This window comes from Leuresthes tenuis, unplaced genomic scaffold (assembly GCF_036924035.1).
Source record: "Leuresthes tenuis unplaced genomic scaffold, fLeuTen1.0.hap1 SCAF_1, whole genome shotgun sequence".
Taxonomy (NCBI): Eukaryota; Metazoa; Chordata; class Actinopteri; order Atheriniformes; family Atherinopsidae; genus Leuresthes; species Leuresthes tenuis.
Genome location: NW_027325355.1, coordinates 11302866 through 11424761, shown reverse-complemented (window position 1 = coordinate 11424761; position 121896 = coordinate 11302866). Strand labels below are relative to the sequence as shown.

Sequence of the window (121896 nt, the reverse complement as noted above, 5' to 3'; positions counted from 1 at the left end):
GGATGTTCCTGATTTTAGCAATATTACGAAGGTGAAAGAAGGCAGTCCTAGAAACCAGTTTTATATGTGCGTCAAATGATAAATTCTGGTCAAAAATAACTCCAAGGTTCCTCACTGTAGAACTAGAAGCCAAGGAAATACCATCTAGAGTAACTCTCCCTGAAGCGCTCAGGTCCAAAGAGAACAACTTCAGTTTTGTCTGAATTTAAAAGCAGACAGTTCTGAGTCATCCAGGTCTTTATGTCTTTAAGACAGGCTTGTAGTCTGACCAACCTATTGGTTTCATCTGGTTTCATAGATAGGTACAGCTGAGTATCATCAGCATAACAATGGAAATGTATGCCATGCTGTCTAATAATGTTATCTAATGGAAGCATGTATAAAGTAAAAAGAATCGGTCCAAGCACAGAACCCTGAGGAACTCCATGACTTACTCCAATGTGTGAGGAAGATTCTTCATTTACAAGAACAAACTGGAATCTATCAGATAAATATGACTTAAACCAGCCTAATGCAGTTCCTTTAATCCCAATAACATGTTCAAGTCTCTGTAACAGAATGCTGTGATCGATCGTATCAAATGCAGCACTGAGATCCAACAGGACAAGTACAGAAACAAGTCCGCTATCAGAGGCTAAGAGGAGATCATTGGTAACTTTCACCAGTGCTGTTTCTGTGCTATAGTGCACTCTGAATCCTGACTGAAACTCTTCAAACAGATTATTTCTATGTAAATGATCACAAAGTTGAACTGCAACTATTTTTTCAAGAACTTTAGACAGAAAAGGGAGATTGGATATAGGTCGATAATTAGCCAACACTTCTGAATCAAGAGTAGGTTTTTTAAGTAAAGGTTTAATTACAACAACCTTAAAAGTCTGAGGTACATATCCTATCAACAAAGACAGATTGATCAAATCCAATATGGAAGTGTCAATTAAGGGGAAAACCTCCTTGAACAGTCTGGTTGGGATTGAGTCTAAAATACAAGTTGATGGTTTAGAAGAGACTATTGCTGTTGTTAGCTCAGAAAGATCAACTGGGCAGAAGCTGTCTAAATACAAATCAGATTCGAAAGATACTTCTAAAGCTGCTCTACTTGATGATACATCAGTGATAATAGTGGGAAGGATTCCATTAATCTTCGTCTCTAATTTTATTGATGAAGAATCTCATGAAATCATCACTGCTGAGAGTTAAAGGAATACATGACTCAACAGAGCTCGGACTCTTTGTCAGCCTGGCAACAGTGCTGAAAAGAAACCTGGGATTATTCTTATTCTCTTCTATCAATAATGAATAATAAGCAGTTCTAGCTTTACGAAGTGCTTTCTTATATGTTATTAAACTATCTTTCCAGACTAATTGAGACTCTTCTAAATTAGAGGAACGCCACTGTCTCTCCAGCTTTCTTGCAGTCTGCTTTAAGTCTCTCCACAGATAAACTGTCTCCTGCTCAGTGGTCAGCTCTGGTCTTCATCTTACTGTCATCAGGAAAAGATCTAGATGTGTTTGACCTGAGGAAATACACTGCTTCAGAGGAGGCTCTTCTGAGGCTGCTGCCAGTGGTCAAAGCCCATAAAACAAAGCTCTGTAATTACAAAAAATAGATATATTTCCTTTTAAATACATTATTTATTTATTAACTGTAGAAAAACAGCTGAATCAGCATTAAACGTTGTTTCAAATCAATTCATTTTATTTATAAAGTGTCAGTTCACAACAAAATATCATCTTACAAGTGATGTGAGATGATATTTTGTTGGAAATAAAAACCCAGCAGTTTCTCTGAGGAAGAACTTGGTGACAGTTATTTATCAGTTTTACAATTAATTTGTTTAATTGATTCATTAATTCATCAGTTTATTTGCTCCCATCTCATTAGTTAGTTATCTGGCTTAACTAACTAATTAGACAGATGTAGATTTAGTTTTTCTATCTGATTTGTGAACATGAGAAACTCCAAAAAACTATGTTTAGCTTCTTTTATTCTATTTTATTTAAAAAGGAGAGAAGATGTTGTCTCCAGAACGTTTACTTGTTTAGAGTAGCAAGGTGTAGGGTTTGTGTTCCTGTTATTTGGCTTTGGTCTGCAGTAGCAATATAAAGTAACCATCAACATAGCAAACACCATCCATGATACACAAACATAATACGATAACTAAGATTACAAAGGACTGTATTAAGTGTTCATGTATATCATATGGATCATATAACATAGTAAAGTCCCTTCACACCTATCAACATGGCTAAAGTGTAGCATCCCTGCATGCCCCACACTGTGCATACTGGGTGACTTAGACAACATCAACATGGAAATTAACTCAGCACACATGGTTCTCACAGTGTTATGTATCGCAAAGAAAACTATTCTCATGAACTGGAAAGCGAAGAACAATCTGTGTATTAACCAGTTTAGAAATTTTCTTTTAGACTATATTAGCATGGAAACAATGTCTGCCTCCTCAAAACATCAATTGGCTGAATTTCATTCTCTCTGGTCCCCTCTGATTAGCTTTATCACATAGTAGTGGTGGTGGGTTGCTGTCCCGTCGCTCTGGGCGGTTTGGGTGTGTGCTGGGGGGGGCTGTGTGGCTTCGGGCGTCTGGTGGTCTCTCGGGTCGTGGGGACCGGGTTGGTCATTGCTGGGGGGGACTGTGTGTCGGGCTTGGAGGGCAGTTTTGGGGGCTTGCGGGTGGGGCTGTCTTGCGGTGTGGGGCGGGGTCCCTTAGGGGCCTTGGGGTGGTGGCTGCTGGCTCTATGCCAGGTGGCCGGGCCGCTCTGGCGTGGGTGGTGGTGCTGGGCCTGGGCCCTGGTGGCTGGGCGCTGCCTTGCGCCCCGGGGGGGGGGCCCTGCCTGTGCCTGGGGAGGCTGGGTTGCACTGGACGCGCCACGGTATGGATGGGTTGGTGCAGGTCCTGGTGCCGGGCTTGTTGCTCTGGGACCTCCAAGGTGTCCGCAGATGGTTGTTTTTTTTTCAGGGTGTTGGGGCGTGCGGTGGGGGGGGGGGGGCGGTGCTTTTCCTCTTTTGGGGGGGGCCTGGGTGATGGTGGGTCTCAGGCCCGGGCTGCTGCGACTGGTGTGACCGGGTGGTTTGTTTGTTTGTTTTTTGTAGAGGTCCTCCGGGGTGGGGTGGGGCGGGATGGGTACCTTCTGGGGGTACAGTAGCTCCCGGAATGTGGTCGCTGCAGGCCCCTCCTGCCCTGGGTTGGCTCCCAGGTAGCGGGGATGCCTATTGCTGCCAGTCCCTGGCTGCCCTCTCCGGGGGAGAGTAGCTCCCCCGGTGTATATCCCCATACCCCTCTCCCTTCTGGCTCCTGAACACAGCACACACTCACACATGAAGGGTTTTGGGGGCGTGTGTGTTCGGTGGGGTGTAGTGGATGGGGCCACGAAGGTGGTCCCCTTTGGTTGCACTCTGCAGTTCCCCGCCCCTGTTTTAATTACACCTTAGACATTACTACTTATCAAACACACTCACACACACACATTAGGTCTTGGGGGGTGGTTACACTGAGTGGCATCTGGTGGGCGGGGCTCTTTGGGTATGTAGGCTGCCCAGAGGGACGCGCTTCCAGTTCTACAAGTTTGGCTGCCCCTCAATTTTAATTGCTCACTATTAGAAAATATTGAAGAGCCAGAAGGGTGAGGGGAGGGGTCTTCTTTCCACACCCCTGCTTCCTGGTTGCTGCTCGGGGCGGGAGAGGCCAGGAGGATTAATTAATTATTCTGCTGGTTCGGGGTCTGTGGTGGCTGGGGGGCTGCTGGCCCCCTGGTGTGCCTGCTGCACTACACCCCAGCGGAGTCGAGGGAGGGAGGACGTGTGGATGTGTGGATGTATGGGACGTGAAAGTGTGTGTGGTAATGATTGGGCCTGGATCTGGGACTTGCTGTCGCCTGGCCTGCCTGTGCTTCTCCCGATGAGGGGGCGGCGTTGCCTCTCCCCGCCGCTCGCGACTTCACCCACCTGTGGGCACGTCTTGACTCCCAGGGCACTTGGCCAGGGGCCCTGGGGCAGGCGCTGACCCACTGCGTGGCTGTGTGGATTGTGGCTCTGTACACTTATACACTCATAACTAAGCACGGTTATCATGTAGGTCCTGTGCCATGGGTGTTGCATGTTCTCACACACACACACATACAGTTTTTAGCCCAGTAGCATGGTCGCTAAGCAGTTGATGTATTATCATGTCGTCTCAGGTCATCTATATCCACAGCTGTGTTGTATGCGATTACCGCTTCTTGTGCTTGTTTTTGTTTGTTTGTGTGTTTGTTTGTTTTTTCTCTGCTTGTCTGCTTTCAGGTGCTCCTGGTGGCGCTAAGGCTGGATTCCCCTCAGAGGCCATGGATTGTTGTCTGTTTTGTTTTTTACAGGTGTAGCAGCTGGTTGTCTGGTTTTTGTTTCTATTTTTGTTCTGTTTCCTCTTCTTTCCTCTTCTTCTTTCCTTGTCCCCCGGTCCGGTTCAGTTCTATTACATGTCATATATTGTCAACAGAAATAAATAAATGGGCATCAAGGGGAGCTTTACATTTATAAAACTTCCCTTGGCAAAGCAAATCTGTTTGGCATCAAAGGTATTCAGACTACAATTCTGCTGCCATAATGCTGAACAGGAGAAGGAGAAAAAAAAAAAAAAAAAAGTCCCTTCACACGAGGTATACAGACTTGGCTTATTAGCTTTAACAAAACACCACCATAAGATTGCATTAGCTTATGCACAGCTAAACAATACAAGCTAACACAATATTAGCATCCAACGTAGACAGGATAACGTTATTAGACTCACCTTCTGGCATTTACACAATGTTAGAAAAATTCTCTCAAAATTAGGCTCAGAGTCGCTGGATACGATTAACACAAAACATTTATTTCTTGCAAGAAAGAGACAATCCGCACAAATCCACACAACCTGTCGGGAAGATGGCTCAGAGTTGTCTTCCCGACAAAATGGTGCTCCAGCTATTTATGTTGTTTATGCTTGCTGATCACACAATGTTATGAGAAAAGGCGCTTTTCTCACCATTCATTATTATGGGAAGGAACATTCAATGTTATGGGAAAAGGTGCTTCTCTCCCCATTCCTTGTTATGGGAAGGAACATTCAATGTTATGGGAAAAGGCATTTCTCTACAGTTAATATTATGGGAAAGACTAGTACAAGAGTCAAAACACTTTTGCTTGAATCATAGAAGAGGAAAAGATGGAGGGACTCTTCTGTCATAGTATAACTATATAATTTTTCCAACATTCCCTCCTGTTTATGCTATGAAGTATTAAAACTCCAAAAACCCTGCACCCCGTACAATTAACATTGAATGTATTTCTACCGTTCGCAGTGCATAGGAGCGAAAAACCCATTTGCTTTATTTACGGGAAAATTCTCCTATGGTCCCATTCTCTCCTTGGCCACTGACCGCTTAGTCACTCACTCAGTATCAAAGGTCGCACTCCGAACCGTTAATTTCAATGAATGGTGATGGATCTAGGTGTGACCAGCAAACACAAAACGGATACACAACCAAAAATACATGGCAATAAGGATAATACAAAAATCAATAAAACTATGACTAAATGATTAATGAATAAAAATGGAAATATGAAATATGGGAAAATGGAAATATGAAATATGGAAATATGAAAAACATAACAAAAATTAATACAATGGAATAATAAAAATGGAAATATGAAAAACATAACAAAATTAATACAATGGAATAATAACAAAAATAGATGGCAATAAGGACAAAAATCAATAAAACTATGACTAAATTATTAATGAATAAAACTATGACTAAATCATTAATGAATAAAAATGGAAATATGAAATATGAAAAACATAACAAAATTAATACAATGGAATAATAAAAATGGAAATATGAATAACATAACAAAAATTAATACAATGCTGTTTATTCAGTGCAGTTCCGTCACCAAAACTGCAATCGTCTGCTTCTGGCGGAAAATCAGTCCGGCTTGGTCTTGAACGGTTAAGAATCTTGGAAGGAGAGGTTACTAGCACTTCACTTCCCGGAAGAGGTCTTTACCACCTCTTTTCCCTGTCTCCTTTGCATAGCCCTGTACATCTTCGACATCATCGTTTAACACTTCAAAAAGATTTTCATTAAACAAATAATTGAGAATTCACTCGGGGCCATGCAAGGTGCATTGTCCTTTAAACGTTATCTTCGCGTTGTTCTTCATCCTCATTTTCTTTATCTTGTATCTGCTGATACATCACGCGGGTAAGAGCGGTTTCAATCAGCTTCTGCGACAGTAGTCTCAAGCAAGGAATACAACAACAACCACAGATGATTATTATGGCTGAACAAACCGACAGAGATAGCAGGACGGATGTAATTAGTCCACTCCATCGGCCAAACCATTTCTCCATCATGTCCGTGAAGGGGTCGTTGATCCCTGAGTTCGCTATCAGTTCTGCCGAGAGTGATGTGAGACCCTCTAGGGCCTTGGTGATGCTTCCATCTGGAGAAGTATTGTTAGGAATGAAGGTGCAACAAATGGTTCCAAACATTTTACATACACCCCCTTTCTCTGCTAACAACATATCCAAAGCCATCCGATTTTGCCATGCCATAAGTGATGTTGGACCTAATTGCTCAGCAATACCTTTAAGAGCGTCCCTAGTGTAGTTTACAAAGCGCTGTTGGTTGTAATAGATGTAATTTATCCAATCGACATTCTTATTTATTGTTGCCCACCAGAAAAGAAAAGATTCAAATCCTGAAGCTATTTGGTTTCTAGCTTTGAACTCATCCGGAACCCCCCTAGGGACCCCAATGCTGTCCAAGTACACTCTGTTGTCAAATGAACCCCCAGGCGCAGTTGAACGTATTAGACGTCTCCGTCCCAGTCCCTCTGCAGAGAGATTCTTACTCACTGCCTTGAAATCCTCCAAGGCTAACAGATGGAAAGGCATCAGTAGTTGGGCCACTGCACAACTGCCTTGCCAATTGGGCGGAAGGACTGGCCTCAGTTTCCTATCCCCACACAGCCACCAGAGGTCTGCTCTCATGGAAGTCTGGTTCCGAAACCAAGATGCTGGGTAGTTACCTGCGTCCTGAGTGACATTGATGGATTCTTGACAATAATCTGACATGAGTGTACCCACATCCTTACTTGTACCCCTGTGAATGAAACATGTATAATTACCCTTATAAACCAACGCTAAGGGTGGTACATCTCTTTTCTTAACTGCTGGGAACAACAAAGAGATAGTTTTACATTGCTTTGTGATTGGTACAAAAGATTCATTATACAATTGTAATACACATTGTAAACTAGTGGGGTCAGATTGATGATGATCGCCTAAGTGAAATGGTACAGTTCCCAAGTATGGTCTGGCTTTAGCACATGCAATGCAATTAGATCGATTGTTTTGTCGTGCTGTATACACCATCCATTCAAGCCATTCATTACGATACTCCATAATCTGTTTCCAAGGCCAATTTGTCCTCGTAAGTTAGATCAGTGAGATATTTGATATGGCGCTCAGGGGGTGGTGTATTACTGAAGATGTTTGCATATTTGTAGGATTTGTTCTTGTGAGTTTTTTTTTCAATATCTGTTACCGTAATCATAAAGTTTCCGATCAAACCCTTTTTCATGTGAGCCTAACACCTGTGTCACTCGGTTTGGGTCTTTTTAAAGTTATAATGAGTGGATTGCATTCGTCAATCTTACAGTTTGGATCAAACTGCCCCTTAATGATGGATAAACGATCAGAAAGGGGGTCCGGGCCGGTTGATGCTTTTTGGGGTTTATAATTCCAAAGATGTGGTCCACTATTCGTTATTACAAAATTCCAACTGTTACATCGGCGATCCCCTGGAAATCTGGTACCTGCATAGGTTTCACAAATGTAATTTTCAGAGAATACATGGGCTTTCTGGTTGTCCTTACAGTTAATAACCGAGCAGAAATCAATCTCAGCCACTCCGTCCATTCCTGCAACAAAAAACAGGTTGACAATTTCTCTGTTGAATCTCATGGACCTTGTCTCTCTCTGGATCATCTGTGTGAAGAAGGTGGGAGGCAGAACAGTGGTATTTTCATATAACACTTTCTCCCTAGTTCCATTTATTTGTTTTTCATTCCAAATAATCGGGAGTACCAAAGTAAGAGCAATGACTAAAAGTACACAGCTGGTTCCTCTTAATCCACATAATCCCTCTAATCTGAATGGATGCCACGGCCGCTGCCTGTCCATTTCCCCTGTCTATTTTAGCCACACCCTATGTTCCCGTTTTAGCCGTTGTTTTCTTCACTGAGGTTGAGACGATCCCCCTCCTGTTGAGAGAATTCCCCTTTGTAGTCAGACTTATGCCTCAGAGAACTGTGGTGGGTAACAAATTTTTCCCTTCTTCTAAAAGCTGTGGCCTTATTAGTTTGCAATGGGATAAGTGAATCCAGGAAGTCCTTTCTGCTATTTTAGCTGCTGTGGGTGTTGTAAGTAATACCTGATATGGCCCTTCCCACCTTGGAGTTGACCAGTTCTTTTTCTTTATCACTTTGATGAGGATCCAGTCACCGGGTTTTACTGTCTTCAGCGCTTCCTCCACAGGTTCACCTGGAACAGAATTGACAGAAGAGATCTCTCTGCTTGTTAACATTTTCACCATGTAATCTGCTAGAGTTTCTTCTCTTTCTTCGTCATGTCTGGAGAATGGTTTTAATTGTGGGAGTAAAAATGGTCTGCCATACATAATTTCAAATGGAGTTAATCCTGTATTCGTTGGAGTTACATGCATGTTTAGGACTACTAGTGGTAAACAGTAAACCCAGTTCTTTTTAGTTTCTTCCATGATTTTCTTCAGTCTTGATTTAATTATTCTATTGTGCCTCTCCACCAAACCTGCTGACTGTGGATGATATGCACAGTGGTTTCTGAGATCTATTTGTAAGTTCTTTGCCATTAGAGAGATGATATTGTTTACAAAATGTGTCCCATTATCACTATAGTTTTTTTCAGGAATTCCAAATCTAGGAATTATTTCTTTTACCAATGCTTTTGCTACTGAGAGTGCATCTGCCTGTGTACATGGAAATACTTCAACCCACTTGGAAAAAACATCGATTATCACCAAGCAGAATCGTTTCCCTTTACATTTATTTAGTTCAATGAAATCCATACAAATGTGTTGAAAAGGGTACGTTGGTTTTGGGAATTGTCCTCTTCTTGGTCTTAGATTGCCCTGTGGATTGTGTTTTGCACAGATTAGACACATTAGACAAAAATTCTTTGAATAATTAATGAAGCCATACGCGCTAAAGACTTTGTTTATTGTTGCAGCCATCCCTCCTGCAGAGACATGACATGGTCCATGACTCACTATTGCAGCACATCTAAATAAGCCTTTTGGCAGTATGGGCTTCCCTTCAGGTCACTCATATAAGTTTGATTGTGTGTTGTAAATGGCACCTTTATTTATCCATTTCTGTTTTTCCAGTGTTGGGGCGTTTTTTTGCATATCACATAACACTTGATGGTTTATTCCTGTATCAGTTTCTTCTTTCGAGAACAGGAGGAGGTTCTCTGTAGGCAGCTGAGCAGCTTTTCTTGCTTCTTCATCTGCCTTTCTATTACCTTTTGAAACATAATCCGTGTTTTTAGTATGCGCAGTGCATTTACATACTGCTACTTTAGTAGGAAGCAGGATAGCATCTAATAATGCTAAAATCAAATTTTTATGATTTATAGCTTTTCCAGTAGAAGTTGTCATTCCCCTGTTTTTCCATTGTTGTGCAAAAACATGAACTGTTGAGAAAGCATATTGACTGTCAGTGTAGATATTCACAACCTTACCATTTCCTAATTTGCAAGCTTCCGTTAAAGCTACTAATTCGGCTGCTTGAGCAGAGAATTTCTTCGGTAGTGGTTGCTTTAAGAGAGTTTCAGTTTCAGTTACTACAGCAAAACCTGTAGCATTTGTTCCATCAGTATTCTTCTTGCTGGAACCATCTACAAACATAGTTATTTCTGCATTTTCATAGGGAGTATCAGTCAAATCCGGTCTGGGCAAAACACTGATAGATATTTCTGCTATACAATCATGTGGCTCCCCATCCTGTGAAGTAGGCATCAATGTGGATGGATTAAGTGTAGTACATCGTTCCACAGTGAGGTGTGGCTGTGAAAGGAGAACAGTCATGCAGGAGAGATGTCGGGAGGGGGATAGATACGAGATTTTGTTCTGCAATAATATTACAGCCACAGCATGAGGTACTTTAAGTGTTAGTGGGTGAAATAACACAATGGCTGCTGATGAGAGCACTGCCATCGAGGCAGCTACCACTGCTTGAACACAAGGTGGCAGTGCTCTGGCCACTGCATCCAATCGGGAAGAGTAGTAGGCAATTGGTCTGGATTTTCCCCCATGTGCTTGAGTTAACACTGTCATATATCCCTCTTTGCAATCCACTGTTTAGACAAAGGGTTTTGAGTAATCTGGTAATCCTAGCACAGATGAACTGACTAACAGTTGTTTTATTTTTAAAAATGCCTCGTCTGCTTCTGGTGTCCATACTAAAGAATCTGTGGCAGCCAAGGGGGTGTCATAGATCAAGGCAGATAAGGGGGCTGTAATGAATGCATAGTTCGATATCCAACTCCTGCAAAAATTAATAACTCCCAGAAAGGACATCATTTGTCTTTTTTTTTTGGTTTTGGTGCTTGCAAGATTGCTGTCTTTCTCGCTTCATCTAAATGTCTGCCTTCTTGTGAGAGATCGTAGCCCAAGTATTTTACAGTAGTTTCCCACAGTTGTAATTTGTTTTTACTGACTTTGTGACCCTGTTCCGCCAAGAATTGCAAAAGCGCTAGTGTGTCTATTTTGCAGTCTTGTTCTGTCGGTGAAGCCAATAAAATGTCATCCACATATAACAACACTTGGCTGCCATTTGGAGGATTGAATTTGGCTAGGTTAGCTGACATTGCTTGAGAGAATATTGTTGGTGATTCACAATATCCTTGTGGAAGTCTGGTATAAGTGTATCTTTTCATTCTGTAAGTGAAAGCAAACCAAAATTGACTATCTGGGTGCACAGGTACAGAAAAGAAAGCATTACTTATATCAACAACAGTGAAGTACTTATTCCTCGGTCACAAATCATTTAACAGAGTATTTGGATCCGGTACTGTGGGGGCCTGTGGCACAACAGCTTTATTAACTGCCTGCAGATCCTGCACCATCCTCCAACCAGTGGAGGGAGGAGCCTTTTTCACAGGAAACAATGGAGTGTTACATGGAGAGTCAGGACATTCCACTATAAAACCTGATTTAAGAGAAGCTTCCAAAATTGGACCTATTCCTTCCTCAGCCTCAGGTTTAAGTGGATATTGTCTTTGATGTGGCCTGAAAGAAGAAAGAGGAGTTATACAGACGGGTTCGACATTTTTTATTAGTCCCACGTCTGCTGCTCCCTTCGACCACAAGTGTTCTGGTACCCCTTTTATTTCTGCTTCTTCACTTTCAGTGAGTGTGAAAATGGATCAGAATCTGCTTTTTTGTTGCCATATCTGTCCTTCTAGGTGCACATTTGGTTTTGCGTGTGTGGTCCAATTTAATGGAGTAGTATATGCATCCAATATCTCGGAATATTCTATTCCTGGTTTTACTTCCTCCCAATCTGAGGCTTCTTCACATGCAGTCACAAACACACCTAAACGCCTCCAGTGGTCGTCTGTGGATTTGAAGAGTGACACATGAGATGCATTACATGATCTTAAAACCTTTCTCATGCTGGGGGAGAGTGAACAACTAGCTGCGCAACAACCCTCTTTATTCCAGTATAAGTGTTTCAATTTTAACATGGTCTGTTTTTCTTTGAAGAATTGTTTCTCATACTTTCTGTCAGGCCCTTGAGTGTATTTGTAATACATAGTGCAGTGTAATTCCTCTGGTGACCTGAGGGTGAGCTCTCCTGAGACGTGTTCTTTTGCTTTTTTAAGGAGTGGAAGCGCGATAGAACTGGGGCCTGTAGAAACAAGATCCAAACTATACCAGTATGAAGGTGGTCTCGCGAATGCTTCATTCGGACAACGGTTAACCCTTTTTCTTCTGGAACTATCCCTAGTTTCAATGCATGAAGTATGTCTCTTCCCAGCAAATTACAGGGACACAGAGTGGACAAGACAACTTGACAATCAGCACTCACTCCAGTCCGTGCATCTTTTACTGTTAAGAGTTTTGATAAACGCTCAGGATGGCTCTTACCATTTGCTGATTTGACCCAAATAATTTCGTTGGATTTCTCAACTCCAGGAATGTCATCAGGGTGAATTACAGTTCGTGTTGCACCTGTGTCGCATAGAAAAGTCACCTCCGCCCCTAAAACATTCAGTGTAATCTCAGGTTTGACATCATACTGTAACATTAGTTCGATTCCCTCCAGGTTCAACACTTCCTCCATCCTGGTTACAGCTGGAGTTGTTTTCTCTTTATCTAGTCATAATTGACTCCCAACCTCATCCTTGCTCCTGCAGTCTTCAACTGTTGTTCATAAGGAGAGTCAACATCCCCATTTTCTGGCGGACTCAGTCCACTGTGGAATTCAAACACCTCTTTTAGTCTATGATTATATAGATCAACATCTTCCCATTCCTTCTGCACACAATGGTTAATTTGGTTCCAATCAGCCCGTTTTGTATATTTAGTTTCAGTTCATTTCAGTAAAGCTTCAAATCTGTCGGCTAGATCTCTTGACTGATACTGCAAAACTGCTCCATGAGTATTAAGGGCACTCCAATCACCACGGATCACACACCAATCCGCTCTCATCACATTTCTCACTGCTTTTTCCAACTCCAAACCATTCAACCTGTAGCTCTCATACAGATTCTTTAGGCTACCTTTAAACCCCTTAACATTTACTTTTGGGTGTGGAATGTCCTCCGTTGCTTTTCTTACATCCTCAGCTGTCCATGGTCGGTAAACGTACATGAATTCACTTTCCTCCTCCCCCTCTCTCGGATTAGGTACTTGGATCATGGGCAAATTCTCAACGTCCTGGCTAGCTGGATCACGGTACACCTTCCATGCAGAACTAAAATTTTTCCCTGACCTAGTTACTTGTGTCTTATCTCTCTTAATGATCTTTTTTAACTCCCCCTCTGGATACAAAGGTTCCAAAGGTGGGGAGCTAGGTTGGGGTGACAACCCACTGGTAGCTCCCGAGATACTATAAGCTGGTGGACTTTTCGCTATCGAGTTGAGTTCCGGATGTCTACTCTTATAAACTGTATTTACATCCTCTTCATCTATCAGCGTAAACACCTCTTTTTGTTGCTTATCTATCTCCTTTTTTCTCTCTCTGATTTTCTCCTCTGTGCCTCAGTGAGCCAGGCCTTGGCCTGCACGAGACCGTTCTTTTTATTTTTATTTTTATTTCTACGGCCTGCTCTCTCTATATCTTTTATTAATTCTGCGCACTTTTCAACGTTGAAATTCTCTTCAAACCCAAATTTTCTCCCATCTGTCTAAATATTTAATATTTTCGGGGTTTTTCTGAAACATGATTTTAGCACTGCCACTTAACTTCCGGTTAGCTTTAAAACAGTTATTTCCCATACTGTACTCTTGCAGCTAATCAATTTTCAGTGGAGTTATTTTGAGTACTACTGAATGAAACACTACTTCTGTCGTTATGTCACGAGCAACAACCAGACTCCAATGTTTACTTCAACTCAGTTAGTCAGTAATACATTTTTCTGTCGTCACCATCAGCAACATCACACACCAGCAGCTGTTTCACTCTTATACAGACATAGCAAATAAACCAACACTGCAGCAAAGAAGGAAAAAACAACAATTTAACAAACAAATAATTCAGCAACCAGCCCTCTTAGCAAAACAAACAATTCTGTCACAAAGCAACAATTCAACAATGAAACAAACAATTTAACAAAAAAAACAGGCCCTTTACCATCAGCAACAACACACACACACAGCTGTTTTACTCCCATACATACATAGCAAATAAAACAACACTGCAGCAAAGACTTTAACAAACAATTTGACAAACAATTTAACAAATAACCATAGATGGGGGGCAACAATTCAACAACCAGCCCATTTAGCAAACAAATGTTTTAACAACCAGACGTTCAACAAACAAACAATCAGACGTATGACACAAACAAAACTAAAATGGATTTAATTCTTGCGATATTTCATCGCAAACTCTCTTAAGAAAGATTCTGTTTCTAACGCGCGGCGCGGAGTTATTTATTCCTGTAGTCTTCTCACACAGACTATGGACTGACCTTTGCTGACTGCTTCTGCTATCCTGGTTTAATAAAACACACATAGACCTTTCACCTTTCCTGACTGCTTTTACAGTACCAGCTAAAAGGCTACTTACAGTACTAAAGGCTTTTTCTTTGATCCACCTTTGCTGACTGCTTCTACTATGGGTTAAACCAGCACAATTTACACACAGTTAACAGTTAAAAGGCTTATTTCCTTTGCCTCACCTTTTCTGACTGCTATTATGTTTTCATGGGTTAATCCTATACACAGTTAACAGTTAAAAAGCTGACCTTTTCTGACTGCTTCTTTTATGGGTTAATCCAGCACAATTTACACACAGTTACCAGTTAAAAGGCTGACCTTTTCTGACTGCTATTAGGTTTCTATGGGTTAATCCTATACACAGTTACCAGTTAAAAGGCTGACCTTTTCTGACTGCTTCTTTTATGGGTTAATCCAACACAACCCACACACGGTTACCAGTTAAAAGGCTAACTTTTTCTGACTGCTTCAATTGTGAGTGTTCCAACATAACTTATACACAGTTAAAGTTAAAAGGCTTCTTTACTAGGTTGCATTTGAAATAGTAATATCCATCCATCATCTGCCGCTTATCCGGGGGTCGGGTCGCGGGGGCAGCAGCTTGAGCAGAGAAACCCAGACGTCTCTGTCCCCGGCCACTTCCTCCAGCTCTTCCGGGGGGACCCCGAGGCGTTCCCAGGCCAGCCGAGAGACATAGTCTCTCCAACGTGTCCTGGGTCTCCCCCGGGGTCTCCACCCAGTGGGACGTGCCCGCAACACCTCCCCAGGGAGGCGCCCAGGGGGCATCCTAACCAGATGCCCGAGCCACCTCATCTGACTCCTCTCAATGCGGAGGAGCAGCGGTTCTACTCCGAGCCCCTCCCGGATGAGTGAGCTTCTCACCCTATCTCTAAGGGAGAGCCCAGACACCCTGCGGAGGAAACCCATTTCGGTCGCTTGTATTCGCGATCTTGTTCTTTCGGTCACTACCCACAACTCGTGACCATAGGTGAGGATGGGAACGTAGATTGACCAGTAAGTAGAGAGCTTCGCCTTCTGGCTCAGCTCCCTCTTCACAACGACAGGTCGGTGCAGAGCCCGCAATACTGCAGACGCCGCACCGATCCGCCCGTCAATCTCCCGCTCCATTCGTCCCTCACTCGTGAACAAGACCCCGAGATACTTGAACTCCTCCACTTGGGGAAGGATCTCATTCCCGACCCGGAGAGAGCATTCCACCCTTTTCCGGCTGAGAACCATAGTCTCGGATTTGGAGGTGCTGATTCTCATCCCAGCCGCTTCACACTCGGCTGCGAATCGCTCCAGTGAGAGCTGAAGGTCACGGCCTGACGACGCTAACAGAACCACATTATCTGCAAGAAGCAGAGACCCGATTCTGAGGTCGCCAAATCGGACACCCTCAACGCCCTGGCTCCGCCTAGAAATTCTGTCCATAAAAGTTAGGCACAAAATCAGTGACAAAGGGCAGCCCTGACGGAGTCCAACTCTCACCGGAAACTTATCCGACTTACTGCCGGCAATGCGGACCAAACTCTGGCACCGGTCATACATAGACCGAACGGCCCCTATCAAGGGGTCCGGCACTCCATATTCCCGGAGCACCCCCCACAGGACTCCACGAGGGACACGGTCGAACGCTTTCTCCAAGTCCACAAAACACATGTAGACTGGTTGGGCGAACTCCCATGCACCCTCCAGGATCCTGCCGAGGGTATAGAGCTGGTCCACTGTTCCACGGCCAGGACGAAAGCCACACTGCATCTCCTGAATCCGAGGCTCGATTATCCGACGGATCCTCCTCTCCAATACCCCCGAATAGACCTTACCAGGGAGGCTGAGGAGTGTGATACCCCTATAGTTGGAACACACCCTCCGGTCCCCCTTTTTAAAGAGGGGGACCACCACCCCAATCTGCCAGTCAAGAGGCACTGTCCCCGATGTCCACGCGATGCTGCAGAGGCGTGTCAGCCAAGACAGCCCTACAACATCCAGAGCCTTGAGAAACTCAGGACGGACCTCATCCACCCCCGGGGCCTTGCCACCGAGGAGCTTTTTGACCACCTCGGCAACCTCACCCCCAGAAATGGGAGGCCCCGTCTCCGAGCTCTCCGACTCTGCCTCTTCCGAGCACGTGTCGGTAGGATTGAGGAGTTCCTCGAAGTACTCCCCCCACCGACTCACAACGTCCCTAGTTGAGGTCAGCAAAGCCCCGTCCCCACTGTAAACAGTGTTGACTGTGAGCCGCTCCCCCCCCCCTGAGACGCTGGATGGTGGACCAGAATCTCTTCGAGGCCGTCCGGAAATCGTTCTCCATGGTCTCACCGAACTCCTCCCAGGCCCGAGTTTTTGCCTCAGCAACCGCCGAAGCCGCGGCCCGTCTGGCCTGTTGGTACCTATCAGCTGCTTCCAGGGTCCCACTGGCCAAAAAGGCCCGATAGGACTCCTTCTTCAGCTTGACGGCTTCCCTCACCACTGGTGTCCACCAGCAGGTTCGAGGGTTGCCGCCACGACAGGCACCGACCACCTTACGGCCACAACTCCGATCAGCTGCCTCGGCAATGGAGTCACGGAACATGGCCCATTCGGACTCAATGTCCCCCACCTCCCCCGGGATATGGTTGAAGCTCTGCCGGAGGTGGGAGTTAAAGCTCCTTCTGACGGGGGATTCTGACAAACGCTCCCAGCAGACCCTCACAATACGTTTGGGCCTGCCAAGTCTGATTGGCATCCTCCCCCACCAGCGGAGCCAACTCACCACCAGGTGGTGATCAGTTGACAGCTCCGCCCCTCTCTTCACCCGAGTGTCCAGGACATACGGCCGCAAGTCTGATGATACAACCTCAAAGTCGATCATCGAACTGCGGCAAAGGGTGTCCTTGTGCCAAGTGCACATATGGACACCCTTATGCCTGAACATGGTGTTCGTTATGGACAGTCCATGACTGGCACAGAAGTCCAACAACATAACACTACTCTGATTCAGATCGGGGGGGCCGTTCCTCCCAATCACACCCCTCCAGGTCTCACTGTCATTGCCCACGTGAGCATTGAAGTCCCCCAGCAGAACGAGGGAGTCTCCGGTAGGAGCATTCTCCAGTGCCTCCCCCAGAGACTCCAAAAAGGGTGGGTACTCTGAACTGCTGTTTGGCGCATAGGCACAAACAACAGTCAGGATTCGTCCCCCCACCCGGAGGGAGGCTACCCTCTCGTTCACTGGGGTAAACCCCAATGTACTGGCACACAGCCGGGGGGCAATAAGTATGCCCACACCTGCTCTGCGCCTCTCACCATGGGCAACTCCAGAGTGGAAGAGAGTCCAACCCCTCTCAAGAGGACTGGTTCCAGAGCCCAAGCCGTGCGTCGAGGTGAGTCCGACTATATCTAGCCGGAACCACTCAGCCTCGCGCACCAGCTCCGGCTCCTTCCCCAACAGAGAGGTGACATTCCACGTCCCAAGAGCTAGCTTCAGTAGCCGAGGATCAGACCGCCAAGGCCTCCGCCTTCGGCTGCTACCCAGCTCACATAGCACCCGACCCCCTTGGCCCCTCCCACGGGTGGTGAGCCCGTCGGAAGGGGGACCCACGTCATCATTTCGGGCTATGCCCGACCGAGCCCCATGGGCACAGGCCCGGCCACCAGGCGCCCGCTGCCGGGCCCCACCCCCGGGCCCCACCCCCGGGCCTGGCTCCGGGGGAAGGCCCCGGTGTCCCATATCCGGGCAAGGGATCACGAGGTCCAAATTTTTTGTTCATCATAGGGAGTCGAAATAGTAATATTCTTAGGAAAATAGCAACGCCCCAATTTATTTAAAGGCCTCCAGTTTCCACCAATTGTTAGTTAATTAATCAAAATTTTCCCTAATAATCACACTATTTCTCACCAACAATAGTAACACAAAGGGTTCCTTACCATAAATCCACTGGTAAGTTAAACAACGAAGAATCCAGCGAGTCTGTCCACTGATTCAAAAATAGATCCTTTCACCTTTCCTCCAGCCAGTGGCAGCCGGCCTCTATCAGAAACTCTGCTGAGAGGACTTCAGTTAGGAATCCTGGACTCCCCCGTGCACGGTTTCAGCTCCGATTCTGGAAGGTGGAAAGGAGTTAGAATCCGGCTCGAAGGACCATTATGTCAGAAAAATTCTCTCAAAATTAGGCTCAGAGTCGCTGGATACGATTAACACAAAACATTTATTTCTTGCTGGAAAGAGACAAGTCCGCACAAATCCACACAACCTGTCGGGAAGATCGCTCAGAGTTGTCTCCCCGACAAAATGGTGCTCCAGCTATTTATGTTGTTTATGCTTGCTGATCACACAATGTTATGAGAAAAGGCGCTTTTCTCACCATTCATTATTATGGGAATGAACATTCAATGTTATGGGAAAAGGTGCTTCTCTCCCCATTCCTTGTTATGGGAAGGAACATTCAATGTTATGGGAAAAAGGCATTTCTCACCAGTTAATATTATGGGAAAGACTAGTACAAGAGTCAAAACACTTTTGCTTGAATCATAGAAGAGGAAAAGATGGAGGGACTCTTCTGTCATAGTATAACTATATCATTTTTCCAACGGACGTCTAAAGCGTTCAACTGTGCCTGGGGGTTCATTTGACAATAGAGTGTACTTGGACAGCATTGGGGTTCCTAGGGGAGTTCCGGATGAGTTTAAAGCTAGAAACCAAATAGCTTCAGGGTTTGAATCTTTTCTTTTCTGGTGGGCAACAAAAAATAAGAATGTTGATTGGATAAATTACATCTATTACAACCAACAGCGCTTTGTAAACTACACTAGGGATGCTGTTAAAGGTATTGCTGAACAATTAGGTCCAACATCACTTATGGCATGGCAAAATCGGATGGCTTTGGATATGTTGTTAGCAGAAAAAGGGGGAGTCTGTAAAATGTTCGGAACTTTTTCCAAGGCCCTGGAGGGTCTCACATCACTCTCGGCAGAACTGATAGCGAACTCAGGGATCAACGACCCCTTCACGGACATGTTGGAGAGATGGTTTGGCCGATGGAGTGGACTAATTACATCCGTCCTGCTATCTCTGTCGGTTTGTTCAGCCATAATAATCATCTGTGGTTGTTGTTGTATCCCATGCTTGTTCTTATGGGGTTTAAAATAAAGCTATAGAAAAAAAAAATCAGGTTCAGTTTTAGGTCCAACACCTTTTGATCTTTATATGCTTTCCATTATTTCCATAATTAGGCTGATAACACCCAGCTTTACATGTCCCCGGGCCTGTAGGTTATCTTATAAATTGTATCTCTGCTATTAAAACATGAATGGAAGAAGATTTTTTACAGCTCAACCACGTCTGTGGAACAGAAGATGTTAATGCTTTTAAAGCCAAACTAAAGATCACCTTTCTGACCTGGATTCTATTGGAGTTCATATTCCTTTTACTTCTGCTCACACCTTTTTACCTTGTTGTGATCATTTCGAGATGATGCTGCAGCTTTGCAGCTTTTACCATTTTTTTTTATGTTTGAGCTGCAAAGTGTAACGACCTTTGATGGATGAGGACTCAAAACCCACAACTCAAGGAAGGTATGTAAAAAAAGGGTTTATCTAAAAAAAAAAAAAACTAAAGACACTCACAGGGAGGATAATTACAACGAAGATTATCTTTATCTTAACTCGCTTGACGGACATGGGTGACTTTTCAGCAGGGCTTCTCCTGCTGAAAACTGACTGCACTCTATGTCCGTCCCTATAAGTCTTTACTGCAAGGAGTGATATTGACCAAATTCACTGTACATGCATCTAGTAAACACAGAGAATGTTACACAGAATGTAAAGGCAAACCGTTAGTTACAGTTCTATATATACTGCATTATTGTATTCATAATTATACTCTTAAAAGTACAAGTTATCCAAAAAGTTACTTCAGTAAATATAAGTCGTTATTACCCACCTCTGATAACACTTGCTGATTTCTCATTGTGTCATATGATTGCCATCTAATGTGACATTAAAACTATCTACATTCTTTCTGCTTTCATTTCCTACTCTTCATAAAAATGTTTAACTTTTTTTTTATCTGCGTCGTTCTTTTTCAGTAGCCTCTTCACTTGGGCTACAGGACATTTTGACATTGCACAGTAAAAAACATTTCTCTCCATGCTGGTAGCTGACCCGTATATTATATCTACGAGTAGACCAACGCTTACTTCTTCTGAACTGATGCGCTGATGTGCGTTCCCGTCGGGGGCACTTGTTTTTTGGTAAGCAGTCTCTTTTCGGCACTACACCAGAAGCAGGTGTCACGTAGTACGCCCGGGGAACGTCATCAATTTCAGCTCCTCCACTCAATGAAGCAAGCCGCCCCCTCTGGTACTCACACAGAAGTAATTATGAGCAGGATAAGAATATGACATAGTAAACTGAATAATACACTTAAGATAATGGGGAAACATCCAACTGGGCAGTGTAGCTGTGGGCAGAGGGAGACAGTGAACATGTGATGATAGCATCCTAGATATGGAAGGGAGAGGGAAAGAATGAAAATAGAGCTGCAGAACACAGGAATAAGAGAATATAATCTGAAAGTTATAGTAGAATAAAGAAGGGAGGAAAATAATCATAAGATTCCTGGTGTCAACTGGAATAATTAAAATAATATAGAAAAGAATAACTAGAAAGAATTTTAGTCCAGTAGATGGCGGCATATGCAACATCAAGGATGCCAGCTGCCATTAAAAATCAAATAATAATAAGAAGAAGTACTTACACACGAAATCATTCACTCATGTCCTACTCCCTACTCCCTATATAGGAAAATAAATGTAGTGCACTCTATAGTGAGCTCAACAGAGAAATCTTTCGGACACCATCTCGGCGCCGGTAATTAAGTCATCGCTGTTGCACAATGAAAACGTTACATTAATGTCGTCTCACGCAATCTTGTCTGTTTACAATTGCATTTTTGTTAAATTAGAGGCTTTTGATTACTGTCATGTAATTTTTATTTTCGTATTTTGTTTTCTATCTAAGCATATTTTTATATTTTATTATCTTGGCTCTTTAGTAACAGCAAGTTACAGAGTGGAAAATTCACTAGGAAAAAAACAACATACTGTTATCTAGAAAACTCTGGTAGCTCTATCGAAATGCCGTCTTCCATCAATCTGGCCGTGTTTCTTATAACTATAATTATTCAATCTATGATGATACGGAGAAGAATTGGAATTGCGAGAGAGAGTGAAGGGAGAAGACGTGCTGCTCTTGTAAGACTAGCAAGAAGTGTTAGCCTGCTTTTTACTGCCTTTTTAATTAGAGTAATATATATTTTTTAATTCTCTGAACAATAAACTACCCTTCGTCAAACTACAATCCCTACGTGCGAAACTTCCTGAACCTTAGGCAGCTCCTTTATTTACAGTCTCACAATATTGGACAAACTGAGTAATCCAGTTGTGTCTGAGTAGTCAGATTCACTCAGCTTTTATTCACACACTGTACTAGACATCATTAATAAATGGCGAATTAAGCTTTACTTATTAAACGACCTATGTCAATTTTCTAGATAAACCTGCAACCATATCTATTCCTAAAGTTTAAACATTCATTCAGCGTCTGTCTGCCATCCCTTACTAGCAGCCCAGAAATTTTTTGGCAATGCATTATGGCATATCTTGCTCCGGTTGGAGACCATCGGACAGTGTTGCTAGGTGTACGATAATTGTCGTATTTGTAAGATAATTTTGCCCTGTGTACGATCAACAATCCCCCCAAAAATACGATAATTTGACCATTCTGTAAATGTGTGGTTGTTATCAGCCTGTCGCAACTGTCTGTTGGATTTTTTTGTGAACACTGAAGGCATTTGCATTTACATGAGACAAGTTTCAAGCCAATCGTGCTTTTCTATGTGAGCTACGAGTGACGTGCATGCGTTTGCCTCAGAAGTTCCTAACAGTAGGTGGCCTTCAGGCCTCATGAGCTCATTTGGCTCATTAGGTCCCAGTCGTCATTGTTTACGGGGACATTTACTAAAGCAACTGTGGGGCTGCTGATGCTCAGCCGCGAGTGTCTGTTAGACGCTGTTCTACACTAGAGTGAAATTAGCGCATCACTAGACTAGTTTTCCTCAAAATACGACAATTCTATGTCTCTGGTATGATCATACTACATTTCCCACCTGGCAACACTGCCATCGGATGCGCACTACATTTCGCGTTGAATTGTGGGATACATTGAGTGCATTATATAGTGAGCATCAAAAATCCCTTAACGGACACCACTACAAAATGGCGTGGTCCCTATACAATGAACTATATCGTGGTTAGGGAGTGATTTTTGACACAGCCATAGACATATACGTCTATGCTTACATACACGTTTCGAAGCCTCAGCACATCTGCGAACATCGCTACAGGAAGCTGCACGCAGGTAAGACCAGAAAAGAATACATGTAGCGGTCAAACATTTGCAGAATTGTCTTCAAAGTGCTATAAATCATTGGTTTGATTCCTGCACTTGGACACTGGCAGCCAGAACAAGCACCAGAGAGTGAAACCGTTAAAATAACCTGGCTGCTATTCATATTTAGCATGTCCTGCTAATGCTAATGCTAATGCTCTACAAACCGTACTATAAGCAGTGCACAATACCAGAAACACAACCTCAGCTATAGATGTCAATAAGCCGGCCAGATGGACAAATACAATAGAGCTTTATCATTTTACCTATGTGTGAAACAGACTTCTGGCCCTTTTTCTTACTCTTTTCTTATATTTTGGATCAATAACAGACACACATTAGGCCCATATCGTGGTCTAAACCAATCAGAGATAGTGAAGGGCGGGACCTCCCTCTGATTGGTCGTGATTTAGATATTCGTGTACCTGTGTATCAACGTTTGAATGCGTGTGCTGCGGTCAGACAGAGAGAGGTGAGTGGCCTCGGCCCATCAGATTTAGAATGGAAATAGCCGCGGATGATAAACTGAAAAGAACTCTTGACAACTTTTTCGTGAAGACTGTTAAATTAAGGCCTGGTTCGTCCGGAAGTCATAACCAGGGTCTCAAGCATTGAGCGTGACAGTCACGTTTATCGGTCTTTTGTCACGCACTCCCGCCACACACCGTATTGTATTCATATAAAATATGAATTTCTCTGGCGCGCCGCTATGGAAACGGCAGGAAATAAACACGACTCCCACGAATTAAATTCAGTTTTATTTATATAGCGCTAAATTACAACAAATATCGTCTCAAGTCACTTAAATAATATAGTCCAATTCAAGACGATTGGAGATAAATTCATTGTAATCATAAGCCAATGAAATCCAATTAATTAATTTAGAAATAATCCAATTCAATCATATAGAGCTAATTCAAAAACAACATCCCAGCTGAGGAAACCAACGGATTGCACCAAAACTTCTCTTCAGTCCAATCTCCCGTCCTGAGCGTGCCTGTGGCAACTGTGGAAAGGAACGACTCCCTTTTAACAGGAACAAACCTCTGGCAGAACCAGACTCAGGAAGGGTGGCCACCTGCCTCGACCAGCTGGGGTTTGGTCTCTTCATGTTACATACTGCTCAATTTTTTTTACTTTGCACAGCATTCCAGAGAGGAAAGGTGTGACAGATGAGGTCTCCCAGCAGTAGCAGCTTAACTATGGGATGTTTCAGGATTACCTGAGCCATCCCTAACTATAAGCTTGATCAAAAAGGAAAGTTTTAAGCCTAATCTTAAAAGTGGAAAGGGTGTCTGCTTCCCGGACATTTACTGGAAGCTTATTCCACAAGAGAGGGGCCTGATAACTGAAGGCTCTGCCTCCCATTCTACTTTTAGAAACTCTGGGAACAACAAGTAAACCTGCAGTTTGGGAGTGAAGTGCTCTGTTAGGAAAATGTCTTACAATGACATATTTTAAGATATGATGGAGCTCGGTCATTAAGAACTTTATATGTGAGGAGAAGAATCTTAAATTCTATTCTGAATTTAACAGAATTTTAAATATTTTTAACTTTGACCTAGTGTGGTTTAACATTCGGCACGCTACAGCTGAATCTTATTGTATTTACTCACAATTGCAGACAGAGTCCATCAGTCGGAGGACCAGGACCAGGATGGAGCAGCAGAACCAGGATCCAAACCCCTCCACTAGGAACAGAGCCAGCTCATCCTCTGGTTCCACCGGGCTACAGGTCAGTGTGGAGGATGCTAAAGACACGAGGAAGAGTGTCAAAGCTCTGTGTATCCTCTGATCGTTCTGCTTTTCCATCACATGTGGAGAAAGTGTCAAAGTTAGTGTTTTTCTCTGTTAAAAACAGCAAAGTGTTCCTGGTTTCATCTCCTCGCTCTGAGCAGCAGATACAGATGTGCTTAGACTGAACATGTGCTGCAGGCTGAATGATCTGCTTGAAGAAAATCGGTGGGCAGATTGTTGTGGTGGGACGTTTTCTGGCTCTCAGTCTTCAGATTTGAGAGGTTCAGGAGCTAATCTTCATTATTTGTGTTCAAAGTATCTGAATTACATGAATTAAACCTGGTGGTAATACTTCTGGGTCTTTAATGGTTTGATGACAGGTTTGTAGAACTCTCTACCTCAGGGTAAAGAGTTATTTTAGAGAGAAACAAAGGTTGAGTTAAAACAGTGTTTCTCTGATGGCTGTTGAGCTTAATGGCTGCAGACCTCTGGGTTGTAAGCTGGAACAAAGGGTTAGTGTAAAGAATGTCACGTATTACCACCACTGTTACTTTTATTAATTTAAACCAGGGGTGCCCAACCTTGTTTGACCTAAGATCTACTTTTCAAGTTCAGCAACCACCCGAGATCTACCAGTCCAGTGTCAATATCACAAACCCACACCCATCATTTCCAACCTGCAGTAACTAACCACACAACACTTTTTCTTGTTGTCACACAACCACTACACATCACATCAAAACCCCTCCCTCTCTCAAACACACACACACACGCACACAAATAAGTTGATCCAAAAAGAGCTGTCAGGTTCAAGGCACAACTTCTGAGTCTGGGATACTTCTCCACCAGTAGTTTCCAGAACACTACATGCTCTCCAGGTTGATCTAAAAAAGTGATTTGACTTTGGCAGCAATGTCATCAACATCGATACTTGTACCAAATGGATAACAGCTGGTTAAAGGCTCGATGGCTCCAAAGTCAGTAAAACGCCTCTCAAACTCTTACAAGATGCTCTGAACATGCTCCTGATAATGTGCACTGTCAAGCTGTGTCACACCTTTACCTTAACGTTGTACTTCTGCTTGCATGTGAGGGAAGTTGTGCAGGTTACCACTCTGCAGCCTGCTTGACATCAGCTGTATCTTGCTTTTAAACTTGTTCACTGAATTCATCATGTTGAACACATCTTTACCCTTGCCCTGCAGCACTAAATTCAGTTCATTGAGCTCACCAGTGAGATCATTGAGGAAAGATAAATCGAAAAGCCAATTTAGCTTGGTATTGTAATCCACATGTTTTGAAAACTTCAGGAACTCCTTGATTTCAGGGAACAGCTCCATAAATCTGGCCAAAAATTTACCTCTGCTTAACCATCTCACATCCGTGTGAAGCAGCAGGTCTGTGTGCTCAGCATCATTCTCCTCCAAGTGAGCACGGAAAAGCCTTCTCTGCAGACTCCTGGCCTGAACTGAACACACAATCTTCATCGCAATATTCATCACGTCTTTCATATTTAAAATCTTTCCACACAACGCTTGCTGGTGAATTATACAATGATCATTCAAGATATCCAAGAATGATTCACTTTCTCTGCACAGTGCAGTGAACCCACTAGTGCGGCCCATACCGCTGCCTCGAGAAAGGCTTCCTTCACAATTTTGCCGTCTTTGAATGGCTTCTTGTGTTTAACAAGGACGTGACTGACGCAATAGGAAGCAATAATTGCGGCATAATGAGATATTTGAGTGAAAGCTGCCCCGCTGAACATAGTGGGTCTTGGCTCGTTTTCCCTCAGCCGTGTTAATGTTTAGGAGTGTGTAACCGCTCTGATCGCAAGCTGCTTGTTACAGGTTGACAGCTGTCAACTTTCTGTCATGCATGTCACACGCAACCTTAAGTTAAACGTGATCTACTTTTTTCCAGTGTTACAGAATTCACAGTAAAGCTGACTTTGACTTAGACTTTGAACAGAATCTAAGTCTTCTGCCTCTCTGTCATTGCAGAAACGTATAGCCCAAGAGGGATCCAGATGGCACTGCTGTAAGCACTGTGGGGAAGTTTACAAAAGATCATCACAGCTGAGGTATCATCAGAGGCTTCATACTGGAGAGAAATCGTACAGCTGTGGTCAGTGTGGAGCAGCTTTCACTACATCTTCTCATCTTAAGACACACCAACGTATTCACACAGCAGAGAAACCTTACAGCTGTGATCAGTGTGGAGCAGCTTTCGCTATAATATATAGCCTAAAGACACACCAACGTATTCACACAGGAGAGAAACCATACAGCTGTGGTCAGTGTGGAGCAGCTTTCACTACATCTTCTCATCTTAAGACACACCAACGTATTCACACAGGAGAGAAACCATACAGCTGTGATCAGTGTGGGGCAGCTTTCGCTATAATATCTAGGCTAACGAGACACCAACGTATTCACACAGGAGAGAAACCTTACAGCTGTGATCAGTGTGGGGCAGCTTTCGCTATAATATATAGCCTAAAGACACACCAACGTATTCACACAGGAGAGAAACCATACAGCTGTGGTCAGTGTGGAGCAGCTTTCACTCAATTATCTCATCTTAAGACACACCAACTTATTCACACAGGAGAGAAACCTTACAGGTGTGGTCAGTGTGGAGCAGCTTTCGCTATAATATATAGCCTAAAGATACACCAACGTATTCACACAGGAGAGAAACCTTACAGCTGTGGTCAGTGCGGGGCAGCTTTCACTCGGTTATCTCATCTTAAGACACACCAACCTATTCACACAGGAGAGAAACATTACATCTGTGGTCAGTGTGGGGCAGCTTTCACTAGATCTTCCAGTCTTAAGAGACACCAACGTATTCACACAGGAGAGAAACCTTACAGCTGTGGTCAGTGTGGAGCAGCTTTCACTGCATCTGCCTGTCTTAAGAGACACCAACGTATCCACACAGAAAAGAAACCTTATATCTGTGGTCAGTGTGGGGAAGCTTTCACTCGAGTATCTAGTCTAAAGAGACACCAATGTACTCCCACAGATAAATGATTGGTTTAAATCAACAACCTATTTTACAGCAGATAAGAAAACATTCATCCAGGAGAAGCAACAGGAACTACCAATCAGAAGCCTTTTCTTTCTTCAGATTATAAATCTTTTGTGTGGATTACCACCTTTCTCTTGTCAGGACTTTTGCTCTGAATGTTCTGTGAGTAGCACATGTTTGAAGAATGATTGAAAGTAATTAAAATACGTTTTCATTGTTTTAACTGTGGACAGATCTCCCACCGTTCAAGACAAACATGGCAACAATTGTGAGTTGATGAACAGAACAATATACAATCTGTTTGAAACTAGAGACATGTTTTATTCTCTTATACTATACATATTTGTTTTGTTTAAAGTTATAATTCACAAAGTCACATTGCACCAGCTGTGGGTATTTATGTAAACATACAACATCTGTAGAAGCAACATATAATTTCAGTTTGATGTGAAGTCTAACTTTCCACTCATCTGTATTTCATTGTTCTGCATTTTGTTGAAGGTCAGATGTCAACATTTCTCATGATTTTCATGTTCTTGCTAATGAGCTATTTTTTTAAGAAAATGTGTGTTTGGTTACGAGGGAAAGTTGGACTTATATTCCCCAAAGACCCAGAAATCTTTAACAGTCTGAAAAAGGTTTGGAGTTGTTCCCTGTACTTTCCAGACAGCTGTTTAATGACTGAAGTTGAAAGTTAAGGCTGTTCCAACACTAAAAGGGCACAAAGCTCAACTTCAAGCTGTGAAACTGTTTCAAATGTCTGTTGTGTTGGTGTCAAGAAAATTATCTCAAAATGAGACTCAGAGACAATTAACACAAAACATTTATTTTCACAGCAAGGAGTCTGCATGACATATCAGGAAACTGACACAGAGTTGTCTGAGTTAAAAAAGATTATACTATTGCTATTTATGCCACACAAGGTCATGAGACATTCAGTAAAACAAGGTTTAGATAGAAGCTGAAATAAGATAGATAGGCCTTCTCCAGCACCCTTGACCCTTGTACCTGTGACGGTCCTTAAACAATACGTGGAACAGGACAATGACAGTTGAACAGTTCTCAGCCCCACCACAAAATCTTTTCATTAATTTGGATGAAATCATCCTTTCTTCATCATATTCTCATTAATGATCAGAGCTGAGTGAGATTTCTTTGAAAAGACAGAATAAACAGGACTTGATGGCTTTCAGTTTTCTTCCAGAGCAGAAATCACAGGCCACATCTTCAGGTCCAGCATGGCAGAGATCAGCAGGAGCAGCTTGGAGTCCAGTCTTCTTCAGCTGCTTCATTAAATCAGCTAACATGGTGCTTTTCTCCTGGACAGGCCTCGGTGTGAAAGTTTTCCTGCAATGAGGGCATCTGTGAATTCCCTTCTTATTCTTTCCATTCCAGTAGCCTTTAATACAGTTCATGCAGTAGCTGTGTCCACAGGGAATAGTCACCGGATCCTTCAGTAGATCCAGACAGATCGAACAAGAGAAGGTTTCCAGGTCCAGTTTAACCCTTTTCTGAGCCATTTCCTCCATTTGGCAGAGCAGTGTGTGACTCTCAGAGCAGAAACACCGTCTGTGCTGTGATACAAAACTAATTCCACCTCCTTTTGTTGCAGCTGATCAGCTGATCTTCACTTAAGAGCTCCTCTACTCTCACACAATGGTTTAACACATCCTCCCACCTTCAGATCAGTTTGGGGAGGGAACAAGGAAGTTTCCGCTTGAAATTTATAAATCATGATCTTCTTCTGAAATGTTAACCTAAATCTTCTCCCTGGTGCATTCAAGTGTGTGACATGAAACATGAGCTCTCATACGGCTGTTGGACTTCAGAAGAGGTAAAAGCCTGCAGAGTTGAGCTGCCTGAAAACTAAAGCTGACCCCTAACCTGCAAACTTTCTGTACTCCTGGCTGGACCAGAGTCCAGAGAAGAGTCCAATATTAGCTCTTAACTCACATGTAGATTTGACCTATTAAAGGTTTGTTAAGACTGCATTGTCATTTCAACAATTGTCATCTCAAGGCACTTAAATAATATAGTCCAATTCAAGCCAATTGGAATTCAATTAATTAATTTCAAATTAATCCATAGAGAGCCAATTCAAAAAATAATATCCTAGCTAAGGAAACCAACAGATTGCACCGAAACCTGTCTACAGTCCAATCTCCCGTCCTGAGCGTGCCTGTGGCGACTGTGGAAAGGAACGACTCCCTTTTAACAGGAAGAAACCTCTGGCAGAACTAGACTCAGGAAGGGTGGCCATCCGCCTCGACCAGCTGGGGTTTGAGAAGACGGAAAAGAGGGGGGAAAAACACCATAACACCATTCAAAGGACACCTGTCGGCACAGGGAAACATAGGTTAATAACCACAATAATGTCACATGTACATAATAGCAATTGAGAAATTAAACAGGGGGAAAAAGAGAGCAAAGTGAGGAAAGGTGTGACAGATGAGGTCCCCCAGCAGTCTAAGCCTATAGCAGCTTAACTATGGGATGTTTCAGGATTACCTGAGCCATCCCTAACTATAAGCTTTATCAAAAAGGAAAGTTTTAAACCTAATCTTAAAAGTGGAAAGGGTGTCTGCTTCCCGGACATTTACTGGCAGCTTATTCCACAAGAGAGGGGCCTGATAACTGAAGGCTCTGCCTCCCATTCTACTTTTAGAAACTCTGGGAACAACAAGTAAACCTGCAGTTTGGGAGTGAAGTGCTCTGTTTGGAAAATATCTTACAATGAGATCTTTAAGATATGATGGAGCTTGGTCATTAAGAGCTTTATATGTGAGAAGAAGAATCTTAAATTCTATTCTGAATTTAACAGGGAGCCAATGAAGAGAAGCTAAAACTGGAGAAACATGATCTCTCCTGTTAGTTCTCATCAGAACTCTGGCTGCAGCATTTTGGATCAGCTGGAGGCTTTTCAGAGAATATGTGGGACAGCCCAATAATAAGGAATTACAGTAGTCCAATCTTGAAGTAACAAATGCATGAACTAGTTTCTCTGCATCACCCTGAGACAGGATGTTCCTGATTTTAGCAATATTACGAAGGTGAAAGAAGGCAGTCCTAGAAACCAGTTTTATATGTGCGTCAAATGATAAATTCTGGTCAAAAATAACTCCAAGGTTCCTCACTGTAGAACTAGAAGCCAAGGATCCAGCTGTCTGTGTAAAACTGATACTGATAAAATGTTAAAAGTCTCCTGTGTGTCTGTATCAGCTCCAGCAGCGGTGCTGTAATGGTGATGATGGGATGAGACATGAATACCACAGTTTTTCATCTTTACAGTTAACTGGAGTTGATTTATCTATTGTCAGGAACCAAAATAAAACTAAATTGTAAAAAGCTCAGGCTGAAATTATGACTTCTGTGTTGTTAGGTTCGGTTTCGACCCAGTTACAAAAATAAGATTATAAAGCAATAATTAGAGCCACAGATGACATCATCAGGGCACTGTCAGCCAACACACTGACAGCCAGCTCCTCTCCTCATCATGTGAGCTTTAGGGGATTCTCATTTTGCCTTGTTATCCAGTTTACCTGCACAGAAACAGAACAAGCAAAGACGGGCATGTCCACACATGTGAGCTCAGTTCAGTGTGGAGTTGGTGACCTGCAGAGTGCACATCTCCAATGTGCAGCATGCCAAAATGAAAAGAAGATTCTCAGTGAGAGAAGTTCTGCATCATATTTCTGGTGAAAATGAGGGAGAGGACACAGAGCAGCATGGAGATACGGATGAGCAGGTTTCTGAGGAGGAAGACAAAGTGGAATATCATCCAGAAGACACTCATCTGATGAGGAGGTCACCGGTGCTGAAGCTGCTCCTGCTGAAAGACTCAAGTCCAAAAATGGTAAGATGTGTTGGAGCTCAGTACCTCATGATGTACATGATGGCAGGGCAGCTGCTGCAGATGTCATCAAAATGACTCCTGGAATCACAGGGTTTGCTGTGACCAGAATCAGTGACATCAACACATGTTTTGAGCTATTTATGCCATTAAAAAGAGTCAAACCTTGAAGGAACAAAAGTCCATGGCAACATGTGGAAAGACACTGATGAGGAACACCTGGATGCTTCTTCTTTTTGCTGGAGTGCACAGATCCTGCAATGAGGCCACTGATCGTCTCTGGGACGCATCGACAGGAAGAAATATTTTCGAGCAACAATGTCACTTCAGACCTTTCAAATGATATCAAGAGTCCTCAGATTTGACAACAGAGATACCAGAGAAAGATCTGACCAGCCTGCTCCCATCAGGGCTGTCTGGGACAGATGGGTGCAGCTCCTTCCACTGTCTAATGTCTTGTTTAATGTCCAATTGTTTTCTCCTCATACATTTTTTTGAACGGGGAAACATCTGAAAAACCTTTTAAATCATTATGTTGAGAATTCCAAAGTTTGACTCCTGCAGCTGAGATACACATTTGTTTTAAATTGGTTAAATTGGTTGTCCCAGTAGAGGGCCTGTGTAGAAATCCCTCCGTTAGCTCTCCTATAGCCGCAAGTAGCCACATAACAGCACCTATGAACTAACAGAGCTATAGTACACGTTCGTTCATTCATTTTTCTTAAAGTATTGGTGAAATTAAGACAGATAATGTCTTATTTAGAGGCTGCATCATCCCATTAACTCCGTTATATGGATATACGCTGATCGCGAGTTTTCTAAATAGCTCCCGAAGGACGCCGACTTTCGCCAAACTCTTCTGTGAGTAGATGAAACGTATTTCATGCCAGAAATAAGGTCCAGGTTTTAAAATACAGGAGTTCCCCTTTAAAGCAACTCCTCTCACACCAAAGCTATTTAACTCTGAAAGTTATATTGAATGATCAATAGTGTGAAAAGCTTTCTTCAGCTCAATGAATACCCCTATGGTAAACTTCTTTCTGTCTGTTGCAGTTGGGATTTCTTCTGTCACCTTCATTATTGCTGCAGCTGTAGACCTATTTGACCCAAACCCATATTGACTCTCATTCAATAAGCTGTTGTTTTCAATAAAACTATCTAGTTTCTGAACAAACTGTGAAAGTATTGATATTGGTCTGCAGCTGTTAAAGCTATGTCTATCTGATGTCTTTTGTTGAAACATGTGATCACCTCATGACACATCAGGAAGTTGATTAGCTTCAGCTGCTGCTGATTTGTTGGCAGACGCCTCAGTTTCTCTTTGGCTCTCAGTTTGCTGGTTCCTGGATTTCCTGGATCTGTTGACATGTCCCAGGTACTTGTTGTGTTTGATCCTCATACATTTAACTTTGGCCTTAGAAAGGATGAGTTCCATAAAGAGAAACAGGGACTGCTTTTGCATTTGACACAGCCTATATCATGCCAATGTTCATTTGGGGCTGCAGTTTTTGCTTTAGTTTCAGACTTGTTATTAGACTGGAATGTTGAGGAGTTTCTGTGACAGATAGGCTCCACTCCCCCTGAAACCATGATTTAAAGAAAGTGGAAGGATGGAAAGTTTTGGGGACATTTATTCATTCATTCCACTTCAGCATTTCTGTTTCAGGGAAGATTCCAACTTTAATGACATTTTTTTTTATCAGATTTAATGTGAAGTTATCCTGAAGAAAATGAATATGACCACTTACAAAACAATAATGGACTTTTAAATCAGTTTTTCAAAGAGGTAAGTTATGGTTGAAATTTCTTATGGCTTTGATTTAGATTCAGTTTGACGGTCAGTTCACCCCCAGACGGTACAACTTAACCCCTGACCCGGATCAGCTTAGCCCTAACCTGGGGCAAACAGGAAGCCTTTAGCTTATAATTCACTTATAAAAGGTGACAGTGGTGTAGATCCTTTACAAGCACTGATGCCACACTGAGAAATATTCAACTCCCAGTAAAAGTTCTGCATCAGCAACATTTACTAACACTTCCACCAGTAAAAGTATTTATTCTGCAGAGCAGCTCTCAGTGTTTGCTGTTAGATATAAAGTTGCCTGTTTGACAGTTTAAAGTGGCTGCACGTGCACTTTTTCTATCTGGCCTCAGTAAATCTCTGTAATTTATTCATTTGTGTTTGTAAAACATTGGAAACTTTATTTCTGAGCCCACATCAGTGGGTTCTGGTTGTTAACACATAGATGAGGAGACAGTTCAGTGTGTGAGGATAAAAGCAGAGGAGAACCTGGGACATCTGAGCAGATCTGGGATCAGCACCTTGGATATCAGCAGGGATTCTTAGGAAGGAAGGAAATGGGATGAATCTGCAGACTGCAGGAAGATCTGTTAACAGTCTGCAGACTAATGTGAGACAATAATATTTGTGTGTGTGTTTGGTATCCAGAAGAATTGAGACAGATGAAGTCACTGTGAGCTGAGCAGTGCTGGAAGATGATATGACAGAGTGACCTAAATGAGTTTTATGTGTGCGCTCATTTCCAGTCTTTGACAAAGATTGAAAAGTGAATTTATTTGACCGATTTCCTTCCTGATGTGAAGTATGTCATGAAGCTGTCCGTGTTGAGTGAGCAGCAGCGCCTCCTGCAGGTGTAAAAAGCTTACAGCACCTGGTATTCCCAGGCGGTCTCCCATCCAAGTACTAACCAGGCCCGACCCTGCTTAGCTTCCGAGATCGGACGAGATCGGGCGTGTTCAGGGTGGTATGGCCGTAAGCGAGAGAATCAGTCACAAATCAGCTTTTTATAGATGCTGAAACAACATCTATTACTGTGTTCTGACTTCTAGAATATAATGTAACTGTTTAAAAATGAGCAATTTGTGATGATATCATCTAACTAAGCAGCCTCGGTCTCTCTGTGTGACGCTGAACACAAAACTACACACAGGGAACAGAAGAGGTCGACAGACACTAAGTTATCTGAGAGTCTCACTTTCACTTTCATATGGTTCCATATGATGGTTCTATATAATATATATTTGTTACAGTGACTCAAACAGGCCTAACGTTAGCCTGTTCGGGCCATGGTTAAAGCGAGTTTGGGCGGTTTCCCACCATAGTCCTGTGATTTTCTTAAAACCTTTTTACAGTTCCAAAGCCTAATTACTTTGAAAGTCCCACATTTGAAATGTTGTAGCACGAGTTTTCCGTTTTCACCAAGTTGACAGGATGGCATTTCGGCCGGACTTTCAAATTTGTAACGTGGAAATAACGTTTTTTCAGTGAACGCAGCATGAATGTGTCTGACGCAGAGAGGAGGATAAATGAGCTACAAATGCACTGGCGCTGTCTTTCCTTGGAGAAATGGTGACGTTTTTTTTTTTTTACTTTGAATACAGTGTGGGTGAAGGAAAAATATGTCACGCGAATGAAAGCAACAGTTGTCTATGAGTACATTAAACGTCAGGGCTGCAGCCATAGTTACATTTCCATGGAGCAGGGAGTCGTTTGCTCCGTGTTCATTTGACTCAGTCTGAGTCTGCAGAGAAGCTGCGGCTGCGCACCGGTCTGTAGCCCCACAGAGTGCAGGGATGAACGGCTCCTCTCCTTGTCCTTCTCCCTCTATGATAAACTGTAAGTCACGTATAATGGGCCTGTGACCAAAATGAGTGAGAAATCTGCTCATTCTTTATTTTTGAAATGATAAAAAAGGGGAAACCCCTCTTAATCTCCAGGTTTACTGTAGGACCAAACATGTGTTTCAGTGTCAGATGTTGGGAATTTGTCTGACTTGTGTAAATCGCTCAGGAAGCATGACAATAGCCGACCAGCTGGGAAATGCTTGCTATCCAAATCTTGCATCCTTCTCTGGGTTCCCTTGTTCATGTTGTAACTTCTCTTCATTTGAAGGTGACTCAAATATAAACACAGATTATCCCAACATTTCACACACATGGACTTTAAGAAAATGTGTTCATTGTCAGAGCTTCTTGTGCCATGATAGTTAATGTTAATGTCATTTTTCAGTTCCCTCAAGTACTTCAAACACAGTCGGACTTTGGTCACTTTTTGGGGTCTAAGTTGTTTTCCAATGTGCAATTTTACTGTCAAAAGTATTTTTAAACCTCTGATTTTTTTTAAAGAAATCTGTGACGATTTAAGTTTTGATTCTTGTCTTGTCTCGTCATTTCCTGTTTTATTTTGAAATCACTAACGTCCCTCTCCTTTCAGGTACCTTGCCCTTCCTCCTGTGTCTGCGTCTGATTGTCTTCCCTGATTCCAAAGTGTTTCCAGCTGTTCTCCTTGGCTCCTCTTGTGCTCTAATAGTCTGTGTCTCCCTTGTCTTGTGCCAGTGTGTTGTTTCCACCATGAGCCTCACCCTCGCCTCTTTGTTCCACAGCCACAGCTTCCTTGAGCCTGCAGTCGAGCGTATCCTTTGTTGTAATTTATTCTTTATCCGTAGCTTTAGTTTTATTACGCTCAGTTTCATAGCCTGGTTTTGTTCCTCTGTTTTTTTTGGAGTGATCTTTGCTGTAATCTTTTAATCATCTCTGTTAGCGGAGCTTTTGCGTTGGTTAATTGTTTTAGTTTCATAGCCCTCCGTTAGTGGAGTGATTTTGTGTTTTGCTCTTGGAGGATCTTTGCGCCGCCGTTATAGGTGAGCTGATAGATAACTGTTAAGGTTTCATAGTGCCTCTGTTTCTGAGAGAGCTTCTTTTGTTTAAGTCCGCCTCGTTAGGAGAGCTGCGAGTTTCTTATCTTTAATAGCTCTTTGTTTTCCCCCTGGAGTGGAGAGGCTTTTGGTTTGATCATTTTCACAGCTGCACTCTCCTCCTCCATAGTTATTGAGGAGAGTGCTCAGGAGTTTCACAGCCCCTTTCTTTGCTCTGTGAGCAGATCGTCAACCTGTTGTTTATATAAAAAAAAAGCCTCTGAGGCTGTTTTTACTTCTCAGACCATCCTGAAAAGGATCATGAGGCCGATGCCAGATAGTGAGGATGAGCACAGCAGCCTGGAGGAGACGTGCAGCTCAGGCTTTCTGAGAGACCACACTGAAAATGCTCAGATTGTAAATGTTCTCTCAGAGAAACAGACCTGAACAATGTTCATCTCCTAAAGCTGCTGCTGATTCTTCACACTGACTCCATATTTCTGAAACCTGGTGGTGGAAAATCTACCCGGTAACATGATGGAAACATTGTTTTATTTTACCGCAGAAAGACCAGTTTCTTTTTACAGGTGAAGCAGAGATTCTTTGATCTTTGGGTAAACTTGAGAAAGTTCTGCTGTTCAGCATCTTATTGGCAGCTTTAAATACTTCTGACTGTGTCTCTGTGGGCTCCTCTCAGGAACTGCACCAACTCCTGAAGCTGTGGACAGGTTGGAGTATACCTCCCCAGCACCTGTATGCAGGAGTTCCTCCTGAAATGACCACGCCTGTAGCCTCAGCCTGCAGGACCTGCTGAAACTGCCTCTGAAGAGCCAAAGCTAGCAGACATTCAGAGAAAAGCTCCAAGCGTCTGTTAGAAGTACAGACTTTGGCTTTGGAATGATCTGATGTGAATAATGTGAGAAACTGAGCGTCTTTAAGTTGAACATTTCAAAGTTGTAGCAGTTAGTCTGTTCCTCTGTTTCATGCTGCTCATTGAAGGCTGTGGAGCAGTGAGCCATGTTAAGGCTTTACCTCATTAACTGGAAGTGTGTGAGGTTGGTAACAGTTCAGGAGAACTGAGAACAAACATTTCAATCTGAAGTTTTATTTACAAATGTTAAAGTTTGGTTAATAAAGACGATTGAACATGAAGTGTTTGGTGCACTTTTCCATCCAGCAGTGTGTGAACGTTGGTGAACTCGTCCAGTTCTGCTGTGGCTGCATCAGCTGCTGTGGTGCGGCTGCATAGATGTGGAGTGCATCCATGAAGGGAACATCGGGGTCAGGTGACCTGGCCATGTTCTCGCTCAGGTGTCCTTCAAGCTGCACTTGGGCTCCTTCAACTCGGTCCGTTTCACCTCCGAGGTCATCAGAGCCGTGTGGTCCATCCCAGTCAGTCCCACAGTCTGCCTCCACCTGAACACAAATAAAACACCATCACAGTTTTAAGCTTATTCAATAGTTTGTAGGCTTTCTGGAGACTTAAACAAAAGCTTTGGCATCTTCAGATGTTTCACTGAAACATTTTCAGTTGCAGTTTTAAACTGAAGCTATGAAATCAGTTCTCCTCAGTATAAATATTAAGTTCTGTAATCTCGCCAAATCATTTTAGGCCTTTTAAATGTATCATTTAAATAATGGCTCCTGATATGATGCACTCAGCTGTTTTAACACACCTGATCAGGATCCTGAAGGTGTCTGAATGATGTCCAAAGCTGGTGGGGAGACTGGCTGCCTGCTGCTCTCAGGCCGTGATGGTTCCAAGCATCCATGAAGAAGGCAAGTTGCCTCTGCAGCTGAGGCAGAAAAGCCCAGTGGAGAGCAAAGAGATGACTCATCATCAGGGGTCAAAAGCCCTTCTCTCTCCAGGCTGAGAAACAGAGTATGGAATGGGTCAAGGACTGGAATGGAAACATCTGTCCATCAGCGTTCTATCCTGGAAGAACAAGAGACATGATTCAGAGAAACATTCCAAGCAGGAAGAGAAGATGTTTCTGCTCTGAATTAGAACTTCTAGCTGCTGGATGTTATGACTCTACAATGAGGAAACTGATGCTCAGTAAGTTCAGTGATGGCTTTAGAAATGTGTGTCCAGCCTAATCTGGTCTTGGTGGAGCACTCGCCTGAAAAAGTAAGTCTGAAAGTGTTTGATGCTGCTGCAAATACAAACAGTTCCAACACAAGAAATAAGAAGAAGGAAAACATGTCTGAAGGTCTTTCCCCCTCAAATATACTTTACATTTAGGAAATGTGAAAAAACAACAGGCTCTGAAGCAGATGACAGATGTCATTCATGCTTTGTTCAGTGTTTTCTGTCAGTAATGGAGGACAAAGCAGAGTTTGTGAATGAGGCCAGTGAGAGTCCTGCAGAGGAACAGCAGGATGAACGTTGGGGAATAATAACACTCGTTATGTGCTCTCCTGCAGAGCTTTTCTCATAATACATCGCTATGGAAACCTCACCGTTGGTTATGGAAACTCCTTCCAGTAACGTGTGAGTCTGGGTTCTCTCCTCGCTGTTCCACCATGAAATGGGCGACCTCAGTATTCTCAGCAGCCTGTCAGAGCGCACAGGTGATGGCAAACCAGACGTGTTGATGGCACCAAGGAAGCTCTCCAACACTGGAGATGCTCCATTGTTTGTTGCAGCAGACAGATGAACAGTTAAACGGCTGAAGCATCTATTCACAGCGTGAAGGACAAAGAAAAAGAAGATCTAATGCATCAGATCTAAATCTGAAGAAGGTTCATTCACAGCTTCTTTGACACAAAGCAGAGAGACTGCACTGATGCAGCTTACAGAGGACTTTCACATAAGGATCCACTTCATATCAGACTCACTTTGCAGCAGCAGTCCCCTGGCATGAAGGAATGATTTCATCATTCTGTGTCCTGTGTTTGGGGGACTTAGTTGGATTTCTGCAAAGACGGCATCCAGCTCTGCGTCACTCAGTCAGAACAACATGTCCGCCCTAAACCCCAGGAACTCCACCCGGGGAGTCTTAAGGTCGCTCAGGTTAGAATTCCACACTAAGACAGACGTGATTTCATGTAGATCTCATGGACAGAGCTCGCTGCCAAACATTCCCACAATGCACTTGGGCCTAACAGGTCTGGCAGTGTTTCCCAGCAGTGGATCCACTGACCTGTATGAACTGCCTTTCTGAGCTAAAATCATCAACTGGTTCACAGCTACGAGCCCTTAACTCACTGAACAAACTACAGCTGCAGCAGTGTTGTTCAGGCTGTTCACAGCAGAGTTAAACTGCAGTTTAACTCACTGATGACAAGGTCTTCTCCTCCTGCCTGATCCCATGAAGATAAACTCCTCTGACACACTGATCCACCTCCACACCTTCAGCACCACATTCACTGAAGAACCTCTGCATCCTGCACTCTGCTCAATTCATTCGTCTGTATCTTTATAGAAAGTGTCTTTCTGTCTGAGAAACACTCACTGTTGAGCAGAAAGTTCACTCTGCACATACCTGCCTCTTTCATTCAGAAACACATTTTCAGCTTCATGGATTCATGGAGGGATGCACAGATATATCGTCCTAACATCGGTATCAGCCAATATTCAGCTTGTTATCTGCAATCGAGGAATCAGCAGAAAGGATAACATGAACCGATGGCATTGACTGATGTTGAGCTGGTGTTGCAGGAGCTTTGCCCTGAAACTGACCGGCTTGGCCTACAGTTGCAGATTCAGCAAATATCCAGTAGATGGAAGCTTAACTCCACAGCAAGCAATCTATTCTTCACAAGAACATTTTGTTTGGGTTTACAAGTACTGAAATCATTGAGTAGGTAAGAGTTTAACTTTTGTGACTCCATTCTTCACCCTGGGCTGGGACTCCTGCCCCTGGAAATCTCCTTGACGACACCTCTTCCTGAATCTGATGAATAGCACCAGAAGTCATCTGGGACGACCTGGCTTGGCACCTCCTTCCACCACAGGTGCAACTGCCTCGGCCGCCGGATTAGTGGCACAATGTTCAAGGAACTTAGCTTTCAGAGCAGGACCCAGACCAGCGAAGAAGCGTCGAAACTTCTCCTCTCTTTGTGCCAAATCTCCATAGTCGGGAAATGCCTCCACGACCAGCAAAAACGCAGACTTGCTCAAACAGGTTGGAGGAATCCTCGTGAGCTCACCGTAGTAGTCGCCGCCATCTCCCGTCCCTCCAGCCAAGGAAACTCTGGCTTCCGTCACCAGCAAAAGGAGCGGGTAGATCCACCAAACAGAGACCAACTGAACTTGACAGGGTCATGTCTCCACGCCGCGTGATGCTAACTTAGCCTCGCGCTAACTCACACAGCAAGCTAACTTCCATGGACCGGCAAAAGTCTAAACATATAAAAACATCAGCTCTGCCACCAATGTAACCGAGCTTGCTGGGTTCATTCAACTTAACACTTTAAAATAAAAACATTAATGGAGACTGGATACAGAGTTTAACTTTCAGAACCTGCCGCCCCCGTTTTATTACTTCTACTCCCAGAATCCTCGGTACTTACTGCCTACAATACGACAACTCCAGCCAATGTGAGAGGACTCTTCACCAAAAAGCCAAGACAACGTTTCTGACAGTTGAATCGTACTGAAGTCCGCTGGAGTCCAACAATGGTAACTGGGATCAAGCACCAAAAACACAAGAGCGAGAGACGCTCATTGGAGCTCCAAACGTGTCTGATGGACGACTGTTTGGTGTCTCAGGTCCCAAAGATGCTTGAATTAGAAACTGAAGGCCAAACTACACACTGTTAGGTTTAAGCTTTAACATTTGTATCAGCCAGTAAACCAGTTGGGTTGTGTGTTTTTATAAAAAGTGTCACTTAAACTGTGATCTGTCACATTCAGAGCTTGGAATCACGTTGCCCCATTTCCATTTTTGGTGATAGCCAATCACGATGGCACTTCTCCATAATTCAGCCCAACAGCCAATCACGTTGCCCCGTTTCCATTTTTGGTAATAGCCAATCACGATGGCACTTCTCCATAATTCAGCCCAACAGCCAATCACGTTGCCCCATTTCCATATGTGCTGATAGCCAATCACGATGGCACTTCTCCATAATTCAGCCCAGCAGGACTTCAGGTGACTTTAACTACAGAAGGTAAATATATCGTTTTTTCTACGTGGCGATTTTTTTGTCAAACATGCTAATGCTATTGTACTGCTCTATATTGTACTGCTAATCAGTACGACATATTAACTTCTGTTGTCACAAAATTCTTAAATATGCATTGCTGCTACTAGTATTAGCTGATAACAAGCTAGGGTATGAATGAAATCTATGTAGTATTCACTTCTGTTGTAATATATGTGTAATATGTAGGCTACTGCTATTAGTTAATAATTAGCTGTGTGTTTGTGTGATTGTATGCAAGTAAGAACTTATGTGTGTGCATGAATATATATATTTTAATAAGTTAAAAATAGTGCACATTGGTCATATTTCTGTGATGTACAAATATTAGCTGTTTGGTATAGATATTCTTTCTCTGTTAATGGCAGATGGCTTCCAAACAAAAAAAAAACAACACAGGGCCATGGGAGAGGAGGAGTGGATATCCCGCCTGCGAAAATTTGCTGCCTCGGGTGTTTACCTCGGCAGAAAAAGTGGCATGATCTGTATCTGAAAGGTAAACCTGCACAGAGTGATATGTGTATCATATTAAATGTAAAGCTGTGACATATTTAAAGGGAACACCTTCTTATTTGCTGTCAAACATTAATACAGATTGAGAAATGCCCAATGCAGATGAGGGGACAAATGTCACTGTTTGGAGGTGCACAGAGCTGTAACTGCGGTTTGCATGCAAAGAAGGTATCAGAAGGCTCTCATACATTTATGACGTGCTGGTGGCAGAGCAGCCAGGGCCCTCACCTGCAGATTCACCACCACCAAAGGACGTCTCCTTAGCTGGTGATGAACCGAGAAGACCCATTGTGACTTTGGTATCAGTAAGTAATGAGGATTTACTTATGCTGATATCTATATTAATATTATTAATATACTCAACTGTATAAAATGTACAAAGCCCCAGTTAAGGTTATGTTTTTCTTTTTGTCAGTTTACAAAGCCACGGTTTGGTGGCTGTCATGGTGCCATGCTGAAGCCAAACTTAAGTTTGGCTGATAAGCATTCATCTAAGGTAATGTAAAGAGAATGATACATAGGTTGACTTTGATTTTAAAAAATGTACATTGTTATTGTTTTCATGTAGCAGTAACTATAGTGGCACTTTCATGCATTTCATTCATTTCATGTTGAAATGATCTGGTTTTATTGACTGCTATACCCATAATGATAGATAGATTAATTCACTATCATCTATGGTTATCCTATATTGTGAACTGTGCCTTTATTCCCTCAGACGTCTGATTTATCCAACCGCATCACAAGCCCCACCAAAAGAAAAGTATCACCACCTGGCTGCAGTCCCAAGAAGTTTCTGCAGATCGTTTCTCCTCTGTCTCTTCCTCCATCTCCATCTCCTGTACTTTTAAACCCCAGTCCATTCATTGAGCCAGTTGTGTTTGTCATCCCAAATGGAAACAAACAGATTGTGCCATCTGATTCCCTGCCCTCACCTCCACTAACCCGGAGAGCTTACGCCCGCACGGTGGAAAAAAACAAATGCTGTCAGTGTCACCTGCCGTGCATAAAAGAAAATGGTAGTATTATGGGAAGATATACTGTCCCATTTATTTTTTTCTATTTTTAATTGTTTAATTTATTCCTGTTTTTATTACTTCAGGTTTAATTTCACACATGTTTCTGAGTGTTTGTGTGTGTGAAATTAGTAATAAATTTGTTACATTTCAGTGAGTGTCTTCAGTTTTTTCTGCAAACATGCAAACTCATTCAGAGAAGAAGATTACATTGTTGCAGCACTTAATTCAGAAATTTAAAAATGACCATAAAAGTACATTTGATAACACTTGCTAAACGTTTGTGTCATCTTTCAATGGTGGAATCGAACCGGTGACCTTTGGATTAAGAGCCTCCTATACTATTCCACAGCAAAGTGTCATGTTTGCTTAGATTTCTCAAATGAATAAACCAGAATGTGTGCTTTTACTTGAAATGGACAGCAGAGACACAAATAACTACAAGTTCATTCCATTTTTTCCCTCATATTCTCAAAAAGTCCTCTTTTCCTTCACTTTTCCCCTTCCCCCTTCCCCCTTCTTCCCCCCCTTATACAGACTATTGTTTCCCAGCTTTAGCGGAGTCGGTAGAGCACCAGACTTTTAATCTGAGGGTCCAGGGTTCCAGTCCCTGTTCAGGTAATGCTTTCTCCAAATATGTCATGGTTGCTATCATCTTACACTTCTATGAATGCACCGTCAGGTAGACTGATCACTATTAGTTTAGTACAAGTGCGTTTACTTCATTCATTTTTGTTTCCTTCTCCTGAGCAACGACTGTTGCAGTGGGTGATTTGTGGATGCACCACACCCACCATCTGTATCTAACAACCATCCTAGAAAAGTCCTGATGTTCTGCTGCACAGTTCGTGAAGCAAGAACGTCCAGATTTTTTAAAATGAAAGAGGACGCGTTTTCTTTTTCACATGAATGCAATGCAATTACAGGAAGAACCAGAGGAAACCAAAGCAACTGGGTGTAGCAGAGCATGATGTCTTCAGAGGATGCTTAGTATGATTATTCCCCCGGCTTTAACACAGAGATTGTTTATCACCTGGCGTGGCTGTAGCTCAGGTGGAATCAGCAATCAGGAGGTCAGTGGTTCAACTCCAGCTTCCAGACACTGAATCCCCAATGTATCCATCAGTGTATGAATGGACTTACCCAGTGTTGGAATGCATGTAGTTATGTGTAGACTTAAGATGTGCTGTATGAGCGTGAGTGCATGTAGTGTTAGAAGCACTTTGAGTGGTCAGTTAGACAAGAAAAGCACGATACAAGTCCATTTACCCACATGAGCTGAAGCAACTCATGAAGTTAAGAAGGCATTTCACTTCAAAGACAGATCACAACATGAACTGGTGTACAGCGCAGAGCCATTATTTATCTTGCATCTTCTAAAAAGTCAGGCAAATCTCTTCCTCTGCCGATGTAACTCGACATTTAAACGTCTGAAGGCTGGTGCAAAAAAATATAAAATAAAATGTCAATCAAGTTTATCAAATCAATTCACAATTTTAATCATACAATCCAAAGCGCTCTGCTAATCAATACAAACAGTTTAACAATGCCTTTACAAGTTTGCAAGCGTTTTCATGACGATTATCTTCCAATCGAGGATATTTCCCTGAAAAAAATGGCAAATACATCACAACTATTTTCATTAACTGACTTAAAAACATCACGCCTCAGTTACAGTTTACATCAGTTCCATTTTTACACCCACCCCTCATATGTGAATGAATTACCATACAATCTATAATCAGAAGAAGTCGAAGTAAGTTCCTCATTATTGTCCCATTATTCAGAACAATATTATTCAGTCTTTAAAAAGACACATTAAAGTGATAAAATTCATTCTTACAAATTTGGACACAAACTGTCTAAAGAGCATTAGCAGATACATCAACATATGTTTGGATTTTCTTATTCAAAAGTGATGAAGCAAGTCTGCAGCTATGCATGCGACACAAAGAGGACAAAGTCGGACACAGTGTTCACTAATTTGACCTGATCAAAGCTTCCATCTCACAGATGAATTTGAGTTGAAATTTATGATCAGATGTGTCCCAGCTCTGTGTTGCGTTCCTTTTAGGGATAACCAGTGCATATGGACCTGATTGACCGATCTCCTGCTCCACCCAGTACCTTAAAATGTAAACATGAGCAATATTAATAGCATTCATAGTACAGCTAATGCACTTAATTAAATCAAACAAGTTCAGTGTTGCAAGAAACAAACAGCTGACATCAAATCCTGGTGAAACAATAGTTTATACTTTGAATTTGCATTAAAACTAAATCCTTTCTTTTTCTGTCTCAGCACCGGGCCGTAGTCGTGGTCAATATTTATTTTTACTTACCCAAGAGTGTCGTTGCGTCCATCAATCCAGAACCAGGTGTTGTCAGTTTCTTTTAACCCAATCCAGTATCCATGGTTAGGGCTCTGGTAATACCGGATGTTTTTACTGACAAATTCCTGGAAGTCATGACATGGCGGATCATCGGAATCATTCACACTTTAGTAAAGGCATCAGTTATAATAATTTAAAAGAAAATGGAAATTTGGAAAATGCCATTTATGCTCTTTATAGCTCACCTGTTCTTGCAGATTATCAATAACAACCAGATCTGCAGCTTTGTCTTTGCAATAAGTTCGACTTTGTGGCCATGTCTTCCAACTTGGGGGTTCATCATAAAACAGGTAGCACTTTTCCTGGTAAAGAATCCAGCCGTCCCGACAGGGCTGACACTCACGAAATGGGCGGAGAAATTGATTAATTATTAAATCTAACATGTCAAAATCAAATGACAGCCTTTTTAAACTGACTGAAATTATACGGATTAGACCAACTTGGATTTTAATGAATGTGATTTAATTGGAATCTTATTACAATGAATTGGATTACAATTAGTTTAAAATGGACTGTAGTTGAAATGCCTCGAGATAACATTTGTTGCGATTTGATGGTATGTAAATAAAACTGAATGATAACAAATGATAAAACCTTAAAAGACTTATGACTGTTATCCTACATGAGGAACTATAAATCTATCTACTTCTAATATTTCCATTCTGGAGCATCTTTTTTGGCAGGACGTTTTCTTCCAGAATAAATCCAGCAGGTATAAACTCAAGATATTAAATGTTTTTTTCAACTTTATTAGTTGCGTTTCAGGTCTGAAAAATGTTTTTAAAAAATTGTGATGTGGGTTAGTAATAAAGAAAATTAGACATCAGATGATAGTTATTATGATTTGGCACAAAAGATGTTCAGAGGAGCTAAAGTTTGTCCTCAAATGTGATTAAAAACAATGTTCCTCAGAGAAAGACTGGAAGGGATCTGCATATTTCTGCCTCTAAAGAGCAGAATATCATTAAAGCATTCAAGGAATCTGGAGGAGTTTCAGTGTAAAGGACAAGGGAGCAACCCTAAGCTTGACACCCGTGACCTCTGACCCCTCAGACGGCGTTGCATCAAGAACCGTCATTCATCAACAGCTGATAGAAGCACATGGACAAGGGATTACTGTGGAAACTTTTGTCAAGCACTACAATACAGAGTTCCATTCACAAGCTTTACTGTGCAGAATAGAAGCCTCAGAAAAGAGGCGGCGTCCACTTCTCTGGGCTCGGAGGCATCTGGGATGGACCATCACACTGTGGAAACGTGTACTGTGGTCAGACCCATCAGTATTCCAGATCTTTGTTGGAAGAAATGGAGCAAAGAGCAAAAGCAGCATCCAGCCTGCTGTCAGCAACCAGTCCCTGCAGCCAGGCTCTGTGATGGTATGGGGTTGGATCAGGGCCCTCGGCAAAGCTCATTTCCACTTCTGTGATGGCAGCATTAATGCAGAAAAGCTCACTGAGATTTTACAGCAACATATGCTGCCTTCAAGGCCACATCTTTTCCAGGGACGTCCAAGCATTGTTCAAGCAGACCATGGAAAACCACATTCTGACACATTCCAAAGGCCTGGCTGAGGAAGAAGAGGGTACGGGTGCTGGACTGGCTGCCTGAACTTTGAAATGACAAATATGGTTATGTACCTGAACTGCTGCGCAGTTTAAGATGATTTTACTGGAAGAAAAGCTCTTCATCACTTGATATTCTCAATGCCTGAATGTCTTTTCAGTGTCATGAGAAGGAAGATTACAAAGCTTTACAGGCATGCATTTTACAGGCCTGAAATGCATAAAGAGATAGACACGACCAAGATGACGAAACAATGACGTCAAGGCTACTTTTTTCTGTTTTGGGACTCTCTAAAACAAGGCTTCTGAAAGCAGAGGGTTTTTTGATCAACATGAAACTGATGTTTTAATTCTCACTTTCTGAAGAAATCAGAAACATGACATCAAAATTGAAAATGTTGATGCAGGTCAGACGTTGCATCAGGGTTGAAAGGTAAGAATGTGTTCAAAACGATTTAAATCTCTTTAAAGAAGGAAGAGAAGATTTTACTTTTGAACAAACTAAAGTAACTGTGGCGCACTGGAACAGTGATTTCCATGTGTTATGATTGGAGTGTGGAGATGGTTTGCTTTGTATGTGTTGCAGTTAATTCATATGGTGGTTATTGTTTCAGGGTTGGATTTCTGCGTATGTTGAGGATTGACAGTGTTTGTGTTGATCCTTTGGAAGGGGGGTACTGTCTCTTTAAGAGGACGAGTAAAGTGGGTTGGTGTGAGCTCATGTTAAAAAAAACGTATGCTTGTGTTGAACCGTGGACCGTTTGGATGGATTAAAAAGTTGCAAAAACAAAGATGGACGTGGTTTTTGGCTGTTCATTTTGAGGGTGCAACACATGCAGAACTGTGAGGTCATAATGAGTGATGACATCACTTCTTGTGATGTCAGCAGCGATGGTGCTCTGTTCTCAGTCACCAGTCATCACGTGTGCTGTTCTGCTCTCTTTTTCAGCTTTATGATCTTAACTGTAAATAATATGCAGCACATGTTCATAGAGCCCAGGCAATGGTGGGGAACATGGATTGTATGAATGCTGTGTGAAATGTAAATAAAAACAGAAGCAGTGACCTGCAGATCCTTTATATATATGTGATAACTGAATCTGAATGTATCAGTGTCCAGGTCAGTAATAATGTATTTATTGTATGTTACGGTGCTCACAGCTGCTTTCTTCACGCCTCACCTGGAAGTATCTTTGAAGCTGCTTTGTATGTTGTCTACACTGACTGTGAAGCAAAAGTAACACAACAGCCACATCTTCCGGCTGTTCTCAGTGTTTCCAGCACAATCATTCAGCTGTTTTCGTGCATCAACATAATACAGTAATAACAGTGTAGTTATGGTTGTTTCTATTCAGAGCTTACAAGCAGAATGGGATTATTTCTACGTGTCAACATACAGTGTATCACATCATTTCTAGTACAAATCTGACTTTGAAAGATGTTAAAATGACAGAATCAGCATGTAAATGATAAAGTGTCTTCCTGTGGATGTTCTCAGATATGTACAGTATGAACACTGTGATCCTTTCCCACATGTCCCAGTATGTTTGATTGTGTTCCAAGTGAGGGTCAGACTGGAGAAAGTGTCATGAAGCTGTCACCCTTAAACAATCAATAAAAGCTCTGAATACAAAAGCATTTCAGTGTCATCTCTATGCTGCACCTCCTGAGCTCTACTTTCCATATTGTCTACACTGACTGTGAATCAAAAGCAGCACAACAGCCACATCTTCAGCTTGTTGTTGAAAAGCTGTTCTGACAACATTCACCTTCAGTGTCTCCTTCAGCTGTGGAACTGACCAGTGTGATGAAAACTGGATATACTGGTACCAGAAGAAAGAAGCAGAAACATTCACAGTGATTCTGGATATTAATAAAGATAGTAGTGATGTTTATAAAGGTTATGGTCATCCTCAGAAAGATGATTTCTCAGCTGTGAATAAACAGAACGGCTGGGAGAGAGCAGTAAACCACAGCCCAGGTTCACATATTTCACCTCCATCTCAGACAGAGTCACAAACATACTGAGCTGAGGGAGTTTCTTCCTCACTGTTGTCTTCATTTATTTAAACTTTTATTAAACTTTTTCTTCTTATCAAGAGAAGTTTTCTGAAGGTTCAAAGATAAAAACTGTGAACATTTCAAAGATTTGTTCTGGAAAATGATCCAAATGAAACTTCAATTCACCATAAATAAAAGCAAGACATTTTAAAGACATTAATTTAATACTGAATGTTTTCATTCAAATGTCCAGATAAATATGAATCTGCTGCTTTGTGCTGCTGCTGGAATAAAGTCCATTCCTCCTTTAAAAAGTTTAATGAGCTCTTCATGAAAACACTTCCAGCAGCACTTGTTGTTTCACAGCTTTCAGCAGATTTCACCTCATCATTTCACTTTATTCCATTTTAAAAGACAGATCTTGGACTGATCTCAGGTCAGGATTTTGTCCTTCTAGCAGCAGCTTATCAGGACGCTGATTTTGTTGGACAGATGTTCATCAGTTTCCTGTGGATGTTTCTGCTTCCCAGAGGATGAATCCAGAGTGCACTGAGACTGAGACAGGAGCAGGAAAACTTCCTAAATTCATGTGAAGTATTTGTACCACATTACAGCTCAGAAACAGAACACATGCACAGTGAGGGCATGATGCTCAACACGTTTCTCAAAGCATTTACACAAGGACATCCATTATGTGCTGATAGTGATGTGATTTCCTTCCCCTGACACTGAAATAACAATCATCTTTAAGTGATTTCATGTCACTTTTAGATCCATCAGCTCCACAGTTTTATATCTCTACATGTTAAGTATAAGGCAGCTTTCACAGCGAGCTATGTGGCAAATATCTGGGAAACAACTGAGACTAACAGCCTGAAACATCCAGTTTCTACAAAGATAGCTCATATACACAGTTCTGTTGGAATGTTTCTGTACAGTCATCATGGACATTCATGTCATTTCCATTTAGTCATTTAGCAGATGCTTTGATCCAAAGTGACTCACAGGTGAGGAAACAACATCCCAGTGCAGTCAGGCATACCTCTCATTTCCCTGTATTTGTGTCCATCCTCCAGACTCCTGTGGATCCTTTTTACCTCACGCTAAAAAAGCCAATATCACAGACGGAGAAAAGTTAGATCATGAGAGAGAAAACAACTCTTGAAACTTTCTGTGAACAAAGCAAGGAGGTCAGTAAATAAGTCTACACCTCATTACAGTGGTTAATATTTCTGTCTGAATACGTTTTTGTTTGCATCTGTGTGGTTGTGGACATTTTTGATCTAAGGGAACTTCAGATTGAAACCTCGCCAGTGAAGAACTGAATGTAGCACAACGTGTTGGTGTAAAAGACCACTCTGATGCTTAGAAGTCCATACTCCCACCGACTAGTTTAAAGCTGAATAATCCTTTCAGATGAGAGATGAAACGTCTTCAAGAACCAAGAAGAAGAAGTTGCCCTTATTCAGGCTCTTACCCACAAAGTGTCACCGTGAGGAGCCCCCTTTCCAATCAGTAAACCTTCTTCTAAAAAAGTAGCCCTGAACAGCTGCCTCCAGCTCCTCTGAGGGACACACCTGCTGAACTGGTCATTGACATTAGAATAAAAAGGCTGCAGACAGAGCAAAACTCCTGCTTTGGAGATGAACCCTCTGTGTAATGCTTCTCACAGTTCATGAAAGAATATTACAAAATAACAATGATTTTAAGCATCTGTAATTATACTGGGGCAGCTGCTTATCTGAAGTGTTGCATATGTCACTGTGATCTATGTTATTAATGTCCAAACACATGTGAGCTGTGTTTAGATTTAGCCAAAAGCTGAAGTGGAGAAGAAGATCTTGGAATAAAGAAAGAGGAAAGGATGATGCACAGTTTTTACAGTAATGAATGACACACAGTGGTTCTAACGGCGCCCTGGAGCTGTTCACATCTGGTCTTAACGTGATCAGAAAAGTGATTTAAGTACATCTGTGAACACGTTCACCAAAGATTCAGCTGCTCTTTTCTCCACTGTGGAAACCTCTCGGCCAAACTCAGTAGTTATTGTGTTGAGAGATTTCAACTCATGTAACCTCTCCCAGGAACTGACGAGCTCCAAACAGCTGGTGACATGCGCCATGCAGGACAGCAACACACTGGACCACTTCTACTCCACCATAAAACCCTCATACCGCTCCATCCCCCCCGCTGCCCTTGGACACTCCGACCACTGCATCATACAGATGGTCCCCACATACAGGCAGCAACTGAGAAGGGCCAAACCATCCAGGACTACAGTAAGGAGGTGGACTCCAGAGGCAAGGGACATGCTTCAGGACTGCATGGAGTCTACTGACTGGGAGTCACTGAGGGGCCCTGAGGATGACAACGGCAGCTTTTCTGATACTGTATGTTCCTGCATCAGCTTCTGTGAGCAGGTCTGCCTCCCAACCAAAACCATCACAAGGCACAATAACCAAAAGCCCTGGTTCTCCAAGCAGCTCAGAGAGCTCAGGCGCCGGAAAGAGCAGGCGTACAGAGAGGGTGACATGGACACATTCAGGCTGAAATCCTCCTCTTCCAAGCTGGCTCCATCCTCTTGCATATCGTTCTCTCCTCACTCTGCTCAATCTCAAAACTATCTCTCTCTCTCACTTAACTCCACAAACTATCTCCAAACTATATTAACGCTATTCAAACTCTAGTATCCAAACTCTATCCAAACCCTGAACTGACTTCTTCATCGAAAAAACACATTTTAAATGGAGACTGAGGGTTTTATATGCCTGTCAGTACTCTCGGCAAAATCTGAACCGCTTCCTTAAGCAGTCACGTGGTACGGCCAGGTAGCGAGGCTCCTGACGTCATCATTTTCGGCTCCTCCCCTAAATGAAGTAAGCCGTCTCCTCCATTATTCCACACGCTTCGAAGCCTCAGCACATTTCGTAACATCACTACAGGAAGCTGCATGCAGGTGAGTCCAGAAAAGAATACATGTAGCGGTCAAACATTTGCAGAAATGTCTTCAAAGTGCTTTGTGTCATTGGTTTGATTCCTGCAGCTGGACACGGGCAGTCAGAACATTCACCAGAGAGTAAAAAAGTTCAAATAACCTGGCTGCTATTCACACTTAGCATGTCCTGCTAATGCTAATGCTCTGCATTGTGCACTGCTCAAAGCAGTGCACAATACCAGAAACACTTGAGCTATAGATTTCAATAAGCCGGCCAGATGGACAAGTAAAATGGAGCTTTATCATTTTAGCTGTGTGTGAAACAGACTTTTTCTTCCTCTTTTCTTATCTTTATGGACAGTTTTGACCATCTTGTCACATTTTCCACTAAAGCTGCAGTTTTCTAAACTTATTTCTGTAGTTTTGCAGAAATTTTTTATGATTTAAAAAGTTTGATGATCAATGTAAAATCTAAAATAGTTATTTCCAGGCTGATCTGGATATCATTTGGCTTATTGATAAAACTGTGGAGCGAAAACATGTGACCTGATGTGTTTAATGTACACATGCCACATCTCATGCTTAAATCTTAAAGTGGGACTTAAAGGGGAACTCCAGTATTTTTAAACCTAGACCTTATTTCTGGCATGGAATACGTTCATCTTCTCACCGAGAGCAGTTCGGCTGTTTCCGCACGCTGGGTCCGCCCATCTGTTCGCTGATTGGCTGTTCCTGTGTTTCTGACGGCTGGAACGAACTCCATGTAGACAGCTCCGCTTCGATAGAAATTCGCTTCAAAACAAAATTTCTGTCTCGCCCCTACGCGCGCACTGCGGTCACCGACACGAGACAAGACACACACACACACACACACACACACACCGAGCATACATACATAAAAACCGAGCAGTAAGTCTGGCGCAGCGTGCTTGTGGCACCACTAAAAACAAACTCCTAAAGCCACATTTGGAGCTATTTTGGGTTTAAACAAGGCACACACGGTAAAGTAAATAGACGATGGCCATTACTGTGCAGGCGCTGCCACCAAGCTATAGGAGCCAAAGGAGGCAACACATCTAACCTCATAAAACACCTGCAGTGTCGTCACCCAGTTTTATGTCAATACCAGGTTGGTATGCACTGTTTATTTTCTAATTGGCTAATATTAGGCTATATTCTGCGTGTACAGGCTGAACAATGAAGAGTTAAAAGATGTCAAAGCACCTAGAAAATACATAAAAAGGGAATCATTTTACAATGTTTGTTGTATTTTGTCCTCTGTTTTATTATGGTGGAGAAGCATCATTATTGTCAAATAAATGTTTTTAAAAGGATTTGTTATCCTATGTTGATTATTTATATTAGTATTATGTTTATCATACACATAACAACATACGTAATTAATAAGTATTTATAACTTGTACAAATACATTGAAGTTCATAAAAATAATAATAATTAAAAAAGAAGGCTGCAGTATCGCGATAATACCCGGAACCGTGAGACTTTGTCTGGTAGAGTATCTTGGTTACTTATTTTGGTATCGTGACAACTCTAATTGAGCGTGACATTCACGTTTATCGGTCTTTAGTCACGCACTCCCCCACACATTGTATTTCTCGCTCTGAAAAAGAATTAGATTATACATTTCTCTGGTGCGCCGCTAACGCTATGGAGACGGAAACAAACACGACTCTCACGAGTTAAATTCAGTTTTATTTATATAGCGCTAAATTACAACAAATTTTATCTCAAGGCACTTAATATAGTCTAATTCAAGCCGATTGGAGTTAAATTCATTGATATCGTAATCCAATGAAATCCAATTAATTAATTAAAAAACAACAACCTAGCTAAGGAAACCAACAGATTGCACCGAAACTTGTCTTCGGTCCAATCTCCCGTCCTGAGAGACACGACTCCCTTTTAACAGGAAGAAACTTCTGGCAGAACCAGACTCAGAAAGTGAGGCCATCTGCCTCGACTTGCTGGGGTTTGAAAGAAGAAAGGTGTGACAGATGAGGTCCCCCAGCAGTCTGGGCCTATAGCAGCTTAACTATGGGATGTTTCAGGATCACCTGAGCCATCCCTAACTATAAGCTTTATCAAAAAGGAAAGTTTTAAGCCTAATCTTAACAGTGGAAAGGGTGTCTGCTTCCCGGACATTTACTGGCAGCTTATTCCATAAGAGAGGGGCCTGATAACTGAAGGTTCTGTCTCCCATTCTACTTTTAGAAACTCTGGGAACAACAAGTAAACCTGCAGTTTGGGAGCGAAGTGCTCTCTTTGGAAAATATCTTACAATGAGATCTTTAAGATATGATGGAGTTCAATCATTAAGAGCTTTATATGTGAGGAGAAGAATCTTAAATTCTATTCTGAATTTAACAGAATTTTGAATATTTTGAACTGTGACCTTAGTGAGTCCTTAGTGTGGTTTGCACTCCACAGCTGGATCTTATTGTTTGTACTGACAGTTTCAGACAGAGTCCATCAGTCGGAGGACCAGGACCAGAATGGAGCAGCAGAACCAGGATCCAAACCCCTCCTCAAAGAACAGAGCTGGTTCATCCTCTGGTTCCACCGGGCTTCAGGTCAGTGTGGAGGACATTAAAGACAGAAGGACGAGTGTCGATGCTCTCTGTATCGTCCGTTTGTTCTGCTTTTACTTCAAATGTGGAAAAAGTGTCACTGTTACCAGTGTTACTTTTATTCATTTAAACCAGGGGTGCCCAACCTTTTTTGACCTAAGATCTACTTTTCAAGTTCTGTAACCTCCCGAGATCTACCAGTCCAGTGTCAATATCGCAAACCCACACCCATCATTTCCAACCTGCAGTAACTAACCACACAACATTTTTTCTTGTTGTCACACAACCACTACACATCACATCAAAAACCCTCTCAAACACACACAGACTCGCACAAATAAGTTGATCCAAAAAGAGCTGTCAGGTTCAAGGCACATCTTCTGAGACTGGGATACTTCTCCTCCACCAGTAGTTTCCAGAACACTACATGCTCTCCAGGTTGATCTCAATGTCATTTTACAATGTCAGAATCTCATCCTCAAAAGCAGAGCTTTCCAGGTCAAAAAGTTATTTGACTTTGACGGCATTGTCATCAACACCGATACCTGTACTGTAATGGATAACTGCTGGCTGACGGCTCGATGGATACAAAGTCAGTAAAACGCCTCTCAAACTCTTACAAGATGCTGTGAACATGCTACTGATAATGTGCACTGTCAAGCTGTGTCACACCTTTACCGTAACGTTATACTTCTACTTGCATGTGAGGGAAGTTGTGCAGGTTACCACTCTGCAGCCTGCTTTTAAACTTGTTCACTTTCAGTGAGGAAAGATGCATCTAAAAGCCACTCTGGCTTTGTATGGTAATCCACATGTTTTGAAAGCTTCAGGAAGTTCTTGATTTCAGGGAACAGCTCCATAAATCTGGTAAAACTTTCCCTCTGCTTAACCACCTCACATCCGTGTGAAGCAGCAGGTCTGTGTGCTCAGCATCATTCTCCTCTAAGTGAGCACGGAAAAGCCTTCTCTGCAGACTCCTCGCCCAAACTGAACACAAAATCGTCATTGCAATATTCATCACGTCTTTCATATTTAAGATCTTTCCACACAACGCTTTCTGGTGAATTATACAATGATCATTCAAGATATCCGAGGAAGATTCACTTTCTTTGCACAGTGCAGTGAACCCACTGGTGCAGCCCATACCGCTGCCTCGAGAAAGACTTCCTTCACAATTTCGCCGCCTTTGAATGGCTTCTTGTGTTTAGCAAGGACGTGACTGACGCAATAGTTGCGGCCTTACCCTGAAAATGGTAGGTCTTGGTCTCGGTTTCCCCTCAGCCGTGTTAATGTTTAGGAGTGCGTAACTGCTCTGATCGCTAGCTGCTTGCTACTGTTGACAGCTGTCAATTTTCGACCTTCCACTGCGATCAGGAGCAGACTGGGACACAAAAATCCACCAGGACAATTCTGACTGCACCGGCCCACAACTGGCCAAACCCATCCCCTCCACCTCCCATATATCAACTACGCAAACAAAATGTAAGGACTTGCATGCGGCCGTAGCCACCGTGATATGACGACACCGCCCCCACTGAGGAACTCAGCTCAAATGTTATGGTAATTTGCAACAATGTGTCCTGTCAACTCACCTGCATCACTAATTGACGCCTGGTTGTTTCGGAATAAATCCATAATTTTTTACCATTTTGATGCACTCTCCTCCAGCATCCGCTTCTTCTTCATTCTGGCCTATTCGGGCCCTCCTTTCTCCTTTCTTTTATTTCCCTCCATCAGGTGTAATACAGAGCAAAACTAACACGCAATTCCGATTCCTCTTCTACCGTATGAACATCCGCTACTTCAACCTTGCCCGCTTTCTCTCAGACAGCCGCTCATTCATCTCATTCATGTATATATATATGTGTGTGTGTATAGATAGATATATATGGGTATATATATATATATATATATGTGTGTGTGTGTGTATGTATGTGTGTATAGATATATATAGATATATATATTGGTTGGAAGTTAATCGGGACTACTTCCATAGCTGTCGGAAATCTTATTCACGGGAACAGGCTTGATTGACAACAGTTTTAACTCAATGTGCCGCTCATGAACTTCACCCGGCTGCGCAGGACAGTCTGCAGGCTGGTTCTCTTGAGCTCATTGGCCAACCGGGAAATCTCCCGGTCGTCCCGATGGCCACTCCGCCTCTGAACGCAATCGACTGGTTGGGATCTCCTGATTTAAACCAGTGGTCATCAACCTTTTTCAGCCCAACCTCTACATGATGTTTAAGTGAACAACTTGGACAAGCCTGTACTTCCTTCTATCATTTAGAAATGTTCTACCACAAGTTCCTTTTCAGAAGTTCATCATGACAAAATATAATTAGTAAAAAAGCAAAAAACCCTGAACGTGTGCAGCTCTGTCTGTCAAGGTCTAGTTAGAATATGTTGGTTAGTGTAGGATAGCTTAGAGAAATCTTTTGTGTGAACTTCATGTTACATACTACTTAATATTTTTTACATTGCACAGCACTCTACCTTATTACTGCATACATGGTCTGTTATTTGTACTTACATTTTATGCTTATAGCTTATTGTTTTTGCTACTTTTTTGAACGTACTAGCATATATTTGATACTTTTTATCCTTATACTTCTTTTAATATTTTCTTATATTAAGACTGTTTAGTTTTATTTTATTTTACTGTGTTGTAAATATGTCTATGAATTACACAATTGACAATGAAGCTGACTTTGGCTTTGAAAAAAAATCTCATTCTTCTTCCTGTCTGTCATTGCAGAAACTTATAGCCAAAGAGGGATCAAGATGGCACTGCTGTAAGCACTGTGGGAAAGTTTTCAAAAGATCGTCACAGCTGAGGTATCATCAGAGGCTTCATACTGGAGAGAAACCTTACAGCTGTGGTCAGTGTGGGGCAGCTTTCACTCAATTATCTAATCTGAAGACACACCAACGTATTCACACAGGAGAGAAACCTTACAGCTGTGGTCAGTGTGGAGCAACTTTCACTACATTTTCCCGTCTTAAGACACACCAACGTATTCACACAGGAGAGAAACCTTACAGCTGTGGTCAGTGTGGGGCAGCTTTCACTCAATTATCTGATCTAAAGACACATCAACGTATTCACACAGGAGAGAAACCTTATAGCTGTGGTCAGTGTGGGGCAGCTTTCGCTACAGCTTCCCATCTTAAGACACATCGACGTATTCACACAGGAGAGAAACCTTATAGCTGTGGTCAGTGTGGGACAGCTTTCACTCAATTATCTAATCTGAAGACACACCAACGTATTCACACAGGAGAGAAACCTTATAGCTGTGGTCAGTGTGGAGCAGCTTTCACTACATTTTCCCGTCTTAAGACACACCAACATATTCACACAGGAGAGAAACCTTACAGCTGTGGTCAGTGTGGAGCAGCTTTCACTACATCTTCCCATCTTAAGACACATCAACATATTCACACAGGAGAGAAACCTTACAGCTGTGGTCTGTGTGGGACAGCTTTCACTCAATTATCTAATCTGAAGACACACCAACGTATTCACACAGGAGAGAAACCTTACAGCTGTGGTCAGTGTGGAGCAGCTTTCACTACATTTTCCCGTCTTAAGACACACCAACATATTCACACAGGAGAGAAACCTTACAGCTGTGCTCAGTGTGGGGCAGCTTTCACTCAATTATCTGATCTAAAGACACACCAACGTATTCACACAGGAGAGAAACCATACAGCTGTGGTCAGTGTGGGGCAGCTTTCACTCAATTATCTAGTCTAAAGAGACACCAACGTATTCACACAGGAGAAAAACCTTACAGCTGTGGTCAGTGTGGAGCAGCTTTCACTCAATTATCTAGTCTGAAGAGACACCAGAGTAGTCGCTGCAGATAAATGATTGGTTTAAATTAGGGGTGCAACGGATCAAAAATCTCACGGTTTGCGGATCAGAGTCATGGATCGGATAATTTTTTGTATCTGCAAAAAAAAAAAAAAGGACGAGACAAATAAACATAAGTTTAATCTTTTTGTTTATTAACACTTTTAAATAATTAAATTGAAATATATAAAAGCATCTTAATGTACACATGGCATAATATCTTCTTTTTAACATAATTAATGGAAAACAACTTAAAGTGCAACATAAAAAGGCATATTTCCTTCCTATAAACACACCCATACCGTTTGCGATGGCTTTAACCCGGTTGGATTGTGCAACAAGGGACTGCATAATTGCCGCGGTGATATGCCGTTGTTGAGCAGCCTCCGTTTTCACTCCTGTCAGTGAAACACTGGGGTGATGTTGCTTCAAATATGTGGCCATGCTTTATGTGTTTCCACTATTATTTGACTTTCTTGTGCCACAGTGCCTACACACCGTAATGGTTTTATCCACTAACCTCTTTTCCCCATACAGGGGACTTAAATGACGTGGGGCGTTCAAGCGCCTCCGTTCCTCCGCTCGCCACGCTGTGAGTGGACTGAACATGCGCATGAACTTTTTTTTTTTTTTCATAAATCAATCTGCAGATCGCGAATCAATGACGATCCGTTGAACCACTAGTTTAAATCAACAAGATGAGAAAACATTCACCTGGGAGCAGCAACAGGCACTACCAATCAGAAGCCTTTCATTTGTTCAAATTAAAAATTGGAGTGGATTACCACCTTCTCTTGTCAGGACCTTTGCTCTGAATGTTCTGTGGGTAGCACATGTTTGAAGAACGATTGAAAGTGCTTTATTTTTTGTTGAGATTGTTTTAACTGTGGACAGATCTCCCACTGTTAAAGAGAAACATGGCATCAATTGTGAGTTGAAGAACAGATATGCAATCTGTTTGAAAGTAGAAACATGTTTTATTCTGTTATACTGAACATATATGTTTTGTGTAAAATGAAGATTAAAAAGAAGCAGCTTTGCACCAGCTGTGGATATTTACGTAAACATACAACATCTGTAGAAGCAATATATCATTTCAGTTTCATGTGAAGTCCAGCTTTGCATACGTCTGTATTTTATTAAAGGTCAGATGTGAACATTTCTCATGCTTTTCATGTTCTTGCTGCAGAAATATTTTTCAAGAGAATGTGCTTGATTATGAGAGAAAGTTGACCAATTTGATCTTATCCAAAGAACCTGAAATCTTTAACGCAGTCTGAAGAAGGTTTGGAGTTGTTCCCTGTACAGTGTTTCCTCTAGGTGGGGATGGGGGGGGTCTTTTCTTGAAACATTTGATCACCTTATGACACATCAGAAAGTTGAAGCTCTTGACCTCAGAAGTCAGACCGACAGATCTGTAGTCATTTAGGCACATTATCCTGTCCTTCTTTGGAACTGGGATGATGGTGGTTGTTTTGAAACAGGATGGCACATGACATTCAGAGATGCACTGGTTGGAGATGTCTGAAAACACTGGTGACAGCAGGGCAGCTCACTGCTTCACTGTTGCTGAGGAGACGCCATCAGGTCCTGTGGCTTTCCTGAGCTTCAGCTGAGTGAAGACCTTGATAACATCTTTAGCTGTGAACGTGAGGGGGCAGGAGACTGTGGAGGAGGGGGAAATGTGTGTGTGGGAAAGGGGGAGATGAGGGGTGGGTGGCGGTGAGTGAGTTAAGGGGGGGGGGGGGGGGGGGTAACGAGTGGGCCTGTGAGATGGGGGGCACAATGGAACAGCAGGTAGTCTCTGTAACCTGGTGTAGAAAACGTTGAGATTGTCAGCTAGTCCGGGGGAGGGGGCGACCAAAGGGCTTCTACCTTTGTAGTTTGTGATGGTTCTGAGGGGACTCCACACAACTGCAGGGTCGTTGGTGCCTGAATCACGCTCCAGTCTGGCTCTATAGTCCTCTTTAGCATTTTGAGTGGGAGGGTGGCCACACTGCAACTAGTTGACAGTGAAGTCAAACGTCTGACTTTTCTCAACATATCAACTCAGTATTTGATATACAGGAAGACTTTTCAGGATAAATAACCTGATCAAACATCTGTGCTGTATTTCCTATGTGATACATATTTGGCCCACAAATGACAGGTCTACTTACTATAATTCAGTTCTAAATGCTGCTGAGCAAATTACGGGCAGTAACGCAGTTTCTTACCCGCCTCCTTTGTGTGTAACAGTAGCCGCATAGAGAGCCAATTTGTTAGGATTGTTTTACTGTGGACAGATCTCCCACCATTCAAGACAAACATGACATCAATTATGAGTTGATGGACATAGCAATATGCAATCCGTTTGAAAGTAGAAACATGTTTTATTCTGTTGTACTGAACATGTTTGGTTTTTTTTTAAGTTAAGATTCACAAACAGACAACATCTGTAGAAGCAATATATCATTTAAGTTTGATGTGAAGTCTAGCTGCATCTTATGACGTCATCTGCTTCCTCATCTCCATAATGGAGTGGAACTTCCAAGAACTGCTTAGCTTCCAAGATCAGGCGTGTTCTTGGAAGCAAAGCAGGGTTGGGCCTGGTTAGTACTTGGATGGGAGACTGCCTGGGAATACCAGGTGCTTCTCGAGGCTTATGCAGTTGTGTATGTGGAGAGGAGCACCTGGGAGAGAACACACCCCTTGGGGAGGCTGGTGCTCATGGTTCTGTGGTCATATTTATTCTCTTCAGGATAACTTTACATTAAATGGAAAACTATCCTTCCTTCCATTTGATTTACATGGTTTCAGGGGGACTGGAGCCTATCTGTCACAGAAACTCATCAACATTTGAATCCAAGAACAAGTCTGAAACTAAACGAAAAACCGCAGCCCCAAATGAACGTTGGCATGATATAGGCTGTGTCAAATGCAAAAGCAAATGTATGAGGATCAAAGCCAACAATGACCTGGAACATCTCAGAAGATCCAGGATCAGCAACATGGAGACTGAGAGCCAAAAAGAAACTGAGGTGTCTTGTCAGCTGAAGCTGATCAACTTCCGTATGTGTCACAGGGTGATTAGATGTTTCAACAAAAGACATCAAATAACAGCTGAAGCTGCATTAAAGACAATAAGAGATGTGGAAGCAGCATCAAAGCTGATAAATATTAACTTTAAACCTTGTTGGATGTGAAATTAAATTTATTTCATTACATCATCATGATGTGAGTGCTCAGCTGCATAGAAACAGAAGAAGAAGAAGCTCCACTTTAAGACTGTGTGATTCCAATGATCATGGCTTCCTTGACTCCTCTCTCAAACCATCTCTTCTCTGTCCAGAATGTGGACATTACTGTCCTCAAAAGAGTGTCCCTTCTTCTTGAGATGTAGGTGCACTGCTGAGTTTGACCTGAAGAGGTGGCTCTCCTATGTTGTGCCATGCGCTTGTGGAGCTGTTGTTTGGTCTCTCCTATAAAGAGGTCTGCACTGCATACACAACACCACCCAGTTTGTGTTTGGGTGTTTAATCCTTTGAATGAACCAGTATCTGTCTGAGGGTGTTCTTGGGTTTATTTAAATTAATTGTTTAAACTCATTTCAATGAGGCCTATAAGCTATATATAGTTAAAAGAGACTTTAGGTAATATTTCTGTATTACGACTTAAAATCAGCTAAGATGTTCTGAGTCAAAGTCAGCAGAACACAGGCAGAGTTCAGTCTGAATGAACAGAGCAGGAGCTTAAACCTCCTCTACATCCCTGTGAGCAGGATGAAGGCATCCTCTTGTGTTAGTTTTCAGATTTCAGCTGTGAACCTGCAGGACGACATGAGAAAAGAGATTTAAACATCTGTAATATCACACTGTGTCAGTTTGTTCACAGGACTCACAACCTGTAACACTGATGCTGCTTTCAGGGAACTTCTTCCTGTTATTGTTTCTTTTTTTGTGAACTTTAACTTTATCAATAAGTGGCAGACCAAACAGCGCAGTCACCTCTCCATCTGTGGTCTCCAAACCCGACTGAAACTGAGGAGTCTGCTGGAAACTCCACTTTACTCTGACCCGCTCCACCCAAACTCGTACCTGTGACGATCCAAAAACAATACGTGGAACAGAACAATGAGAGTTAAACAGTTCTCAGCCCCACCACAAAATCTTTTCATTCATTTGGATGAAATCATCCTTTCTTCATCATATTCTCATTAATGATCAGAGCTGAGTCAGATTTCTTTGAAAAGTCCATCGCTGACAGCAGCAGAAAGTGACTAAATATACTGAACATAATTACAATGTTTTCAGTATTTTTAGCTTGTGCTACTTTCTATTTGTGCTCCACCACATTCAGAGACTCTGTTGTACCTTTTAGTCCACTACATTCATCTGATAACTTCAGCACATTCAGACTAATACTAAAAAACATCAGAAAGAACAGAATCAGATCATAGAATATGATGTAAGATCACACACATCACCTTTAATCATTCCATAACACGTTATTCCAAAGTGTGCCATTCTGCCTCATTTATTCTATCTTTTATATTAAAGTATGTTTTCATATGAATGTTTTTGTAATTTGAGTAAAATCAAAAGTAAATCTACAGTTTTTACATGAAACAAAATCTCTGTGGTTCTGATTCTGTAACTTATGTCCAAGAATTCTTCGTCCACTTCTTGTCTCTGAGAACAAATGACATCTCCTGTAATGACTGACATCATATAATATTGTTACATTTAGCTTTGATTTGAATCACTTTGAGGTTTCATGTCGTTCTTTTTGTTTTCTGAGTTTCTTCCAACATCTCAGAACACGTTCAGAAACAAGTTTGAAGCGTTTGTGAGCAAACAGGTGAAACCCAGAATATGATCCTGAACCAAAGCAACTCTTCCAGCCACAGATGGCTTTCAACAAATATCTCTGAAACAAAGCAGTTACTTGTTGCCGCCGTGTGTTGCCACCATGAGGGATGCTGGTGGTGTGACAGCCTCACTCCCATTTTCACAGAAACACAATTCATGATCAGGATGAATCCACAATTTATTATTTCCAGAAAAACATCCAGAATCAGAACATTTAGTTTCTGGGTTACCAAGTAGATCATTACTGAGAGTTTTCAAAGCAGCAGCAACATTTGATCTCTGAAACAGATCAAAGTAAGTTTAACTGCAGAATTATTTTCACATTTACAAAGTGATGAGATGTGAAAAGAATCTGTGATAAAGGAAGGTCTGCTGATTTCTCTGTTTGGCTCCATGAAGTGGAAGAGAAACAACAACATACAAACACATCAACACAAGGATTCAACTAACATTCAGAGCTCAGAGAAGTTTAGATTTTCATGTGGAGAAATCTTTCTGTGAATAAAACTCAGCATTAGCAGCGATATCCTCCATGGCTGCACAAACAGGAAAAAGCAGCAAATAAACAACAGAACAGCAGCGCAGAGACATCACAGCAATGAACTCTCAGCAACAAACTGACTGAATACCTTTATTTCACTTCACACAGCTCAGCTGTGGCTCCAGTCCATCCAATCCTAACTCCAGCATAGAGCGGCTGAGTGAATGTGGTCTGGACTCTGTGGAGGAGAGTCATGGCTTCAGAGACGCTGTAGAAGGACAGAATACCTGCTCTGTGATCCAGGTACACTCCTACTCTGGAGGACTGAGGACCTGAGATGGAGGCTTTCATCTTGTTGGAGCAAAATTCAAAACTGTTTTGGGAACATTTTAATGCCCAAGATTTGTCATTACGTCCAAATCCACATTCATTCCCTGTTCTGCTGATGTTCTTGTATGCGACTGCTACATCAGCTCCTCCCCCTCTCCTCTCCACCTCCCAGTAACAGCGTCCAGTCAGACTCTCTCTGCTCAGGACCTGACACCATTCCGTGAATCTGTCTGGATGAGCAGAATAAGACTGAGGTTGTCTCATTACTGTCACTTTTCTGTTCCCCTCTGACACTAACAGATATGTGTTTGCTGTGTTTGGATCCAGTGTGACGTCACATGAATATTTTAAGAAGGCAGCTCTGCTCTTTGGCTCTGGTTCTGGTTCTGGCAGTAAAACATCCACTTCAGTGACTGTCAGTGAGCTGTTTGTCCATTTCTCTCTCAGAATGTCCTGTAGTTTCTCTCTGAGCTCTGACGCAGCTGCTGTCACATCCTCAAAGTACCTCAGAGGACGGGTATTGATGCTGGATGAGTGTGTGGACTCACTGAGTGCTGACAGTGAGGGGTAGTTGTGTAGAAACTGGTTGTGATCCTCTGTGTGTGAGAGCTGCTTCAGCTCAGCATCTTTCCTCTTCAGCTCAGTGATCTCCTGCTCCAGCTTCTCCTGAAGCTCTTTGACTCGACTCACTTCAGTTTGCTGCTGGGATCTGAGCTGCTGCTTCACATCAGAGCTTCTTTTGAGGATGAGACGGATCAGCTCGGTGAAGATGTTCTCACTGTCCTCCACTGTTTTATCAGCAGACTGATTGATGGCCTCCACCTCCTGTTGAAGCAGCTTCACATCTTTCTCTCTGTCTTGGATTCTCTGCTGGATTTGTTGTCGACTCCCCTCCAGCTCTCTCTGCCTCTCAGTCCTTTCTGCTGCAGCTGACACTGTGTCGTGGCCTTTATGATCATCCACAGGGCAGAGATAACAGATAGACTTCTGATCAGTACGGCAGAACATCTTCATCACCTCATCATGACGACAGCAGATGTTCTCCTGGAGGCTCTTGGAGGGCTCCACCAGCTTGTGTTTCTTGAATGGAGTCACATCATAATGAGGCTGAAGGTGTTTCTCACAGTAAGAGGCCAGACAGAATAAACAGGACTTGATGGCTTTCAGTTTTCTTCCAGAGCAGAAATCACAGGCCACATCTTCAGGTCCAGCATGGCAGAGATCAGCAGGAGCAGCTTGGAGTCCAGTCTTCTTCAGCTGCTTCACTAAATCAGCTAACATGGTGCTTTTCTCCAGGACAGGCCTCGGTGTGAAAGTTTTCCTGCATTGAGGGCATCTGTGAATTCCCTTCTTATTCTTTCCATTCCAGTAGCCTTTAATACAGTTCATGCAGTAGCTGTGTCCACAGGGAATAGTCACCGGATCCTTCAGTAGATCCAGACAGATCGAACAAGAGAAGGTTTCCAGGTCCAGTTTAACACTTTTCTGAGCCATTTCCTCCGTTTGGCAGAGCAGTGTGTGACTCTCAGAGCAGAAACACCGTCTGTGCTGTGATACAAAACTAATTCCACCTCCTTTTGTTGCAGCTGATCAGCTGATCTTCACTTAAGAGCTCCTCTACTATCACACAATGGTTTCACACATCCTCCCACCTTTAGATCAGTTTGGGGAGGGAACAAGAGAACAGTGCTGGTTTCACCTCAATCCAGGCAGGATTGTTCAAGGGGTTGTTGAATTCTTATTTGTTCTCTGTTGAAAGGAAAGATAAATTCATTAACCTTCCACTGAAAGTTCAACATGAAGAAAATTGGTTTCTCTGAATCTATCAGATCAGCATTTTCCGCTCTGCAGCAGCTTGAAATTCATAAATCATGATCTTCTGCTGAAATTCTCTCCTGAATCTTCTGACTGATGCATTCAAGTGCGTGACATGAAACATGAGCTCTCATACGGCTGTTGGACTTCAGAAGAGGTAAAAACCTGCAGAGTTGAGCTGCCTGAAAACTAAAGCTGACCCCTAACCTGCAAGCTTTCTGTACTCCTGTCTGGCTGGAACAGAGTCCAGAGAAGAGTCCAATATTAGCTCTTAACTCACATGTAGATATTACCGATTAAAGGTTTCTTAAGACTGCATCAGACATGTTTGATCATAATCTATCTATCGAGCTCTGTATGCTGACTGGTGTCTTCAGGCTGAGCCTGATAGAAACCCTCTTTGCCTCTTTGTCTCTGTGTAGAAAAGAAGCTGCATCTTAAGATGGAGTTCCTGTGGTGTTTTGTCCACTCTTGTCCACACTGAAAACACAAACAGCATAAAACAGCAGAATGACTTCTTTTCCAGCCTTTTTCAGTTGGCAGGAAACAACAAAATGCTTCACAGCAAACATCTGTTCAGAAGTGAGAATACCCAGCTGAGCAGATTAGTGTGATCAGAGATTTCTGTGTTGCTCAGATAACACTTCATGTACTTTATGTTTCTGCGTCACGTCGACAGTATTGGGTGTGACGCCGTCATTGAGCATTCAAAGTTCTGCATTGAGGGACCGTGTTTCTCTGCAATTCACCATGCTGTGTGTGGCTGTGTTTGTGTGGTTTCAGGGGTTATAGCCGAATCCTTGCTTTTTCTTCCGGTCACAGTTAACAACAGTAAACTACGGCAATAGAGGTGGAGCAGCTGTATTTGTAGTTGGAGCTCATCAATACTGAATAACAAATGCTTGTATCGCAAATGTTGAAGCGCAGGCGACAGAAAAGACGTTTGCGGAGGTGGTCTGTACGACCACTAAACTGGTCAAGGCTGGGAACGAGTGAATTTACAACACTGGTTCACCCACTGAGGGACCTGAACAAGTGCACTTTTGATACTTTCGAATATCAACGGGCCGATTTGACGAGCTTCTTCGCCGTGTACGAAGATCCCCTCCCCTCTGCAAAAATTGTGTAATCCTCTCAAGGTGCTAACTGTCTCCATTGTATTGTGATTAGCCACTCCACCCCCACTGAGGTTGCTGTGAGGTTAATGACAAAGGCCAAACTGCTGTTTGAATGAACTCTGATCAGCCCAACATACGGTGTGTTGAGTTATGTCTGTTGTACACAGACTGTACAAAGACAGACCCTTTTTCATATTTATATTTAATTTAGCCAACTAACAGATGTTCACATTCACCTTATTTTGTGAGATGATTTCTATTTGTCATAACACTTGTTTTAATAATGGTCTGTTATTTTAGGAAGGGACATACTAAATCATTCATGAACGGTAATTTGGTTGTAGGTAAACCTCAATTTCAATGACAATTTACTCTGCCAAGCTCACAATGTGAGAGGACAGAGGACTGGAATTAGTGCCCCAAAAAACACAATTTCAGCTTGGAAAAACTACAAACAGACGATATAACTTCAGGAAGAATAAATGTTTATTTCACACTAAGAAAAGTAGGCTCACTACATATGAAGGCTATACAAAGCACAGAAATGTAGCATACAGTTGTCCCATCTAGCAGTTTCCACATTCCCATGGTGAGTCTTTCCTACATTTGCCACAGGTGTATCTGCGGCAGCGTACACAAAGTTCGGTGCTTCTGTTATTATTGCAGAGTATGTGCACCTGGCACTGTGTCTTTTTCTTCTGAGAAACTCCCATCTCGCGAAGCTGCTGTTTGTGTTCTTCCCCTTGTGCCTTTTCCTGCAAAAGCCTGTTTTGAAGTTCCTCTGCAAGCTCCAGCATGAACAGTTGGCGACTTTCTTTGGATCCTGTACATGCTGTGTACAAGACCTGTGCATTTGTGACAGCCATGTCAAGCAGATTGTAAAACACAGCCATGGGCCATCTCTGTGTTCCTGCACGCACCGAGTGGTTGCGTTATTTCTGGCCCATGATATCAACGCCTTTGAAATGGGTGTAATCAACAAAAGTGTTTGTTTTTTGTTTTTGGGTGTCCACAATTTCCACTTTCTGATGCATGGTGCTCAAAAGACAAACAGATTTTTTGTTGCAAACACCGTCAGCAAAGCACTTCCAGATGTGAACACCTGTGTGGAGTACAACTGGCGCCCCAAGGTTTCCTTTGCAGTTGCTGGTAACTCCCAACGATTTTTGTTGATGGTGCCAAGCAGAGTTGTTTTTCGTTGAAGAAGCCTGTTAGCCAAAGACAGAGAGGTAAAGAAATTGTCCATAGTTACAGTCCTTCCCTGGTCCATAAATGGTTCCATCAATTTCAAAACAACATTCTCTGACAGCCTCTCTCCCGTCGGACGAGTGGGATCTTTCCCTAAGTAAGGGATGGCATTACACATGTATTTTGTGTCCAGATCTATTACAATCCAAAACTTGAATCCAAACTTGTCAGGCTTTGATGCAGTGTACTGCAGAAAGGGACAACGAACCTTTGAAGGAAATAACTGCTCATCCACGGTAACATGCTGCCCTGGACCGTAGGACGACACACATTTCTGAACAAACCGCTGCCAGATGTCTGAAATTGCTGCAAATTTGTCCGTTTGTATGCGCTCCTTGCGGGTGTCCTTGTTGTCGAAGCGAAGGTACCGCTTTCTTGAAATAAAGCGGTTACGGGGCATTATGGCTTTGACATCTGGGTTTCTGAATCTACTGGACCACATGAGTCGCATGGCACCAATGTAGCCCTTGGCAGCCCTGTGAAAAAGGATTGCGAGGAACGCCATCAGCTTGAAGACACTCATCTGCCAGCTGGGATTTGTTCTACGGCCCTCCTGGATTGTGCAGTCTCTGATGGTCAACAACATGCTGATATCCAACAAACACAGGAAGCTTTGAAGGCGACTCGTGATTTTGTTTGTTGCAAACTCTGTTGGCCCTCCAGATCCATCAAATTCCATCTGTGAAGTTTCATGAGCAGAAAAGTCTCCAACTTTGCGGTGGAACCACATAGTGCCATCTTTCGCCTTTTCTGTGGATCCAGGTGTTATGCCCACATCTGCAACTTTTTGTGTTTTATTACAAGGGGGATTTACATGCCACGTGTCTTCCTCCTCATCTGACATGGCCTCTGTGTCTGGACTGTCCTGCTCAATCACATAATTGATCACCCGTCTCCTGGTGTGTCTTTGGAGGGGAGGATTTATTGGTGCAAGAGAAGTCGCATCCTCATCACTTGACGAATCTGTGACAACGTTTTCATTCTGAAATGCAAAGTCCACATCTCCACCATTAGATTCACAGTCCGACGTGCTCTGTAGAACTGCTAAAGCCTGCTGAGCACTGATCCCTCTTGGTTGCCTTGGTTGTGACATCATGAAGTCTGGGTCTGTGTGCCAGGCATTCCCTATTTATGATTGTTTCTCGCCCACAACATTCACACCTTTTACGACACTCCCTTCCTCTCCCTTCCTTCATCGAATCTAAATTGTATGAAGCCCATTGAGTCTTACAAAAGGGCACATCAACTATAATCAAACCCACATAGTCAACTTGAAAGAGGCTATTTCTCAGATAACACAATTTGTCTTATGCCTTTGTCAAATGCCAGCACAGATTTTGTTACAAATGTTATTGTGGAAAAATAGCAAATGTGCCTTTTATGGCCAGTGATTCTTACAGAGGAGCACATCAGAGTTGCTGGCCTGCAGAATTTCCTTTGTGTGGGGGTGGGGTGCTGGCAGGGACACAGCTCAAAAATTAGGCTTCTTTACACAACAATGGGAGGCAGATAGTGGTAAGTTAGACTTTTTTGGGGGGGATTCATACTTTGGGTACACTTTTGTAAACTTAAGAATGTTCAAGTTTAGTCTGAAGAAGTATTGAGTCAGTATACTTTCTAGTTCACTACAAGTACATGGTCCATAGTATACTTGCTATACTTATACTAATAACATACTTAATTAAATAAACTTCAGCTATACTACATTTTGCAAAGGGATGTCTTTAAGGTACATAAATGTAATGCAATTGAGCACACATATCATTTACTGTAAACTTTTAAACTCCAGTACTATATGATTAGTATTCTGCTAAATTAAAAGTAAGCATGAGCGAATGACTTGACATTATTCCATACTTGGATCAAGATAAACTAACTATTAGTACTTTGTGGCAGAAAGAAGTAGAATGTATGCTAAGATACAAGTATAAGCTTTAGTATTAAAATAGAAGTGTAAGTCTTAGTATTAATGTAATGACCATGTTAATACTTTCATTTTCCTATAGTTGCAAGTATCATTTACTCATAAAATGCACTTAGTAAGGAAAAGTGTGAAATTAAACAAAAGAATGGAAGAGGAAACAAGGAAACCACAGCTGCTCTTGAAAGTGATGAAAAAGAGGTAAGCTGAATGTTATGCAACAGTTGTTCTAAGTGCCTGATTGTTTCAGCTCTCATATGAATAGGCTATTTCATTCCTCATTCATGTGGTCGGTAGTTCCAGACGACCAACAGGATGGTCTATGTGTCAGTGATACAACTGGGACAATGACAACTGTATGAATGTTAAAAACAACAGCTTCTAAGCCCTGAACGCCCCACGTGTGGATTTAGCATTTGAACAGCTCATTCAGAAGAAAGCTGAAATATCTTCCAAAAGCAAGTTGTCAATTACTTTCTATTCAAGCACCCAAGATTGCAATGACTGAGGACGGAATACACTGTAACCGGGTACAATGAGTGTTCACACAAAGACAGTAAAGTATCTCATCTCATATAATGAAAAACAACAGCACATTGTCAGGATGCCGGCTTCATGTAACTTGTCTTTCTGTGAAAAGCAAAAAATATTGGAACTCATGAAGTAGATAGTTGCTTATGCATCACTGCAGTTTTATCCATGGATGTATATATGGAGCCACATGTGAAGAAATGTACACTTAAGTTGTTTGCAAAGGGTATTTAATTAAAAGTTTGATCTACTTTAAAATTGCGATTATCATTGTCAGACATCACTTTAGGATCCATTCAGTCGTGTTATGTTTGTGGTTTTACAATCTTTTTAAAAATGTAGAGATGGATGTGGATGTGACACTGATGTTTTCCAGTCAGGGAAAGTGGAATAATGTTTAATGTCCTGTATTTGTGTCACTTACAGGATAGTGATGAGTCAGTCTACGGGGATGACAAAGTATTTATTAGTGGTCATATGTAAAGTATATTGCAGCGCTGGACTCGGAGTGACAGAGCTCTCGCAGGAAATCCATCAGGCCGAGCCCCGATATCAAGAAGCATTCCATATTTATATTCAGCTTTATCTCACAGAGGTTGTACTGTCCTCCTCGTGTTCTTTGGATGTGATAAATAATGTGTGTTAGTGCTGTTTTAGGCGTGTATCTAATGTACCAGACCTATCTACTCCAATAGAGATGTTTTGTCTGACCCAGTTGTTTCGTCTTGCTGTCATCCTAAGGTCTTGGACTATCTAAGGTCATCGATTGTGCAGTATGAGCAGAGTGTAAAAGTACCAGCTAGGAACATAGGTTATTTAGTAAAATACAGAATATGAATACATAATGTCTAAGAACAAAGGCAATTATAACAATATCCAATACTAGGATTTGCTATAGATGTGTACATAGAGGGTATCCTAGGATATGTTACAGATTAGATCTTCCCGTATATCCCCGGAAACATTTTGGATATGTGGCAGATGTGTAAACTTGTATACTGTTGGATCTCTCTGGATATTAGATGTTTAAGAGCAGAGTTAAGTAACAGGCAGTCACATGTTTTACCCTTAACTCTCTCGAGGCAAAAGCAATACAATACACTACTTTCAACTGCTGTGTGGTTCCTATCAATTAAATACCACTGAAGGTAAACATTGATAACTGAATGCTTTTCCTCCATTGACCCAACACGTTTAAAACACCCTGCAGTCTGCAGCATGGTGCTGCTGTGTACGATCAGGTCCTGCAGGCTCTCCAATGACGAAGCATTCTCAATCTAAAAATGGGATCTGTTACTCATTTCAAGTAGAAAAAGGAATTCTAAATAGAAATGGTATCAGAAAGCTGTCATGACAGAAAGTTTGAAGTGGACCAAATTGCTGGCTTTCCCAACCTTTCACATTTTCAGAGGGGTTTTATTATTTTGGAAGTGGGATTGCCGCTCCTTCTCTTTTAAACTCCCAAAGTTGTGTAATGACTCCACTGCACATCTTACTATAACTCCTGAATCAAAGTATAATCAGATTTCGCCAGTCAGTAGATCAATGATGTTATAACTGGCTTTATTCTTAGACATTATGTATTCATATTATGTATTTTTCTATATAAGCCATGTTCCCATTTTGTACTTTTCCACTCTGCTCATACTACGTAATGTATGTCCTTGAAAAGGCCAAGACTTTAAGAGTGCATAACGGAACTAAATAACTGGGTCAGACAAAGCTTCTCTATCGTGTCAGATAGGTCTGGTACATTAGATAAATGCCTAGAAATACACTCACACCCACACACGTTGTTTATATCATCCAAAGAACATGACAAAGATGGTGGTTGGCCTGCTCATGTCACCAATAACTGGCCAATTTTACTTGGTCGCGTGTAAATCAAACCTCTGTGAGATAAATGTGAAGAAGATAAATATGAAATATTTCTGGATATCGCGGCTCAGGATTTCCTGCGAGTACTCTGTCACTCTGAGTCCAGCGCTGCCATACTTTACCTGTGATCACTAACAATTTAAGATTTCTCTAGCTTGTTCTTGGGCTTCTAATGAAATAATCAGGCTAACACTGTGAATGACCACACACACAAATCGTGGCACCTAATTTAGGTCACTCTGTTATATCACTTTCCAGCAGTGCTCTGCTCACAATGACATCATCAGTCTGAATTCTTCTGGATAACAAACACACAAATATTATTCTCTCACATTAGTCTGCAGACTGTCAGCAGATCTTCCTGCAGTCTCCAGATTCATCTGATCTTCTTCTTTCACTGCTGATGTTCAAGGTGCTGACCGTGGATCTGTATGGCAAGCCATTTTAATGTTTAACAGGCAGACTGAATATGTGCTAATGGAGACTGAGAGTCCATTTTATTTCTTGTTTTATTGAGGATATTTAAACGTTCTTAAAAATTACAATGATGTAAAACACAGAAATAAAAGTTTATTTTAATTTAAACTGTGTGTATTATTATGATATACAGTATATGTTGACAATAATATCGTTTATTCTGCAATAATTTGTGGGACAATATATCGTCAAGCAAAACTTGTTATCGTCCCAGGCATATCCAACACTACATTTATTTTTAGGACAAACGTCACTTTTGCCATTCATGTGTATGGGGTTTGTCATTACAGATATCTACAATTCAGTTGCAGATATCCGCTATGTGAACTACGGATATCTGTAAGTGAATTAGGACAAGTCATAATTCCAATTACAGATATCTTCCAGTTTCTACAAAGATAGCTCATATACACAGTTCTGTGGAATGTTTCTGTACAGTCATCATGGACATTCATGTCATTTCCATTTAGTCATTTAGCAGATGCTTTGATCCAAAGTGACTCACAGGTGAGGAAACAACATCCCAGTGCAGTCAGGCATACCTCTCATTTCCCTGTATTTGTGTCCATCCTCCAGACTCCTGTGGATCCTTTTTACCTCACGCTAAAAAAGCCAATATCACAGACGGAGAAAAGTTAGATCATGAGAGAGAAAAAACTCTTGAAACTTTCTGTGAACAAAGCAAGGAGGTCAATAAATAAGTCTACACCTCATTACAGTGGTTAATATTTCTGTCTGAATACTTTTTTTGTTTGCATCTGTGTGGTTGTGGACATATTTGATCTAAGGGAACTTCAGATTGAAACCTCGCCAGTGAAGAACTGAATGTAGCACAACGTGTTGGTGTAAAAGACCACTCTGATGCTTAGAAGTCCATACTCCCACCAACTAGTTTAAAACGGAATAATCCTTTCAGATGAGAGATGAAACGTCTTCAAGAAGAAGAAGTTGCCCTTATTCAGGCTCTTACCCACAAAGTGTCACAGTGAGGAGCCCCCTTTCCAATCAGTAAACCTTCTTCTAAAAAAGTAGCCCTGAACAGCTGCCTCCAGCTCCTCTGAGGGACACACCTGCTGAACTGGTCATTGACATTAAAATAAAAAGGCTGCAGACAGACCAAAACTCCTGCATTGGAGATGAACCCTCTGTGTAATGCTTCTCACAGTTCATGAAAGAATATTATAAAATAACAATGATTTTAACCATCTGTAATTATACTGGGGCAGCTGCTTATCTGAAGTGTTGCATATGTCACTGTGATCTATGTTATTAATGTCCAAAGACATGTGAGCTGTGTTTAGATTTAGCCAAAAGCTGAAGTGGAGAAGATCTTGGAATAAAAAAAAGTGGAAAGGATGGTGCACAGTTTTTACAGTAATGAATGACACACAGTGGTTCCAACGGTGCCCTGGAGCTGTTCACATCTGGTCTTAACGTGATGATCAGAAAAGTGAACTAAGTACATCTGTGAACACATTCAACAACGATTCAGCAGCTCCTTTCTCCACCTCTCGGCCAAACTCGGTAGTTGTTGTGATGAGAGATTTCAACTCGTGTAACCTCTCCCAGGAACTGACGAGCTCCAAACAGCTGGTGACATGCACCATGCAGGACAGCAACACACTGGACCACTTCTACTCCACCATAAAACCCTCATACCGCTCCATCCCCCCCGCTGCCCTTGGACACTCCGACCACTGCATCATACAGATGGTCCCCACATACAGGCAGCAACTGAGAAGGGCCAAACCATCCAGGACTACAGTAAGGAGGTTGACTCCAGAGGCAAGGGACAGGCTTCAGGACTGCATGGAGTCTACTGACTGGGAGTCACTGAGGGGCCCTGAGGATGACAACGGCAGCTTTTCTGACACTGTATGTTCCTGCATCAGCTTCTGTGAGCAGGTCTGCCTCCCAACCAAAACCATCACAAGGTACAATAACCAAAAGCCCTGGTTCTCCAAGCAGCTCAGAGAGCTCAGGCGCCGGAAAGAGCAGGCGTACAGAGAGGGTGACATGGACACATTCAGGCTGGCCAGACAGGGCCTCAAGAAGAAAGAGGACTATAGAGCCAGACTGGAGAGTGATTCAGGCACCAACGACCCTGGTTGGTAGAAGCCCTGTGGTCACCCCCTCCCCCAGACTAGCTGACGATCTCAACACCTTCTACACCAGGTTTGAGAGACCCCCTGCTGCTTTATTGTCTCCAATCACCCCCCCCCTTCTCTCTCTCTCTCTCTCTCTCTCTCACAGGCACTGAGAGCTCACCGCCACCCATTTCTCATCCCCTTATCACATATGTGTATGATGAAATAGTTTTTAACGTATTCTGTGTGTAAATTCTCCCAGAAAGGTAGCATCATATGATATGGCAGGTTGTGTGTGTTTTTCTGTCACTTTACTCAAAGAAAGTTAATGCCTTAGCATGCAGGAGGTGTTGTTATTGTACCCCAACTCCTTGGAACACAGTAAACACCTCACCTATGAATACATTAAGAAACAGTGAAAATACAGTTCTTGATCAGCAAACCTAATGCATCTGAAATATGTTAGATTAAGCTTTACCTTAATAGGACATATCAAATCAAACACGGGGGAAATCTTCCTCTTCCTAGCTGGCTCCATCCTCTTACCTATCCTTCTCTCCTCACTCTCCCAAATCTCAAAACTATCTCTCTCTCACTTAATTCCCCAAACTATCTCCAAATTACATTAACGCTATCCAAACTCGAGTATCCAAACTATCAAAACTCAAAAAGTGAACTGACTGCAACTCTCCATAAAAAAATGGAGACTGAGGGGTTTCTACGCTTGGCATATAAATCTGACAAAATCTGAAGCGTTTACGGAAGCAGTCACGTGGTTGGGACGGGTAGTGAGGTTGTGGACGTCATCATTTTCGGCTCCTCCCCTAAATTAAGTAAACCGTCTCCTCCGTTACTCCAAACACGCTTCGAAGCCTCAGCACATTTCGGAACATCACTACAGGAAGCTACATGCAGGTGAGTCCAGAAAAGAATACATGTAGCGGTCAAATATTTGCAGAAATGTCTTCAAAGTGCTTTGTGTCATTGGTTTGATTCCTGCACCTGGACACGGGCAGTCAGAACATGTACTAAAGAGTAAAAAAGTTCAAATGACCTGGCTGCTATACACAGTTAGCATGTCCTGCTAATGCTAATGCTAATGCTCTGCAAACCGTTGTACTCAAAGCAGAAACCAGAAACACAACTATAGATGTACACACTATGCCATATTTCATGATTATATCTTAAAATGGGATTGAATTGTGGTCAATATAAATTGAATTACAATTACTTCAATTACATTAAGAGTTAGTTGTTTGAAGAGGAGTCATAGCATTATAATATAGATTTTTCAGTGATCCAGGAAAGTATCACAGGAGCAGTAGAAATATACAGTTCAGTATCAGTGTCTGATTTCTCAGATTTACACTCAGAAGCCCATTAAAAGACAGTATGACTGTTTCCTTTACATATCCAATATTTTCTTTTATCCACGTATCAAAAAGGACTGACCGCATGATAAAAAGGTTGTACATGTCTTTACTCATAAAGTCCACCTGCCCACATCTGGAGTTAAAATGGAGCTAAAATGATCTTTATTAAGGATCTGTGAAACTTTTAGGAGCTGATACTCTGATCTGACCACAACACAAGATCACTTTTTACTCTTTAACTGGACACGTATGTTTACCAGGTAAGATCATTTCAGAATCAAATAAAGGAGACTGTAGGTTATTTGTGCTGAAAAACCAAATAACCTGGTTGTTTTAAGGGTCTGAGAGTTTCTTTCATCTCAAAGTTTAGGTTTCACTAAAGCAGCTTTCTTGAATGAATCACTGGACGAGCACTTCTGATGCCAGAAAAACACTCCTTTATATTTAAATGACAGCCTCAGAATGGTCCACTTCTTGTTGTTCTTCAGACTGTCTCAGATCAGTCAGACAGCTCCTGCTAACGTGTTGTTCGCCACACAGAACTAGATCATTCCCCCACTGAACCATCACATCTTCTCAGTTTCAAGCCTCAGTCCAGACTGAAGCTCCCTGAGTGCTGAACCGTGGGCTTCAGAGTTTAACCTGTGACAAATCTCAGATTACTCTGTTACTTTTCTGGATCCATGACAGCTTCTGGAAATGAGAACAAATTTAGAAACAGAGAAAATCGGAACTTCAGGCTTTGGGATGATATTGGGACCCTTTCCTCAAACAGTATCCTTGTCTTAATGTAGTAAAATGATTTAAGTTGATCGTGTTACACTGACTCAGATGAGATTCATGGGATATTTCACACAGTGAGATTCGTTCTACAGAGTATATTATTATTTTTTTTTTTAATTTGATCAAAAAGCTCCAAATATTTTGAACTGTGACCTTAGTGGGTCTTTAAAGAACCATTTAAAATTTCTCAGGGCTTTAAATAAAAACCACGGTAGTAAGTTTAATGAAATGTGACTTAGATGGTTAAAAACTGTCCAGAAAGGTTTTCAGGAGAGGAAGTAAAAAAGAAAAAGTGGGTGTGCTTTAACATGCTGCATGCATGGATCTTATTGTATGTACTGACAGTTTCAGACAGAGTCCATCAGTTGGAGGACCAGGACCAGAATGGAGCGGCAGAACCAGGATCCAAACACCTCCACTAAGAACAGAGCCAGCTCATCGTCTGGTTCCACCGGGCTACAGGTCAGTGTGGAGGACATTAAAGACACGAGGACAAGTGTCAAGGCTCCTTGTATCGTCCGCTTGTTCTGCTTTTACTTCAAGTGTGGAAATAGTGTTTCTTGGTTTAATCTCCTCTCTCTGATACAGATGTGCTTAGACTGAAAATATGCTGCAGGCTGATTGATCTGCTGGAAGAAACTCAGTGGCTAGATTGTTGTGGTGGGACATTTTCTGTCAGTCTTCAGATTTGAGAGGTTCAGGAGCTAATATTCATTATTTGTGTTTAAAGTCTCTGGATTACATGAATTAAACCTGGTGGTGGTAATACTTCTGGGTCTTTAATGGTTAGATGACAGGTTTGTAGATCTCTCTACCTCAGGGTAAAGAGTTGTTTTAGAGAGAAACTAAGGTTAACCTAAAACTGTGTTTCCCTGATAATTGTTGAGCTCAGTGGCTGCAGACCTCTGGGTTGTAAGTTGGAACAAATGGTTAGTGTCAAGAATGTCATGTATTACCACCACTGTTACTTTTATTCATTTAAACCACTGGTCATCAACCTTTTTCAGTCCAACCTCTACATGGTGTTTAATTGAACAACTTGGACAAGACTGTGCTTCCTTCTATCATTTAGAAATATTGTAGCACAAGTTCCTTTTCAGAATTTCATCATGACAAAAAATAATTAGTGAAAGAGCAAAAAGCAAGAGTTTACTGTTTAAAAACCTGAATGTGTGCAGAACACATCAGAGCACAATGCTGACAGCTGAGGGCATTTACAAACACACTCTCAGCATTCATGTTTGATCTGAGATATTGAGACCTGTGGCTCGGTCTATACACATCCAGTTAGAATATGTTGGTTAGCTTAGAGAAATCTTTTGTGTGAACTTCAAAAGGATCTAAGTCTTTATTCTTCTCTGTCATTGCAGAAACATATAGCCCACGAGGGATCCAGATGTCACTCCTGTAAGCACTGTGGGAAAGTTTTCAAAAGATCATCACATCTGAGGTATCATCAGAGGCTTCACACTGGAAAGAAACCATATAGCTGTGGTCAGTGTGGGGCAGCTTTCACTCAATCATCTAGTCTAAAGACACATCAACGTATTCACACTGGAGAGAAACCATATAGCTGTGGTCAGTGTGGAGCAGCTTTCACTCGATCATCTAGTCTAAAGACACATCAACGTATTCACACAGGAGAGAAAGCATACAGCTGTGTTCAGTGTGGAACAGCTTTCACGACATCTTCCGATCTTAAGAAACACCAACGTATTCACACAGGAGAGAAACCATACAGCTGTGGTCAGTGTGGAGCAGCTTTCACTACATCTTCCAATCTTAAGCAACACCAACCTGTTCACACAGGAGATAAACCATACAGCTGTGGTCAGTGTGGAGCAGCTTTCACTCAATCATCTAGTTTAAAGACACATCAACGTATTCACACAGGAGAGAAAACATATAGCTGTGGTCAGTGTGGGGCAGCTTTCACTCAATCATCTAGTCTAAAGAAACACCAACATATTCACACAGGAGAGAAACCATACAGCTGTGATCAGTGTGGAGCAGCTTTCACTCAATCATCTAGTCTAAAGAAACACCAACATATTCACACAGGAGAGAAACCATACAGCTGTATTCAGTGTGGAGCAGCTTTCACTACATCTTCCGATTTGAAGAAACACCAACGTATTCACACAGGAGAGAAAACATACAGCTGTGATCAGTGTGGAGCAGCTTTCACTCAATCATCTACTCTAAAGATACATCAACGTATTCACACAGGAGAGAAACCATACAGCTGTGGTCAGTGTGGAGCAGCTTTCACTACATCTTCCAGTCTTAAGCAACACCAACGTGTTCACACAGGAGAGAAAACATACTGCTGTGGTCAGTGTGGGACAGCTTTCGCTCAATTGTCTAGTCTAAAGAAACACCAACATATTCACACAGGAGAGAAACCATACAGCTGTTGTCAGTGTGGAGCAGCTTTCACTCAATCATCTAGTCTAAAGACACATCAACGTATTCACACAGGAGAGAAAGCATACGGCTGTGGTCAGTGTGGAGCAGGTTTCAATACATCTTCCAGTTTTAAGCAACACCAACGTGTTCACACAGGAGAGAAACCATACAGTTGTGATCAGTGTGGAGCAGCTTTCGCTCAATTATCTAGTCTAAAGAGACACCAACGTACTCACACAGGAGAGAAACCATACAGCTGTAGTCAGTGTGGAGCAGCTTTCACTACATCTTCCAATCTTAAGAGACACCAACGTATTCACACAGGAGAGAAACCTTATAGCTGTGGTCAGTGTGGAGCAGGTTTTGCTCAATTATCTAGTGTAAAGACACACCAACGTACTCACATTGCGGATAAATTATTGGTTTAAATCAACAATATATTTTACGGCAGATAAGAAAACATTCACCTGGGAGCAGCAACAGGAACTACCAATCAGAAGAATTTCCCTTGTTCACATGAAAAGTCTTCTTTGTGGATTACCACCTTCTCTTGTCAGGACTTTTGTTCTGAATGTTTTGTGGGTAGCACATGTTTGTAGAATCATTGGAAGTGCTTTATAATTTTTTGGGATTGTTTTAACTGTGGACAGATCTCCCACCGTTCAAGATAAATATGGCATCAGTTGTGAGTTAATAGACAGAACAATATGTGCCTTGAGGTGACATTGATTTAATTAAGCGCTATATGAATAAAACTGAATTGAATTGAATATGCAATCTGTTTGAAAGTAGATACATGTTTTATTCTATTATACTGAACATGTATGTTTTGTATAAAGTTAAAATTCACAAACATACCCACCAGCTGTGGGTATGTTTGTAAACATACATCTTTAGAAGCAATATATAATTTCAGTTTGATGTAAAGTCTAGCTTTACACTTGTTTGTATTTCATTGTTTTCATTGTTCTACAAGGTCAGATGTCAACATTTTTCATGCTTTTCATGTTCTTGCTACAGAGATATTTTTAAAAAAATGTGTGTTTGGTGCTAATCTTTCCCAAAGACTTAGACATTTTTAACGCAGTCTGAAAAAGGTTTGGAGTTGTTCCCTGTACTTTCCAGACAGCTGTTTGATTGTCATGACTAAAGCTGAAAGTTAAGGCTGTTCCAACACTAAAAGGGCACGAGGCTCAACTTCAAGCTGTGAAACTATGTCAAATGTCTCTGTTGGTGTCATGAAAATTCTCTCAAAATGAGGCTCAGAGTCGCTGGAGACAATTAATACCAAACATTTATTCTCACAGCAAGGAGTCTGCATGACATATCAAGAAGCTGACACAGAGTTGTCTGAGTTAAAATAAACAAAACAATGATACTATCGTTTTTTAGTTTCCAGTTAGTTTATTCTGTACATTTCTGTATATAACAGTGCTGAGCCTGAGTGAGATGGAGATTTCAATTTCCCAGAGGCAACCTCCCAAAGGGATTAATAAAGTCATCCATCCATCCAACGAGATCACTGGCCACACAAGGTTATGCGACATTCAGTCAAACAAGGATTAGATAAAAGTTGAAGTAAGATAGATAAGAGGACTCTCAGCACACAGTGTCTCTTGACCCTGCAGCATCTCACACGTGGTACTTGCTTTTTGTCATAGTATAACTTCATGATATTTTTTAACATTTCCTTACTGTTTATAATAGAAAAGAGGGTGTAAATTCACAGTAGATTCATATATACACATGCATTTTTTTTGTATATCTTCTACATCATTGTCATTGTTAAACAGTTTGTTATGTTGACCTCTGTTTGTTCTTGGCTCTCAGTCTCCATGAGAGATGTCCCAGGTCATTGTTGGCTTTGATCCTCACATTTATCTTTGTCCTGAGAAAGAAGAAATTCCAAAAAGTGAAACAGGGACTGCTTTTGGATTTGACACAGCTTATATCATGTCAACGTTCATTTGGGTCTGCCGTTTTTCATTTAGTTTCAGACTTGTTATTGGATTCAAATGTTGATGAGTTTCTGTGTCAGGCTCCAGTCCCCCTGAAACCATGTAAAGAAAGATGGAGAGTTTGTGGGACATTCATTCCACTTCGGTATTGAAATATTTTTGTTCCATTCAATGTAAAGTTATCCTGAGGATAACAGGCAGGATTTGAACCAGCTGTTGCACCACTGGCAAGTTATGGTCTCTGTTAAACTCACCAAGCCACCTTCCCACTTGAAGATGTTTTCGGAGTGCTTTTTAATTTGTATTTTTAGTGTTGGAGCTGAAACTTCACTGAGTCATAAGTTTTGATCCCAGAACATCTGACATTTAAAACATTCACCAAACAGTCTGAGCTATTCCACTGAACCCTTTGCTCTGACTGTTGCACAGGCAGCAGTTTCATAATGAATCAGTCGGGGTGTTGAAAGGAATGTTTCCATGACATCGAACTCAGAGCCGTCTCCATTAACCTCAACAGTAAATATCATCTTCCCCCGTCCACACTACCTCTGTGAAGAATGTTTGCTGCAATTCTTCATTCACCATCCTGTCTCCTGTGTTACTAAGAACAGCAAAGTAAAGTAAGTTACTAAGTAAAGTAAGTAAAAAGATCTGGTTTGTGTCCAATGAGTGTGATCCTGACCGCATCAAAACCAGTCAAACGTCTGCTTAGTTCAGGTTAAATTGAAGGTTTAGCCAGTGTTGTTATTTATTTAGTCATTTACAAATCCTCTGAAAAGTAGATCATACACCAAATGAAGTTTGATTTATTCAAGCCTGCTCTTTAAAGTACAGAGCGATGTCACCTCCCAAACCCAACCCTGTCCCTGGTTCTGAAGGAGAGGAGGATGTTAGCAACGACTACAGGCAATGTGAACTTGTCAAAAGTTTAAAACTGTATGTTTTTCCTTTGACTAAATATTAGGTCAAAGGTTAAGAAAATTGAGCATGCGCGGTCAAACGCAGTTTTAATTGCTATTAGCTTGCTGTGGTTTGACAGGGGAGCAAATAATTAACAACTGGCATGGAAAACTCATTTCGTGAGTTATTTTTTTACTACTTGAATCCATCTTCTCAGTATCTAGAAATACTATCAATCGTACAACTCGCATAACAATTGCCAAGATATATTTTTTGTGTTTAATGCAGCAGGACGATTGTATATCGCCCAGTTAGCAAGCTAGCATGCTAACGTGAAACTCTTTCTGACTTTATTGGCTAACTGCGCATGTCTTAATTTATGTAACAGTTGTCGTGAGTGGTGACGTTGGTGGAGTCTTACGTCTGTTATCTTTTATTTTTACTAAATTATTAAATATTGTACTACGCTGAATTTCACATCCAGCTCGGTTGTTGAGAGAAGGGGCAATTTCACTTTTTATAGACATAATATAAAAATATATATATTTGTCTGAACTAGAATTGAGTACCCTTCAGTTAATGATTTGTAAATACTTTAGCTACATTTAGCTATGACTTAATCACAACATTGTGTATTTAGTGTTTATTTTAGGACCCTGTTTTATGGCTCATTGTCTATTGGTTGAATCCTGCAGTTACCTCTGTTCTCCACCAGGGGCCGATAGAGCTCTATAAGTTGTTTTACAACCTAACAAACAGCTCAGTGACTTTCACTTGATCATTTTCATGTCTAATCTGTTCACAGATTATAAGTAAAACATGGTTTTAAGCCCCAGCTTTCACTCGGCATCAAGTCTGTTTGAGCCTCCTATTAGCTGGCTGGTAACGTAGTTGTGGGTGAAAGAGGTTACCAGTGTTAACAAACAACAAAGTTTACTCTACAAACCGGCAAACTGCCATTTGGTTGATATTTGGAAGCTAAGTTTGTCAACTGTTAATTATAACTGTTCCCAATGGAAAAGTGCTGAAGCTTTTAGTAAAGTCTGTGATTAGCATTTAGAATATTAGTGATGTCATGATGTTGTATCCAGCTGTGTGCCAGCCCACCTTACATCTGTTTGCTGTTCTGTTACTTTTCCTGCTCACATATACCTGTGTTTCCCAAATATATTAGGCAACCTATTCACAATACCAACATGATTTTTTGAACACCTTCTTTTCCTGCTCTTTTACCGGCAGATGTTACAGCTGACTTTACTGCAGCTTCTCCAGTGAGTAACCAAGAGAACAAGGAGCAGCTGACAAGGACACAAATGTGAGTGAGACAAAAAAATCACAAGCAGGTTATTATGTAATGATGTGTAATGTAAAGATAAATATAACTGTACACATAGATGTAGCAGTCAAATCCCATAATTTCATGTTTCTGGAGTCAGACACCAGTGCAGCCCATTAAAAATTAGATTCTGACTTTGTAACGTCCCTTTATGTCCCTCCAGTCTCTCTCCATGCTGAATATATAAACATACAGACAGTAAACAGTTTAGAAGGTGCAGCACTTAGCTGTGATTTCTGTGCAGAGTTATAACTGTTATGGCTCAGATGTTTGTTACACGGTTGAATCCTGCAGGTATTTCTGTTCTCCACTAGAAATGGACTGAGCTGATTTATTTATTTATTTATTTGTAGCACGAGTTTCTTGTTTACTTTGAATTCCAGCCTGACAAACAGATAAATGACTTATTTATTGATGCTTTACACATGTGAAGATAAACATTCACTTTAAAGGTTATTAGGAACACCTTGTAGTGGTTCTTAAGTGTGTTGTGTACTTTTCAGCAAATAAAACCAAAAATCCCATAAGTCACCCAGTGCAGTTCCCACCCCAGAACAATAGGTGGCAGTGTGAACATTATCACGCTCCATACTGAGTCAGTTTCATGGCGCCACAAACAAACAAAGAAAGAGGAAGCGCTAACTCTGTTAGCAGAAAAGAACCTGTGATCTGTGTGTTTTTATTCTTTTTTCTGGATGTCAGGTGTGTATTAAACAGTTTCCGGATGCTGTTTAAGTGAGATTTGGTTCACTTGAACTCCATGTTGGACCGTTGGTGGCTGCAGGGGGACAGATGGATGAAATAAGGGATAGCCTGTTGTGCACATAAACAGCACTGCATTATGGGAAATAAGAAGTATGTTTTTAAAATGTTAAATGTTACATTATTTCACTCTTTTTTTTTTTTTAACAAACCTGCTTCCTCTGTACATATATGTAGAATCCCAGCCTCTGTAACCTCTGGTGTAGTTAGCTTATAGACTGTTAGCACCGTCAGTGTGCTCAGTATGTGTGTGAGTGAGTCCCCCCTCAGTGAGCTGAACAACTCTTACTTACTTGGTAGGGGAGTTACAATGATTAAGAAGATGGTTCTCCCAAGGTGAGGCTCAGCCATTGCACTGAGGCTGTTCTGACCTTTGTGAATTCCCCAAATGTGGGAATCTCAACTGCTTAATTTCTGGTAGTGGGGGACTATGTTCGCATTCTCCCCTGAAAGACTTGTTCAAAGAAAAATATAAATTCTGAGAGCTTTAGGTAGAAACAGTTACACGGAACAGTTTTTCACATCAGTTTACATCGATTCAATCTTGATTATTTACTTGTTTTTTTTACTGAATTCAACTTGTTTTTACTTTTAATGGCATCAGATCACAACAAATATTAATTGTTGGGGAGACTGGAGCAGGGAAAAGCTCCAGTGGAAACAGCATCCTGGGAAGAGATGAATTCACTGCGGAGATCAGTCAGTCCTCAGGTAACACAGAAGCTCCACTCTGCTTTGGGATTTTAGCTTTTAACTGCAGAACTGTTCATATACAAGCTGAACCAGAGGAAAGTGGAGTTGAAAGATGAGACTATTGTGCGAATTAGTTGTTCACGTATGTTTTTAAAATGTGTGCAACTGTCGACAGTCGGCTTTATGACTTTATGTTTATGCATTTAGCTTTTATCCAAAGCAGCTTACAAATGAGGATATAACGATGCAGCTAACAGCAAAGCTAACAATAAGCTACATAGAAGGAACACCATTAGCCAGGCTCTGTCAGAGGTGACAGTGTAGAAATGGAGTGCAGGCATAGAGGGAAGCACAGGTTAAGTGGCAGATTAAATTTATACACCTGAACAGGGACTTGAACCCTGGATCCTCAAATTAGACGTCTGATGCTCTGCCGACTGAGCTGAAGCAGGGGAGCAATAGTCTGTATTTGAGGCGGAAGAAGAGGGAAAAGGGGGAAGGAGAAAAATGAAGGAAAAGAAGACGTTTTGAGAAAATGAGTGAGGGAAAAAAATGGAAGGAACTTGTAGTTATTTGTGTTTCTGCTGTCCATTTCAAGTAAAAGCACACAGTCTGGTGTATTCATTTGAGAAATCTAAGCTAACTTGACACTGCTGTAGAATAGGAGGCTCTCGATCCATAGGTTGCCGGTTCGGTTCCATCATTGGACATGAGACAAACTTTTACCAAGTGTTATCAAATGTAATTTTTACATTTCTGAATTGAGTACTGCAACAATGTAGTCGTCTTCTATGAATGAGTTGAAAAAAACTGAAGACACTCACTGACATGTAACAAATTTATTACTAATTTCACACACACACAAACACTCAGAAACACATGTGAAATTAAACCTGAAGCAATAAAAACAGGAATAAATTAAATTCAAAATAGAAAAAATAAAGATAAATAACAAATAAAGTAAAAGCAATAAATGAACAAATATAGAAAATAATTAAATTTAGGAAACATTACAACAAGAGCAACAAGAGTACAATAATAACAATAAAATAGAATGAATAAATAAATGATAAATACCAAAATAAAATACATAAATAAATAAACAGAAAATGTTTAAAGTTATTAATTTCTTTCTTTATTAAGTCATTTAGAACAAGAAACAATATAAAATTAATAAAAAGATAAACAAAACAAAATAAATACAATAAATTAACAAAAGAAACTAATTAGAACAATAAATTAAGACTTTTTTTCTTTTAAAACTATTTACATGCATATTAACATGTAAAGAATGATCTGAAACACTTTTTTTCTTCCCTCTTTCTCCTCATCTCCTGCATCCATTCTTCCAGAGACATTCTGTTATTTTTGGGACAGTATATATTCCCATAATACTGCCCATGACCATTTTCTTTTATGCGCGGCAGGTGGCACTGACGGCATTAGTTTTTTTCCACTGTGCGGGTGCACTTACGCTCTCCGGGTTGGCGGAGGTGAGGGCAGGGGACCAGACAGCACAATCTGTTTGTTTCCAGTTGGGATGACAAACACAACTGGCACAATGAAGGGGCTTAAAAGTACAGGAGCTGGAGGTGGTGGCTGACTGAACACCTGCCTCTGAGCTGCTGACTTCTGCTTATCCACTGCCTGTCCAGCTGTACTCTGGGGAGTCAGGCAGGTTGACCCCTTGCAGCAGAATGCTACTGTCCTGCCTCTTCAGCCTCTTATTGCGCCACTGAGTCAGTGTTGTTTGATTGCACTACTCTGCAGTTGTTTGATCAAGTGTTTCCCAGGATTTTAGGAGACTGTGGTGGGAGAGTCTCTGACCCTCGGGGGTTTTAATGTGTGTGTACGTTTTTAAGCCTGATGGATCACACTTAAGTGCATTTTGAGACCATGGATATAAATTGCTGTATATGAACATACGTTGATAAATAAGAACTTACAAAGGCATATCAGAAGTATTTTAAATTTAATTCAGAATAAAACAATACCAAAAACTAACTCAGTTGCTGAAGTTTATTAGGGAGGTCTGATTTCACCTAAAAATGAAGATAACTGCAATTAATCAAAAGGAATGAAAGCAGGAGGTGCCTTTGGAACACACATTTTGTACCCTAGTCTGGTTATGTATCCAGTTCCCTGTAAATGGATTAAATATTAGGCACACCACTCAGAAACTCTGGTCATGGCATTTTGCCTTACTCGATTCATTGTGGAGAAGTCTCTCTCACAGTTTACCCTGGAAACTGGGTTGACCAGCGCAACTGCTGCCAAGTGGCTCAGCAGGGGGTAGATTTGTCCCCATTCATCACACTCACTTGCCAGGAGAGTCACAACTTCAGATTGGTTCTTGTCCTAGAAAAAATATTTTAGAGAGATGTTGATTATTTATATTGCACAAGTTTTGCCTTGATCTTGAATTGAATAATTAAGTTATTTAAAGTTGGAGATACATCAAAAAAGTGTTTATTTAAATCAGGAGGGGAGAACATACATTAAAAAGCCGGTGCACCCGGTGGAAAGCGACCGACGCCGCAGGCCGTGGAGAAGCCATTCCACAGCGTGGGTGGAGCCCGTAGAAATATACCGTTTTTTCACGACCATACGGCGCACCGTACTAAAAGGCGCAGTCTCAGTGGTGTGCCGTTACTGTGTTTTTAACACACATAAGGCGCACCTAATTATAGGGCGTGAGTTTTATATACAATCCACACAAGCATACAAGTTTTTGTATTTAAAAATAGATCGGGAGCAAAACTGAGTTTGTTTGTGCTTTATTTAAAACACGGTTGAACAAGCAAGTGTGCGTCATAACTCAAACCCATCGAAGTCTTCATCTTCTGTTTCTGCATTGAACAGCTGTGCTAAATCTCCATCAAACATGCCAGGTTCACTGTCTTCACTGTAAAAGCCGTGTGGCTCCTCGGAAATGATGCCGGCTTTTGCGAAAGCTTGAACAACAGTGCTAGCAGACACGTTAGCCCAAGCATCTACAATCCACTCACAAGCTGTGGCGTAACTTGCCCGGCGTTGCCTTCCACCCTTAGTGAAACTATGGTCTCCATCAGTCATCCATTGCTCCCACGCCGCTCGCAGTCTGACTTTGAACGGCCGATTCACACCAATGTCCAGCGGTTGGAGTTCCTTTGTCAGGCCTCCCGGAATGATAGCAAGCTCAGAGTTCGTTTGCTTAACTTGTGTTTTCACATCGGCTGTGAGATGGGCACGCATAGAGTCACAGATCAACAGCGATGGCGATGCGTGGAAAAAACCACCTGGTCTTCTTACATACACCTCCCGCAGCCACTCTTTCATCATTTCCTCATCCATCCAGCCCTTTTCATTTGCCTTACTGATAACTCCAGCTGGAAACTTCTCTTTAGGCAAAGTCTTTCTCTTAAAAATCAACATAGGCGGCAGTTTCTGTCCATTAGCATGGCAGCCTAGCACAACAGTAAAAGAAGACTTCTCGTACCCCGTTGTGCGTATCGCTACCGCGCTGGTCCCAGTCTTCTCCACAGTGTGACTCACCGTGATGTCGAAAGTCCATATCCATCATCCATATTAGTGATGTGGCTGGGCTGGATGTGTTTATCGGTGATATGTTTAAAGCAGTAGGAGCGGAAGCTGGCCAGCTTTTCATTATAATCCGCTGGAAGTTTCTGCGCTACTGTAGTCCTGGTCCGGATGGAAAAATGGCACCGTTTCATGAAACGAAAGCACCAAGACGGACCTCCTTGGAAATGTTCGATTTTCATTTCTTCTGCTAGCGTTGCCGCTTTAAGTCGAATGGTGACCGTCGAAACGCTTCTCCCACTCGTTCTTTGCTCGATGATCCACTGCTCGAGTCTTTCCTCCAACTCGGGCCACCTCGCCTTATTTCCACGGAAACTCAGCTGCGTCTTCTTCACCTGTCGGAGCTCGTTTTCCAGCTTCCTCCACTTGCGAACCATCGATCCGTTGATCTTAAATTCTCTCGCGGCTGCTCGATTCCCATGTTCCTCCGCGTAGTTGATGGCCTTCAGTTTAAACGCACACCCCTGTACTTTTATATACCGGTACAATCAACGTTCTCTACTATGTCCGCCTTACAACAACACTCCTGCGCAGGAGTGAGACACTGTCTGACAGGGCGCACTGCACTATAAGGCGCGCTGCACATTTTGAAGAAAATCTAAAACTTTTATGTGCGCCTTATGGTCGTGAAAATACGGTACAGTCCCTGTGTTTTAATTCCCAGCTCGGAAACTCTCGAAAACTGCTGAGTTGGTGACACACAAGCCACGGTAACCTCATGTCATAAGTTAGGAAATCAGTCAGTGGGTCTGGATCAAAAGGAGCTGACAGCACTGGGTAGAGGGATGAGATAAATGGGGAGAAATAGCAGGAAATCAGCACCATGGAGGGCAGAAAGTTCGACTCGGTTTGATGAGATCAACAACATAGCCCACTGCTCCATTATCCAACTTGATGGCTTACTCTCTGCATGGGACTATTGCCCAAAAAAGAAGTTACACTTACCTCAGAGTCAGACCCCCGCTCCGCAGTCCCGCTCCAGTGTCGTTGGAATCTGGGTCGCGCCAAATGCGTCAAGAAAAAAGTGACGTCTATGAGCGGGACGGGTGCAGTAATGAGCGCGCATTCTTCCTCTCGCTTGGTTACGGGCGGTAAGAAAGTACAGCTGTGGAATGGTCTGATAGACTGACAGATCTTTTTTTATTGTTATTGTTTTTCTCTTTCTCTCTCTCTCTCTAAACTTGTCTTCAGTCCAATCTCCCGTCCTGAGCGAGCCTGAGCGACTGTGGAAAGGAACGACTCCCTTTTAACAGGAAGAAACCTCTGGCAGGACCAGACTCAGGAAGGGTGGCCACCCGCCTCAACCAGCTGGGGTTTGACTACTCAAAAGCCTGCACACCCAGGCCATTTTCTCTCAAACATGGTAGAGACACTACTTTCCAAAAGAATGATTAAAATGGACTTTTTGATGATTAACATCAACTAAAAAATGATAATGGATAAATCTATCTATTATTTGTCTGTTGGAATTCTCAACAGTAGGCACGGCAACAGTTTCCGTAGTGTAGCGGTTATCACGTTCGCCTCACACGCGGAAGGTCTTTGCTTGCTCCAACTCTGTTTATTTCATTCTTGTGTGTAGATGTATGACTGCACGTTACTGATGGCAACATCAACATATTCATAATTATGGATAGGAGGGAGCCTCATCTGCTATTCTTGACATGCTGGAAAGAAAACAGCAAATGTTCTGCATCGTACAAAAGCGGATCCCGCCCTGCGTCCTATGAGCTGTCCCCAGGCACCACTCTGGAGCTCTGTGAGAATGCATTTCCAGCAGATAATCTCTGTCATAAAGTCATTTTTTGGACGTTTTCAAGAGATTCTCCAATGCTGAGGTGTGAAACGGACTTTGGTGAACCACCAGCTGCTCAGCGAAAATGGCACCCTCCCTGTCAAGGAATCGAACCCCATTCCTCCGCGTGACAGGCGGATTCTAACCTTTGACCAGCGAAGATACAGAATGTGTTGCTTAACTGTCGTGCCCATATTAAGAATACAAGCTGTAAGAGCACCGCTGAAAAATTTAACCTTTATGTTGTCAAGCATTTGCATGACTAAGAGCGTAGTTTGCCTGTGGAAGGGGTTCCATGGTGTAAAGGTCAGCACTCTGGACTTTGAGACCAGTGATCCGAGTTCAAATCTCGGTGGAACCTTCAGGTGTGCTGTCATGTTTGTGTTCTGGAAAGAAGATGAGTGGACAAGGTTAGTCAGTTATCCAGTCACACCAGAGTGTGTGATTGACCAATTCCAAAGAGAGGGCTTAAATTGGTTAATGTTGAAAAAGTGGAACATTCAGCTGAGAGGTTCTGTGCTATTTGCCTTCTCACCTCTGGGTGTCACTAATTGAATCTATTTGGTTTCTTCTTGCATATTCATTTGCAATGCATATATTTTTCCATGCTCTCCATTTGGAATTTGGACACAGAAGCCAAAGGAGAAGGAAACAGGAAAAACAATCACATGGTAACAATCAGCAACAAGGAGAACTACTCAAAAGCCTGCACAATTAACCCGGTGCCCACCCATGGGCCAACCAATCATCCAATCAAGGAGCAGCAATTTCTGCCGGCCGGGATCTGAGCGCCAACTCCATGCGGTGCGCACAAGTTGGTACTGATTTAGGAAAAAGAGGATTGTACAATTTTACTCCTTGGTATGGATACTCTTTCAAAAACGTCCAAAAAATAAAATATGTGGTTGATAAAACTGTGTGACTCAGTCCTTCAACACAAAAGGCAGGCAAAGGAAAATCAGCTGTCCTCTCCATCTAATCATAGGAGCAAGGCAGTAACTACCATAGAGGACACCGAGGTCGTGTCCTCTGTATTTTAAATTTTTTTTTTGTTGCTGAAATTGTGGTGATTTTATATTTGAAGAGCCAAGAGTAGCGCTGTTTAATAAAACAGTGGCTCAGTTTGGGCAGACGTGCTGCGCGTCATCGACAACATGCACTGTCGCTATGGTAACTACCACACAAGTCGGACTTTGATGTTGTTACCGTTAGTGAGTCAGTCAGTCTCACCAGTCACTGAAAGAGGAGCACATCAAGCTAAACATGTAGGTGGAGAGCAGTTTAAGTGGTAGATGACTGTGAGAAAAAATGCATTTTAATGTGGAGATATTTTTATTGCAGCCCAGCGTCCTACTCGGATAGCAAGGAAACATGAATCAAAGTTTAATTTGTATATATTATCCCTCTGTCCCGGGACAGTTCATTCCTTTTTATTCCTAATCCATGACTTGATGAAATTCATTCTCCAGTTTTACATTGTAACTCATTTGCAAATCATTTAGGATGAGGCTGATGTTCTCTGATAACAAACTAAACAAATAAACCTAAAAGTCATTATGTTGTTTTTGTTCCTTTAAGACTCTGAAAATGGCCAGATTTAAATAATGGAATTAAATAAATTTCCAGGGGAGCCCCGAACCCGACTAGAAGTTCTGACTCATGACCTCAGTATTTTTTGGGCCTCTGCATCTAAAACCTCACTCAGGCAAAAGAATCAAAGTGTCATCAGCAACATTTACTAACACTTCCACCAGTAAAAGTATTTATTCTGCAGAGCAGCTCTCAGCGTTTGCTGTTAGATATAAAGTTGCCTGTTTGACAGTTTAAAGTGGCGGCACGTGCACTTTTTCTACCATCCAAGTACTAACCAGGCCCGCCCCTGCTTAGCTTCCTAGATCGGACGAGATCGGGCGTGTTCAGGGTGGTATGGCCGTAAGCGAGAGAATCAGTCACAAATCAGCTTTTTATAGATGCTGAAACAACATCTATCACTGTGTTCTGACTTCTAAAATATAATGTAACTGTTTAAAAATGAGCAATTTGTGATGATTTCATCTAACTAAGCAGCCTCAGTCTCTCTGTGTGACGCTGAACACAAAACTACACACAGGGAACAGAAGAGGTCGACAGACACTAAGTTATCTGAGAGTCTCACTTTCAGCTGCAGAGAACCAACACGAGAGAGAAGAACATGTGCAGGATCAACATCAGCCTCTCAAGCCAATTAGGTGAAAAACTAAAAGAAACATATGGTTCAAGCAGCTATATAATAGATATTTGTTACGGTGACTTTTGCTTACGGCCACACCACCCTGAACACGCCTGATCTCGGAAGCCAAGCAGGGTTGGGCATTTTTAGAACTTGGATGGGAGACTGCTTGGGAATACCAGGTGCTGTAAGCTTTTTCTCTTCTCTCTACCACCTGCATGTCTTTTGTTGCAACGTCTGATCACCCTGTGACACATGAGGAAGTTGGTCATCTTCAGCTGCTGCTGCTTTGTTGGCAGACACGAAGTGATCTGAGAGTCTCAGTTTCAACTACAGATAATAATCACATCAGGGATGAAGATGTGCCCACGACAAGTTAGCCTTTCTCGGCAATTATCTGATTACATAGAGGAACTGTATGATTCCAGTATCGATATAATGCACATTTTTCACAGACATTGTTGCTTACGGCCACACCACCCTGAACATGCCCAACCTCGATCTCGGAAGCCAAGCAGGGTTGGGCCTGGTTAGTACTTGGATGGGAGAACGCTTGGGAATACCAGGTGCTGTAAGCTTTTTCTCTTCTCTCTACCACCTGCATGTCTTTTGTTGCAACGTCTGATCACCCTGTGACACATGAGGAAGTTGGTCATCTTCAGCAGCTGCTGGATTGTTGGCAGACACGAAGTGATCGGAGATTCTCAGTTTCAACTACAGATAATAATCACATCAGGGATGAAGATGTGCCCACTACAAGTTAGCCTTTCTCGGCAATTATCTGGTTACATAGAGGAACAGTATGATTCCAGTACCTATATAATGCACATTTGTGACAGACATTGTTGCTTACGGCCACACCACCCTGAATATGCCCGACCTCGTCTGATCCAGGAAGCCAAGCAGGGTTGGGCCTGGTTAGTACTTGAATGGGAGACTACTTGGGAATACCAGGTGCTGTAAGCTTTTTCTCTTCTCTCTACCACCTGCATGTCTTTTGTTGCAACGTCTGATCACCTTGTGACACATGAGGAAGTTGGTCATCTTCAGCTGCTGCTTTGTTGGCAGACACGAAGTGATCTGAGAGTCTCAGTTTCAACTGCAGGTAATAATCACATCAGGGAAGAGGATGTGCCCACTACAAGTTAGCCTTTCTCTGCAATTATCTGGTTACATAGAGGAACCGTATGATTCCAGTACCTATATAATGCACATTGTTCACAGATACTGTTGCTTACGGCCACACCACCCTGAATATGCCCGACCTCGTCTGATCCAGGAAGCCAAGCAGGGTTGGGCCTGGTTAGTACTTGGATGGGAGACAGCTTGGGAATACCAGGTGCTGTAAGCTTTTTCTCTTCTCTCTACCACATGCATGTCTTTTGTTGCAACGTCTGATCACCCTGTGACACATGAGGAAGTTGGTCATCTTCAGCTGCTGCTGCTTTGTTGGCAGACACGAAGTGATCTGAGAGTCTCAGTTTCAACTACAGATAATAATCACATCAGGGATGAAGATATGCCCACTACAAGTTAGCCTTTCTCGGCAATTATCTGGTTACATAGAGTAACCGTATGATTCCAGTACCTATATAATGCATATTTGTGACAGACATTGTTGCTTATGGCCACACCACCCTGAATATGCCCGACCTCGTCTGATCTCGGAAGCCAAGCAGGGTTGGGCCTGGTTAGTACTTGGATGGGAGACTGCTTGGGAATACCAGGTGCTGTACGCTTTTTCTCTTAGAGAAATAAAAGGACACCTTTACTCAAACTCATTTTGACAGGTGACCTCTGACCTCTTATCACTAGGGTGGATATAAACTAAGTGTGAAGAGCAAATGGGTTGAAATTAGCACTTCAAGAAATTTTTAAAACACTCCCTTATTTCTATGGAGGGGGGTAAGACTATATAAAATGGTTCAGGCATTTACGTCAGGGGCTCAACCGACAGGATAGGAACCATGGACACAGGTACGCAAAAAGTCTCCTTAAAACTTTAAAAAAAAAAACAACAAAAAAACCAAAAAAAAAAAAACCAACAACAAACAACTTTTTTAGGACGGAAAACAAGAGCTGACATCCATACACAGCCAACCGGCGGTTCTTTGGCACTCTTAGGAGTATTCAACGGTAAGTAAAAAAGATCTGATGATAAACATATGAATGCGTGTATAATTATATTACCACACCATGACAGAGTGTTAATTTCCAGAGTTGGACGCAGAGGATTTGGATGACTTCATATTGACGCAAGCCGATTATGGTAATGTTACTTTAACTTTAATAACCTTTAACAAGTGAAATGTTTCAATGAAATAACAACAGATGTAATTGTTTACAGATTTACTAAACAGTGTGGAGCAAGGCCGAAAAAAGAAGAACCCAGCCGTGTTCGAAGGTGAATTGACTTTAAACGCGCCGGGAGGGGGAAACGGACTTTCCCTGAATAAATCCCGGCTACGACGAAGACTGCTCCCTGTACAACACAACCAGTTTTCAACTGAGTGTCCGAGTGTTAGTACAGAGGACGGACGGCAGGAAACATCTGTTCTACACACACCACCGAGTATACCTTACAGCCCACGAGAAACCCAGCGACCCGAGTCGCCTGTGAGCGGCTACCATACCGATACGGCTGCGGCTGAAGGGGCTGTCGGTTTACTAGGCTGCATAACGGCGCAGCTATTAGAGGCGCCAAGCGTTGCTCGCGGGGAGGAAGGACCCCTCGCTAAACAGCCTGATCAGCGGGGTAAGTTTTTAAAAAAAACTCATCACTCATTGTTTTTGTTTTCTCACGTGAGCGCGTAAGCGTCATACGTCATCAACACGGATGTGACGCATAGGGAGAGAGTGAAGGGTGAGAGGGGTTAAAAGAGCGCAGCCTTTTTTTTCCAGTAGAACTCATGTCTGGTGCCTGTAAAACAAGCCAGTTGATATATTATTACTGCTCTGTCCACTTATCCGTGCTGCATTCAACGGGAGCATTACATGGTAACATCTATGCAAATTTCACATAGTGTATACTTAAGCAAGGTTTTTTTTTTAAATTTATTTATTTATCTATTTTACGCTATTAAACTGTGTTTCAAAAAATTTTATATATAATTTCTTTAATTTTTTTTCATTTATTTTAATTTAAATTTTTAATTTTTAATTTAAATTTTTTTTTTTTTAAACTTTAATTTAAATTTTTAATTCTTAATTTTTAATTTAAATTTTTTTTTTTTTTTTTTTTTAAATTCACAATCACTGAACCAGGTATATTCAAAATACTTTTATGGTTATTTCTCCTTCAACCACAGAGGGCGATCTGTCAATAGAACGGATAAATCCTCCAAGCCGGCCCGACCCTCGTCTGTGGAGGAAAAGAAACGCTACCATCCGACGTGAAAGATCAAGAGCTCGGGCATTCATGAGAAGTAGCGAGATTCTTATACAGAGAATTAACCGTGACTTGGCCGTGATTTCGAAGTAAAGTAAATGTGTGTATATATATATATATGTAGATATCTTAACCCCTCTTAGCCATTCTCAATTCTGTGTAAAGATGGATAATCAAGCAGGCAGAGCTGTGCCGGCTGTAATATCCGAGGCTGTGGGAAATTTGGAAAACATACCCATACCGGTTCATGTGTGGGATTACTTTACACCACTGGAGTATGCGCTCCTTAATGTCGATTATCAATCATCTCCTATGAATATTGAAGAAGATGAAAATGGTCAAATTGATGTGTTACATGAATTAGAATCATCAGTCCTGAATTTAAACGGGCCTCCGCCACCCGGCCCGAGTTTACAAAATGAGTCATCAAAACCAGCTCCTAGTGTCACATCACTAGAGACAGCCTCAGCGATTAGTGCTTCTCAATCTTCAGCATCAGACACAGCCTCATCAAATCTGAATTCTTTACCTTCTCCAGCTGCAGCAGAGCAAACTCTGCAGCATGGTAGGGGGGTGAATCAGGAGAACGTAGCCGTCCCTGAATTAGAATCATCAGTCCTGAATTTAAACGGGCCTCCGCCACCCGGCCCGAGTTTGCAAAATGAGTCATCAAATCCAGCTCCTTGTGTCACATCACTAGAGACAGCCTCAGCGATTAGTGCTTCTCAATCTTCAGCATCAGACACAGCCTCATCAAATCTGAATTCTTTACCTTCTCCAGCTGCAGCAGAACAAACTCTGCAGCATGGTAGGGGGGTGAATCAGGAGAACGTAGCCGTCCCTGAAACGAGTCGGAGATCTACACCTCCACCGATTGAGCGTGAACGTTACAATTGTCTTGAAATAAGACGTCCCGTCACAATACCGCGTCCGTGCCCTGATAGAATGCCCAACATCGCTGAGTTCACTTCAGCTGTTATGAGCAATCTTATTGAAGTGGCAGAAACAGCGCGATCACACGCCAGATGTAATGATGTCGTCCAGCTAGAATTAGTAGGTGAGAGTATTTCTCAACATATTACCGTTTCTGTCACAAATGAGTCTGATGTAATCCTGAAAGCCTTTCTGGACTTTTTAGACGAGTTAACTCAATCGAACGCAGAGATTGCCTCTGATACTAACATGGAGTTAGTCCTCCAGGTAGTAAGATACCCTACAGGGGGCGCCAAACGGAAGGCTTCAAAAACCTTAGAATGCGAATTAATCCATAAGAAAAAACGTCACTTGTACATTACAGATAACTGTGACAATCAGCTCTGTTTCGCCATCAGTCTCGCGCACGTCTCCGGTTCTAAATTTACCGATAGTCAGGCTTCGGCCCAGGCGAGAGAGTGGCAGCGTCAGGCAGGGCTGACTGATCAGACGCCTGTGTCTTTCGGTGATGTTGGAAAATTCGAAAAAATCCTAAACAGAAAAATTGTGGTGTTTCACAGAACCAAGGGTGATCGAGCTCTGTGTAAATTTGAGACTGATTTCAGAGATCGATCAAGCCCTCTCTTTCTGTTATTACTCCAAAACCATTACTATGGAATAAAAAACCTCAAAGGATTTATAGGGTCCAGGTACATTTGCGAGCACTGCTACACCAGTTACAATGAGCCACACTCACACTACTGTCCTGGTTACTGTCCTGTGTGTTGCGACTCGTCATGTACAAATCAAGAGCTCAGTCCTATATTTTGTGGCGATTGCAACAGAAGCTGTCGTAACTCGTCGTGCTTCAACAGACACAAAGAACCTCGTGAGAGACCCCAAGCCAGAATGCAAGTGAGTCATTGTGATCTGATTAAAAGGTGTCCGACGTGTAAGAGATTTTATCGCGTTGCGATGACTAAGGTAAAAACCCCCCACGTGTGTGAAGGTTTAAAATGTAAAATCTGTGGTGAGAAACTGACCCTCGGTTCTACACCAACTCTCGGTGGACATCAGTGTTACATTCAGCCTACCAGCACCGACGAACGGCTTGACGAAAAACTGATCTTTTATGATTTTGAATCCTTAGTCGGTCAGAACGATGTGCATGTCCCCTTTCTGGTCTGTGCAAAAACGCTGAAAGGTGTCGAGTGGTCTGCCTACGGGTTGGATTGTGTCAAGAAATTCCTCCTCCATTTCAGGAGACCACGCTACCGTGGATACACGTTTATTGCTCACAACGGACGAGGTTATGATAGTTATCTAATCCTTAACGTCATGGTGCAACTAGGTATGAAGCCCTCTCTCATCACACAGGGGAGTAAAATTCTCTGTTTTACAGACTGTGATTATGGTTTGAGATTCATCGATAGTCTGTCCTTCCTGGCTATGAAACTGAGTATGATGCCGAAAGCGTTAGGTTTCAGTGATCATACCAAAGGTTTCTTTCCCCACAGATTCTCTTCAGAGCAGAATTTGAAATATGTGGGGCCTTTTCCTTCACCGAGTTACTACTCTGTAGAACTCATGAGCCCCAGTGAGCAGGGAGAGTTCTACAGATGGTACGATGGAGTTTGTAAAGGCACCTTTAACTTTCGTGAACAGAGCATGCTTTACTGCAAAAATTATGTAGATATACTGTTCAAGGGGTGTGTCAAATTCCGCGAGCAATTCTTTAACGAGATGCGCGTGGACCCCCTGAAATGCATCACGATCGCGTCGGCCTGTATGAAGGTTTTTACCGCCAACTTTCTGCAGCCTAAAACCCTGGCCATACCTTCACCCGTTGATTACAGTCAGCAGAGTAAGACCTTCTCAAACGCATCCATCCAGTGGCTGGAGTGGTTAGCGTTTAGCAGAGGGATTGAGATTAGCCATGCGTTAAACACAGGGGAAAAAGGAATCGTTGGAAATTGACGGTGTGAGGGTAGCTTTTGAGTTTTACGGCTGTTTCTTTCACGGCTGCCCCATCTGCTATCAGCCTCAAGACACATGTCCGCTGAGGAAGGAGCCGTTTGAAAAGTTCTATGCAGAGACCCATGAGAGAGAGAGAGAACTTCAGTCAGTGTACGGTCTTCGTCTGCATATCATGTGGGAGCACGAGTGGACTGAGATGAAAAAGTCCCATCCGGAGGTGATTGAATTTCTCAAGAGCTTTAACGCCCCTGAACCTCTCTCTCCAAGACAGGCACTGTACGGTGGTCGGACCTGCGCACTCAGGTTGAGGTACAGTGCGGGGGTAGATGAAACTGTGCACTACGCTGACTTTACATCTCTTTACCCCTATGTAAATTGCAGCTATCCTTACCCTCTCGGCCATCCCAGAATCATCTGCAGAGATTTTGATGACCCTGACAGCTACTTTGGTTTCATAAGAGCTGTTGTTTATCCTCCGCGTGGGCTGTTTTTCCCAGTTTTACCTTACAAGTCATCTCATGGAAAACTTGTATTCACTCTCTGTCGCACCTGTGCTGAAATGAATAACCAGGCAGGTGCGTGCAGCCACAGCGATGAGGAGAGAGCACTAACAGGTGTGTGGGTGAGTGTGGAGTTTAGCAAGGCGTTAAAGCTTGGTTATCGTCTTGCTAAAATCACTGAGGTGTGGCACTTTGACAGGACCAGTAGCTCAATCTTTGTAGACTACATACACACATTTCTTAAGGGTAAACAAGAGGCTTCAGGATATCCCGCAGACGCAATTGATGAGGAGAGTAAGCAGAGGTACGTCAGAGATTACAAACTCCATCAAGGTATTCAGCTGGATACCAGCAAAATAGAGGTGAACCCTGCTAAAAGACAGGTGGCTAAACTGTGTCTGAACAGTTTCTGGGGGAAATTTGCGCAGAGGAGCGACCTCCATCAGACCACCATCGTCACAGACCCGAATGAATTTTTTAATTTCATGTTCTCGGGTAAATACAAGATAGCCTACTTCCACTTTCTAAACCCTGACATGTGCATGTTGCAGTGGACTTACAACAAACGGTGCATCGCTCCACCCAACAAGGTAAACAATGTATTCATTGCAGCATTTACCACCGCATATGCACGTTTAAAACTGTACAGCTGTCTGGAAGTAATGCAGGACAAAATTCTCTACATAGACACAGACAGTCTGATCTATGTGGTGAAAAAAGGTGAGACTCCACTGAAACTGGGAAACTATCTGGGGGATTTGACCGACGAGCTGGGAGGTGACACAATTCAGGAATTTGTTGCAGCAGGACCCAAGAGTTACGCCTACCAGACCAGAAATCAGAAAAAAGTATCGATGCGCGTTAAAGGCATCACTCAGACGCATGAATGCAGCGAGAAGGTCAACTTTGACAGCGTCAAAGAGTTAGTGGAGGGATACTTGGCTGACTCCAGAGAAACGGTGATCGAGACCCCTCAGCGTACCATCAGAAGAGATAAAAAGGGGTTTCTGTTAAAAAATGTGACATTCCAGAAAAAGTTCCGGGTGGTGTATGACAAGAGACCCCTTTTTCCTGACGGTACAACTCTGCCTTTCGGTTATTAAGGTATTAAGGTGGTTAAGAGAGGGAAAAAAAAAAAAATAAATAAAAATGCCGCAATTTTCTGATATGAAGGAGATTGATTTTGACCCCAGACTAAAGACTCCTTTTTCATGTCTGATTGTGGGGCCCAGCGGATGTGGAAAATCATTTTTTGTTAAAAGTGTTTTAAAAAAGTGTAACCATGTCATGGATGTTGTACCGGATAATATTGTTTGGATTTATACCTCTTTCCAACCACTGTATGCTGAACTGCAGCGGTTGAATAAAAACATCAAATTTGTGGAAGGATTGCCTCATTCTTTTGAAGATGAAAATCTGTTCCCTCCTGATTGTAAGCACTTGGTTATTCTGGACGATGTCATTTTTCAGGCTTCAGACCATCCTGAAGTGGTAAAAATTTTCACACAGTACAGACATCACAGAAATATGAGTGTCATGATGTTGACTCAAAATGTATTTCATCAAGGGAAATACAGTCGCACCATCAGCCTGAACAGTAACTACCTGGTGCTGTTTAAGAATTCCAGAGATAGATTGCAGGTGAATATACTAGCCCGTCAAATCTTCCCCTCAGAGAAAGCTATTTTTCTGGAGAGCTTTGAGGACGCCACCAGAGAGCCGCACGGGTATTTAATCGTCGACCTGACCCACTCATGCCCAGAACAATACAGACTGAGAACGGGTTTACTTCCTAGTCAGTGGCCAGTTGTCTATGTTCCGAAAGCATAGTAATTTATCATGTCAGCCCGTATAAAAAGGAATGCTCCGTTACTCCGAGCTCTGTACCACGCCACACCTCAGAAACGTAAGGACATTCTCGGCCATTGTTCACCCGACTTTCTTAAAGCTTTGTGTGAGATTGCTCTGAATATTTTAAAGGGTAACATTAAGCTATCCCCTCCCCAGTATCGGAGTTTGAAAAAGCAAAAGAAAGTTATCAGACTGCTGGCTGATAAGAGAACCGGTTTAAAACGTAAGCAGCTGGCTCTCAAAAGTCAAGGAGGAGGGTTTATTCTCCCCATCCTAACGGCTCTTGCACCTGTAATTGGGGATCTAGTGGCCGGAATCGTTAGAAGATAAGATGTCGCTCAGGACAGCACAAAAGATGTTTCTCATCTCACCTCATCAGTTCAAACACTTGAGTCAGTCAGAGACTTCTACCAGACAGACGGCGGAGGATGATTTGGATAGTAAAATGAGAGCGATACTCGACGAGTCAGGAATGACCTCTTATGAAAAAATTAAGAAATACGACGCCCTGCTGCAAAGATACCTCACCCTAATCAAGCAAGGTCAGATGGAGGAGCCGCGGATGACTGTGACTCTTCAGCGAAACAGTCTTAATGATCCAATACCTGAATCAGATTCCCGTGAGACGGATCGTGTTCACGAGCCCGATCAGCTAGAATTGGATGCAACGGCGAGTGAGGTATTAAAAATCCTTCCAAAGCGCGATCGCAGAAATGGTGAATACATCTTGAGGAAATTATCTGAGAGAAATGGCTGGACCACCAGAGGAGAATTTGTTTATCAGAGGCAGGTTGTGAGAGGATCACATTTGGTTGATTTACTTAAAAACCTTCTGCTCCCTTTTAAAAGAAAAGCCCAAACCATGCAACCAGCAGGCTGGACAAGTTTTCTCAATGTTCTGAATGAACTGAACATACCTTTATCCTCTGTGAATAATCCGCAAGCCCGTGAACAATATCGTCGTCTCAAAACAGAGTCGAGCGGAATAGAGAAAATACCATCTGTAAAACCGAAGAAGAAGATAACCCTCTCCCCACATTTTTTAAGATCTGGACATGGTGAGCGAGACGAGGCTGCAGATGAACATAGTCTGCATAAAAAGATAAAACCTCCGCGCTGGGTTACCTTTTCACCATAAATTTCTGTAAGAAATGAATAAAATGATACCGTCATTTGTTCTCAATAAAAAATTTTTATTGATTCCAATTTTCAGAGTCTACAGAGTCATCACTTTCATGCATTCACAATTTATAGCACTCTTTGAACATCTGTAAAGAACAGGCTCCGTGATGAAATGAGGTAGCACTGTGCTTTCTGATGCATCTCTGATATTTTTTCACAAAGTTAGATACCATCACATCATTTTTAAGAACATCGTCACTGTAGGAGGATAATACTTGCTGCAGAGACATTCCGCACGCCCGGTGGCAGAGGTAATAAACGCACTGCTGACCGCACACGGTGGACAAGGTGTTCTGAAGTTGGCGATTATGGTACGTTATCTTCAGGGATCGGTCTTTCAGAAATGACACAATGTCTGAGGGGTAGTGAGAAAAATCTGGCGGTAGCCCGTAAGAGTCGAAAAAGGTGGCTTGACCGTTCTCCTCCAGAGTCAGAGCTAGCCAATGCTCCCCAGGCATGTGAGAAGGATGTGTGTTCACAATGAAGTAAGCCGGCTTTGTAAACGTTTGTGTGAGCAAGGGGAGTTGGTCACTAGCCCACACGCCACAAAATAGGTCACCCAGTAGATGGTGCAACAGGCTCTCCAGTTGGTGGTTATTCATGCTTACTCTTTTAATAATAGTCCACCAGCACCTGTCTTCTTGAGTTGATCTCCAAAATGGAATCGTAACATGCGTAGACAATGAGGGTTGTGGTGTGAGGTAGCGGAACTCTAAACCTCGCCTCCAGTCTTAAATTCCCATTAGAAACAGGTGACAAGGCGTCGCTATCCTCACCAGGATTGAGATTAAAGATAAACAGCGAGTAACCGTTGTTAAATTCTTCACGTGTGATACTCAGAGGGAGATCTTTTAAATGACGACCTGTCGCTGTGAACAAATTGTAAAATTCCCGGACTGAAATGCCTTGGTTGAACTGAGGCTGGAACGCCTTGGCGGGAACTTGTTTACCATCCTGACAAAGAGCTAGATACTCTATATCCATATGTTTAAAGTTGAAGGGTGACAAGTCCCTTCTTCCCGTGAATGCCTCGTGGTGCACCATACCTAAAACAATATATTTAGGCATCGCTCCCAAAAAGAGATTCTCCTGATTGCATATCCTCGAATTTTCAGGGATGGAGTATGTTTTTACATTCACTCGTGACAGTGGGTAGAGAGCGTTTCCTCTCATTAAGGCCGATGTGTGGCCTAAACGAACAGCGGGGGAGACGGAAACTTTTTTGATAAAAAGAGAGGCTCCTAATATCATTAATCGGTAAGTCGAGTCTCTGGTTCCCATGAGATAGAAGGCCTCACTGGCTCTGGTTAGTTTAACTCTCATATCCACAGAGTTCAGCAGGAGCCTTTCGCAGAAAAAGATATCCCCATGGAGGGGGCCCAATAGGTGTACTTCTCTGGAATTAGCTGTACAGAGAGCCCTCTGGTTTAGCCCTCTGTTTGGCCCATTATTGGTTACTATAGAGTCTATGGCGCCGGCTGTGTCTTTACAATAAAGACCAGCGCTGAACTGACTCTTTAACGTGTCTTCAGAAAAGTTTAGCAGAGTCTCGATCATAGCTCTATATGGTGGGTGGCACTAGACTGTGAAATTAATCTATCACCCAGAGTAACATCGCATTGACTGAATAGTGTATTGAGAGGATAATTGATGAGACCCACAGGTGCGTCGTTCGCCAAGTTTGTGCCGTCTGCATTGGTGATCTTCACGCGTAGATGTAACAAGGTATCGTTGAGATCCAGATACTTTTCACCATCTCCCGGTATAAAAAACTCAATCGGACCATTCTCAGTAATAGCGGATAGAGGCATAATTTCCGTGTAGATCTTATCCTCGATAGAAAGCTGGGTCATAGGGACTGAAAATAAGTCCAGTTCTGCCAGGGTGCACTCAGGGGATTTGTGATGCAAAAGAGCCATGTTTCACTCTCTTTCTCTCTCTATTTATGATTCAGTGGAATATATCCCTGCTCCGTGCAGACTTCCTCCCTTTAGGCTTGATCCTTCCAACTGACTTCTTTCTTTTGAGCGGCCTCACTATTTGTGACCTCCTCACACGTTCACCCGGCGGCCGCTTTCTTGGTCTTCGTGACAGAACCATGATACCCGATCCTTCTTGTCCTCCCGTCTCTGCAGGACCAGAGATCCTTCTCATGGTTTTGCCTATGACATCTGAGGCAATGTTTGTAGCTGCTGTTTTCAGATGAGGCTTAGCTATAGCAAAACCTTTTTTAACAAGGGGGGCTACGAAGCGAAATAATTTTGAAAATATAGAACCTATTCCACGACCGTACATTACAGGTGCTCCATAAAAACCAGGCAGGGTACCTCCGACCTGGTTCTGGTAATAGTTTACGAAGCGGTGAGGATCATCCCTCATGTTTATCTGAACCATGTTGCTTTGTTTTGTCGTCCTCCTCCTGACACAGACACAGACACTGAGGTGACCTCTGACTGAACGTTTGTTTGATAGTGACTAATGAGTCTGTGATCAACCCGTTTTTATATATATATATATTACCTCTTACTCTCTCTGTGATATTAGAGTGAATGACCATCATTTCATTACTCGTTGTGATATCACGGGTCGGAAGTGTAGTCTCACAACGGTTTTCCCATAAGTAAAATTTACCGGAGTGTTTTGATCCGTTTTAATCTCTATGTGGATGTTTTCAATATGCCTCTTTGCTACAGGTAGATAGTTGACCGGGTTAAAAGTATGCGTAATTATATCGCCAAACTTACCCTCTACTCTAGCTGTTCGCAAGAGCGGGGCATAAGCATCGCCGACTATCTGAGGAGCAACCACATCGCTGTAACAGTAAAGCTGGTAGAAACCTGCTTTTAAATCCATCGGGTAAGGGGCACTCCTTTTATCAAACACGATCCATTTGCCAGGCTCCACACCTAGCATGTAGCTCAGTGGTGGATAAAAACGCAGGTGGTACTGGCCACCTGCCTGATACACGAGTCTATTTTCCACCGTGTTCACGACTAAATAAATATCAGAACCTATTTTTCTAAGGTGACCCTCAATCTCGGCTTTGAGCTGATTCAAATCCTTGAAATGTCCCCATCCTATATTGTGGCGGTAGAAATTTTCCAGCCCCGCTTTCCTCCATTCAAAAAAACCCTGGTCCTTGGGGGCGTTATGCCATGTGTACGGATAAGAAATCTCCGTCAAGGCAACCTGCCACGAACCTTCCAAATCGATATGCTGGGCTAAATCCACGCGGAAACTGGAACTGGTATTATTCTTAAAGACGTTGAGACTAGCGTTGGAGGGCAGGGTGATATAAAACCCCTCATCCTCTACCGTTCGGTTCATGGTGTAATGTAGCGGGCTAGGAGTAGCGATGGCCCCCTTTATACCTCGTGAAGGTCACTGGCTCTGACCCAGCTGTTGAATTTCTCAGGCCAGTTTTTCCAACGGACAAAAACCTGTTTTACACCCCTGATGTTGCGTCGTTTTAATATCTTCTCCACTTGATACATCTTGTCTTTATTCAGTTTAACTTTTTGAATCTCCTCCGCGTAAAATGAACCTTCAATAGCTTCTCCATCAAAATCTTTGAGTTTGTACACAGGGGGAGATCGTGCAAGCTGCTCGGTCACTGTAAACACTTCGTCTGTAAAACTTTGTTCATATTTCTTGTCAAACACGCCTCGCAGTTTAGATATTCTTACAAGATCTCCTTTTTTAAACTTTATCCTTGAGTCCTTGCAATATCGATCGCGTGCAGAGCCGTACAGGTTCTGAAAAACTTTAAAGGTGTTTTCTAGAGTCACTTCTACAGGCTTCATTTTGATGCTCGTGTGGTAACTGTGGTTGTAACTTTCCACGAGATCCTGCAGGACGTCGACGTATCGACGTGTGTTATTAGCAGTAAAATATCTCCACATCCTGGTTTTTAACGTGCGGTTAAACCTCTCAATCACAGATGCCTTTACCTCGCTCGGAGTAGCAAAATGCACAACTCTGTGGTTCTCTAATAATGCCTTAAATTTTTTGTTAAAAAATTCTTTCCCCGCATCAGTTTGAAGTTTTTTAGGGGTCTCGCTTTCTCTAAAAACAGATTCAAAAGCCTTTACGACCTCTGCGGCTGTTTTTCTCTTCATAGTGCGAACGTAAGCCTTCTTTGAAAACACGTCAATGACGGTTAATAGATAATTATACCCGTCATTGTACTCAGCCAAGGCCTGCATGTCGCAGAGATCTGCTTGGAATTGTTTTAAGGGGCTGGTGACAAAAACTCTATTTCTCGGAAAATGTATTCTTGCAGGTTTATGTAGAGCCGCGGTTCTCAAAGTGTGGGGCGCGCCCTACTGGTGGGGAATAGAGACGTGACAGGTGGGGCGCGCCAAACGGGAGGAAATATTTCCCTTTTATGCCTATCTTTATAATTTTTTTTACAATAAGCTTTTTGAAAGATACATTCACCAGATTAAATGTTGGCGAAGTTCAAACGAAAGGAACTCAACATTTGCCGAAAGCTTGACTGGACTCTTGTGCATAGTTACGGTTGCTAACGTAGGATTGGACAGAAGCCGTTTGTGGGAGGGAAACTTTCGCGCCGATGGGTAGCAGACGAGCGGAGGCAATAACAACATGGATAAATTTGTGACACGGACCACAAAAGTTGTCGAACCAGCGCCAGCAGAGAGACACAAACCAGACGGGCCTCATCAACCAAAAAGCCAACCAAAAAGGAAATATGATGAAGGGTATCTTGCTCTTGGATTCACGGCAACGGCGGTGGGGGCAGAGGAGAGACCCATGTGTGTTCTGTGTCTTAAACCGCTAGCAGCAGACAGCATGAGACCCAACAAATTAAGAAGACACCTAGAGACCACACACCCCAGTCACGTCAATAAGTCCATTGATTTCTTTCAAAGAAAACTGGCAGAATACCGTCAACAGGAGAATCGCATGATAAAAGCTGCATCAGTAAACGGTAAAGCACAGATGGCTTCATATAGAGTTGCATACAGAATTGCACAATGCAAAAAAACACACACAATTGCTGAGCAGCTCATTCTCCCCGCTGCTTTAGACATGGTGTCAGTTATGCTTGACGAGACAAGCGCAGCTAAATTAAAAGCTGTCCCACTGTCAAACGACAATTGCGAGACGTATAGGGGACATTTCAAGTGATCTTGAGGAACAACTCATAGAAAAATTAAAAGAAAGTCGTTTTGCATTACAAGTGGACGAAGCTACTGACAGCAATAAAGACTGCCTGTTCATCTCGTACGTGCGCTTTGTGAATTGCGAGTCACTGTGCGAGGAGTTGCTCTTTTGCAAATACATAAAAAAATAGAGCCACAGCTGATGAGCTGTTTAAGATCATGGACAGTTACCTCAAAGAACACCATCTTAAATGGGAAAACTGTGTGGGCTTTTGCTCTGATGGCGCACAGACAATGGCAGGGTCAAGAAACGGGCTGCAGGCGCTAATAAAGAGGGTTGCGACAGATGCGCACTGGACGCACTGTGTTATTCACAGGGAAGCGCTCGCGTCAAGACAGCTCAGCCCTGAACTAAATGAGGTTTTGACAGAAGTTGTGAGCGTGGTGAATTTGATCAAAATCCGACCCCTGAAAGCGCGACTGTTCTCCGCACTTTGTGAGGAAATGGGAGCTGATCACACATCTGTGCTGTTTCACAGTGAAGCAAGGTGGCTCTCCCGGGGTAAAGTGCTGTCGCGTGTCTTTGAGCTCAGGGCAGAGATTCGGATGTTCTTGGAGGAGGAGCACATGTATGAGGCTGCAAGCAAGTTCTGTGATGAACAATTTCTGCTTAAACTGGCCTACCTCAGCGATGTGTTTGGCAAGCTGAATGAATTAAATCTTCAGCTTCAAGGCAAAGACAAGCACCTACCTCACCTGGCAGACAAGGTCACAGCATTCTCCCGAAAGCTCGAGGTATGGGGCAGGCGCCTCGATCAGCCAAACATAGATGTCTTTGAGAACCTGAGTGAAGTTGCTGAAACCACTGATTCTGGAGCCACCACAGTGATCCCATGTATTAAGCAGCACATCTCTTCCCTGAGAGGATTGTTTCAAAAATACTTCCCAATCAACAGTGCTCAGTATGCCTGGGTTATGGATCCATTCAATGCAGCAGGTTGGTATTTTGACATTTTATTTATGATGTTTGCTACCAACTAACTGGAATGGATTGTTGGCAAACAGATTTGTGTTTATTATGCAATGACAAGCAAGCTCATTTATTTATATTCTGCCTGCAGCACCTGCTGATTTTAGCTCTGCTGAGGAGGACCAGTTTATTGAGATGACATCTGACTCCACCCTGAGACTGAGGTTTAAGGCTCAGACTGAGTGAATTCTGGTTTGGAGTGGAGAGGGAGTATCCACTCATCGGGCAGAGAGCTGCGTGCATTCTGCTTCCCTTTGCAACATCATATCTCTGTGAGATGGGCTGTTCAGCTGTTGCTTCACTGAAGACAAAATACAGATCTCAGCTGAACATTGAGCATGACTTGAGAGTGGCGGTATCAAGCCTGCAACCCCGCTTTGAAAAGATGTGCAATGCAAAACAGGCTCACTGCAGCCACTAATGCAGGGATAACAATCATATGTTCACCTGTTCACCAAATGTATTTCTCTTCTTTTTTTTAACAGATTGCGAAGTGGCACTTTTATTTTCTCTATTTTTTAACTTGTTGCAACTTATGACACAGCTGCACTTTTTTTCTTTATTTTTGAACTTGCGGTTATTTGATGTTGTTAGAATTTAGATACAACAGGATGTTACTTGATGTTACTTTAATAAATTGAAACATTTTAAGCTTGTAGCTTTGCTGTGTTCACTTGCTCACCTGTCTTGTCAATCTTGTCTTGATGTTATTGAGTTAGAATTTAGATACAGCATGATGTTACTTGAAAATGTTAAGCTTGGCGTATTTCACTGGCATTGTGTTGGGACGATGGGGCCAGGTGGGGCTTGAAAAGTCCCGCTTGTCCAAAGTGGGGAATGAACGAAAAAGTTTGAGAACCACTGATGTAGAGTATATGCATCTTGCTCTGATAAGAAGTCTTGCACTTTTTCGCACGCGACTTTCTTACCCGTTTCGTCCTGTACAGCTTTACGCAACCTCTCTACTCCCCCAAAACTACCAGGGTGGATAGGATCGTAGAAAACCTTTTTCATTAATCTCGTTTCAGCCATCTCACCTTATACAAACTCTGGCTTGTAATGACAGAAAACACAAAACGCAAGTATATTTCAACCTTTTATTTTTTCTCTAATGTGTAATAATACACACACGCACACACATACAAATGATCACAAAAAGCAGGAATGCTAGTAATATAGGATTTAAGAAAAGTTAAATGTTATAAAAACATCACACGAATACAATATTAGTCTAAACACATCCGGCTGATGGAAAGAAGGAATGTAACACCCCTCTTTTAACCCTCCCAGAACTTTGTCATGGTTTGAAGCTGCTGCAATTTCTTTACATCATCTCCAATCAACTGCTCGTACATATCGTGTATAGAAGTGTTGATTTGTTTCACCAGAGTTAGTTCGTACAAGTAAGCTTCTGCCACAGCCCTGACTCTGGCATCATCTTCACAAATGTTACGCGCAGTTAGAAGATGTTGAATGGAAGCAACGAATCGTTGATTATAAAGTCTCCGCATCAGAGTGTAGTAATGGTCATGAAAAAAGTCGTCCTCGAGGACATCCTTGCACTGATGTTGGCGTAAACTAGGGTGATCGACACTACACCCGTAGCATGATTCAATCATAAATTTTTTGATGGTCTCGTTCAAGAGGTGTATCACTGCAGTTTTCACAACTTTGATGAAACCTGAGGGGACCCATCCATCAAACTCGTCCTCACCCTCTCCTCCGGCATCCTGAGTGTGTGCAGGGGACCCCTGGCCTGGTGGAAGCTGAGAGTCCTCCATTTCGTTAGATTTAGCTTCCTCCGTTGTTACGGCCACGGTGGATCCTATCGGGTAGAGCGTTAAGCAGCGGTCATCAGGCGCCGAATTTGAGAACTCGATCTCGAGAGAAGAGGAGGAGTTGGAGGAGAAGAAAGACTCAGACGAAGTCGCTGGTGAAGGAGGGTGATACGGCTCCAGGTAGTATCTGTCGCTGTCTGGTGATCCAAACTGCGGTGATGTGGATGTTGCCGAAGGACTCCCTGTATGCATCAATAGCGACGGAGAAGCATTCTCCAGATCGCGGTCAGCGATCTCCTCGCACAATGTCTTCTGGACGCTAGTTCTCATCCTGTTCCTCGTGTTGATCGGTGTATGACCTGTGCTGGAGTGTGTCCTTATAAACCTGAAGGGGGTGTGGTTATTGAGGTTGAGGAGGAGGGTTCTCAGCGGAGGGAGGTCTACACAGCCAGGGTTTTCTTGACTGCTAGAATCTCACCCCAGTTCTGGCAACTGCGGAACAGCGTGGAAACTCGATCCGCTATATCATTCATCTTCTCCACCCAGGCTGCATGAGGTATTGCTAACAGCGTCCTAAACACACCACAGTCAGAGTTATAGCACTCAAGAACAAAAAGATCCCCGTCTTCATTCTCATTAGATTTCCGGTGGCTTGCACGGAAGAACCAACGGCCTGTAACGCCTGTTTTCGATTGCCACACAGCAGTGAAAACCATCCTTGTTTTGGCCAGCTCAGCATCATCCAGAGGATTCCTCAGTCTCGGACTCTCCAGTCTCGGCCGTTTGGCTGCAGACGTTGCCGGGATTTCTTCGGGTTCTTCTTTCACTGTTAACACCTCCTCAGCCGAGCCCATGCCTCCTTCTCTATGACGCGGTATCGCTAGTTTCAACACTCCCCAGTCGTTGGAAGTTAGCATACCCACAGTGGTCAGAGGTCCCGGCTTCTCACCACCCTCGTCAAGCTGATACAGACAGAGGTCACCTGTTTCATACATGAACACATAGCCCCATCTTCCCCGCAGTCCATAAGGCTCCAGTGACCATTCTTCCCGTAGAGACACGGGCGGCGGTTGCTGCGTTCTGCACAGAAACACCATCCTTTTCTTGGGAGCATTAGGTACCAAGGGCTGATCTTCAATTATCGTTACCGGAGTCTCACAAATGAGAGACCGCAGAGCACACGTCCTCTCCGGGGCCTGCGTAGATTTATCCTCTACACTCACTCTGCTTCTTGTCCTCGGCATCTTGAATCAGCTATCTTTCACCCCAAAGTCGTTCTCTACACACTGACTGTCTCAGGGTTTTTATCCTTTTCTCGAAACCCCTCCCCTGTCCACCCATTGGCCCTCAAACCTGGGGGTCGAACAATACCCCACCCCACACATCTAATTATTTTCCCATCTTTACCTTACAGGGACCGGTCTTTGAAGCTGTTAAAATGCTGACCGCTTCTACAACTTAACCTTTTCGATTAACCCTAACCCTTTCTCTTATTTAAACATTCAACTAATATATTTCTCACAACCTCCTGACTTTAGCTGTAATCATTCTTAACCCTAGCCATAAACTCCCCCTTCCTTAGATGTCAAAGATCTCTTCAACAGATGGCTAATCTATGTCAAACAGAGGTCACACGTAAAAATAGCTTGATCGATCGATAAGAGGTCAAAAGTCATATCCCCAGATGTCAGCAAACGGATGTCAAACAAAGGTCACCTGTCATATTAATTTGATTGATCGATAAGAGGTCAGAGGTCACCTGTCAAAATGAGTTTGAGTAAAGGTGTCCTTTTATTTCTCTTCTCTTCTCTCTACCACCTGCATGTCTTTTGTTGCAACGTCTGATCACCCTGTGACACATGAGGAAGTTGGTCATCTTCAGCTGCTGCTGCTGCATTGTTGGCAGACACGAAGTGATCTGAGATTCTCAGTTTCAACTGCAGATAATAATCACATCAGGGATGAAGATGTGCAAACTACATATCAGCCTTTCTCGGCAATTATCTGGTTACATCGAGGAACAGTATGATTCCAGTACCTATATAATGCACATTTGTCACAGTCATTGTTGCTTACGGCCACACCACCCTGAAAATATCTGATCTCGGAAGCCAAGCAGGGTTGGGCCTGGTTAGTACTTGGATGGGAGACTGCTTGGGAATACCAGGTGCTGTAAGCTTTTTCTCTTCTCTCTACCACCTGCATGTCTTTTGTTGAGATGTCTGATCACCCTGTGACACATGAGGAAGTTGGTCATCTTCAGCTGCTGCTGTTTTGTTGGCAGACACGAAGTGATCTGAGATTCTAAATTTCAACTGCAGATAATAATCACATCAGGGATGAAGATGTGCCCACTACAAGTTAGCCTTTCTCGGCAATTATCTTGTTACATCGAGGAACTGTATGATTCCAGTACCTATATAATGCACAGTTGTCACAGACATTGTTGCTTACGGCCACACCACCCTGAACATGCCCGACCTCGTCTGATCTCGGAAGCCAAGCAGGGTTGGGCCTGGTTAGTACTTGGATGGGAGACCGCTTGGGAATACCAGGTGCTGTAAGCTTTTTCTCTTCTCTCTACCACCTGCATGTCTTTTGTTGAGACGTCTGATCACCCTGTGACACATGAGGAAGTTGGTCATCTTCAGCTGCTGCTGCTTTGTTGGCAGACACGAAGTGATCTGAGATTCTCAGTTTCAACTACAGATAATAATCACATCAGGGATGAAGATGTGCAAACTACATATCAGCCTTTCTCGGCAATTATCTGGTTACATCGAGGAACAGTATGATTCCAGTACCTATATAATGCACATTTGTCACAGTCATTGTTGCTTACGGCCACACCACCCTGAAAATATCTGATCTCGGAAGCCAAGCAGGGTTGGGCCTGGTTAGTACTTGGATGGGAGACTGCTTGGGAATACCAGGTGCTGTAAGCTTTTTCTCTTCTCTCTACCACCTGCATGTCTTTTGTTGCAACGTCTGATCACCCTGTGACACACGAGGAAGTTGGTAATCTTCAGCTGCTGCTGCTGCTGCATTGTTGGCAGACACGAAGTGATCTGAGAGTCTCAGTTTCAACTACAGATAATAATCACATCAGTGATGAAGATGTGCCCACTACAAGTTAGCCTTTCTCGGCAATTATCTGGTTACATAGAGGAACTGTATGATTCCAGTACCTATATAATGCACATTTGTCACAGACATTGTTGCTTACGGCCACACCACCCTGAATATGCCCGACCTCGTCTGATCTCGGAAGCCAAGCAGGGTTGGGCCTGGTTAGTACTTGGACGGGAGACCGCTTGGGAATACCAGGTTCTGTAAGCTTTTTCTCTTCTCTCTACCACCTGCATGTCTTTTGTTGAGACGTCTGATCACCCTGTGACACATGAGGAAGTTGGTCATCTTCAGCTGCTGCTGCTTTGTTGGCAGACACGAAGTGATCTGAGATTCTCAGTTTCAACTGCAGATAATAATCACGTCAGGGAAGAAGATGTGCCAACTACAAGTTAGCCTTTCTCGGCAATTATCTGGTTACATCGAGGAACTGTGTGATTCCAGTACCTATATAATGCACATTTGTCACAGATATTGTTGCTTACGGCCACACCACCCTGAACATGCCCGACCTCGTCTGATCTCGGAAGCCAAGCAGGGTTGGGCCTGGTTAGTACTTGGATGGGAGACCGCTTGGGAATACCAGGTACTCTAAGCTTTTTCTCTTCTCTCTACCACCTGCATGTCTTTTGTTGCAACGTCTGATCACCCTGTGACACATGAGGAAGTTGGTCATCTTCAGCTGCTGCTGCATTGTTGGCAGACAAGAAGTGATCTGAGAGTCTCAGTTTCAACTACAGATAATAATCACATCAGGGATGAAGATGTGCCCACTACAAGTTAGCCTTTCTCGGCAATTATCTGGTTACATCGAGGAACTGTATGATTCCAGTACCTATATAATGCACATTTGTGACTGACATTGTTGCTTACGGCCACACCACCCTGAATATGCCCGACCTCGTCTGATCTCGGAAGCCAAGCAGGATTGGGCCTGGTTAGTACTTGGACGGGAGACCGCTTGGGAATACCAGGTGCTGTAAGCTTTTTCTCTTCTCTCTACCACCTGCATGTCTTTTGTTGAGACGTCTGATCACCCTGTGACACATGAGGAAGTTGGTCATCTTCAGCTGCTGCTGCTTTGTTGGCAGACACGAAGTGATCTGAGATTCTCAGTTTCAACTGCAGATAATAATCACGTCAGGGAAGAAGATGTGCCCACTACAAGTTAGCCTTTCTCTGCAATTATCTGGTTACATAGAGGAACCGTATGATTCCAGTACCTATATAATGCACATTGTTCACAGATATTGTTGCTTACGGCCATACCACCCTGAATATACCCGACCTCGTCTGATCCAGGAAGCCAAGCAGGGTTGGGCCTGGTTAGTATTTGAATGGGAGACCGCTTGGGAATACCAGGTGCTGTAAGCTTTTTCTCTTCTCTCTACCACCTGCATGTCTTTTGTTGCAACGTCTGATCACCCTGTGACACATGAGGAAGTTGGTCATCTTCAGCTGCTGCTGCTTTGTTGGCAGACACGAAGTGATCTGAGATTCTAAGTTTCAACTGCAGATAATAATCACATCAGGGATGAAGATGTGCCCACTACAAGTTAGCCTTTCTCGGCAATTATCTGGTTACATCGAGGAACTGTATGATTCCAGTACCTATATAATGCACATTTGTCACAGATATTGTTGCTTACGGCCACACCACCCTGAACATGCCCGGCCTCGTCTGATCTCGGAAGCCAAGCAGGGTTGTGCCTGGTTAGTACTTGGATGGGAGACCGCTTGGGAATACCAGGTGTTGTAAGCTTTTTCTCTTCTCTCTACCACCTGCATGTCTTTTGTTGAGACGTCTGATCACCCTGTGACACATGAGGAAGTTGGTCATCTTCAGCTGCTGCTGCTGCATTGTTGGCAGACAAGAAGTGATCTGAGAGTCTCAATTTCAACTACAGATAATAATCACATCAGGGATGAAGATGTGCCCACTACAAGTTAGCCTTTCTCGGCAATTATCTGGTTACATCGAGGAACCGTATGATTCCAGTACCTATATAATGCACATTGTTCACAGATATTGTTGCTTACGGCCACACCACCCTGAATATGCCCGACCTCGTCTGATCTCGGAAGCCAAGCAGGGTTGGGCCTGGTTAGTACTTGGATGGGAGACTGCTTGGGAATACCAGGTGCTGTAAGCTATTTCTCTTCTCTCTACCACCTGCATGTCTTTTGTTGCAACGTCTGATCACCCTGTGACACACGAGGAAGTTGGTAATCTTCAGCTGCTGCTGCTGCATTGTTGGCAGACACGAAGTGATCTGAGAGTCTCAGTTTCAACTACAGATAATAATCACATCAGTGATGAAGATGTGCCCACTACAAGTTAGCCTTTCTCGGCAATTATCTGGTTACATAGAGGAACTGTATGATTCCAGTACCTATATAATGCACATTTGTCACAGACATTGTTGCTTACGGCCACACCACCCTGAATATGCCCGACCTCGTCTGATCTCGGAAGCCAAGCAGGGTTGGGCCTGGTTAGTACTTGGACGGGAGACCGCTTGGGAATACCAGGTGCTGTAAGCTTTTTCTCTTCTCTCTACCACCTGCATGTCTTTTGTTGAGACGTCTGATCACCCTGTGACACATGAGGAAGTTGGTCATCTTCAGCTGCTGCTGCTTTGTTGGCAGACACGAAGTGATCTGAGATTCTCAGTTTCAACTGCAGATAATAATCACGTCAGGGAAGAAGATGTGCCAACTACAAGTTAGCCTTTCTCGGCAATTATCTGGTTACATCGAGGAACTGTATGATTCCAGTACCTATATAATGCACATTTGTGACAGACATTGTTGCTTACGGCCACACCACCCTGAATATGCCCGACCTCGTCTTATCTCGGAAGCCAAGCAGGGTTGGGCCTGGTTAGTACTTGGACGGGAGACTGCTTGGGAATACCAGGTGCTGTAAACTTTATCTCTTCTCTCTACCACCTGCATGTCTTTTGTTGAGACGTCTGATCACCCTGTGACACATGAGGAAGTTGGTCAACTTCAGCTGCTGCCGCTTTGTTGGCAGACACGAAGTGATCTGAGATTCTCAGTTTCAACTGCAGGTAATAATCACATCAGGGATGAAGATGTGCCCACTACATATCAGCCTTTCTCGGCAATTATCTGGTTACATAGAGTAACCGTATGATTCCAGTACCTATATAATGCACATTGTTCACAGATATTGTTGCTTACGGCCACACCACCCTGAATATACCCGACCTCGTCTGATCCAGGAAGCCAAGCAGGGTTGGGCCTGGTTAGTACTTGAATGGGAGACTACTTGGGAATACCAGGTGTTGTAAGCTTTTTCTCTTCTCTCTACCACCTGCATGTCTTTTGTTGCAACGTCTGATCACCATGTGACACATGAGGAAGTTGGTCATCTTCAGCTTTTGCTGCTATGTTGGCAGACACGAAGTGATCTGAGATTCTCAGTTTCAACTGCAGGTAATAATCACGTCAGGGAAGAAGATGTGCCCACTACAAGTTAGCCTTTCTGGGCAATTATCTGGTTACATAGAGGAACTGTATGATTCCAGTACCGATATAATGCACATTGTTCACAGATATTGTTGCTTACGGCCACACCACCCTGAATATGCCCGACCTCGTCTGATCTCGGAAGCCAAGCAGGGTTGGGCCTGGTTAGTACTTGGATGGGAGACTGCTTGGGAATACCAGGTGCTGTAAGCTTTTTCTCTTCTCTCTACCACATGCATGTCTTTTGTTGCAACGTCTGATCACCCTGTGACACATGAGGAAGTTGGTCATCTTCAGCTGCTGCTGCTTTGTTGGCAGACAAGAAGTGATCTGAGAGTCTCAGTTTCAACTGCAGGTAATAATCACATCAGGGATGAAGATGTGCCCACTACATATCAGCCTTTCTCGGCAATTATCTGGTTACATAGTGTAACCGTATGATTCCAGTACCTATATAATGCACATTGTTCACAGACATTGTTGCTTACGGCCACACCACCCTGAACATGCCCGACCTCGTCTGATCTCAGAAGCCAAGCAGGGTTGGGCCTGGTTAGTACTTGGATGGGAGACTGCTTGGGAATACCAGGTGCTGTAAGCTATTTCTCTTCTCTCTACCACCTGCATGTCTTTTGTTGCAACGTCTGATCACCCTGTGACACATGAGGAAGTCGGTCATCTTCAGCTGCTGCTGCTTTGTTGGCAGACACGAAGTGATCTGAGACTCTCAGTTTCCGCTGGAGAGAATAATCACGACAGGGAAGAAGATGTGCCCAATACGCATCAGCCTTTCTCAGCAATTATCTGGTTACATAGAGTAACCGTATGATTCCAGTACCTATATAATGCACATTTGTGACAGATATTGTTGCTTACGGCCACACCTCCCTGAACATGTCTGACGTCATCTGATCTAGGAAGCCAAGCAGGGTTGGGCCTGGTTAGTAGTTGGATGGGAGACGGCTTGGGAATACCAGGTGCTGTAAGCTTTTTCTCTTCTCTCTACCACCTGCATGTCTTTTGTTGCAACGTCTGATCACCCTGTGACACATGAGGAAGTCAGTCATCTTCAGCTGCTGCTGCTTTGTTGGCAGACACGAAGTGATCTGAGACTCTCAGTTTCAACTACAGGTAGTAATCACATCAAGGATGAAGATATGCCCACTACATATCAGCCTTTCTCGGCAATTATCTGGTTACATAGAGGAACTGTATGATTCCAGTACCTATATAATGCACATTTGTCAGAGACATTGTCGCTTATGGCCAAACCACCCTGAACATGCCTAACCTCATCTGATCTCAGAAGCCAAGCAGGGTTGGGCCTGGTTAGTACTTGGGTGGGAGACTGCTTGGGAATACCAGGTGCTGTAAGCTTTTTCTCTTCTCTCTACCACCTGCATGTCTTTTGTTGCAACGTCTGATCACCCTGTGACACATGAGGAAGTTGGTCATCTTCAGCTGCTGCTGCTTTGTTGGCAGACACGAAGTGATCTGAGATTCTCAGTTTCAACTACAGATAATAATCACATCAGGGATGAAGATGTGTCCACTGCAAGTTAGCCTTTCTCGGCAATTATCTGGTTACATAGATGAACCGTATGATTCCAGTACCTATATAATGCACATTGTTCATAGATATTGTTGCTTACGGCCACAACACCCTGAACATGCCCAACCTCGTCTGATCTCGGAAGCCAAGCAGGGTTGGGCCTGGTTAGTACTTGGATGGGAGACTACTTGGGAATACCAGGTGCTGTAAGCTTTTTCTCTTCTCTCTACCACCTGCATGTCTTTTGTTGCAACGTCTGATCACCCTGTGACACATGAGGAAGTTGGTCATCTTCAGCTGCTGCTGCTTTGTTGGCAGACACGAAGTGATCTGAGATTCTCAGTTTCAACTACAGATAATAATCACATCAGGGATGAAGATGTGTCCACTGCAAGTTAGCCTTTCTCGGCAATTATCTGGTTACATAGATGAACCGTATGATTCCAGTACCTATATAATGCACATTGTTCATAGATATTGTTGCTTACGGCCACAACACCCTGAACATGCCCAACCTCGTCTGATCTCGGAAGCCAAGCAGGGTTGGGCCTGGTTAGTACTTGGATGGGAGACTACTTGGGAATACCAGGTGCTGTAAGCTTTTTCTCTTCTCTCTACCACCTGCATGTCTTTTGTTGCAACGTCTGATCACCCTGTGACACATGAGGAAGTCAGTCATCTTCAGCTGCTGCTGCTTTGTTGGCAGACACGAAGTGATCTGAGATTCTCAGTTTCAACTGCAGATAATAATCACAACAGGGAAGAAGATGTGCCCACTACAAGTTAGCCTTTCTCGGCAATTATCTGGTTACATAGAGGAACTGTATGATTCCAGTACCTATATAATGCACATTTGTCACAGACATTGTTGCTTACGGCCACACCACCCTGAATATGCCCGACCTCGTCTGATCTCGGAAGCCAAGCAGGGTTGGGCCTGGTTAGTACTTGGACGGGAGACCGCTTGGGAATACCAGGTGCTGTAAGCTTTTTCTCTTCTCTCTACCACCTGCATGTCTTTTGTTGAGACGTCTGATCACCCTGTGACACATGAGGAAGTTGGTCATCTTCAGCTGCTGCTGCTTTGTTGGCAGACACGAAGTGATCTGAGATTCTCAGTTTCAACTGCAGATAATAATCACGTCAGGGAAGAAGATGTGCCAACTACAAGTTAGCCTTTCTTGGCAATTATCTGGTTACATCGAGGAACTGTATGATTCCAGTACCTATATAATGCACATTTGTCACAGATATTGTTGCTTACGGCCACACCACCCTGAACATGCCCGACCTCGTCTGATCTCGGAAGCCAAGCAGGGTTGGGCCTGGTTAGTACTTGGATGGGAGACCGCTTGGGAATACCAGGTACTCTAAGCTTTTTCTCTTCTCTCTACCACCTGCATGTCTTTTGTTGCAACGTCTGATCACCCTGTGACACATGAGGAAGTTGGTCATCTTCAGCTGCTGCTGCATTGTTGGCAGACAAGAAGTGATCTGAGAGTCTCAGTTTCAACTACAGATAATAATCACATCAGGGATGAAGATGTGCCCACTACAAGTTAGCCTTTCTCGGCAATTATCTGGTTACATCGAGGAACAGTATGATTCCAGTACCTATATAATGCACATTTGTGACAGACATTGTTGCTTACGGCCACACCACCCTGAATATGCCCGACCTCGTCTTATCTCGGAAGCCAAGCAGGGTTGGGCCTGGTTAGTACTTGGACGGGAGACCGCTTGGGAATACCAGGTTCTGTAAGCTTTTTCTCTTCTCTCTACCACCTGCATGTCTTTTGTTGAGACGTCTGATCACCCTGTGACACATGAGGAAGTTGGTCATCTTCAGCTGCTGCTGCTTTGTTGGCAGACACGAAGTGATCTGAGATTCTCAGTTTCAACTGCAGATAATAATCACGTCAGGGAAGAAGATGTGCCAACTACAAGTTAGCCTTTCTCGGCAATTATCTGGTTACATCGAGGAACTGTATGATTCCAGTACCTATATAATGCACATTTGTCACAGATATTGTTGCTTACGGCCACACCACCCTGAACATGCCCGACCTCGTCTGATCTCGGAAGCCAAGCAGGGTTGGGCCTGGTTAGTACTTGGATGGGAGACCGCTTGGGAATACCAGGTACTCTAAGCTTTTTCTCTTCTCTCTACCACCTGCATGTCTTTTGTTGCAACGTCTGATCACCCTGTGACACATGAGGAAGTTGGTCATCTTCAGCTGCTGCTGCATTGTTGGCAGACAAGAAGTGATCTGAGAGTCTCAGTTTCAACTACAGATAATAATCACATCAGGGATGAAGATGTGCCCACTACAAGTTAGCCTTTCTCGGCAATTATCTGGTTACATCGAGGAACTGTATGATTCCAGTACCTATATAATGCACATTTGTGACTGACATTGTTGCTTACGGCCACACCACCCTGAATATGCCCGACCTCGTCTGATCTCGGAAGCCAAGCAGGATTGGGCCTGGTTAGTACTTGGACGGGAGACCGCTTGGGAATACCAGGTGCTGTAAGCTTTTTCTCTTCTCTCTACCACCTGCATGTCTTTTGTTGAGACGTCTGATCACCCTGTGACACATGAGGAAGTTGGTCATCTTCAGCTGCTGCTGCTTTGTTGGCAGACACGAAGTGATCTGAGATTCTCAGTTTCAACTGCAGATAATAATCACGTCAGGGAAGAAGATGTGCCCACTACAAGTTAGCCTTTCTCTGCAATTATCTGGTTACATAGAGGAACCGTATGATTCCAGTACCTATATAATGCACATTGTTCACAGATATTGTTGCTTACGGCCATACCACCCTGAATATACCCGACCTCGTCTGATCCAGGAAGCCAAGCAGGGTTGGGCCTGGTTAGTATTTGAATGGGAGACCGCTTGGGAATACCAGGTGCTGTAAGCTTTTTCTCTTCTCTCTACCACCTGCATGTCTTTTGTTGCAACGTCTGATCACCCTGTGACACATGAGGAAGTTGGTCATCTTCAGCTGCTGCTGCTTTGTTGGCAGACACGAAGTGATCTGAGATTCTAAGTTTCAACTGCAGATAATAATCACATCAGGGATGAAGATGTGCCCACTACAAGTTAGCCTTTCTCGGCAATTATCTGGTTACATCGAGGAACTGTATGATTCCAGTACCTATATAATGCACATTTGTCACAGACATTGTTGCTTACGGCCACACCACCCTGAACATGCCCGGCCTCGTCTGATCTCGGAAGCCAAGCAGGGTTGTGCCTGGTTAGTACTTGGATGGGAGACCGCTTGGGAATACCAGGTGCTGTAAGCTTTTTCTCTTCTCTCTACCACCTGCATGTCTTTTGTTGAGACGTCTGATCACCCTGTGACACATGAGGAAGTTGGTCATCTTCAGCT

The 121896-nt window shown here is 42.8% G+C and overlaps 4 protein-coding genes, 2 long non-coding RNA genes, 16 other non-coding genes and 15 pseudogenes across 22 annotated transcripts in view; 33 read left to right on the top strand and 4 right to left on the bottom strand.

Annotated features, from left to right (window-relative positions):
• Positions 1-5951: 5951 nt before the first annotated feature.
• LOC140292572 (uncharacterized) lies at positions 5952-23165 on the bottom strand. Its single transcript, XR_011912570.1, has 4 exons — positions 23007-23165; positions 20490-20649; positions 18220-18395; positions 5952-8588 (listed from the first exon to the last, which is right to left on the bottom strand). It is a non-coding gene; the product is annotated as an uncharacterized lncRNA (long non-coding RNA).
• Positions 22468-27823, top strand: LOC140291750 (uncharacterized). Its single transcript, XM_072379439.1, has 3 exons — positions 22468-22710; positions 24365-24475; positions 26481-27823. The coding sequence occupies exons 1-3, from the start codon at positions 22645-22647 to the stop codon at positions 27513-27515; spliced, it is 1212 nt and encodes a 403-aa protein (XP_072235540.1). The 5' UTR covers positions 22468-22644; the 3' UTR covers positions 27516-27823.
• A 6200-nt stretch (positions 27824-34023) lies between these two features.
• Positions 34024-34142, bottom strand: LOC140303172 (5S ribosomal RNA). Its single transcript, XR_011915177.1, has one exon. It is a non-coding gene; the product is annotated as a 5S ribosomal RNA (ribosomal RNA).
• A 10415-nt stretch (positions 34143-44557) lies between these two features.
• On the bottom strand, positions 44558-46028 carry LOC140292627 (uncharacterized). Its single transcript, XR_011912580.1, has 3 exons — positions 45277-46028; positions 45041-45156; positions 44558-44825 (listed from the first exon to the last, which is right to left on the bottom strand). It is a non-coding gene; the product is annotated as an uncharacterized lncRNA (long non-coding RNA).
• A 6578-nt stretch (positions 46029-52606) lies between these two features.
• On the top strand, positions 52607-58051 carry LOC140296637 (uncharacterized). The gene is made up of 5 exons (XM_072379735.1): positions 52607-52618; positions 54647-54770; positions 55553-55660; positions 56219-56346; positions 56936-58051. The coding sequence occupies exons 1-5, from the start codon at positions 52607-52609 to the stop codon at positions 58049-58051; spliced, it is 1488 nt and encodes a 495-aa protein (XP_072235836.1).
• Positions 58052-63418: 5367 nt separating this feature from the next.
• On the bottom strand, positions 63419-65283 carry LOC140292140 (tripartite motif-containing protein 16-like). Its single transcript, XM_072379466.1, has one exon. The coding sequence runs from the start codon at positions 65190-65192 to the stop codon at positions 63519-63521; it is 1674 nt and encodes a 557-aa protein (XP_072235567.1). The 5' UTR covers positions 65193-65283; the 3' UTR covers positions 63419-63518.
• Positions 65284-78223: 12940 nt separating this feature from the next.
• LOC140296621 (uncharacterized) overlaps positions 78224-121896 on the top strand; it is a 581862-nt gene continuing 538189 nt past the window's right edge. Inside the window, exons 1-3 of the mRNA XM_072379734.1 lie at positions 78224-78229; positions 78300-79179; positions 79246-79698. Coding sequence (XP_072235835.1) covers positions 78224-78229; positions 78300-79179; positions 79246-79698 — 1339 coding nt within the window. The remainder of the gene's footprint in view (positions 78230-78299; positions 79180-79245; positions 79699-121896) is intronic.
• Positions 84580-84743, top strand: LOC140297505 (U1 spliceosomal RNA). Its single transcript, XR_011913234.1, has one exon. It is a non-coding gene; the product is annotated as a U1 spliceosomal RNA (small nuclear RNA).
• On the top strand, positions 93034-93148 carry LOC140291630 (5S ribosomal RNA; annotated as a pseudogene).
• LOC140272342 (5S ribosomal RNA) lies at positions 93418-93536 on the top strand (annotated as a pseudogene).
• LOC140288092 (5S ribosomal RNA) lies at positions 93803-93921 on the top strand (annotated as a pseudogene).
• LOC140298482 (5S ribosomal RNA) lies at positions 94191-94309 on the top strand. Its single transcript, XR_011914124.1, has one exon. It is a non-coding gene; the product is annotated as a 5S ribosomal RNA (ribosomal RNA).
• Positions 112388-112496, top strand: LOC140288416 (5S ribosomal RNA; annotated as a pseudogene).
• LOC140298319 (5S ribosomal RNA) lies at positions 112766-112884 on the top strand. Its single transcript, XR_011913978.1, has one exon. It is a non-coding gene; the product is annotated as a 5S ribosomal RNA (ribosomal RNA).
• On the top strand, positions 113154-113262 carry LOC140288415 (5S ribosomal RNA; annotated as a pseudogene).
• LOC140298373 (5S ribosomal RNA) lies at positions 113538-113656 on the top strand. Its single transcript, XR_011914027.1, has one exon. It is a non-coding gene; the product is annotated as a 5S ribosomal RNA (ribosomal RNA).
• LOC140299065 (5S ribosomal RNA) lies at positions 113926-114044 on the top strand. The gene has a single exon (XR_011914650.1). It is a non-coding gene; the product is annotated as a 5S ribosomal RNA (ribosomal RNA).
• LOC140298058 (5S ribosomal RNA) lies at positions 114314-114432 on the top strand. Its single transcript, XR_011913739.1, has one exon. It is a non-coding gene; the product is annotated as a 5S ribosomal RNA (ribosomal RNA).
• Positions 114702-114820, top strand: LOC140299099 (5S ribosomal RNA; annotated as a pseudogene).
• On the top strand, positions 115090-115208 carry LOC140300207 (5S ribosomal RNA; annotated as a pseudogene).
• On the top strand, positions 115481-115599 carry LOC140313958 (5S ribosomal RNA). The gene has a single exon (XR_011917105.1). It is a non-coding gene; the product is annotated as a 5S ribosomal RNA (ribosomal RNA).
• On the top strand, positions 115872-115990 carry LOC140315482 (5S ribosomal RNA). Its single transcript, XR_011917264.1, has one exon. It is a non-coding gene; the product is annotated as a 5S ribosomal RNA (ribosomal RNA).
• Positions 116260-116378, top strand: LOC140279500 (5S ribosomal RNA; annotated as a pseudogene).
• LOC140276763 (5S ribosomal RNA) lies at positions 116648-116766 on the top strand (annotated as a pseudogene).
• LOC140313886 (5S ribosomal RNA) lies at positions 117036-117154 on the top strand. Its single transcript, XR_011917101.1, has one exon. It is a non-coding gene; the product is annotated as a 5S ribosomal RNA (ribosomal RNA).
• LOC140298314 (5S ribosomal RNA) lies at positions 117424-117542 on the top strand. Its single transcript, XR_011913972.1, has one exon. It is a non-coding gene; the product is annotated as a 5S ribosomal RNA (ribosomal RNA).
• On the top strand, positions 117812-117930 carry LOC140296418 (5S ribosomal RNA; annotated as a pseudogene).
• LOC140299813 (5S ribosomal RNA) lies at positions 118200-118318 on the top strand (annotated as a pseudogene).
• On the top strand, positions 118588-118706 carry LOC140312211 (5S ribosomal RNA; annotated as a pseudogene).
• LOC140312204 (5S ribosomal RNA) lies at positions 118976-119094 on the top strand (annotated as a pseudogene).
• Positions 119364-119482, top strand: LOC140315360 (5S ribosomal RNA). The gene has a single exon (XR_011917263.1). It is a non-coding gene; the product is annotated as a 5S ribosomal RNA (ribosomal RNA).
• On the top strand, positions 119752-119870 carry LOC140299064 (5S ribosomal RNA). Its single transcript, XR_011914649.1, has one exon. It is a non-coding gene; the product is annotated as a 5S ribosomal RNA (ribosomal RNA).
• On the top strand, positions 120140-120258 carry LOC140268914 (5S ribosomal RNA; annotated as a pseudogene).
• LOC140299063 (5S ribosomal RNA) lies at positions 120528-120646 on the top strand. The gene has a single exon (XR_011914648.1). It is a non-coding gene; the product is annotated as a 5S ribosomal RNA (ribosomal RNA).
• Positions 120916-121034, top strand: LOC140298057 (5S ribosomal RNA). The gene has a single exon (XR_011913738.1). It is a non-coding gene; the product is annotated as a 5S ribosomal RNA (ribosomal RNA).
• On the top strand, positions 121304-121422 carry LOC140299088 (5S ribosomal RNA; annotated as a pseudogene).
• LOC140298771 (5S ribosomal RNA) lies at positions 121692-121810 on the top strand. The gene has a single exon (XR_011914387.1). It is a non-coding gene; the product is annotated as a 5S ribosomal RNA (ribosomal RNA).

Coding starts and splice junctions, on each gene's coding strand:
- LOC140296637 (XM_072379735.1), top strand. Junction 55,661..56,218: donor ATCAACTACGCAAACAAAAT/GTAAGGACTTGC, acceptor GATTGACAACAG/TTTTAACTCAATGTGCCGCT. Junction 56,347..56,935: donor TGGCCACTCCGCCTCTGAAC/GCAATCGACTGG, acceptor CTGTCATTGCAG/AAACTTATAGCCAAAGAGGG.
- LOC140291750 (XM_072379439.1), top strand. CDS start 22,645: ATGCTTACATACACGTTTCGAAGCCTCAGCACATCTGCGAACATCGCT. Junction 22,711..24,364: donor CTACAGGAAGCTGCACGCAG/GTAAGACCAGAA, acceptor TCACAATTGCAG/ACAGAGTCCATCAGTCGGAG. Junction 24,476..26,480: donor CTGGTTCCACCGGGCTACAG/GTCAGTGTGGAG, acceptor CTGTCATTGCAG/AAACGTATAGCCCAAGAGGG.
- LOC140292140 (XM_072379466.1), bottom strand. CDS start 65,192: ATGGCTCAGAAAAGTGTTAAACTGGACCTGGAAACCTTCTCTTGTTCG.